Genomic DNA, 128,937 nt, shown 5'->3' on the forward strand with positions numbered 1-128,937 from the left:
TTTTCGTCATCAAACATTCGTTAGAACTTAAACATTACTGGAAATAGAATGGCAATAGATTAAATAACGTATATATGTTACATACAATATTGTACGTACAATAAAAAGTCTGAATACTGCTTTATGGTCATTATGACGACGCGACATTTCACAGATTTCACTTTTACAAAATCTGCACGACTTTTTTTTTTCAAATCGCAATCAATAGCAATCAAGTACATCAGGTGTCAAGTCAGTCGATTATCCCACCAGCTTCAGGCCAAAAGTACGATTTAAGGTAAATTTTGAGACCCGTAAGGTATGTATAAAGATCCTTTCCGGAAGAATTTATAGTGCAAAGTTATTTTCGCTCTGAGTGGGTGTCAACGACAAGGGCATACGATCTGTTAGCTTGTTTGAGGAGAAAATGATACTACTTAACATGACAACTATCTAATCGAAGATTTACTCAATATTTTACAGCGTGATTGTACTTGGGTTCAATACTCTTGATCTTATCTACACTATTGCTTCGTTTGCCATTGGTGAGCATCCCTTACACGCGTGTTACGCATAACACAACTTTTAAGGGGTTGTGCAATAATTATAAGCCAATGGCGTGCCAAAACTGCTTCCCCAACTCCTCGTTCTGCCAAAAATTGCTTACCCTCCCCCAATGGGGCTGCCAACAAATCTTTGCCCTCCACGCATGCCAAATTTTTTGGATCCCAAAATTTGCATATTTAAGGGGGGAGCAGGGTCACTCTAAGCATATAAGTGGGTAATTTTAGATATGGTTTTGTAAAAGTGTAATGATGATAAGTGCGTATAAATGTTTAGAAAGGAAATAATGCAAGGAATCCAACTAGAACAGCAGATATCTGACAAATTAGGAGGTTTTTGAGAAGACCGCTAAATTTGGTTTTACATGCCAATTTTTGTTTGTCCTCCATAACAACTTACCCAAAATTTCCAAATCGATGAAAACTGCATATCAAGTTCTAAAGGCGCAAAAGTGGCTACTGTTTTTCATTTTCTTGAGAGAGAAACAACATTGGCTTATTTGAAATACACATACATATGCATTCAAAATAAGTACCAAATTATAATATGCCGCGTATTGGCTCAGGGGTTCTTGAGACAAATTGGTTTATAATTAATTTTCAATGTGCCACAGAATAATCACTTATCCCCGAAAATTATTTCAAAATCACTTGAAGAAACTAACGATAGAGATTTACTAATTCTAGTAACATTCTCACGCATGCGTTAAAAATTTACTCAATTGCAATAAGGCGGGCAATAAGGACAGCAAATCTTGAAAGTGTCTACGTGACTGTTAAATTATAAACTCACTACTCTCCCACTATGGAATTTAACACGTAGAACATCAGTTGTGGTAACGAGTTTAAACTCTCTATTGGGAACGATCTTGTTTTTGAAATTCGACTTTCGTGCAAGTGTCCTACTTGGAAGTGATAATTGGAGCTATTATATTGGTTATTCATAGGAATAAACGTGGATTAGATATCTGTAGCAATATGGAGACTATAGGTAAGTAATGTTCTGGTTTTGTCTGGTCATTTACGTTTCAGGAGTAAATTAAATCTCTTGATGTGATTGCTTAGGAATAAAACAAATTAATGCGTCCCATATCAAAGGATCAAACAAACAGTGGCATAGTGTCATAGGGGCACGGGGGCATGCCCCCCGCCCCCAATCGATTGCAAAATTTAGAAACTCCCATAAGAAAATATCCGAAAACCGGCTTGTGCTCCAAACCAGATCCGGTGCCCCTCCCCCCAATCATGGTCGGTTCCCCATCCCCATACAATGACCCACGCTACGTCACTGCAAACAAGGGCTAAAGAAAATAACAATCATAATGTGTGTAAATGAAAAGCAATTTGGTGAAACAATTTCAGAATGATCACAGCTAGCTCTATAATCAGGTAATTGATGTGTTGTTTGAAGCACAATAAAATTGGTTTTATCTGGGACTTTGTTTATTTATCCGTACAGAGATACACTTAGGTCCTGATGGGACAGTTGTTTTCTAGTGTTTTGTTTTTTGTTGGGAACTGAATTCGCATAAGCTTTCATCATGTTCATTTCAATGGATGTCACGTCCGAGATCGATGCATCACTCTACGTATGTATACCAATTGTCGAAGTGTATACATCTTCGCACGTTTCATTGCAAAGATGTTGACAGAAGCAACATGCCATGATTTCTAAACAGTCACAGCTAGATTGAAATACATAGCAATGAAGATGGTCTCAATGTACTTTTTTGTTGAATGTCATCATGATCTGTGTATACGAATTTATATCAGTATTTATACAAAACATCCGTCTGACACTTAAGGTATTGGAGAATCGACTCTGTATACAACATTAATTCTCACCATGCTCATGGTTCCGTGCCTGAAGATGTTATTGCTACACACAATGTAAATGTTTCATGACATGCCGTGTAAGGGACGCACCATTAGATATTATCGGGGGGGCTAGGGAGTTTTTTGAAAAAAAAAGTTTTGCTTCACTGATGAGTAAAAAAAAGTTTTGCCTCACTGATGAGCAAAAAAAAATTTTTTTTCCCTACCCAGCTCTGTATAAAGGTATACATTAAAATTGAAAAAAGACAACTTCGCCGCCGAAGGCGGCGAAACAAAAAAATTTTGCCTCCAAAGGCAGCGAAAAAATTTTTTTGCCGTCTTCAGCGGCCAAAAAAAAAATTCTGCCTGACCCAAACTCCCTAGCCCCCCCCGATAATATCTAATGGTGCGTCCCTAAAGTGCCTTTAACATTCATGATTAAGTTTCCTCAGGCTTGTAAATAATAAGTTCAGATTGATTGAACTCATTATTGGTTCAGAAATAAGAGCAACAGCAAATATTAAAGAAAGTACGAAGACATACAAAACTGCCACGATGGTTATGAAAGAGGTTTACCAGAAATGGTCATTCTTCGCTTCTAAGTTACATGAAAAGTGGGTAATGGTGAATCCAACGGACGAGAACACAAAACACATCAAGGATCAATTAATACATTACAAGAGGATACCTTGACTATCAACAACTAGAAATAAAAAGAGCAATGTACACCAACTTGACGCGGGGGAAACAAGTAAAATACAGACTAGACAATAGGCAGGGGGGGGGGGGCAAAAACAGCAAATGTACCTAGGCATTTAGAAGTAGGTAAAGTTCGATAGCCAAAAATTACCAGCCTTCCAAGACTCACAGAAGTGCTAAACCTGCGAAAACAACATGGATCAATGGGAATACAAAAGTACACTAGAACAAGTGATGAACATCACTGTGCACATAAACAGACACGATAAACCAAACAACCAATGTAGGCACAAAAACAGGCAAAGTTCGATGGTCAAAAATTGCCAATTCAAGAGCCCACAGAAGTGACAGTACAAGAGTAGACTGGAAGTGACAAACAAAACAAAACAGACAAAAACCAACCGTTTCGAGCAGATAAACTGCTCTTCTTCAGGGACAGAAAACTAAATATAAAAGCAAACAACGAAAACTACATGCTGTAGTTTAAAAACAAATTCAAGTCAAAGACTGAAGGCAAGTTCAAATAGAACTCAGTAGCAAAACAAGACAACAGGCTCAGAACAAAATAATTATTGGAAAAATATTTGATTTTTCTGCAATTCCTCTAAGCATCACCCACACGTTTTGTTTGACACGAATAATTCTCCTCTGTACACTTTAAGTGACTGGATAAAGAGGATATGGGCTATTCTATTTGAAATCCATACACCCCCTATGGAAGACATGATTTTACTTTCACACACAGGTGGTGTAGATTTCAAATGGAGTCATCTTTTCAGGAACCCCATTTGAAAATAACCCCTTTGTGGAAGATACAGGTTATGTCTTCCATGGCATATGGGTACATGGGTTTCTACTCGAATAATCCAATAAACATTGTCAACCTGAAAAAGGAAGTTAACATGATTATTACTATAAAATTGGTTGAGGTGGCAAGCCTGCTCGTTTTATCTTCGAAAGGTATCTAGACCAGACATTGTTTGAACAGCAAAATCAATGCTTACAAAAGTCGCTATATTGTATGAACCAGTGAACTTATACTACATGTACATGTACCTATACAATCATATACTGAGATTGTGGACTTGTGGTTATATAAAGCGGCTACGAAAATAACATCTATGACTTTTAAAGATCATGAATCAATGTAGAGAGACGCTTTGACAATTATTGAAGTCCTTTAATACTTGAAGCAAGATAATTAGATGCGACCCAGTTTCATTTAGTACAAACTGTCAACCTTTTAAGGGATCTAGAATGAGCGTTTATGTCGTTTCGACAGTATTTTTAGGGGACATGAGAGCATCTCAGACCTATCGAATTGCATTCTGAATACGAAGCATGTATATCTGATATCAAATAATTTTCATTTTTTGAAAATCACGATATAATACAAATGTTATGACAAATTATAAAAAATTGATATTTTTCAAATTTTTGATATATAACAGTCCTCGAAGTAAATTTTATAAATCTAATGATATATTCTTAAAGTGTATGTAGCTGGGAGGAAAAGCCGACGTCAATTGAAAATTTTGACCTTTCATATTGAAGATATGGATTTTTGTCCCAAAAAGCCCTAATTTTTTTTGGTGTTTTGGGAAAAAAAATCCATATCTTCAATACAAAAGGTCAAATTTTTCAATTGATCGTTGACTTTTCATCCCACCTACATACACTTCAAGTATAAATCATCAGATTTATAAAGTTTACTTGAGTACTGTTAAATATCAAAAATATAAATTTTAATGATTTGCCATAAAATGTGTATTACATTGCGAATTTCAAAAATCAAAATTATTTGATATCAGAAGGACATTCTTCGTATTCAGAATGCAATTCGATATGTCTGATGTGCTCTAATATCCCACAATAAATACTGTCCAAACGTTCATACCCCTTCCCTTAATACTCATACGAAAAATAAGTTACAGTGAATAACAAGTACAATGTACAGTCAGGAATAAGTAAGAGGATGGATGCTGTAAAAATCAAATGATAATTTTATGCAGGGTGTCCTAAAAAAACTCTAGCCAGCCAGAACTCTCATTGCCCCTTTATTATCCTATTTCCGAAACGTCGATCAAATATATTTTGATATGTAAAGAATCCTTTAATCGTTAGCGTTAATAAACCAAAACAATTATTTCAATCAGCTCACAACTTTTGAAGATATGCTCTTTTAAAGAAATGTACCAATTTTTCACTCTATCCACGGATAGCAAACAGAGTGGTTGGGATGGGTCATACCACAGACCCTTTTTTCTAGGGTCTATGGTCATACTGTGGAGTGGCCTGCAAGATCACCAGACCTCACACCACTTGAATTTTTCCTTTGGGGCAATGTCTATGATGATGACCATGAGCGAGGAACACCAGCTAACCAAGATCTTCGCAAACGTATTACTGCTGCATACTTTCGCAAGTACCCGGCACACAAGAATGGTACGCAATGTAATTAATGCAATGAGGACCAGGGCTGAAACCTGTATTCGCCAAGGAGGCAACCAGGTAGAGGACAGAGCAGCACAATAAACTCACTTCAGAAGAACCGAAGACAACCATTACAGCCCTTTTTACCTTTATCCCCAAAAGAGAAATGACTTATGTTGTAAATAAAAAAAGGGACAGGAAAACAGTAGCATGGATCAGGAGCCAAACAGAAGTTACGGACATAATCCACACAAAAAAGCTGAAGAAGTGGCATTGGGCTGCCCATCTTGCAAGATCAACAGATAATAGATGGAAAAAGAATGTCACAGAATGGAGGCCTTGCCTTGGCTGGGCTCAAGATACCAAGGCAGATAGAAAGTCAGATGGGGGGATGATATATCAAGTTTCATAGGGATCAGACGGTTGGCAAAAGCAAATGACAGGAATTTATGGTGCCAACTTGGGAAGGCTTTCGCCCTGCAGTGGACTTAATACGGCTGATGATGATGATGGTGATAATGATGATGAATAACCACCTTTTGGATAAATTAACCTAAATTGCGTGTAATAAAGCTTTCATTAGCATGATTGGTGTCACGTTCAGATCGATGCATCACTCTACGTATGTATACCAATGTCAATGATGTATATCGAAGTTTATACATCTTCGCACGTTTCATTGCAAAGATGTTGACAGAAGCAACATGCCATGATTTCTAAACAGTCACAGCTAGATTGAAATACATAGCAATGAAGATGGTCTCAATGTACGTTTTTGTTGAATGTCATCGTGATCTGTGTATACGAATTTATATCAGTATTATTTTATACAAAACATCCGTCTGACACTTAAGGTATTGGAGAATCGACTCTGTATACAACATTAATTCTCATCATGCTCATGGTTCCGTGCCTGAAGATGTTATTGCTACACACAATGTAAATGTTTCATGACATGCCGTGTAAAGTGCCTTTAACATTCATGATTAAGTTTCCTCAGGCTTGTAAATAATAAGTTCAGATTGATTGAACTCATTATTGGTTCAGAAATAAGAGCAACAGCAAATATTAAAGAAAGTACAAAGATATACAAAACTGCCACGGTGGTTATGAAAGAGGTTTACCATACAGAAATGGTTATTCTTCGCTTCTAAGTTTTGGAAACATAATTTTCCTGCAATTCCTCTAACTCAGGTTAGATTGTAAGCATCACCCAGATGTTTGTGTTACCATGGTTATAAATAAATAAATAAATAAATAAATAAATAAATAAATAAATAAATAAATAAATAAATAATAAATACGAATAATTCTTCTCTGGATTGTATACTTTAGTGATTGGATAAAGAGGAAATGGGCTATTCTATTTGAAATCCATACACCCCTTATGGAAGACATGACTTTACTTTCACACACAGGGGGTGTAGATTTCAAATGGAGTCATCTATCAGGAACCCCATTTGAAAATCACCCCCTTTGTGGAAGATACAGGTTATGTCTTCCATGGCATAGGGGTACATGGGTTTCTACTCGAATAATCCAATAAACATTGTCAACCTGAAAAAGGAAGTTAACATGATTATTACTATAAAATTGGTTGAGGTGGCAAGCCTGCTCGTTTTATCTTCGAAAGGTATCTAGACCAGACATTGTTTGAACAGCAAAATCAATGCTTACAAAAGTCGCTATATTGTATGAACCAGTGAACTTATACTACATGTACATGTACCTATACAATCATATACTGAGATTGTGGACTTGTGGTTATATAAAGCGGCTACGAAAATAACATCTATGACTTTTAAAAGATCATGAATCAATGTAGAGAGACGCTTTGACAATTCTTGAAGTCCTTACTTCAAGCAAGATAATTAGATGCGACCCAGTTTCATTTAGTACTAACTGTCAACCTTTTAATACTCATACGAAAAATAAGTTACAGTGAATAACAAGTACAATGTACAGTCAGGAATAAGTAAGAGGATGGATGCTATAAAAATCAAATGATAATTTTATGCAGGGTGTCCTAAAAAAACTCTAGCCAGCCAGAACTCTCATTGCCCCTTTATTATCCTATTTCCGAAAAGTCGTTCAAATATATTTTGATATGTAAAGAATCCTTTAATCGTTAGTGTTAATAAACCAAAACAATGATTTCAATCAGCTCACAACTTTTGAAGATATGCTCTTTTAAAGAAATGTACTTTTCACTCTATCAGTTCTATCCACGGATAGCAAACAGAGTGGTTGGGGATGGGTCATACCACAGACCCTTTTTTCTAGGGTCTATGGTCATACTGTGGAGTGGCCTGCAAGATCACCAGACCTCACACCACTTGATTTTTTCCTTTGGGGCAATGTCTATGAGCATGATGATGATCATGAGCGAGGAACACCAGCTAACCAAGATCTTCGCAAACGTATTACTGCTGCATACGTTCGCAAGTACCCGGCACACAAGAATGGTACGCAATGTAATTGATGCAATGAGGACCGGGGCTGAAACCTGTATTCGCCAAGGAGGCAACCAGGTAGAGGACGGAGCAGCACAGTAAACTCACTTCAGAAGAACCGAAGACAACCATTACAGCCCTTTGTAGGGCTACCTTTATCCCCCAAAGAGAAATGAATTATGTTGTAAATAAAAACAAAGCAAGAAACAACAAAGTAAGAAACATAATAAAACAAACAGAAATAACCAAGAACAAAATAAGTAATTGTTATGTATAGCAAAAGAATTCCCATACAACATCCATTTTACCCACAAATGAATGCAGTTCAATCCATAGCTCATAAGCCCACCGGTAAAGCCCATTCCCAAAATAAAGTTATTTTTAAAGTTATCATTCAGGAATGTTTGATATTCATGTATGGTATGTGTACTCGTTTTCTATCTTTGAAATAGCCAAACCTCCTCCGTGGACTCCGAGTGAAAAACTGGTACATTTCTTTAAAAGAGCATATCTTCAAAAATTGTGACCCGATTAAAATACTTTTTTCGGTTTATTAAAGCTAACGATTACAGGGTTCTGTATATCAACATATAGTTGATCAATTTTTCTGAAATAGGAGAAAAAGGGGGCGCAATGAGGGTTCTGTTTTGGGGGGAACACCCTGTATATGTTCTGTTTGTAGCTGAAAATTTCATTAAAGATGTTCTCTTCATAGACAAGAATGAATTTTCGACCATCGCAGGCTGCCTGAATGTGACGCTTTATCAACCGCTGAAACGAAAGGTTTTCAACCAATGTGTACTACTAGCCATGACCTACGGAGCTGAAATATGGTCACTTACTATGAGGAGGAAGCAGAAACTGAAAACTGCACAGCATAGCATGGAAAGATGCATGCTGGGCTTCACCAAAAGGGACAGGAAAACAGTGGCATGGATCAGGAGCCAAACAGAAGTTACGGACATAATCCACACAATAAAGCTGAAGAAGTGGCATTGGGCTGCCCATCTTGCAAGATCAACAGATAATAGATGGACAAAGAATGTCACAGAATGGAGGCCTTGCCTTGGCTGGGCTCAAGACACCAAGGCAAACAGAAAGTCAGATGGAGGGATGATATATCAAGTTTCATAGGGATCAGGAGGTTGGCAAAAGCAAATGACAGGAATTTATGGTGCCAACTTGGGAAGGCTTTCGCCCTGCAGTGGACTGAATACGGCTGATGATGATGCTGGTGATAATGATGATGAATAACCACCTTTTGGATAAATTAACCTAAATTGCGTGTAATAAAGCTTTCATTAGAATGATTGGTGTCACGTTCAGATCGATGCATCACTCTATGTACACCAATTGAAACTGATGTATTTCACAGTTTTACATCTTCACACGTTTTATTGCAAAGATGTTGACAGAAGCAACATGCCATGATTTCTTCACTGTCACAGCGAAATGGTAATACTTAGTAAACATGGTAAATGAAGCTGGTCTCAATGCACTTTTTATTGGATATCCATGTCATCATGATCTGTATATACGTATCAGGTATTGAAGAATCGACTCTGTGTACAACATTTTATTCTAATGGTTGACGTGGTTTGTGCCTGAAGATGTTGTTGCTACACACAATGTAAATGTTTCATGACATGCCGTGTAGAGTGCCTTTAACATTCATGATTAAGTTTCCTCAGGCTTGCAAATAATAAGCTCAGATTGATTGACCTCATTATTAGTTCAGAAATAAGAGCAAGTGCAAATATCAAAGAAACTATACGAAGGTATACGAATGGTCATGGTTTTGAGCCAAAAAAGAGGTATTGCAGAAATGGTATATAATTCTAATGACATTAAATCAGGCTAGCATCACCAACACTTTTTGTGGTTAGGAATTGTTCTCCATTTGTACACATTTAATATGATTGGATGAAGAGCGAAATGAGCTTTTCATTAGTTAATCTACCATACCCTTGTGGAAGCTTTAAGGTTTGTAGCTATTTTAAACTGTTGCGATTTGGTTGTTCACAGCATCTTATGAATGGTAGTGAGCTTTTGACAAAAATGCATTGATCATTTCATAGTGAGTGTGTACAAGAATTCAAATAATTATTACAAATATGCTTTTTAGGTCATGTGGTTCTTGAGTTATGTTGTAAAGAGGGATGAAAGAACAACACTTTTGTAACACGTTCACAACAATAAATCAAGCTTTCAAAGTATGATTTGTAAAATGAACTTTGCAAAACGTCAAAGTGTTATCTTTCAATAATATATTGATTTAGATAATGAAAATCGATTTTTGTTGTTGTTGGCTGCTTCGACCAACAAATTCTTAGTCTACCCTTAAGAAAAGCCTTCCACAGAGGGAGAATGATTTTCAAATCAAATTAACAGATTATTGGCATATCCATTAAAATTTCATACACCTGCTGAGAAAGAGTCAACCCGAATCTTTCACAGAGGGAGAGTGAGTTTTAAATAGAGTTGGTTATTATGCTAATTTCATATTAAATTCACACTCCCTCTGTAAAATCTTCCACAGGAGCAGAGAGTACGCATTATCCCATACATGTTCGCAGCAGAAACAAGTTTAACATTATTACTAAGACCTGAGCGCAAGAAGACCGTAAGTCCTCATGGCCCCTAAACATGTATACACTAAAGTTTCGTATAGTTTCGTATAGTTTGTTAATGTTTTATACATATTCAGGGGCCAAAACAAATCTTTTACAACCTTTCATGATCTTTTCACCCTGGAACATGTATTAAACATTATAAAACCCTAAGAAACTATACGTAACTTTAGTATATACATGTTGAGGGGCCAAATTGACTTACGGTCATCTTGCTCTCAGGTCTTCAAATGAAAAAATAGGTTGAGGTGGCAAACCTGTTCGTTTTATCTTCAATAAGTATCTGTAAGTCTAGACCCAGTCCTTGTTTGGACAGCAAAATCAATGGTGATCGTCTCATGTGCTCTCTAATGTTCAATGGTGTCTTTGCCAGTGTTACAGCAATGAGTTGCGGCTAAAACATGCTGAAAATCACCTTTTTATTATTTTCATCAACATCAATCATCAAGAATCACTGAATTCTATTTTGTAATTACTTGAATACATTTAATCATTGTAGATATTTATTGTCACGAAGAGACAGTTGTGGCTTAATAAAGATCATAAATGCATTGCAACGCTTTTGCAATCAACAACACAAGCATGGAACGTATTAATTTGCTTAGAGTTTCGCCTCGGATTGTCTGATGTGCAATATCCTTCGTGTATGTCTTCTGGTGCAGTAATTCAATCGCTGTGTTAACAAATGTCGGATGTAAGGGTATTTTCTCAATTTTATTACACTTTCATCTCCCAAACCACGAAACAGCAAATAAAGTGGCGAGTTAAAGGAAACCTCGTGATATGGTTTGATTAAAATCTTTATTTCTTACCTAGTTTGAACAAATTTGCAGGAAATTACTCCTGCTTCCAGCCCCTTATTAAATGCGAGACAGGTAATTCTATGGTAAGCAACAATTTGAAAATACCAACAGAAGCTGTTTGACATACGAAAGTAAGTTATTCTGGACAATGAATCCAATTTACGACGAACGATGCATTTTGAGGAGATAAGTTTGATTGTATTGTTTTCAAGTTCCACTCGATCCAGTCCAATTTCCTCTTTTAAGCAGAATAATCAGCCAATATAATACTAGTAGTCGAAAAGGGCCCTCTTGCTTCATAATGGAACTGCAACTCGTGGCTTGATTTGAACTAAATCATGAGAACTCATTATTTCTCAATCTAAAGTTTAACATTTTACCAAAACAGGAATGCATCTAAATGGAATACAAAACCATTTGGTAATATTAAAAGGCAATACTCGTTGGGTTTAAACACTATATAAAGGCAACAACCCATATCCAAAGGCCATAGTAGATACCCAATATCACCTAACCTAAGCGGTTAAGCAATCCAACTTATTATTTGAAAGCCTAAGGATGCAACGTACGTGAATGTTAAAGGCATTTTACACGGCATGTTTTCAAACATCTACATTGCGTGTAGCATCAACATCTTAAGGCACGAATTATGTGAATAAAATGTTGTATACAGAGTCGATACTCTTATTAATGCCAGACAGTTTAGTGGTATAAAGTCGGATAGCATTCAGTTATTAAGACTGGATCATGATGACATTCACCCAAACAAAAAGTGCATTGCGATCTTCTTCAATACAAAGTATGTTTAGTTTTGGGTAGGCAAGAGATCATGAAATGTTAAGTCTGTCAACAACAATGTTTGATCCGTCTCTTATATCACTGCATAATTGGGTCTGAACACGAGAATGGGAATCATTGATGCATTTTTGCCATACAATAGTTTAAGGTTGATATGCATAGAAATATGAAAACTTTTGGGCATCTTTATGGTTAAAATTGCTGGGCGGCCAAAACAGTGGCAGCGCCAGGAATAGCTCGTCACCGCTGATGAACTCCAACTCCAACTTTTATACAAATCGCATTCTAGTCTCTTACTTTAAATTTGAATTTAAAATCTTTATTTGACAGGAAAGAAAACGCTTCCCCTAAGATTGTGTGCATGGGACTTGTAAACTAATTCCGAAATGAACCCAAATCCATACAGAGCAGCATTTCGGTAGTTGATTGTATTATAATATAACAACCGAACATACTGCCCTTTAGTGAACTCCATTTGTCCACGGCGGTTCCGCAACTTACTCGCAATCCACGTAGACTAAAGCTTAAATCTATAGTACTTGTTTGCTTTTTTTTTTCAGAAACGCGAATCGCGCGCAAACTCAGTCTGCAGAAATGACGCTATTTTTACACATTGAGCATCCGTGCGATTCACTTTTTTGGCTGCTTCGACCAACAATACCTATAGTCTACCCATAAGAAAGCCCTTCCACAGAGGGAGAATGGTTTTCAAATGAATTAACAGATTATTGACATATCCATTAGAATTTCATACACATTCTTGAGGAAGAGTGAGTTCCATAGGTTATTATGCTAATTGTATTTTTTAATTCACATTTCCCCTGTGGAAGATACTTATAAAATCTTCCACAGCGGAGTTAGTTAGCAGTTAGTATGATTTATCCGAATACATCATTACATGTTCGCAGCAGAAACAAGTTTAACATTATAATGAAAAAATAAATAGGTTGAGGTGGCAAACCTGTTCGTTTTATCTTCGAAAAGTATCTGTGAGTCTAGACCCATTCCTTGTTTGGACAGCAAAATCAATGGTGATCGTCCCATGTGCACTCTAATGTTCAATGGTGTCTTTGCTATGCCAGTGTTTATGGCAATGAGTTAAGCTAAAACATGCTGAAAATCACCTTTTTATAATTTTCATCAAGAATCACTGAATTCTATTTTGTATTTACTTGAATACATTTAATCATTGTAGATATTTATTGTCACGAAGAGACAGTTGTGGCTTAATAAAGATCATAAATGCGTTGCAACGCTTTTGAAATCAACAACACAAGCATGAAAAGTATTAATTTGCTCAGAGTATCGCCTCGGATTGTCTGATGTGCAATATCCTTCGTGTGTGTCTTCTGGTACAGTAATTCAATCGCTGTGTTAACAAATGTCGGATGTAAGGGTATTTTCTCAATTTTATTACACTTTCATCTCCCAAACCACGAAACAGCAAATAAAGTGGCGAGTTAAAGGAAACCTCGTGATATGTTTTAATTAAAATCTTTATTTTTTTACTTAAGTTTGAACAAATTTGCAGGAAATTCCTCCTGCTTTCAACCCCTTATTAAATGCGAGACAGGTAATTCTATAGTTAGTAACAATTTGAAAATACCAACAGAAGCTGTTTGACATACGAAAGAACAGATAGCTACAATTCTGGACAATGAATCCAATTTACGAGGAACGATGCATTTTGGGGAGATCATTTTAATTGTATTATTTTCAAGTTTCACTCGATCCAGTCCAATTTCCTCTTTTAGGCAGAATAATCAGCCAATATAATACTAGTAGTCGAAAAAGTCCCTCTTGCTTCATAATGGAACTGCAACTCGTGGCTTGATTTGAACTAAATACGAAGAACTCATTATTTCTCAATCTAAAGTTTAACTTTTTACTAAAACAGAAATGCATCTAAATGGAATACAAAACCATTTGGTAATATTAAAAGGCAATACTCGTTGGGTTTAAACACTATATAAAGGCAACAACCCATATCCAAAGGCCATAGTAGATACCCAATATCACCTAACCTAAGCGGTTAAGCAATCCAACTTATTATTTGAAAGCCTAAGGATACAACGTATGTGAATGTTAAAGGCACTTTACACGGCATGTTTTCAAACATCTACATTGTGTGTAGCATCAACATCTTCAGGCACGAATTATGTGAATAAAATGTTGTATACAAAGTCGATACTCTTATTAATGCCAGACAGTTTAGTGGTATAAATTCGAATAGCATTCAGTTATTAAGACTGGATCATGATGACATTCACCCAAACAAAAAGTGCATTGCGATCTTCTTCATTACAAAGTATGTTTAGTTTTGGGTAGGCAAGAGATCATGAAATGTTAAGTCTGTCAACAACAATGTTTAATCCATCCATGGATATGAAACAACGTTTTTTCATATCCCTGATCCATCAAAGTCTTTCATATCACTGTATAACTGGCAGTCTGAATACGAGATTGGAAATCAATGGATGAATTTGTTTGCCATACAGTAGTTTAAGGTTGGTATGAGCTGATGAGTCCTGGAATTGTGGAAACTTTCGGGCATCTTTATGGTTAAAATTGCTGGTCGGTCTAAACAGTGGCAGCGCCAGGAATAGCTCGTCACCGCTGATGAACTCCAACTCAAGCTTTTATACAAATCGCTCTCTACTCTCTCACTTTGAATTTGAATTTAAAATCTTTATTTGACAGGAAAGAAAAGGCTTCCCGCAAGATTGTTGTGTGTGCATGGCACTTGTAAACTAATCCCAAAATGGATTCAAATCCATACAGAGCAGGTTTTCGGTAGTTGATTGTAAACAATGTAACAACAGAACAAACTGCCCTTTTAGTGAACTCTATTTGTCCACGGTTCCGCAACTTACTCGCAATCCACGTGAGACTAAAGCTGAATTTATACTCGTTCGCTTTTGTAGAAAAGCGGATCGCGCGCAAACTCAACCTGTAAAAACGACACTATTTTTACACACCGAGCATGCTTGCTATACACTTTTGTACAAAAGCGATCGAGTATAAATTGAGCTAAACTTAAGTTTGTTTAAGCTTTCACTCAAGCGGTACCAAACATACTTCCACGAGTTTACCTCTCAAAATCCACTGCTTGATTTTGAATCCATACAAATGCGTGTGTCAGAAAACATGGTTTTAAAATGTGTCCATTTTGTTGTATATAGGAACTCAAGTGGGTAGTAATGGATTTAACGACAGCAATGCCCTAAATGGAACTTACGGACACGATGGGGAATCTTCAGAAAATCTTAGAATTGTATACGCGCAATGCATTTGAAAGGAGTATTCATACTCTCTTAGATAGCAAGAACCAATCAGAGCAAGCGTCAGAAAGATCCAAATCATGCATTAATTGTGTATATATGCACGGGCGCGTACTCCGCGTACTACTCGCTGTTCTTTCGGACGCGTTCATTTTTCTCGCGGGTTGATGGATTTATATTTTGCTTGTATTTTCCAACACTTTTAGTGAATGAGTATGATTTATCCCAATACACGTTCGCAGCAGAAACTAGTTTAACATGATTACTAAATGAAAATAAAATAAATAGGTTGAGGGTGCAAACCTGTTCGTTATAAATATCTGTAAGTCTAGACTCAGTCCTTGTTTGGACAGTAAAATCAATGGTGATCGTCTCATGTGCTTTCTAATGCTCAATGGTTTCTTTGCCAGTATTTACAGTAATTAGTGTCGGCTAAAACGTGCTGAAAGTCACCTCTTTATACTGTTCAATAACATCAATCAACAAGAATCATTGAATTCTATTTTGTAATTACTTGAATACATTTAACCATTGTAGATATTTAGTGTCACGAGGAGACAGTTGTGGCTTAATAAAGATCATAAATGCTTTGCAACGCTTTTGAGATCAACAACACAAGCATGAAAAGTATTAATTTGCTCAGCGTTTCGCCTCGGATTGTCTGATGTGCAATATCCTTCGTGTATGTCTTCTGGTACAGTAATTCAATCCATGTGTTAACAAATGTCGGATGTAAGGGTATTTTCTCAATTTTATTACACTTTCATCTCCCAAACCACGAAACAGCAAATAAAGTGGTGAGTTAAAGGAAACCTCGTGATATGTTTTAATTAAAATCTTTATTTTTACTGAAGTTTGAACAAATTTGCAGGAAATTCCTCCTGCTTTCAACCCTTATTAAAATGCGAGACAGGTTCTATACTAGTTAGTAACAATTTGAAAATACCAACAGAAGCTGTTTGATATGCGAAAGGAAATAAGTTACAATTCTGGACAATGAATCCAATTTACGAGGAACGATGCATTTTGAGGAGGTAATCCTGATTGTATTATTGTTCAAGTTCCACTCGATCTAGCCCAATTTCCTCTTTTAGGCAGAATAATCAGCCAACATAATAATACTGGTAGTCGAAAAGGTCTCTTCATAATGGAACTGCAATTTACTCGTAGTTTGATTTGAACTAAATACGAAGAACTCATTATTTCTCAATCTAAAGTTTAACTTTTACCAAAACAGGATCTAAATGGAATACAAAACCATTTGGTAATATTAAAAGGTAATACTCGTTGGGTTTAAACACTATATCAAGGGCAACAACCCATATCCAACGGCCATAGTAGATACCCAATATCACCTAATCTAAGCGGTTAAGTAACCCAACTTATTATTTGAAAGCCTAAGGATACAACGTATGTGAATGTTAAAGGCACTTTACACGGCATGTTTTCATACATCTACATTGTGTGTAGCATCAACATCTTCAGGCACGAATTATGTGAATAAAATGTTGTATACAGAGTCGATTCTCTTATTAATGCCAGACAGTTTAGTGGTATAAATTCGGATAGCATTCAGTTATTAAGACTGGATCATGATGACATTCACCCAAACAAAAAGTGCATTGCGATCTTCTTCATTACAAAGTATGTTTAGTTTTGGGTAGGCAAGAGATCATGAAATGTTAAGTCTGTCAACAACAATGTTTAATCCATCCATGGATATGAAACAACGTTTTTTCATATCCCTGATCCATCAAAGTCTTTCATATCACTGTATAACTGACTCTGAATACGAGATTGGAAATCAATGGATGAATATGTTTGCCATACCAATACAGTAGTTTAAGGTTGGTATAAGCTGATGAGTCCTGGAATTGTGGAAACTTTCGGGCATCTTTATGGTTAAAATTGCTGGTCGGTCTAAACAGTGGCAGCGCCAGGAATAGCTCGTCACCGCTGATGAACTCCAACTCAAGCTTTTATACAAATCGCTCTCTACTCTCTCACTTTGAATTTGAATTTAAAATCTTTATTTGACAGGAAAGAAAAGGCTTCCCGCAAGATTGTTGTGTGTGCATGGCACTTGTAAACTAATCCCAAAATGGACCCAAATCCATACAGAGCGGCATTGCGGTAATTGATTGTATACAATGTAACAACAGAACAAACTGCCCTATAGTGAACTCCATTTGTCCACGGCGGTTCCGCAACTTACTCGCAATCCACGTAGACTAAAGCTTAAATCTATAGTACTTGTTTGCTTTTTTCAGAAACGCGAATCGCGCGCAAACTCAGTCTGCAGAAATGACGCTATTTTTACACACTGAGCATCCGTGCGATTCAATTTTTTGCAAAAGCGATCGAGTATAAATTAAGCTTAACTTATGTTTGTAATAAGCTTTCATTCAAGCGCTACTAACACTTCCACTTCCACGAGTATATCTCTCACAAATCCACTGCTTGATTTTATACAAATGTCCCATGTCAAAAGCAGACACTTTTGGCCAGGATCGTAAATGGAGAAATAGTCAAAAATCTGCCCGGAGTGATTTTTTTCACAATTTGGGTTTGTTGCGAGTCTGTTATATTATTAATGTTTAAAATATTGTCTGACAGTTTCAGGTCGGAATATAACTGACATCTTGTATTTTTGAGTACAATATGAGTTATTCCTTTCATTTCATGATAACAAAAAATTCGCAGCAGAAACAAGTTTAACATTATTACTAAATGAAAAATAAATAGGTTGAGGTGGCAAACCTGTTCGTTTTATCTTCGAAAAGTATCTGTAAGTCTAGACCCAGTTCTTGTTTGGACAGCAAAATCAATGGTGATCGTCTCATGTGCTCTATAATGTTCAATGGTGTCTTTGCCAGTGTTTGTGGCAATGAGTTGCTGCTCAAACATGCTGAAAATCACCTTTTTATAATTGTCATCAACATCAATCATCAATAATCATTGACTTCTATTTTGTAATTACTTAAATACATTTAATCATTGTAGATATTTATTGTTACGAAGAGACAGTTGTGGCTTTATAGAGATCATAAATGCGTTGCAGCGCTTTTGAAATCAACAACACAAGCATGAAAAGTATTAATTTGCTCAGCGTTTCGCCTCGGATTGTCTGATGTGCAATATCCTTCGTGTATGTCTTCTGGTGTAGTAATTCAATCGCTGTGTTAACAAATGTCGGATGTAAGGGTATTTTCTCAATTTTATTACACTTTCATCTCCCAAACCACGGAACAGCAAATAAAGTGGCGAGTTAAAGGAAACCTCGTGATATGTTTTAATTAAAATCTTTATTTCTTACTAAATTTTGAAAAAAATTGCAGGAAATTCCTTCTGCTTTCAACCCCTTATTAAAATGCGAGACAGGTTATATACTAGTAAGTAACAATTTGAAAATTAAGCTATTTGACATACGAAAGAATAGATAGCTACAATTCTGGACAATGAATCCAATTTACGAGGAACGATGCATTTTGAGGAGATAAGTTTGATTGTATTGTTTTCAAGTTCCACTCGATCCAGTCCAATTTCCTCTTTTAAGCAGAATAATCAACCAATATAATATTAGTAGTCGAAAAAGTCCCTCTTGCTTCATAATGGAACTGCAACTCGTGGTTTGATTTGAACTAAATACGAAGAACCCATTATTTCTGAATCTAAAGTTTAACTTTTACCAAAACAGGAATGCATCTAAATAGAATACAAAACCATTTGGTAATATTAAAAGGCAATACTCGTTGGGTTTAAACACTATATAAAGGCAACAACCCATATCCAAAGGCATAGTAGATACCCAATATCACCTAACCTAAGCGGTTAAGCAATCCAACTTATTATTTGAAAGCCTAAGGATACAAAGTACGTGAATGTTAAAGGCACTTTACACGGCATATTTTCAAACATCTACATTGTGTGTAGCATCAACATCTTCAGGCACGAATTATGTGAATAAAATGTTGTATATAGAGTCGATACTCTAATGCCAGACAGTTTAGTGGTATAAATCGGATAGCATTCAGTTATTAAGACTGGATCATGATGACATTCACCCAAACAAAAAGTGCAATGCGATCTTCTTCAATACAAAGTATGTTTAGTTTTGGGTAGGCAAGAGATCATGAATGTTAATTCTGTCAACAACAATGTTTGATCCGTCAAAGTCTCTCATATCACTGCCCAATTAGCTCTGGATACGAGAATGGGAATCATTCTATATGTTCTATGCAGTTTTTGTCATACAATAGTTTAAGGTTGATGTGAACTCTGAACTTTGAAATTATTGAAACTTTTGGGCATCTTTATGGTTAAAATTGCTGGTCGGTCTAAAAAGTGGCAGCGCCAGGAATAGCTCGTCACCGCTGATGAACTCCAACTCAAGCTTTTATAGGAATCGCTCTCTACTCTCTTACTTTGAATTTGAATTTAAAATCTTTATTTGACAGGAAAGAAAAGGCTTCCCGCAAGATTGTTGTGTGTGCATGGCACTTGTAAACTAATCCCAAAATGGACCCAAATCCATACAGAGCGGCATTGCGGTAATTGATTGTATACAATGTAACAAACAGAACAAACTGCCCTATAGTGAACTCTATTTTGTCCACGGTTTCGCAACTTCCTCGCAAATCCACGAGAGACTAAAGCTGAATTAATACTCGTTCGCTTTTTTAGAAACGCGAATTGCGCGCAAACCGAGTCTGCAGAAATGACACTATTTTTACACTCTGAGCATCCGTGAGATTCACTTTTTGGCAAAAGCGATCGAGTATAAAATAAGCTTAACTTATGTTTGTTTAAACTTTCACTCACGCGCTGCTAAACCTACTTCCACGATCTCTCACAAATCCACTGCTTGATTTTATACAAATGCGAATGTGTCAGAAAACATGGTTTTAAAATAATGTATTCATTTTGTTGTAGGAACTCAAGTGGGTAGTAATGGACTTAGGGTTAGCAACTATTTTAAACTGTTGCGATTTGGTAGTTCACAGCATCTTGCGAATGGTAGTGAACTTTGGCAAAAATTGCATTGATCATTTCATAGCGAGTGTGTAGAAGAATTGAAATATCACATTCACAGATATACCGTAGATCCTGTGGTTCTTGAGTTATGTTGTAAAAAGGGATGAAACAACAACACTTTTGTAATACATATCAAGCATGTTTTCAAAGTATATGCTTTGTAGAATGAACTTTTGTAAAACATCAAAGTGTTATTTTTCAATAATATATTGATTAAAAGGGCATTTCGTGATCCACAGCCTCATCCCCCACCTTTCTCAAAAAATATTTCTTGCAGATTAATTCGTTTAGCAAAGATATCGTGAAATTTGAATTTCGTTCTGGTGCACCAGAACGAAATTACAACGTATTGTCTATGGAGCAGTGTAATACACATACTCATGCATAACTCGCAAACGCAATATCGGAATCAACTGAAATTTTGGGAATATGCTTTTTTCGTGGATATGTACTGAAAATGTCATAAAAAGAGGATGCTAGGATCACGAAATACTCCTTTAAGATAATGTAAAATAGATATTTTGGCTGCTTCGACCAGCAATACAATATAACGACAGTAGCAGTGCCCGGCCCTAAACGAGAAACTCGCTCACTACGAGATCATTTCGTGGATGCGGATTCGAGTATACATGTACCTTGTAGACACTTTCTATTATGGATGCGTGGAGGTCGCTTGAAACGTTTTTGCGGATCCCGTTCTACTGTGTAGTCACCCAGTATCGTGTTTTTGATTAAACATTAATTTCAAATATCAGAACAAACGACGATGATTGTATTTTAGCAAAGATCTTTTTCTATAATGACATGCATGACATTTACCAAAATTGAAACTACTGATGCCCGTGGCCATATTGTTATAAATTCCCAACGCAGAGACATTTAATATACCCCAAATTTAAAATATGTATCACTTTTTGCCGTCATGTATATTATGACTTTAAGAATTTGAGACCATGGCATATTACCCCTAATTTTGTATCAATTCGAAAGTAGACAGAAGTTAAAATCGTAACAATAAACGAATGAGACTTGCCCATGGGCGTGAACAGGTGCTTAAACGAGTTGCACAAGTTTTCTCGAGACGGTTCGATATTTACGCCGGGGAAGGGTGGGAGTTTTAACAAAAAACAAGTTGCGCGAGTTTCTTACATGTCTTCAAACTAATCTTAAATAGCGAACATGTATAAACTATTATAAATGTAGCTGATCAGGTTCATTTAGAGTTAGTTCATATCCTCCATCAGAACTTCTCTATCGTCCAATGAGAACCTTTAATCTCCTTTAAACCAAGTCAAATGTGACATAAACATGATAAAGGTGAGTAGGATGGCAACAACCATTCCAGTTTTAGCCATATAACTAAAAAAAAACCTGCACATTAGAGAATGAATTTGGAGAAAACCTTCTGATAATTACAAACACTCGCTGAGCAGCAAGACCTTCCCTCTAAGCTTTTAATCTGATAAGCTGATTATCTATTTGTTTTCATGAATTGGAAGACATTCTTTGATGTATTACTGAGCTCAATCATCTGAAATTTTACTGGAGCGTGAGCCACCCAGGCTGGTGGCTCAGCATAGTATTTTATTAACGGAAGGTTTTCTCCAAATTCGTTTCCTAATGAGTGCACTTCTTAATATCAATACATTGATCTTATGAGAAATGAGTCAAGGAAATTAATAATTGTATTTATCCAGGTCCTGTGGTTCTTGAGTTCAGGTCAATAATTTATCAAAACGAAAGTTTGGGGTGTATTCCCCCTCCCCAAAACATGACGCCCCTTATAATTATCATGTGATTCAATAAGCCGTGGGATCTCCTTTATCATATTTATAGAACCCATACCATTCCACTTGTGTGTCAGCTTATTTTATCTCAATTTTTTTGTGCAAAATACTGCTCATGCTCCCCTCCGTCCGCCTTAACAATACTAGACTATTTTGAGCATGTTGAAGGTACACTTTTAGGTTCACTTTTATATACAGAACTCACTTTTCACCTTGTAGATATATAGTTTAAGCTTCAAGTGGGTAAACTCAAATTTGATACCAAACAGCACCTAAGGCTTCATACCATTACCAGGCTTGAGTGTTTCCTTTGATCACGTTGATACTGGTGCTGAACATGCTTAAATATAATAGGACTTATAATGTCTTACGATCTGGCGCAGAGTTTTTCTTTCATAGAATTAGGTCAGCAAAATCACTCAAATCCCGGGACATTCCCGTCATCCCTAACTATCCCCACCCCATGTTACTGTTAGGATATGTCCAAGATACAGATTTTATACATACTCGAATAATTGTTTCAAACTATTTAGTTTCAAACTATTACCCGTATTTGTGTATATTACCATCACATTGGCAAACCTGACACCGCTGGCTACGCCACTGAAAGAACTCTTGTAGTGGATGACCATGTTTTGAAACAAGAGCATAGATATCTGATGTTCAGGTTCGAAAAAAAAACCAGAAACTCATTTTTTTCCTTCTTAACATGCAAAATGCATGAAAACTGACAAGAATCAGATTAAAAAATCGACCGTGATTACAACATTCTATTTTTCATGGTTCGTGCCTCGATCGAGATACTAACGTTACGCGCAATTTAGATGTTCTAAAATGTGACGTGTAAAATGCCTTTGATATTCACGCGTGAACTGTCCTTAGGCATCCACACACTGTTGAATGCAAGACAGCCTTAAGTGTAAAGTAATAACAAAGCACATACGACCTTATTGCATATATGATAAGTTCAAATCGATTAACCTTTACACTATGGACCACACTAGCCTCATCTCAATGGCATAGTCCAATAACCTCAATTTAAACAATCATAGTGCAAAATTTGATCTCATGTTGCAGAGTATGAGTTTTGTACCCAAAGTTTCAAAGGTCATTCAATGAATGTACAAATGTATTGGGATTAAAGAACTGTGTGCTGATAGATGCGCATGTTGTGGATCCTAGTGTTCCGTTTTTAATCTTTAATTATTACCAGTGCCTTCGGAAACAGGTTGGACTCATTTAATTTCGTATGTTTCTGGTTTTAATGACAAATTATGCGTTTTTTCTTGATTTTTAGAAACCGAAGACAGCAGATTCACAGAACAACAGAAAGATCTTTTGAGAAATACTTGGAAAGGCGTATGGAACAAGGATGTCAAGTTAAAATTTTCTGTGTCTTTATTTAAAAAGTAAGAAATTAACGTTGGTTACACTTTCTATGTGCAAACTATCTCAAATTATTACAGTTGCAGAGTATAAAACCTAATTGTTTCTAGTAATTCACAGCTCTCAAGATACTCTTATTTACATTTCGAGTTTTCTTATAATGATAACATTAAAATGTGTGCAACATGTTGCATTGCACATTCAGCGTCACTTTTTAGCACCATCAATTTTCAGTACGCTGTTGACAACCTTCAATTGAACCATTTCCGCAGACTGCAGTAGTTATTGGGCAATTTCGCTTATTCCGCTTTTAATCAACTCACAAGTATGCGTAATTTGTTATGGTATTAGAGATAATCTCTATTCGCAATGCCTTCCCTTAAAGAGGGAAATTTAGACATTGTTTTGCATTGCTCAGAAAGGAAATGATGCAAGGAATCCATCTTTATAGAGGTTATCCACTTTACTCATGCGTGACTTCTAACAAAAGGCACTAGTTCCCGTAGTATTCCTCATTCAAACCAATTCAATACACGACCTCGGAGTTACCTGCATGACTTTGGCGGGCTATTTTGAAACATTCATTGTTGCACATGCAGGTATTTCTTTTGAAAGTCCTAAACAAGGTATAGCAGTCGTTGATAGGATATGCAGCTTATAGAACACGGATAACCTCTATTAAATTGAAGACAGAATTAAAAAGACTAGTTTGCGTCTGATGTCGGGGCAAAGGCGCGACGTGATTGGTTGCTGACCTGCGCAGTACAGCATTTTTGGTCCGGTTGACAGGACGTCATATACGCAAACTAGTCTTTTTAATTCGGTCTTCAATTATAGCACGACAGATTTCTGCAAAAAAATTAGCAGTTTTTGAGAAAATCGCCAAATTTGATTTTCCATTCCAATTTGTTTCGTCTACCATTGACTACCCTAACAACTTACCCTACATTTCCAAATCGACGAAAATAACATATTTATGTTCTAAATATTTATGGCTTATCGTTTTAATATAGCTTCCATTAAAGCTCATGACTACGTTCGACTCCCAGGAATCACAACATTAAGGTTATTAATTATTTTTAACTGTTGTGATTTGGTAGTTCACAGCATCTTACGAAGGGTAGTGAGCTTTGGCAAAAATTGCATTGCTCATTTCATAGCGAGTGTGTAGAAGAATTAAAATATCACAGATATACTTTTATAGGTGCTGCAGTTCTTGAGTTACGTTGTAAAGAGGACTGAAACAACAACACTTTTGTAAAACGTACATAACTCATTAACAACAATAAATTAAGCAAGTTTGCAAAGTATACGATTTGTAGAACGAACTTTTGAAAAACATCAAGGTGTTATTTGCCAATAATATATTGATCTAGATGATAAAAATCGATTTTTAGGTTGCTTCGACCAACAATACCTCGTCTACCCTTAACTCAATTTGTTTACACAAAGTTTATTGACGTAGTAATAATGATTTGTAGTTAGCATGGTTAGAGCATGGAGGTAGTAGAGCCTCTCAAGCATCTCGCCATAAAAGCAATTTGTAGTCTATCATGTGTTGAAATAAATATTTTGATATCAAATAATTTCGATGTTTGAAATTCGTTATATAATACAAATTTTTAATTGTTTATATTTTTAATATCTAATAGTCCTCGAAATAAACTTTATAATCTAATGATATGTACATAAAATGTATGTAGCTGGGATGAAAAATCGTCCATCAATTGAAAATGTTGACCTTTCATATTGAAGATGTACATTTTTTCCCAAAAAGACCTACTTTTTTGTTTTAGGTTTTTGAGGGGATCTTCAATAAGAAAGGTCAACATTTTCATAATATGATGGACGGCTTTTCATCCCAGCTACATACACTTTAAGAACATTTCATTCGATTTATACAATTTCCTTCGAGGATTGTTAAATTTCAAAAATATCAATTTTTAATCATTTGCCATAAAATGTGTATTACGCTTGTATATCGTGAATTTCAAGAAATCAAATTATTTGATATCAGAATGCCATTCCTCGTATAAACTGCAAATAAACATCTCAAAAAAAAGTAAGTAACCCCCCTTAAATAATGGCCATTATTCAGAAAGGGTCTATTGTATTTCAAATCTGTAAAATGCGTCAGAAGCAGAATTTATTTCTACGCATTTTGACACCTCATTTGATACGATAGCCCAGAAAACAATAAAACACCGGTCAATTTAATGTAGTGAGGTCCAGATTTGAAAGTTGCACTTACATACAACTTTTTACAATACAAAAACACTCAGATATCATTACACAGATTTCCTTCCATTACACTGAATGCAAAATCAATAGAATTTACTGCAACTTTCAAATCTTGGGCTACATTGATTTAAATATACGCTGTGACGTCAATATTTAGTCAATTGCTACAAATGAGGTGTCAAAATGTGCGGAAATAAATTCTGCTTCCAACGTATTTTACAGATTTGTAATACAATTACCCGTTTTTGAATAATGGTCATTATTTAAGGGGGTCAGTTACTATTTTTGAGATGTTTAGATATGTCTGATGTCTAAACTTCTCTATACCTTTTTCTACCCAGTTTATTCACAGCACATCCCGAATTACAGCAACTTTTCCGTGGCATGAAAGAAATAGAGGAGCTAGAAACCTTAATAAAGAGTCCCAAGTTAAAAGCACACGCTTTACGAGTCGTATCATCCGTCAATAATCTCATTGAAAATTTGGATAGTCCAGAAGTCTTTGTAGAAATGCTGAAAAACTTGGCAAGATCACACAAGGGAAACAATGTATCCAAGCTGAATTTTGAGGTGGGTAAAACAGACCATTTTGGTAACTCCTGAATAAAGTCTTTGAATTTTGAAACGAAGACTACGTCAGGTCGATGCGAACATCGTCTAGTTGAGAGTGTGAAATGCATAACGTTATGGGTTTGGCAGACAGCCGAATCCGTATTCGTCTTTTGGTAAATTCATGTTGCAACTATTTTAACGAAAAGGGGATTTATGCTTTAGCTATCATATAGAACGCGGCATATCAATTTTTAATGGTGATCATCGTCGACCGCATTGCGCTGCACCGTTAGCTAACCCCATACGGTGCAGGGCAATACGGTCAACGATGATCACCATTAAAAATTGATATGCAGCTTTCTATAGCTAAAGCATAAATCCCCTTTTCGTTAATTCCAAAATAATTCAGTGTATGTTGACCATGCTTTCCGAATTCGGCTGCTTTGCGAGTCGCACGGATTTTCCTGACTCGAAAATGCAGTATCCAACTTATCCACTGCAAGGATAAAGCACCCACGGTAGGTAATTATTAAGCATGCAAACAACATGGCAAATGTTGGGAAAGTATCCGACGAAATCTTTTATTTCAACTGAGAGACTTCTTGCAGGCTACTTTTGTTTTTCTTGGTCAACCTGTTCGTTGTAGATGTTTTAATATACACACACCTTTATCAGTTACCACCGTTTTTTAATCATTATTCTTGCAGCAACTCGGACCCATCTTAATCATGACTATGAGAGAGTTTCTCGGAGATGAGTTGTCACCGAAAGCCACTGATGCATGGGTGGCGGCTTACACGTTTATTGTGGAATCAGTGTGGGGAGAATATCAGTTAATGGTTCAAGAATCAGAAGAACTAAGTCTGAATGGAAATAGTGAACCAGAGAACTGAGTCAAGATACAAAGTTACTCATAAACTTCTATTAGTCACGTGGTATTTCAGACGATTTAAAATAATGACACGTGATCATAAATTCTCGCGATTCATAATACGATGCGCTGCCAGCGGTTGCTCTTGTCAGTCCAAATTTTGACCCCAGGGTCGATATCGTTGTACTAACCACCATTGGATTTTCACGTGAGTGTGATAATAATGTTGTTGAAAACAGGTCCATGAAGGATTTCATGTAATCAATAGATAGAAAATTGATCTACCACAATTGTGAAACATCATTATATTGCCATTAAACATAAGTCGACTTAAGGGAACTGGAATGAGCGTTTTGAGCGTTTCGACAGCATTTTTTTTGTGGGACATGAGAGCACATCAGACCTATCGAATTGCATTCTGAATACGAAGAATGTCTTTCTAATATCAAATAATTTTCATTTTATGAAATTCACGATATAATACAAATTTTATGACAAATTATTAAAATTTTGGAGATATAACAGTCAAAATCAAAATTTTCACTTGATCGTCGGCTTTTCATCCCACCTACATACACTTTAGGTAGAAATCATCACATTTATAAAGTATACTTCGAGTACTGTTAAATATCAAAAATATCAATTTTAATGATTTGCCATAAAATGTGTATTACATTGCGAATTTCAAAAATCAAAATTATTTGATATCAGAAGGCCATTCTTTGTATTCAGAATGCAATTCGATATGTCTGATGTGCTCTAATGTCCCACAATAAATACTGTCCAAACGTTCATACCCCTTCCCTTAATGCATAATGTTCCTGTTGTATTCATATTACGCGGGCTTTGGATGTCGACTTTTCCACATAATGCAATGCGTATTTTGGCTTCTCCCCAGCAACCTCTGGAGGCGCATCTTATTGTGAATCGACCGAATTGTAGATAAATACCGATTAATTCGGCGGATGTGATGTAAATATTCGTGTATAATCATGATATGGTGGTCATGCAGGTACATGTATACTTTCGAAAAGTTCCTCTCAATCGGGTATATATTTGTATAATATCGTGATCCTGTATAGTTCGTACAAGCCGTTCAACACCTAGTTTCAATTGTGGGACGGCACGTTCCATCAGTGCACAAATTGCACAGCCATAATAAATGCACCATGAGTCCAAATGGTTTTATTTCCAACGACAGGTCAATACCTGAAATATTGTTTGACTCAAGTATTCTTATTACGAATAAGCCCAATCGCCATTGTAACTTTCGGTTTTTGAGAACAATTTTGGGACACCTTGACCTCTGACATATCGGTGAAATTGCTGTAATTATTATTGATTTATTTATTCTTGTCATTATGTTATCATTAAAAATATTTAAATAATTAATTTTTATAATAATAATGTTTTGGGGGTTTGTTTTCATTCTTGTGACATTTTAGATTATATTTGGTACGCACAAAAACCAATTTTTCTGAATTTTCCCAATAGGCCAAAGGGCAAAGTGTCCTAAAACTGCAAAAACTGTACCACAATGCATTGCAAACTTTCAATGCCGATTTGGCTTATTGCACGCCATTACTGATGATAGAAGTGTCCATTTCGAGATTTTATGATGACCTTTTAGACAAGATAAAATTAAGTTCCGCTGATTCACAAAGCGTTCACGACTTAGAAAGCAAACAGTTAATAAACGCATTCTAATATCCCCGAGGAGGGAGGATTTTAAAACCCTACTAAATCTGTAATGACTAGTCAATTGTAAACGACACTTTTCAGAGCCATCATCTATTTACGTTATGCAAATTAACATCCACTCAACACCAGGCTGCGTAACGCGAAGGAAAAGTTTCGGATGAACCACCGATGAACCATTTCACCTCGTACGAATTGAATCGAAAAAACAATAATCCTTGGTGTAATGTGCAAATGTTTTTGAAAAGAATCCATTGAAAAAGGTACCGTACTGTATTTCTTGGTGTGTATTGCTAAGATTGTTATATACACATCATACGCAAGTATGAGTAATGTTTTGTGTAATTAAAGTCAAACATGTGTAAAATGTGAAAAGGTATGATATATGTTATGTGTTAGTGTTCGCTTTTGTAGTATTATTTATTATTAGTACTTTTATTATTATTATTATTATTATTATTATTATTATTATTATTGTTATTATTATTATTATTATTATTATTATTATTATTATTCATTTTTTAATTAATTATATATTAATTATGTGTGGTTGTTGCTGTTTTTGGTATTGTTGTTAATGTTGTTGTTGTCATTGTTGTTGTCGTTGTTATGTTAATGATGATCATCGTCGTTGTAGAACTTTTTCTTTTGCTAATAAAATGGCAAATAGTTAGTGAATAAGTGCTACCGAAGTTGTTTGCTAACATAATTGTTACGATATGACAGTTTACACATTCCGTAAATCAATTGTGTAAATTAACCAAACCAAATTTGGTAACGTTTTCGACATTATCCGCAAAAGGTTATAAAAAGTTGCTAGAAAACGTTTAAATATAAAGGGTGTATAAATGGTATGAAACGTTTTCATAACATTCCAAAACATTTTTGGAAACTTACTGCTAATTATTTTAAGAGAATGTTATTCAAATGTTGTCAAAATATTTTGTAGCAAATGTTTACAAAATATATTTTACAATAAAATTTTGACAACATTTTGTTGAAGTGTGCTTTCACACAAAACGTTTTAAAACGTTTTCATGACCTTTATAAACCCCGACATTTAATGTTATTAAAACGTATTTACCAAATCCAAAACCAAAAATAGAATCCGTTTAAAATGTTTTGAAAAGGTTTTGTGTTTGCTGGGATATCTTATTCAGTGTTCTTTGATTAACAAGACGGCACAATTTTATAAGAACCAGTATAGCACATGTGGGCAGCCATTACAAGACCGCCCAGTGGCAGATACCTGCTGCATGTATTTCTATCCTACAATCCTGGAAAAAATAGTTGGCACACTTGTACAAAAAATTGAAATGTGTTCCCTATCAAAATTGGGGTAAAATGCCTCATTTAAGACAGACTATCACGATATGCTAGGGTTAGGAGTAACTAACCCTAATCCTAAATCTACCATAACCCTAACCCCCGTAACCCCTGACCCTAATTAGCATATCGTGATGGTCTGTCTTAAATGAGACATCTACCGCACTTGAAGAAGCGTTGAATTGAACATGCATGAAATATTATGTGCAGTACAGAGACTCTGCCACCCCCTATATCTCAACCTTCTCCATTCTCCACCCCATCTGGTACTGATGTTGGTGGGTCTCACGAAACTATATAGACAACATTGAATTGGGGGCGCTGGGGCAGATATATACCAAAAGACAGAAATGTGGCACATTTTTACAGGATTGTAGCATCACACACAAGAGCAGTATTTTCCCATGAATGATTAAGAGCTTCCTGAAAAGACCAGAACATGGGAATATTTAAATTTCACCTACGATACACAAACTAATAATTATTATTAAACATCACGTTTACGTCCAAGTCATGCACAGACTTTTCAGGTTTAAAGCCGGGGTTTAAAGTTAGCAAAGCATTCTGTGAAAGTAGAATATAATTGCAACATTTACCATCCCAGCAAACACAAAACGTTTTCGACATCATTCGCAAAAGGTTATAAAAGGTTGTCAGAAAACGTTTAAATGTCGGGTTATATAAAGGGTATAAAAACGTTTTAATAACATTCCAAAAAGATTCTTGAAAACTTGATACAAAACATTCTAAACAGAATGTTATTTTGGGGTTGAAAAAATATTTTGGGAAAAATGTTTGCCCAAAATAGTTTCAATAACGTTTTAAAAACGTGTTCATGACCTTTATATAACCCGACATTTAAATGTTATTAAAATGTTTTGAAAAAAAACCATTTTAAGGACATTTCTGTGTTTGCTGGGTTCAAACATTTTAACATAATGTTATTTAAGTATTGACACAATATTTGGGTAAAATGTTTGCAAAAATAGTTCACTATAACATTTTTGAAAACATTTAAAAATATTGTTGTAGTGTGTTTTCATACAAAACGTTTTAAAACGTTATCATGACCTTTATATAACCCTACATTTTAATGTTATTAAAACGTTTTTACCTAAACCAAAAGCCAAAATATAACTTATTTAAAACGTTTTTAAAACGCTTCTGTGTTTGCTGGGATGTTTACCATGTTACTGTAAGCTCACACCACGGTATACCAAGTACCCTATCTAAAACATGCTCTAACTGAAAAAATGGCAGCGCACATGTGTCTAGATCGATTTTATAAAATCCACTCTATAATCATGTATACCGATCTGATAGTATATGGTGGTTTGAGGGTTAATATAATTACGATCCATAAACTTCAATGTATACAATGATGTAGATTTTGTATTATTTTGTACTATAAAATGTAGAAGTGATCAAAGTTATCATTAAAATTCGCCAACTTGGCGCCAAAAACGATTGACAAAACTTCTGCCTTATAGCCGCACTATGAGAATAGTCGTTTCCCCAGGAAAATGGTCAAAGAGTAACGTGGGGTGTCTTGCAATTAGGTATGATTTCACCCTAGGCAACTCAATACGCCCTGCATAATAGAACTAAACATCTCAAAAACGTAACTACCCCCCCCCCCCTTAAATAATGACCATTATTCGAAAACGCGTAAAATGCGTTGGAAGCAGAATTTATTTCTGCACATTTTGACACCTCATTTGTAGCAATTGACTAAATATTGACGTCACAGCGTACATTTTTATCAATGTAGCCCAAGATTTGAAAGTTGCAGTAAATTCTATTGATTTTGCATTTGACAGTGTAATGGAAAGAAATCTGTGTAATGATATCTGAGTGTTTTTGTATTGTAAAAATGTGTATGTAAGTGCAACTTTCAAATCTGGACCTCACTACATTAAATTGACCGGTGTTTAATTGTTTTCTGGGTTATCGTATCAATTGAGGTGTCAAAATGCGCAGAAATAAATAGCCCATTTTTGAATAATGGCCATTATTTAAGGGGGGGGGTTAGTTACTTTTTTTGAGATGTTTACAACTGGTCAGTTAAAACTATAACTTCCACATCTGCAGTGATGGCTTTTTAAAGTAGTATAATATGAAAAAGCGTAAACTAAAACGAACTAAATTCCTGTGTGTAGATATCACATTGTCTTCTCCAAAACTAAAGTAGTCTATGGCGCGCTTCACAAAAAAAAAAAAAGATTTCTGTCAATCAAATGGTAACTATTCTTTCACACACTAATTTGTGTTATTATTACACAAAATGATAATAATTAGTAGTTATTGTTGGGAAGGTTTTCTATCCATTTGAAGCCAATAAAATGAGGTAAAACCCATTGACCGTATAACCGTGGAGCTCTATGGGAGATTTATTATCAAGTACTAGCACTCTGCAATTCCATGGTATTTACGATCAATAGAAAATATTTCGTATTGAAAATATGGATTTTCCCCCTAAAACACCAAAAAGATTATTAGATCTTTTTGGGAATAAATGTATATCTTCAATATAAAAGGTCAAAATTTCCAATTGATCGTCGGCTTTTCATCCCTGCTACATACACTTTATGTACATATCATTAGATTTAAAAAATACTTGGAGCACTGTTAAATAATATCAAAAATATATTAAAAAACTGGTCATTATATCGCTTTTTCAAAAAATAATCAAAATCATTAGATATCAGAAGGGCATTCCTCGTAATAGAATTCAATTCGATATGTCGGATATTCTCTCAGGTCCCACAAAAATACTGTGCAAACGTTGGGTTGGTATCCGATTCCTTAAATCCAACCCTCCAAGAAAAAATAAGAGAATGGTGCAAAATAACAGCCTCCAGTGAGATTCGAACTCACGACCCCTGGTTTACAAGACCAGTGCTCTAACCACTGAGCTATGGAGGCTTCTGCTAGTCTTCACGGGGGTTGGGGGTACTTCGATACTTTTTGGACGGGGTGTGATGTGAGGCTCCAGACTTGAAAATCTTCCAAGGGCTTTTTGACCGTGGAAAGGCATACTGCAGTTACTGTATGTTTTCCTACACTCAATACACAGTGCTCTTTCCCATTGACGCGTGACCTCTACAAATAGCCCTACGTTAACAGTATGGGGATATGACTAGTTAACGTCGCTGTGTGAAAAATAACCGGCCAATATTAAAAGTACTCTTCTAAAGTTCTAGAAAATATAGTTTTTAACATGTCCTAAATTTTTAGCTAATTTAGATGTTTGGAAATATTCGTACTTTGGTGTTTTAGTTAATGTTATAGGTAATAGTACATTGCCTAGTTAACGTCGCTGTGTGAAAAATAACCGGCCAATATTAAAAGTACTCTTCTAAAATTCTAGACAATATAGTTTTGTAACATGTCCTAAATTTTTAGCTAATTTAGGTGTTTGGAGAGGGTCGTACTTTTGTGTTTTAGGAAGGATATGTAAACGACAGATAACACCAAAAATATGACGAAATTATTTCCAAACCGTGTTAAGTCAACAATCATTATGTTGCTCATTTTCAAGAATGCTGGTTTACAAAAAGCACGTCATTGTCTCATTTCGTGAACAATGGTACACATACCATTGTTTCCTTTCGTTTTCTTTATAATCGGTTACCCAACTGAAGCTTTAATACAAACTTTATTGCGATATCGCACATGAAAACAGTCACATGTGCACAGCCAGAGAAGATCCGATTTAATCAGTTGAGCTGTTTCAATGAGTGTTATCTTGGTTTAATAGCTTTTAATGGGGTTAAGTCCTGCAAAGGTCGAGATGAATTCTACTGTAGACATGACTGCATCATGGTACCCATTTCAAAGAATTTTCTCACAAATATAGACCCATGTCTAAGGATTTCGTTGAAATATATAGAGGTGGAAAAGGGGTTTATGTCAAAAACGGACCAAGCCAAAAATATGGACCCATGGTGCACTCCAAGTTGAACATCGATACATCAGGGGTATTCGAGGTGTCGGTGTCGGTAACCGGGGTCGGTAACCGAAAACCGTCTCAATACCCTCAAAACAACTGATGCGATTGATGCGCAGTTGATTGATTGGGTATTTTAGCAATCATAAAACAAAACGTTAATAATAATACCAAAAGAGTATTTTAATGACCAGTGTATTGATAATCATATCTTTCGGTCCAATGACCTTTGATGTTGACATAATACAAGTACTTTGACCAAAACTGAAATCTATTCTTGCTTCCATAACGTCGTGTAAATGAAACAAATACAGGTTGTCCCAAAATGATCCGAACACTTGGATGGCCTATGATATTAATACTTTATTTCATTTCAATTTATCGATGGTTTAGAACAAAAGATATGCACACAAAGGGGTAAAAAACCAACTGGGCGAGATTTATATGCATTAAGGTTAGCAATTATTTTAAACTGTTGCGATTTGGTAGTTCACAGCATCTAGCGAAAGGTAGTGAGATTTGACAAAAATTGCATTGATCATTTCATAGCGAGCGTGTAGAAGATTTCAAATATCATATTATATACTTTTGTAGGTCCTGTGGTTCTTGAGTTATGTTGTAAAGAGGGCTGAAACAACAACACTTTTGTAAAACGTACATAACTCATTAACAACAATAGGCCTAAATCAAGCACGTTTTCAAAGTATATGAGAATGAACTTTTGCAAAACAACTCAATAATAATATTGATATAAATAATGAAAATCGATTTTTTTTTTTGGCTGCTTCGATTACAGGCCTTGGAAATTAGTCGAAATACAAAATATGATACTGAGTTGGTGTAAAAAAACAACAATATTTTTTGAGAAAATCGCACACAAAATCCACTTTTTTTGCCTAAATTGTTTGGAACCAGGCCCGTAGCCAGGATTAATTTTGTGAATGCGACGGGCTCAAAAAAGGACCTTTTGTGAATGCGAATATTTTTTAACCTTTTTCCTTCTGATTTTTTTTTACAGAAAAAGTGGACCTTTTTATTCAGATTGGCATGGGGTGCGTCGTACACCCTGGCTACGGCTTTGTTTGGAACACACTTTAGAAAAAGCAAAAATCAAGAATTTTACTTCCGGGGATTTTTTTTTTTTTTTAATACATGTTTCACTATTTTCTAAAATTATTCACCATTTGAGCGTCAAGATATTTTTTGGACCCCCTGTACAGTACATAATCGTGGTATTCCAACTAATTTTGCATCTTGTGTACAACAAAATGGACGTGCACCTCACCCGGGCACCTCACACCACACATAACATACCAGAAATCACATCAAACGGAAAAAACAATAAGTAATTTGCTTACAAATAAATATTGACCCTAGTTTATTGACATTAGTTTTTGAACGTGAAGGAATTTCAAGCAAAAAATCGGCGCGTGCTCAAGACACCGTTATACAATGTATATCTTTTATATATTAAATATCAACAAAGTGTGGAGGTGGGGTTTAAAGGGAGCCAATCAGGGTAAAGTTTGGTTAAGTTTAGGTGACCAGTCCAGGGTTAGTACCCAATAGTCAATAATACATTGCAAGTCAGATGTAATTTTTAACGAAAAAGAATTGAATTTATATTACTTGTTGCATTCATTCTCAGTCGGAATTGATTTCATGTGATGTGATGAACCATCTATGAGAAAACCATTGGAATATAAATCTGCATTGTGTTCTCCGTGACGTAGAAATCGTACCAGAAATAGCAATTAAAAATGGAGGTTGGTGGTGAGTTCAATATCGAATTAATTACTGTAGATATCTTGTATACAAAAGTATAAACATGATAAATTTAAGTGTTTAGGATTTCGATAACACTTTGAACATGAACACTTCTGAACGTGGTGTTTTTGGGTGTGTTTTTTTTCATTTACACATAAGCAGCGTATAAAGTATAGAACAGTTTCGCAACTAAACACCAGTAGCAAGCTAGCTCTTTTTCTATAGAGACGCTATATTTTTGGCTCTGTAGTTTTGATATTTTGCTTGCTAATTATTTGCTTTAATTTGATTAATCTATATGCTTGCTTCCCACTAGTATAGATTCAATTGCTGTATATATATTTTTATTGTTTGTTCCTGAGGAAGGGCAGTTTATCTGCTCGAAACGTCGGTTGTATTTTTGTAGTTTATTAACTTAACTACTAATACTATCCCTGTGGTTTTGAATTTTTACTAGTGCAGTAACAGTGTACACCATTCTGGTTTAGGCCCTACATACTGCATTAGTCCGTGTTTTGTTCCCTACACCAAGTTGGTATACCTGGCTCGAATCTTTCTAAACCCCGAAAGTAAACACATGAACAAAACAGCCGGTTTTAAACATTTAAAATTTTACTTTCATATTGTCTACTTTCTAAACAATTGAAAGTTGGCATGTTTAATTTTAGAACAAACTACTCTTATGTATAAAATGTCTGGGTTTAGGTATTTACTTTGGTGTTTAGATGTTTAACCCGGTGAAACTGTTATACTATAAATGTTTAAATGAAATATCAAACGTCTACAGTGTTTAAACATGTTTAAAGTGTTTATATCGAAACCCTAAACACTTGGATTTACAGTGTACCGTATACGTTTTGCCTACTTTTATCATTGCTTGAATCTTATTCTACAAACTATAGAAATAGGTTCTCAACACAAAACTGTGAGCAAAGGCCAATGGCCGAGATATCGTCAAAGCAAATTGCGTTCAGTGTGTTTGGCTCGCGCTCGCTACTGTGCACCTTTACTGTTGCAGAGCCAATTTGTTTATAACCGAAATATCACGCACTAATAAAGGATTATTAAACTCAAGGATTGGGTTATTCCATTTATCCACCTGTGGAAGATTTTGAAAACATCTTTCACAGTGGAAGTGCGAATTTAAAATGAAATTAGCGCATTTACCAACTCTATTTGAACCTCACCCTCCCTCTGTCAAGATTCATGTTGAATCTTTCTCAGAGGGTGTATTTTTCAAAATCTTCCACGGGGTAGTGTGGATTTTAAATGGAATAGTGCTCAAAAGAAATCATAGAAATTGATATTTATTTGTCCTCTTACTGGAAAACGTAAAATGTAAAACAGGCTATTTCTTTATTCAGATTGGGGCCAAATTAGCTTAAAATTGCAAAATGCGGCGCGCTTTGCAAGCACTGGCCCATAAAATAGTAAATGCTATAGTAGGCTCACTTGGGGCTAAAATAGTCTGAAATTGACATTTTTCGCGCAAAAACGTCTCAACCGGAACAAAATATGCCCCCTCCCCCTCATAAATTTTAATGCTCCAAACACCCTCCTGAACAACATATCCAAAAAGGGCAAAAAGGGGCCCAGGGGAAAATGTTAATTTGCATATTTCCAAAATGGCCGCTTGTGCCGGTCTTAAATTTCAAAATTGGGAGAATGTGGATAAAAAAAAATCATCTTATTGTATTACTCTCATTATTAGGATTCAGAAAAAGTATAGTTTGACCTATATCTCTGATGTATAGGCCTAGTTCTTGAGTTATATGCATAAATGTCAAATGTCAAATTTTGTTCTCCATGATTATGTACAGGGATATAAAATATGCTCCGATTTCGCTCAAAGTGGTCTCAAATTGTTCCGCTTTGCCCTTTTCGGATATGTTGTTTAGCATCACTAGCAATCAAAAACATTGGTGTTCCATTTTTGTCTGGCTCGTACGTATTCAATTGAACATATATAGTACATAGGGGGCCTATATGCACATTCCAGAAAAGTAAAAAGTATTTTAAAGTTTTTAAATCAAAGTACTTTATAAGGGTTAGCACATTCATACAAACAACATGAGCGATTTAACCATATTATTTAATCGAGCATATTTAGACGATAACAACCTACAGTCCATAAACCCGGGCCAATAAACTCGATACGGACTAGTTTGTTGAAATTATAAATATACGATTATGTACCATTTTTAACGTTCCACAGATTTAATCTTATAGTAAGCAGTAGACAAAATCAGGATAGCGAAAATGTATTAATGTTTAATTACCCCCCCCCCCCCAATATTTTGCCAGGTGGGTGGTCCATTCAATCACCCCCCCCCCCCCCCCCCATGTTGACACCTGAATATGGGATTCTGACCAAATTAACCTCATTATTTGCCCATTTTAGCCACAAAAGTGCCAATTTTCGTGCACTTCGCGCGCATTTATTCCACTTTTGCACCATATTTCATCAGCTTAGCTTCAAAATAGCAAATTTTTTCGCGCGCATTTGTACCATAAACTTATTCTGTCGCCAAAAGGTGCTGGATTCACTGTACTTCAAAAAATGTTCCAACCCCTATCCCCCCTCCCCCATTTCAGAAAGAAATCTACGCCACTGCAGGCTAAAAACCTATTAAAAAAAGTAAATCTGCACATTTTGAAAGAAAAGAAATAACACAAAATTCTGATATGCCCCCACATATTTGGCCTCCCCCCCCCCCCCCCACCCCTTGGAACCTGGGACCTTTGTTCTGGACCAAAGCGAGGACAGAACCTATACTCCTCCTCGAGAAGGAGATCTTAAAATACTCATCGTGCACGCCCGAGGGCAGTATTTTGATGCTGCTGAAGAAGACATGACCGATTGAAGAAATGGAAGGACGACGGGTCTATCATAATTATCTGTTGGCATTAAGTGTTTGAAGGCCTATGCATTATCATAGTGCGTTGAAGAATTTAATATACAAAAATAAAGTGCTGCACCGTAAAACATTGGCATATTAAGATTTATAAAAGTAACAACCAAAAGAATATTGTGAAAGTTCATTTCCAATTCCGTGTCTCATGAATTGAAAGAGTCTTGATAGTTTGTGATCAGGAAGCATGGCGCCTACCAAGAAAACTCAGAAAAATACCAAGATTTCCAAGTTGCAATTAAAAGGATTACACAAGACAAACCGAACCGTTAAAACTCAACAAAAGCCGCAGCGAACAGGTATGTTTTCTGTTTCTCTATCAATTGTGCGTGATTTTTTCTTCCATTCGTTTTTGTTTCACTCAAATTAAAAGTGCATGAATCGGAGAGTGCACGTACTTGCAAATTAAGGTCCCAGATCCATCGCATGCACGGCAGGCGCGGTTGTTGGACCACGTATATAATAGTTTTTTCTCGAAGTTTGTATAAACCTTGTTGCAAATGTCATCTAGCCCTAATTTTACTTAATTCTAATAATTGCAATTGCAATAATTTTTAAGAAGTGAAAGTACAGATTACATCTTTTGTTTTATTTATTCATTCATTTATGCATTAGTTTATTCATGTGTTTATTCATCTATTATTTTTATTTTGGTCGATGTTAACCTCTTTTCCTTCTTCTTTTTCACCGCATATTTAAACATCTTTTCACTATAACTAATACTATTAATACTATTAGTAATAGCCTGCGCTAGAAACTACAGAAAAGAAAGCTTACCAATCCCTGACATAACACATTTAATATAAACATCTCAAAAAAAAGCAACCAACCTCCCTTAAACAATGACCATTAGGCCTATTCAAAAACGGGTGATTATATTACAAATCTGTAAAATGCGTTGGAAGCAGAATTTATTTTTGCACATTTTGACACCTCATTTGCAGCAATTGACTAAATATTGACGTCACAGCGTACATTTAAATCAACGTAGCCCAAGATTTGAAAGTTGCAGTAAATTATATTGATTTTGCATTCAGTATAATGGAAGGAAATCTGTGTAATGATATCTGAGTGTTTTTGTATTGTAAAATATTGTATGTAAGTGCAACTTTCAAATCTGGACCTCACTACATTAAATTGATCGGTGTTTTATTGTTTTCTAAGCTATCGTATCAAATGAGGTGTCAAAATGCGCAGAAATAAATTCTGCTTCCAACACATTTTACAGATTTGTAATACAATAGCCCCTTTTGAATAATCGCCATTATTTAAGGGGGGTTAGTTACTTTTTTTGAGATGTTTATAATAATATGTTGTAAATGGGGTATAAGGTTTTTAAGCGACAGAACTTGAAAATATACTGTGCACAAAAAGTACCCGAACACTTAAAACAAAAGCAATATCTCAAAGTCGTTAAAATCTAATATTGCAAAATACTAGTAAACTAAAGTAGAGGAAGAATTTTGTTCTGCGCATTAGAGAATGAATTTGGAGAAAACCTTCTGATAATTACAAACACTCGCTGAGCAGCAAGACCTTCCCTCTAAGCTTTTAATCCGATAAGCTGATTATCTATTTGTTTTCATGAATTGGAAGACATTCTTTGATGTATTACTGAGCTCAATCATCTGAAATTACTGGAGCGTGAGCCACCAAGGCTGGTGGCTCAGCATAGTATTTTATTAACAGAAGGTTTTCTCCTAATTCATTTCCTAATGTACTTTGATACCTTATTCGTCACGATGCGATTTTATTCCACTAAGCTTGGTCGAGTTTCAAAAGTGACAAATTTAGATATTTCCTCCTTCAAGCATATACTTCAAGGCAATTTCTGCATGTTACCATGGTATACGGTTCAATGAAGCCTAACGGACCCAACGCTCACTCCATGGTGATCAATATCTGCGTGCTTCGAGTAAAAAAGTCAATGCAAATTTGTGTCACTTTTGAAAAGTTCTCTTTTTTATTTAAATTCCTATAAGTTAGGAAAATATTTCTGTATCTATCGACTACTTTATTTTGTAATTTAGTTTTAGTCTTTAAGAAATGGCTTTTGTTTTAAGGGTACGGATACTTCTGGGCGCAGTATGCCATACATTTACCGATGACTTGGTATATGGCCTAATTATTCATTTAGATCCTAATTATAGGCCTAAAGGTCGCAGGGTGTAATATGCCACCAAGGTTAGTATAAGTTAACAATGCTATGGCAACATTTAAGATAGGTTTCTCGGGGGATCATCCTATTTTTGAATACGAACCCCGGGATACGAGCTGATACGAACTATATTTATCAAAACGTGATTTTGCTCGGTTGGTCATTACATTATAAATACGAAAAAAACGTAGGTTTGGAAAAATGGAAATAAATTTATTTTAAATGTTCGTATGGGTTATGCCGTAGACTTTCAGTGAAAAGCAGCAAAAGCTTCAAAATTTGTCGCCAAAAAACCCAGAAAACCAAATAAAAAAACAATAATCAAGAATATTATGTATTCATCCCCAAAGCCGAATAATTTTAACATGGCGAACTATAAAGTACATAAGCCTAAGTTTAAGGTTAGTTTTGTTAGTTTTGAAAGTCTAAACCCCATGTATTGGTAGTTTTAAAAAGGGTAGCTACCCCGATGTCTAATGAGACCTAATTTGATAAGATGGATGAAGATGGATGGATAGTACATTGGGTGTTCAAATATCTCTCTAATACGACTGACCCAGGTGTAAGGTAGATCATGACTTTAATAACTAAGGTATGCAGGATGGCAACTGTAACGAATTGGCAATTGCTTTAGGGAACGGACTTCATATTCTAGTACGAAAGGTCGGCATTGGTGACAGAGAAAAAATTAGATGAGCTAAGGGGACTGTCATTTTCTACGGAAGGGGATGGGTTGGGGGGAAACGGAGTGTGCATTTCCACCTCTCTCCAACACGTGTAACATATGCACTTTGGTGGGCAACGGAACCCATACATAAAGTGGTCAACATTTCTTCAATCGATTTTGTTACCTTCAACATTGTTTATGTTTCACTTATAAATTTATACTGGTATATAGTGAATCATATCAATTTGTAAGCGCTCTTTTTTAAAAGTCATAGTTCATTGAATTTACAACCGTATGACAAAACAGGCGAATATAGTAACTTTTTGCACTCGATTTGCATGAAGAGAATTAACCATTGCTCATTCTAGTGACTCTAGTATTTGGACAATATAAGTGTGCTTTTTCATTTAATGACATAAAATTTGAAAAATATTGTAAGGAACACTTGAGGTTTTGACTTTTAAAACCTACATTTTGGTCAAAAAATGTGCGAGGATAGGTAATTTTCAACAGATTTTCTACATTCGCTGAATTGTGTTATCTGTTGACCTAGTGACTAGAAGTGTTTGCTTGTTCTCTGCTTGGAAGCTCTTGGGACGAAAATGTGTGTTAAGGTGCATCAAGGTGGAAACTGTGTGCATGATGGTTTATAAGAGAATCGTTTTTGTATAGAAACCTTTCCATAATGTATATACTTTTCTCACACATGGTCCCATAAGCGCTGAAGCATATTTCCGTACGGAAAACCCAAATAAACTTTTGAATTGTCATTTCAGAAGGACCTTTGACGAAACAGCAAAAGACTCATATAAGGGACACATGGGCTCTACTTTACGCTAAAGAGAACAGAATGAAACTTGGCGTGGACATATTCGTATGGTAAGTTCCTATGACCAATTTTTTGTCCTTTGTAAAAATTGTTTATATGGTTCTATAAAGATACATGAGTTTTTTAAGCTCTACAGATCATCTTTGGTTCTTTGACATGTTTGAAGACTTTTTTATGAGGGTTCTTTGTTTTAAAAGTTATTAACTATTCTACATTGTTATGAGAGAGTAGGGTCTACGCTATTCTGATCTGAGATGATTCAAGTTCTGTAAAACATGAAATGGTTCTTTAAAGAACCGGAAGAGTTTTTTTATTAGCTAAAAGAACTTTTAGAACTATTTATCCAAAGCGCAAAAGAAAGCCAGTAAGATCTTAAACAGCTCCACTTTTACTCGCTAGTTTGATATGTCTCGTGTAAAACCATCGTCAACTGCTGCGTGAAAAACAACAACTTTGCAACTTCCAGCCCCGTACCCCCATACCCCCTCCCAAGTGAAATGGTGTCCTTAATTTAACAACGGTCTCTCTTTCTTCTGTTTGACTTCTTCTTCGCATTAGCTTCTTCACAACGCATCCAGATTACAGAAAGCTCTTCCGTGCCTTCAGAGATGAAGATGACATCCAGGCCTTGGCAAAGACACCCAAATTGAAGGCACATGCCTTCCGTGTACTGTCCGCTATTAACAACTTGTTGGAGCAGCTGGATGACCCCGAAGTGTTTGTAGAAATGGTCAAGAACTTAGCAAGAAGCCATCATGGACGTAATGTGGGCGCGGCCACCTTCAATGTAAGTATCCATCGATCACCAGAGTCAGGCGGGGGAGGAGGCGCACGACTTTCATAGTGATGGGGGTGTGCGGACAGCGATTCAAAAATAGGGGTCTTTCGGTGAAAGATTGCACACCAAGAAAAGGGGTCATTGGGTAAAGAAGACCCTAAAAGCTGGGGTCATTGGGTGAGAAGTACCATAAAAAATGGGGGTCATCAGTGAGTCTGGGCAACTTTGAGCCGTAATGCTATTAATACAAAAATTGTCAAAGTTTGCACCAGGCAGGCTGGCTATGCACCTGGGCTGCTCCTATACCACTCCCTCAGATGAGCATTATTTTGTAATTTGAATTTGCAGGCTTTTGATGACTTAGAAATTTAAAATATTAGAAGACATTCCATACCATTTTTCAAATCGTTACCAGATGTAAGATTCGTCGCTCGTTACCTATGAGTTTCATTCTTCATTTGCTATAATTCATGGTTCATCAGGTCATTATAATGACTAGAGGTATACCCGTATGGCCGTATGCATAACAGCACACATATAATTATAGAGTATTATAACTTTGTTGGAAAAATAGTTATGTAACATTTTGAAGATGTTTTGTATTTGCTTGTTGGGTAAATCATTAAAAGGGCATTTCGTGATCCACAGCCTAAAAACCGACTGTGGAAGATATTGGCTTAATATAGATTTTACCAAGTTCAAGTACATGAATCAGAATGCATCAGAGCTATTTATAGAACACATGCAGCAAGTGCAAATTGTTTATACCATGGTCACTGACTTTTGAAATTCACATTTTCGCGGATTTTGAGCCCAATCCTTTACCGATCGCAACCAAATGTGATCCCTGCATTCCACTGAAAGTAGCTTAGGACACTCCCCATATTTTCCTTGATCTCTCATATAAATTACAGCCCAATCGGACCAAGTTTAAAAATTGACCTTTGACCTTCGACCTCCGATTTCGACCGAAGGTAGTGTAGGACACTCCCCATATTTTCCTTGATCTCCCATATGAATTACAGCCCAATCGGACCAAGTTTAAATTTGACCTTTGACCTCCGATTTCGACAGAAGGTAGGATAGGACACTCCCCATATTTTCCTTGATCTCCCGTATGAATTACAGCCCAATCGGATCAAGTTTAAAATTTGACCTTTGACCTTCGACCTCCGATTTCGACCGAAGGTAGCTTAAGTCACTCCCTGTATTTTCCTTGATCTCCTGTATGAATTACAGCCCAATCGGACCAAGTTTAAAATTTGACCTTTGACCTTCGACCTCCGATTTCGAACGAAGGTAGCTTACGACACTCCCCGTATTTTCCTTGATCTCCTGTATGAATTACAGCCCAATCGGACCAAGTTTAAAATTTGACCTTTGACCTTCGACCTCCGATTTCGACCGAAGGTAGCTTACGACACTCCCCGTATTTTTCTGCATCCCCCGTGCGAATTTGGCGAGGCTCGGATCAAAACTGACGGAGCCTTTTGCACACACACATACCCACATACATACATACACGCATACAACATTAGGCAAATTATAGTAAGATAAAGAATACATGAACCCATGCCCCCAGCAGTAGTCATGCATGGAAAGGTAACATTTGAAAAATATAGTCTGCAGCACAAAAAGTAACGAGACAGATTTGACATAGAAAAAAGTTGACGTCATGAAATGAGATGTGCTTGTTTTGCGAGAAGGGACTATAAACATTCTCAATGCACAGAACATATACTGTTGTTGTTCACAGAAAAAACTCTGAATTAAGTAGGCTATTACAAATTTAATGGTTTTAAACATATGGATAAAATCAGCCGCTCATTTTTTATATATTAGTAAATTGTGATATTACAATGTTACATTATGTATATCAATATCATGAGAAATATGTGGACTAAAAAATAAGAAAATAATTTGAGCTTAGAATTTCAGCGTGATCAATCTGAGACTAGTAGTAGCATATAAACCGTGTTTTAAAAGTCCACAAACTCATGTATCTGATTTCCCTGTGCGATATTGCAATACTATAGGTATTATAGTTTCAGTTGGATGACATATTACAAAGCAAACGCATAGTAACACTACTTTGTTTCCCAAATGAGAACAATAGTCTGCATATTGTTATGCAGCATTGTTATGGTAAATAATAGTACAACTCATTGTTGCTAATGTCAAACTTGTCAAAGTGATTGAGATTGTATCACACAAGTAAATGAGCGCATGATATAATGTCCGCTCCATTTTTTCAGGAGAAATACGCATTAAAAAATTACAAAGAGTGTCAACTTGTAATGTAATAATTATTCTCTTCGAATAGAGATAAACTTGTTTTTGCATTAGAACTGCCCTTTAACATATCGCAGTTCATAACATACCACTTTCTGTTCTTTTTTCTCTTCTTCTATACATGTAGGATCTTGGACCAGTCCTGCTCACTTCTTTCGGCAAAAGTATCGGCGATAAGTTCACAAAAAAAGCCAGTGACGCCTGGCTTGCGGCCTATACGTTCATCGTACAGACTATGATGGCAGAATATGACGTCATTAACGGAGAAGGGGGAAGTGGGGGAAGCAGTCCAGAAAAGTAAAATACTCTACTCGGTCGATAGAAAAAGATAACCCAGAGCTTATAATACAGGTCCTATATTAATATAACAGACGGTTCGATCGGAAAATATCGAAAAGCACGTTTTCCTCTGCTTCAGTGTAGATATAAATTTAGGTACTCGAACTCCTCCCCCAACGCTAATTTGAAAAGGAGCAGTGGCGGCGGACGCATTACAAAACTGGGGGGGTCAGGACGTTTACTTGCAAAAATATAAATTTCAGACTATTTTAGCCCAAAATAAATGTGTGTGTTTGCTATTTGGTGGGCCAGTGTGCGCTTTGGGTGCAACATTTGGCCATTTTACCCAATTTTGGCCCCAAACACGGTGTTTATCGTGCTAAAAAGGAAGATACACAAGGCAATCATTGCTATATTTTTTTCTTCTATTATGATTTTAGGGTGACGTCCCCCTTGCACAAAAATAGGGGGCGTGTCCACCCCCTCCCCCGCTTCCGCTGCCTACGACGAGGAATGTTTAGTAACCCTAAACACGTGTTAGAGGAATATTAACTTATGTAAAATATGTACAAGACTTGGAAGTTCGACGGGTAATAAATTCTTAAAACTGCGTTAAAGTTTATTTTCATCTTTAAGAAGAATGTACTTTTCAAAAAAACATGAAATGAAGACACTTTATGGATAGCCGGCCATCCAGTAATAGAATCAAATTAATTTGTTCTTTCGATCGACCATCCATCGATGCATAGTCGATCCCTATTATTTATGAAATCAATTAATTGACTTTTGTTAATTGTGATAATTATGAATCTTTGGCAAGTACAAATTTACCAGTAATTTTGATTAATTAGTTGATAAAATCGGGGGATAGGCTTTTGCGGGCAGTCTTCAGTGAACGGCTCTTTTCAGAGCCATCAGTAGGCAAGGGGCGGTCTACAAGTCTCATTCTTTGGTACTTTGTTCTGAAGAAGTCAGAGCTACTCCTGACGAAAGCTTGACAGTTCTAAACTTGTCCGACGGCGAACCCACTAAAACCCCACTAATATTAATTGATACCGGTAGTTCATTAATAACAAGCATAGAAGTAGCACCGCCTGGTGCCCTCGTGAAAATGGGTTGTAAAATGTCGTGCATCTAATCTGCCTATAAAATATGACAAATACAGGCACAACAAAAAAATTGTTGAATATATGACACTATAATTATTTTTATTTTTGATAACAAAAATAAATAGTAATAAATTGTTATTACTGTTTAATTGTACAGTTATTTGCAACTTTTCAACATCATATTGTTTGTGAATATGCATTGTTGTCAGATTATTAGTAATTTTACGACATTTTAATGTGAAATTAACATTTTATTGTAGTGTAACTTGGTTTATTGCTATTTTGCTTAAAAAGTGAATGGAAAGTAGGTCAAGACTCAAGATACGCTTCTCGCCCAAAAAGTAATGCTGATTAACTCAGAGACTTTAAGATTAGGGTTAGATTGTAAGGTAAAAGGATAGAGGCACTCAACATTTCTCCTTTAATATTGCAAGATATCCGTCAAATTTTAATTTTGTTATTCTTTATTCAAAATGTTGAAATAATATTAGTAAAGTCTTATTCAGATTTCATTTGACAGCTTAACCATCGCGTATACGCGCGCGACGTCAAGCGTGTGCATTGGACCTTGTGCAAATAATACGCGCTGGACGGCTAGCAGTACGCTTAATTTGTAAAAGGGAATCTGAATAAGACTTTAATAACTGTCGGGAAGAGTTGCTGTCAACTTTAAGCTGAAATAACAGGGTAAAGTGAACGAAATCCCATAGTTATTTTGGCCATTTAACATGCAGTTCTATGGGACGACATAAAGTCATACGAAGACAACAAATTTGCGGATTCCATTTTGGGGCAAGTTGGGACATGTGTAAACATTACAAATATGCAAAAAAATCAGGTTTTAAGAAAATTAACCAATTTCAAGTTATAAGATAGTACATGTACATTAAGGCTTTAACATGGTTGATATGAAATTACCAGTGAATATGATGTTTTGCTAAGGTAAATTGCAACATGGATTAACTCCAACCGAAATCTATATACGACGTACAGTCGGTAGTTTCATGTCTTCGGTAATTTGTGAGGCTAAATATCTTCTTTTTTTCATATTTTATTATGTTTTCAATACAAGCGCTATCAAGCAAACCCAAGGGCACAATTTCTGTATTTTCTCAAAAGCAGTTTCAAAATATTATTACGTCTTGATGTAATGTATTCCCATTTTTGTATACAAAGGTGTTTTACGCAGTCCGAGCACTATTGGAACCTAATGAATTCATTACAAAAATGATTGTTAGGGTATCGGGTTCAATTCCCGAACCCATCACTTTAGAATGTGTTGGTTTTTTTTTGATAGGAAAACTTCGTCTTTAAGCATTTGTTGATGTTGAACGTGTACTAATTATTAATACTTCGGTTATCTTATGAGGCTCAAACCAAAATTATTGTAAATCTGAAATTAGTTTTTAAAGGGGCATTTCGTGATCTACAGCCTCATCCCCCACTTTTCCCAAAAAAAGTTGAGATTTTTACACCACTGGATAACTCTGGCTACATAATGTTTATGTACCAAATATTTCTTGCAGATTAATTCGTTTAGCAAAGATATCGTGAAATTTGAATTTCGTTCTGGTGCACCAGAACGAAATTACAACGCATTGTCTATGGAGCAGTGTAATACACATAATCATGCATAACTCGCGAACGCAAAATCGGAATCAACTGAAATTTTGGGAATAGGTTTTTTCGTGGATATCTAATGAAAAATGACATAAATAGAGGATGCTAGGATCACGAAATACTCCTTTAACTTGAATATTGTTAAATTTGTAAATTGCGATGACTACTATTATATTGTGTTACATAATCTATGTATATTATTGTAATAAAATCTTTTTAATGGAATCTTTGATAATTTTGAGTGATGCTTTAAATGCGTGGAATAAAAAACACTGCAAGCAACAGGAAAATCATATCGCAGTCACCAATCATGCCAATAGAGATTGGTCAAGTGCAGTGGCAGAGCCAGAATTTTCCAGGGAAGCGCATCACAGTGTCATCGCCCCGATATCTTCATTGCAGAAATCGCCAAATCTCCACAGCCACGCATGGCCATTTTGTTCCGACCTGTTAATAGTTTTGAGATGCATAATGGGCCGAGAACTAAGGCTACTGACAATAGCCCGGTGACTGACCTCTCTGTGTGTGAGTGAGCATGGTATGCGCCATGGGGTCATCTGCTCTTAGACTGCCTCCACGAGTGGACTACGCTGCGCTATAGTTCGGCAGATATAAAATCAGAATTGTTGTCAGTTTTTGAGCTCAATACGCACGGTTCTTTCGCAATACGCAAGCTAACGACCCTCATATTCTTTCAACACATATATTCAAGTGCAAGGAAAAAATATGGCTTCTTTAGAATAAAAAAATTACGGGAGATATTCATCATTTTCTACCCCGGTATCCAAAGATTTATCGTCTGAATATCAAATCGTGCATAGCACATTCACGTGTATTGATCCCGGGTATTGATTTAATATTTAATATCTCAGGCGATGTCGGTGTGCGCATGGGGAAAGTGAATTTCAGTGGGGAAAATCAACCAATTTTACGCAAAATTGCTGCAAAAAGTGGACATTTTCGCAATGTCGGGTTACTGGGGACAACTGGGGGAAGAATTCTGACTGGGGGAATTTGTCCCCTCGTGCCTTCCCCCCCAGTGACGCCGCCGGCTATTCAAGGGACTTCGTTGACCGTCTCATCTCCCACTGAACATTTTCGCATCATATACAGACTGTAACAATAAAAATTATACAAACTTCGTTTTTTAGAAGAAAATAAAAGAGAACATGACAACAATATTATAATGCGGTGGAATCAGTAATACTCGGGGAGCTATGACCACCTGCTTTGCACCCCCACATGACCAAACCAAACCAACTTACTTAGGTTCCTGAAATGACCCTGACCTGAAACACAATCAGGATGTTCCCAAAAATATAAACTGGCCCCAAAGGGGGGGGGGGGGGTAAAAGGTCATCGAACTTTTTCAAACTTGTTCAAATTGTGTTAAAAACCATTCCAATGTATTCCTCTAGTCTTAAGGATTCAGACAATTTATAGTTTAACCTATCTGGAACGTACCGTTCTTGAGTTATAACCAAAAAGGTCAAAGGTCACGTTTTTGCCTCTATGGGGGTCAAAACATCAAAGTGCTCTGATTTTGCCTAAAGAGGTGTCAAAATGTTCGTTTTTTGATAAAACAAACCAAATAAGGATAGGATTGCACCATCTTGGACATTTCGTTACATAAGTAGCACAGCAAAATAGGTCAAGTACCATTGAGGCCTAATTGACCTTGACCTATTTTTATGAAGTTTGAAATATGACCCCATGTAAAGTTTAATGATCTTTCCCCCACCCATGGGACAATATTTTGTTTGGGGAACACTAATATTTGTGTACTTTTAGAGACTCTAAGTTTTACGAAGAAATAGGCCAGAAAATACATCATCTGGGTGCATTGGAACCATCAACGAGTTTACGTTCCGACTTAAACGAAATTCATAAAACAAGTGTATACACAAATGGGTGAACAATCGATCATTTTTGCTTCAGAGTTATCTGAAAATGTTCTATACAGCGAACGATATGAATTGGGCCAAACAGCTAGGCATTTCTAAATTTCACCGCAATTGGCAACCCCGATTGCAAATATAATATCATGTCAATTCTGGAATTGCAGTTTACTTGTTATTTCTGGAGTGTTTCTGGCGGTCTCGTATGATAGTCCGGCTGCCAAACGATATTTTGCCACTGAAGCTTGTTTTGGTGTCCATAATTTTGTTCTTGATAGATGTTGCTTCTCAAGACCACACTAAACGTCAAAAATAAGTGTACTGGACCTCTGTCAGCATTGAGCATTTTGAGATATGGCCGGTCAAAGTTTACACAGAGGTCAAAATTCAAACTGCTCAAATACTGTTGAAATGTTCTCCAAATTATTCCTCTTGCTGTGGCGATCCAGAAAAGGTATACCTTTACCTATCTGTGACATACCCTTCTGGAGTTATAAGCAAAAAGGTCAAAGGTCACGATCTGACCTCCACATGGGTCAAAACCTGAAAAATCTTCACCAAAATAGTCTCAAATTGTTCATAGAAAATCCACGTAGAAAAATAATAGTTTGTATTGTGTATGATGTTTCCTTACATGGGTAACCATGGTAACATAGAAAAAAGGCCAGGTCTATGTATGAATCAATGGACATTGACCTTTATCACCACGTTACCATGGTAACGAAACATCCTAGCTATGGCAAACTATTCTTTTTTTAATTATTCATAGAAAACGAACAATTTGAGAATATTTTCATTAAATTCGGAATATTTTTCAGGGTTTTACGCCTGTGTAGGTCAAATAGTGACCTTTGACCTTTCTGCTTATAACTCCAGAAAGGAATGTCCCAGATAGGTAAAAGTATACTTTTTCTGGATCGCCATGACAAGAGGAATAATTTTGAGAATTTTTCAACAGCATTTAAAGCAGTTTGATCCTTGACCTCTGTATGAACTTTGAGCCGCCATATCTCAAAGTGCTCAATGCTGGCTAGCCTAGTCTTACCGGGGACATACAATTAATTCATAATTAAATCATCTCCGTCATCATGCATCGTTTATGTTTCATACAAACAAACAAAGCCACTCCCACGGTGACATGAAAGTATGAAACCTACGACTGACTTATCTAAAGTATCAGATTTCAAAGAGCATCAACTACCGCCCGCGGTGCATAGCCGATAATAATTATGTTAGCACAATAGGCTATACTTATGGATATTGTGTCCTGCCAGCACAATAGTGTTATGATTGCAGACCAGATCTGCTCCACTTTTTAATTCCTTGATTTTTGGTTTCTTAACAAAGGAGAAACCAAAATTTATCATTGGAAATGAGAGAAAGGATTGAAATTGTTTTTGACTTGATTTGCTTGAAGGGTACTGGCCAAATCTGGTTTGTGCTGCCCTCTCCAAAGTTCTGGCGATATGGTACCGGGTATAACAGGAAAAAAAATATTTTCTGTATCTGCGAAGTTTAGTTACGACGGTATGGCCAGAAAAGATCTACACACTCTGGATTGGGGCCAAGAAAAAAAATTGTTTGCTTGCCCTCAAATGAATGTTAGCAATTGGGTCGGTCGGTCGGGATTTTTTTCCTCTTCTTCTTTATTTAATTACTAGCAAACTCTGCTGTTTGTATTGATTAAGGTTCAAAATATGATAAATCAGACAATTTTGTGTCAAAATGAGTCAATTAACAACTAAAATGTTGAACACAAGCTCTAAAATACTTTTTTTTACATCTTCAGAATGCAAAAATTTGAAAAGAAAAAAAAATTCCAATTTTTTTTTCCAAAAATAGGGTTTGTATTCTTTTGTACAGTGAATAGAATTTTTTTTTTCTGATTTCCAAAATAAACATCGGTCGTTTGAGGGCAAGCGAACATCTGGGGTTTGTTTGGCCTTATGCAGCGAAACATTGTTTAAGTTATTTCACATGCATGTTCAAAAAACTCTAGAGAAAAAATTAGACCATGTACTGTTGAAATTTCTTTTGTTGATTTCGAATGATAATGTCATGAAGTCGTCAATTTTAGGATCAAATTCCCAAAAGCAAAACAAAACATTGCGACGCAAATATTTCCTGACTTCATGACTTCACACAATTTCATCATCGTATCAGTGTCTTTATTTGTAGCACGACCTTTTCCATTTTTTTTTAAATAGCACGACCTTTTCCAAATGGTCGTGCTATATATTCATGCATAAAACGGACAATCTATCTTTTTCTAGCACGACCTTTTCCAAATGGCCGTGCTATTCATGCATAAATCGGACAATCTATCTTTACCAAATTATGTAATTTCAACTGCCCCCGTGGCCTAGTGGTAAAGACCTCGACTCGTAATCGATGATGTCCTGAATCGTTGGTTTGAGTCCGAACGAAACCTATTAAAAAGTTTGTATCAATAAATGATCGCATTCCAAAATGAGTCACTTGTCGATAAATCGTGTATCGTATCCTTAACCCCCTGGACACTACTGATCATCTAACAGCATTGCCAATTATGACTAGGCTCTAAACTATTTATGGTCAAATTTGCATTTGCAGACAATCTTATTAATACCCTCCTTGATTGGTTCAAAATTGGGCACAATATTCATTTTATTATTTTGGTCAATCGGCAGGTAGTTCTCATCATAAAGCTATTTTGCATCCATGATCAGTAGTCGGTGACGGCATGGACGGTAGGATGACGGTCATTGGTCATAGAGTTTAAGTTTGTTCGTGTCCTATTTTTCAATTGTGTCAAATGGAGTGTGATTGTCAAAGAGTCAGTTGATTTGATAGACAAGATAGCCATACTTAACATGCCAGGATACACCTGGTGGATTATTGCTGCAATTATTACTGAATTTCGAGCATTTTAAAAACTTCCAGTGAAACAAAAATGGGTAAGTACGTGTATTATGTTAATGAAAGTAGAAACTATGAATAATATTATGTAATGGATTGATAATACCATTGTTTTTTCTAATGATGAATATTAAAATCTGCGCACGGGTACGATGATCATAATTAAGGACATTGTGTGTAAATGGTTGGTCAGTAACGCCTAGGTTAATCGGGATGATCGGTGTTGTTTTGAAAAATTACCATAGGCGTAGATCCTGTGGGGAGGAGACCCCCCCCCCCTAATATTTTGATGGGGAATGCTCATTCCCCCACCCATGTTGACGCCTGAGTGTGGGTTTCTGACCAAATTAACCTCATTATTTGGCCATTTTAGCCTTAAGGGGGTACTTCACCCCTGCCCAATTTTGTGCCTATTTTTGCATTTTTCTCAAAAATTATGTCGCATTGGTGACAAGTAAGATATGTATATTATATATATATAAGGGCAAGGACTACAACTACTGTACCGAAAAGGCAAGTAGTTATTGATTTATTGATCATTGGTATTCCCTCATTTCTGACTGTAACTCCACAACTGTTGTCTGTGCTGAAATAAAATTTCCAGTGCAGCAGTTGTAGTCTTTGCCCCTATATACATATCTTACTTGTCCCCAATGCGCTATAATTTTTGAGAAAAATGCAAAAATAGGCCCAAAATTGGGTAGGGGTGTAAGTGCCAATTTTGCGCGCTTCAAACTATGCCATGGGGATTGGATTACAGGAAATAGCGGGAAATTTTATGAAATTACGACGAATTCTGACAAATATGATCGACTTCAATCGAATGAAAGTCTGTATATAAGTAGCAACTTTGAATTGAATTTTGCAAAATTGTGCTAAATGAGCAGAAATATTCCCAAAATTCAGTGTGCGATTTCCCATAAAAAAATTTTCTGTTTATTAATTCTTTTGACATATTTTTACCATCTATCTATATAATTCTTTTGAAATGTCAGTATTTGGGATTCTTTGCTTGCAAAATGACAATCAAACGCAGGGACAAATAATTGTTTGTCACGCTCACGTACACAATTTTAATTGGATTTTAAATGATGAATTATTTTGGTTATTCTGACCCATTACAACGCACAGGTCAGTGATTGCTATGCCATCACTCTATTCATATACCGTGCGCTGTTATCTATACGATTCATCGCCTGTTTAAATTAAGGGTATACGATGTATTGTTGGTCGAAGCAGCAAAAAAGAATGCAGTTCACAGCATCTTGCGAATGGTAGTGAGCTTTAGCAAAACTTGCATTGCTCAATTCATAGCGAGCGTGTAGAAGCATTTAAATATCACAGATATGCTATTGTAGGTCCTGTGGTTCTTGAGTTATGTTGTAAAGAGGGCTGAAACAACAATACTTTTGTAAAACGTACATAACTCATTAACAACAATAAATTAAGCAAGTTTTCAAAGTATATGATTTGTAGAATGAACTTTTGCAAAACACCAAAGTGTTATTTTAAAATAATATATTGATTCAGATAATGAAAATCAATTTTTTTTTGCTGCTTCGACCAAAAATACCTCGTATAACCTTAAGGCTGATTCATATTTTTATTTTGAATATTCAATACAAGAAGTATTTGTTATTATTTCCAACTTAAACAACGGTAATTTTCCCCTTATCTTACACACATTTTTTTAATCAAAATAAATCTAGACTTTTTGCCCAAAACAGACGAGTAAAACAGACGAGTTCACATGCATACACAAATTTTGGTCGAACCCGACTGATTTTACATGCATGCATACAGCACATTGTTTTTAAATCTTCAAAAACGGAAGATCTGGTCGGTCAGGCCCGTTGAACAGTATGTGTAGCTCAGTGGTTAGAGCGCTCACCCCGCAAGCGAGAGGTCTGGGGTTCAAGTCCTCGCACAGACAGGTATGTCCGGAGTTTTTACTCTGGTATATCTGCCTATGCATGTTGTGTTTCCATTTGTAAATTCATGTTTAAATGTGCTAGTGTGCGATGCGCAATTCTTCTTTCCCCTGCACTCATAGAAATGACTTGTTCGCCTTGTTGGCGCAATTCAAAAGGAGTAAGTTTGGACAAAATAGTGTAAAAGTTGCCAAAACAAAATAGTTATCCGAACTTAAAAAATGCTGAAAAAGCTCAAAAACTTCCGTCAACTAATCAAATCGTTGCGTCAACTTTTTAAGTAATGCCAACTTCTGAATTCAAGTTCAGGGAACTTAGAAAAATAAACAAGGTTCAAAGAACCAATTAGTTGAGTTATTGTAACTCAACATGTAAGTTGATGTAACTTGTTCATATTAAGTTACTGGTACTTATTCCAAATTGGTACTTTGTTACTTAATTCACGTAATTGGGTCATTTTCTGCACAATTAGTAGTATTCAAATATTTATTTTGTAATCAGTGCAAATTTTGTATACTATAGCACACCTCTAGAAATTTATGCTAACCTAGTTTCATTTTCTGAGTTGTAACAACTCAATAAAGTAAATGCAAATGAGTGCGACCAACATAATGATATCGAGTCAGCGTTACTCAAAATTGTACGCGTTCGCATTACTCGGAAAGTTGACGCAACGACTTCCATCAACTTACTGAGTAATGCCAACGAACAATTTCTATGAGTGTGTATATTAATATATTAAGAATAACAATTAAGGTGGTACTATACCCCTTGATAAATTTGTGACTATTTTTGCATTTTTCTCAAAAACGAATAAAACACTGGTAACAAAAGTTATGTATATTATAGGGGCAAGGAATCCAGTTACTACACTGGAATTTCAGTGACTCAATACAAGTAGTTATTGATTTATTGATCAATTATTGGTTTCCCTCATTTTTGACTGTAACACCACAACTGTTGTCTGTACCGAAATAAAATGTTCAGTGCAGTAGTCCTTGCCCCTATAATATAAATATCTTGCTTGTCACCAATGCGCTACATGTATAATTCATGAGAAAAATGCAAAATATGCACACAATTGGCCAGGGGTGTAGTACCACCTTAAGCATCATTAATTTGATCTCGCACTATAGTAATGTAATGTTTGAATGTTTCTATGTTCCAGTGTATGATGCGTAAGCCTTTTCCCTTGTTTGTGTTATCTGCATTATAATTTTGTGCTTTCTGTTCATTTATTTGTGTCTTTAATCTATTTCAGGTTCTTCCGGATCTCGACCACGACGAAGCACTGATATACCCAACCGACCTGAACAAGATACAATTAATTCTGGTAATGGTCTATAATTTTTACGACGAAAAAAAGAAGCCCTGTTCTACGGGCGGACGACCTTTCAAGTTTTTTATTTTGTTCCTGAAATTTCCGAAATTTGGGTCGTCATTCAATTGTACAGGAGCACGTGTGGCCGAGTGGATAAGGCGCCCGACTCATAATCCATAGGTTGCGAGTTCGAGCCCCGCTCGTGCCAACGTGTTGTGTCCTTGGGCAAGGCACTTTATCCTCATTGCCTACTGGGGGTGGGGTGGGTTGGATTGGATGTTTGTATAGTTGTTTGTTTCAATGTTGCAATATTGGCGCTGATTAAGCTGCTGCCTGCAAATTGCATTGTGTCTGTTTAGTTGTGTTTAATGAAGGCCTACAATTCTAGCAATTTGACCTGCGGGTCACCATTAGAGTTTGAAATAAAACCTTCCTTTAAACCTTCCTTTGAAATGTTTTTTCCCAATTTATTCAAAATCTGGGTCGGTCGGGCCCGTAGAAAATGGTTTTCTTTTTTCGTCGCCTAACAGTAATATGTTGCCGGTACACATGCGCGCTGAACTCTCGAGAAAGTTCATTCCGAGGCGTTCAGTACTGACCCCCGTCTCTCTTTCTTTCAGATACTTCGCGGTCGGTAGCTGTCGGTACGCCACTTATTGAGATGGGGTACCTCAACGCAGTTAAATATGCTTTCATCGCGACGTCTTTTTTTTTTTAAATATAGAAAACATTAAAGTAAGGCTTTAGATTTCAGTTTTATATACATTTTATGAATTTTGATTTCAGAGGGACCGTTGACAGTACAGCAAAAGACATACATTAGGGACACGTGGGCTCTGCTGTATGATAAACCTAACAGAACGAAACTTGGTGTGGACATATTTGTCTGGTAAGGTCCTATCATTTATTTGAAGCTTCAAAATTAAGGTCATGTAAATAGATTCGGGTTTTTTAGCATTTCAGGCACTTATCAAAGCAAAATTTGCCAATTGAGGGTGCTTTTTACATTTATATTGTTTTAATTTAATTTAGACTGTCCCACAGTCTCGGTTCCATCACTGGGTAAATAATTAGAGCTAAAACCACTTTCTCCTTCACTCCAAATATTAATACCAACACACCACTAAGCCCTAACTACCAGCAACACAATTATAGTGCTCCTGGAGCACTGTGTGTCGACGAAAACTCAATCAATCTACAGACCAGCTTGTTTATTTTTTGTATAATAGCTCTCCTGATCCGGGTTTATTTAATGTTATATAATCTATATTACCAGTCGTTCTCCATGGACCCGAGGGAGAGTCTAAATTTAATTTAGCCAAATAATATAAGTTATTCCTTACATTTCACGTCCAAATGTTTTTTGGAAATGTCCTTGTTACTCTTTATTCTGACGTTTTAATGCAATTATACCAGTGTCTACCCCTTGTAAAGATGACAACAAGATTTAAGATAAATAGCGCCATCAATGTTCACTTTTACTTAATAATGACGTAGTTTTACATGCCATCAAACAACCGTGATATGTATGTATAACAAATGTCTAACAGCGATTCTTTCCTACATTTCTCTTTTATGAAAAATGTGCAAAATACCGATTTTCACTAATTTACCTCAAAAATATATAAAAGTTCGTATACTTTCTTTTCAACAATATAAACAGGGGCTAACCTGAAAGGTCGCTTAACTAAATGAGACTATAGCTATACCATATATTATTTATATATTATCTATATTATTATCGCATATTTTATTTTTTCTTTGCATTAGCTTCTTCACAACACATCCCGATTATAAAAAGTCCTTCCGCTCCTTCAGAGATGATGATGACATCCAGGCCTTAGCAAAGACACCCAAATTGAAGGCTCACGCTTTCCGTGTACTGTCAACTCTTAACGACTTGTTGGAGCAGTTGGATGATCCAGATGTGTTTGTAGTGATGCTCAAGAACTTAGCAAGGACTCATAATGATCGGCATGTGGCAAAGGAGACCTTCAAGGTATGAATATGAATAGTAATGGTTATGACATTGATACAGGTGGCTGTACAAACAAGTATTAGGCCCAATAGGCCGTATGTAAGAACAATCTATTGCAATGTTCTTATGGAAGGTGTCTGCCTTTCGTCAAAATAAACAACACTCAAGTAAAGCATTATGCATATAATATGCTTGTAGATGACATTATAGTAAATTCTAATAGATTCAAGTGATACCCTTGATAATATGCCTACCTCAGGCATTTCAAAAATATAGGAAATGTAAAACAAACAATTCTTTATTTCAAAACATTAAGATGGATAAATCAAGAAAAACTGATTTTAGAAAACTGGTCAATTGGTAAAAAAACAAAAACATTTTTTTAACCGAATATTTCAGAAAACCTATTCTCTCTTGGTATATAGACCGACTATAATTGATTCTCAATGTTTTTCTCTTTTCCCTAAAACTTTTCGCACTCTGAGGCACACCTTAATAATTTGAACATCCTCTCATGGGCGTAGCCAGCTTTCTTGGTCGAAGTTCTTCAGCTTTAGTCAAAATAATAAAGTCAAAGTCTGTCACATCATTCCTTCGTTTTCTTTCTTTGTACACGTTTAGGATCTTGGACCAGTCTTGTTAACAACTTTCGCCAACCATATCGGTGATAGGTTCACGAAAAAAGCCAGCGATGCCTGGCTTGCGGCCTATACTTTCATCGTGCAGTCTGTAATGGAAGAATATGACGCCATAAACGGAGAAGGGGGAAGCATGGGAAGTGAGGGCAGTAGTCCAGAAAAGTAAAGTGTCTACCATTTTCAACACGCACTTTTGAGCCATGAATATATGACGTGTAATATTATAATACTATACTGGAAGAGGATTTTTATGCATATTTTGCGGATTTATTATATCTCTCTAAAAATGCTAAAAGTAAAAGGAGGGAATTATGCTCTTATATTCTATTTTTTTATATGTATTTATTAGATTTCATCGCGGATATATGACTATGATATTCAAGTACATCAAACAGAAGTAAAATTTCCTTTAATATTTGACACAATATCAAGTTTAAAATATAATTACTATTTAAATGATGACAAATAAAGTGGCCTATTGTTTAAGTCATATTAATTAATGCAGCCATCAAAGGGAATCTTGACCTTACCCTCCGCAAGACTTCACCAGTTCGTTGGTGAAAATGTGTCTACAAAACCATAGGGTGAATCTTGACCCAATGAGTTGTCAGATGCTATGAATCTTCAACCAAACAAATAATCGCAAAAGTGAATCTTTAACTAATCTTTACCCTCGTGTAGATTGTTATAGAACCAGCACTCACAGATCAGGTGAATCTTCACCTATGATAATTGGTTTTTTGTGGTGGATCTTGAACTAATATTTTTGGACAGAAGGTGAATCTTAACACCTTATTCTTTTCCAAATATCTGAATCTTCAACCCGGTACAAGCTTTAATAACGGGGGAACATACATTTTTATTAAAAAGAAATCCTACCATCTATCCAAACTCGCCGTGTTATTCCAATGCACATTTTGCTTCACCGGGCAGCCCTGGCTTGGTCATATTTGGAAGATTGGTGTCATAAAACCGTCATAGGTACAAATGTAGTACTTTCTGTCAATCAAGTATGGCTTATTCTCTACATGTCAATCTTTAAATAATTGGCATAGTCCTTATAATAACGGTGGTCCGCATTGATGAGTAAATGACAGCAAACAGCTGCCTTTCAGTGAAAAATACCTCAAAACTCGGTCAGTGGAGCTCCGCTCGTACATGTCAATAGCGTCATTATCGATTGGATTAGTCGTCCGTAGCGGACAGTTCGGCCGCTCATTGGATTAATATTATCAGGTGCTAATAAATTTGCATTGGACAATAGATTACTATATAATGGGTTAGTACTGCATATATTGGTTTAATCTTCAATAAGCGGATTTATGGCTGGAAAGGTCACGGTGAATTTGCCGTGGACGTAACTGCACTATGACTAGCATGGTTTTAGTTAAAAGGGGGCACTCATGTTTTGACAGCTCTCAATTACATGATATGACCCTATTAAGACTATCCCACCGGGATCCCACCTTTAGATCTAAAAAGAAGAGTGCAGTGGTCTATACAGTGATCACTCCCAATCAGTATAGCGTAGCCAGGGGGGCCTGGTTGGAGAGAAATATAAGATAGCCCCTGGAAATCTGGAAGGCAAAGGAACAGAAAGGGGAAATGACCGTTCCAACAAAATTCACACCGATCATGGGCCAAAATAGTATAAAATGTATCAGATTTTTGCGCGCTACGCAAGCACATTGTCCTAAAAAGCCCTTTTTTGAAAACTCGAAGTCTTAACATGTGCAGTCTTAGTTTATATATCTCACCGATAACATGGATAATACCGGTCAAAATGATGCAACCGGAAATTTTGTTTCCGTCTTTTCCCCGATATTTTACCCCCCCCCCCCCATCCCCGACCAAGAAAGCTGGAAAGCTACCACTGTAGAAAGCTACGCCCCTGGCCCTGCCCTGTTCCATGTGAAGTGAATAGAATTGTGGACATTAGGTGTGAATATTATAGTGAAAGCTCAAAGGGTGCAATTCAGAAGAATGGTATTACACTCGAGTGGAGTGATCATTGTAGGCATGGTAGGCGCTCCATGTGAATTACAGACAGCATTTTAGATATTGCACTAAAAAGTTAACTAGAGCGATAACCGCACCATAGCTGAACCATGTGGCTTTGGCAGTATATTGTGGTAGGCCTATACCTATAATTGAAGCATTTTGAAATATTGACCTTTGACCCCTGTATTGCCCCTTAATGACCTTAAATGAATTGTAAAATATTTGCAACATGTTTAGAATGTCATAAGAATCATTTCGTTTAAATTTCGGCTCAATCGGAGCATTTTGAAAAGCTTGACCTTTGACCCCTTTATGACCCCTTAATGACCTTAAATGAATCTTAAAATGTTTTTAAAATGTTTAGCATGTCATAAGGATCATTGCATATAAATTTCAGCTCAATTGGAGCATTTTGAAAACTTGACCTTTGACCCCTTTATGACCCCTTAATGACCTTAAATGAATTTTACAATATTTGCAACATGTAACACCTTAAATGAATCTTAAAATGTTTTTTAAAATGTTTAGCATGTCATAAGGATCATTGCATATAAATTTCAGCTCAATTGGAGCATTTTGAAAACTTGACCTTTGACCCCTTTATGACCCCTTAATGACCTTAAATGAATTTTAAAATATTTGCAACATGTTTAGAATGTCATAAGGATCATTGCGTTTAAATTTCAGATCAATTGGAGCATTTTGAACAACTTGACCTTTGACCCCTTTAGGACCCCTTACTGACCTTAAATAAATTTTGAAATGTTTTAAACATGTTTAGAATGTCAAAAGGATCATTGCATTTAAATTTAAGCTCAATCGGAGCATTTTTGGTTGAAATGACCTTTTTTGACCCCTGTGACCCCTGGATGACCTCTGACGTTTGAAAATATTTTTATTATTTTCTTTATGTTTTTCTCTTTCATATGACACCACTCATGGGGTCATACCTTCGTGGCATTTAGAGATATGTCCATTTCAGACCAAATGGTTAGTTAGTAAGCTAGTAAGTAAGCTAGTAAGTAAGCTAGTAACATATGCACTTATAGGCTGATACCATTTCATGGTTCAGCAAAAATACTTACATTTTGATCGAGACTGTATTGTGTAAATACCGTGTGTGGACTTTGACGACTGTCATTCAAGGAAGCGTGAAATGGGGTCATGACCGTCACACATCGACAATCGTGGCTCTTCTCCCTCCCCGGAGTTGTAGGGGGAATTCAATACCTCAGAAAGGTACTTTGTACTTTAAAGTATTACTTACATGAAAAGAACTTGTATTATACGACGAGTCCTGAATGAACTGTGCTCACGGAAAATAGTTTTTAATTCTTAAAGACATTAATGCTCTGCGTGCTAGCCATGCGCTTCAACGGAAAAAATTATAGTCTAGAAATATTTTCTCAAAATTTCAAGAGCTATCTTAACAACTACTGAACCAATACTAGGCTTGTTTGTACTCATTTTAATGCATTTTTCATGCTGATTCCAAATATGGTCATGAAAATTTACATTTCTGAAATTTTTGAATTAAAAAAAATTGAAACATGCCGTCTGCAGTCGACACGCGCGTGAAATTACCAAATAAAGTGGTCGATAGATGTTCGGAGTACTTTGATAGCTTATTCCGCAGGATGGGATTTTATTCTACTAAGATATATATGCATTTGCATGACAAAAGGTAGAGTTTCAAAATCATGAAAAAATGGATAATTTCCTCAAGGCGATGCCGCTGCCTTTTGTTACGGTCTCATACATCCTGACAGATGAACGCTCACTCCTGTGGTCAATAGGCCTACATGTGTGCTTTGAAGCAAAAGTCAGTTTAATTTTTTATCACTTTTGAAAAGCTCTGTTTTTATTCAAGTTGCTATAAGTTAGGGAAATAAAGTCGTATCGTGCCGAATGGGGTATCTATAAATAAGGAGAACAAATTTCTCCCATCTATCGACCACTTCATTCATCATGCAGTTATTGTTGCCTACATGTATGCACACAACACAGGCAGTGACAGGGGCACTCACAATAGGCAATTGACCCCTACTGGTAGCGCTGTGTTGTAGATATAGGAGATGAACTAGTTAGCGTCATATATCAAAAAGTATAAAAGCTATGACTTTAGTACTTGCTCTATGTTTCAATTACTTATTCTTTTCAAAATATCTGAATTTTCAACCCGGTATACAAGCTTTAATAACGGGGGACCATACATTTGTATGAGAAAGAAATCCTACCATCTATCCAAACTCCCGTGTTATTCCAATGCACATTTTGCTTCACCGGGCCGCCCTGGCTTGGTCGCATTTGCAAGAGGGGTGTCACGAAACCGTAATAGGTACAAATTTAGTACTTTCTGTCAATCAAGTATGGTTTATTCTCTACATGTCAAAATCATTACTATAGTCCTTATAATAACAGGGTACCGCCTTGATGAGTAAATAACAGCAAACCAGCGAAAAATACCCCCCAAAGCTCGGTCAGTGTCAATAGCGTCATTATCGATTGGATTAGTCGACCGCAGCGGACAATTAGGTCGCTCATTGGATTAATATTATCACGTGGTAATAAATTTGCATTGGACAATCGATTACTATAATGGTTTAGTACTGTATATCTCGGTTTAATCTTCACTAAGCGGATTTATGGCTGGAAAGATCACGGTGAATTTACCGTGGACATAACTGCACTATGTTTGCAATTTAGTTTTAGTGTCTTAAAGAAATGGCTTTTGTTTTAAGTGTTCGGATACTTTTGAGGTGTTGTATAGAATATTACTGCTGTCGTTATATATAATTAAAAATATAAGCATACCCTCTGTCACACATCATGAAATGGGTCAAAGAAAACAAGTGTGCGATACCTTTTGAATTTGATTTACTAATCACAAAGTGAAACTTTAAATAGCGTGAGTATTGGTCCATGATAGCACCAGTTTGTAAATATAATTAAGTCAACTTTAAGGCATTTGCCTTTTGTTGCATCTCCTCCATCTTGTGTTTTTTTTCTCCATCATGTTGGTGTTTAAATATTCTTTGTAATTTTGATGGAAATAAATTGAATTGATTTGAAAAAAAAAAAGCTACCGAAGTAATTAAAATGATTTCGTGACTTGATCTATGGGTCATCTTAGTTGGACTTTTAAATACGTGAATAAATGGAAAACATCTTCCAATGAGATTCTCATGCAGATCAGAAAGGAAAACAATCTTCGCTGGACGCTGCTTGAATTAGAACGAACCTGTTGCCAAACTGATCAGTATAATTTGGGCACCTAAACATTCAGCGACGTAGCCAAGACCTTTCCAGAAGGGGGAAAAGGGGTTCGGTAACTTTCAAAGGAAAATGGACAAAAATACCTTTGAGTACGCAACTGATCAGAACATGGAGTAAATGTCCTAGACGGACCGTCCCTTGTGAGCCCGGTCGGTGTGAAGCAGGACACTGAACTGGAAGAGGTGCCTCCGACATGGGAACCGGCCAACCGGGCATGGGAATTGCGTTGCAGGACATGGACAGGAGGATATATGGAAAGGCGTCGTGGTTCGGGGAAACCACTCGACAAATTCAAATTCAAATTTAAATTATTGTTGCTGTATATCCCTTTAACGAACTTGAGTCACGTGTCACTAAAAAATACTGGGCATTCCCCTTTTCAGTAAGTCCCATAAGCCTTTGCGAGTACACCTGAGAACTCGTCATTTTACGTCACGCCGACTTGCGATGCGCAGTAACGATGTTCGATAGCCTAAACGATGGTCGCAGATTGACATAAAGTCAAATGACAAGTTCTCAGGTGTACTCGCAAAGGCTTATGGGATTTACCAAAAAGGTGAATTAAAAAACTACAATAAAGTACGTAACACGGTTAGCTAAATAAGGCTAAATCCTCCAAATCGACGTCTTTAAACATGATCTTAAAAATACTCCTTTGTCAATTGCATTTTGATGTTTGCACTAAAACCCCTGGTGAATATTAAAGTCTGAAAACTAGACGTTGATTTAAGCTGGGTGTTTGCCTTTCCCATAAGCATGGCTATAGCTCAAACTGTATATGGTTAAGAATATTATTTTATTTGGGTTGTAAAATGGTTGAACGAGAGAATACTAAGAAAGTATAAACTTGTGTCATGTTGAACTTTATTTACCCACTTTAAGGCGAGTCGGATGACAGGAGCCATAATTTTCCAGTTGCAGCCATTTAAGGGATCTGGAATGAGTGTTTTGAGCATCACTCTACCTATATGGCTATATTACAGCTGGTGGATAAAATTAATACAACAGTGGAAAAAAATAAAGCAACTATTGGAATTTTCTTAGACTTATCAAAAGCGTTTGATACAATTGACCATAAAATACTTCTTCATAAATTAGAGCATTATGGATTTCGTGGTGTGGTATTAGAATGGTTTACAAATTATCTAAGTAATAGAATGCAATATGTACCCTACAACACGTGTGACTCACAACTTAAAGATATTGTATGTGGTGTCCCGCAAGGATTAATATTAGGTCCACTATTTTTTATATTATATGTTAATGATATCACTAGTACCTCTAAGCTTCTGGATTTTATACTATTTGCTGATGATACCACTATCCTTTACTCGCATGAAAACATTGAGAATCAAATAAATGTCGTGAATGCTGAATTGAAAGAAGTAAGCAATTGGTTTAGAGCAAACAAGTTATCAGTTAATGCAAGCAAAACAAATTATATGTTATTAGAAACGCCTCATATGACATCAGTCAAAGTGCAGCAAGATTTAAACATCGTCCTAGACAACACACTTTTGGACCGAGTGAAACATACCAAATTTTTAGGTGTCTTAATAGATGAAAACCTTCCCTGGAAATGTCATATTGACTGCGTTTCCAAAACTTCGTCGAGAAATATTGGTATCATGAACAAATTAAAACACTTTATTCCTGATCGAATATTATATACCCTATATTGTACTTTTATTTTGCCGTACCTCAATTATGGAATTCTAATCTGGGGGAATACATGTAAACTTTGCTTAGATAAACTGACCAAACTCCAAAAATGGGCAATAAGAACAATTTCGAACAGTCATTATAGAAGTCATACCCGACCTTTATTTGCCAAATACAACATTTTAAATATAGAAGATATGTATTCTCTTGAACTCGGTGTATTTATGTACAAGAATTCCATACATGAGCTACCTAATTCATTTAATGAGTGTTTTACAAAACGTTCTGACATCCATGACTACCCGACAAGACGAAATAATGATCTCCAGTTAACAAAAAATAAAAGAGTTTTTTTCCGACCATTCCATTCGAACGAGCGGGCCCATGCTTTGGAACTCCCTAGATAAAAAAAATTAAAAACTCAAAGTCCATAAAACATTTCCGTAAAAAGCTTAAACAAAATCTTATCTCTGAGTATAATTAGGCCTTTCTCGAACACTGTATTTTGTCATGTCTGTTAATCATTTTTATTTATATTTGTTGATTTCATAATCTTTGTTTTGTTTTTTTTCGTCAGGGAAAGACAATTATCAGGCCTTATTGGCCTTCCTGCCTTTTCCACCATATTGTGTTTCTTTTGTACTTTATTGTAATTGATATATTTTTGATGTAGTTGTATATACACTATATCGTGTTTAAATATAAATATTTGTTTTTGCATTGTTGTTCTTTATCTTCAATTTGTTCAATTAGGTTTCTTTCTTTTCTTTCCACGTGTTCCAGTAGGCCAGTATCGTGCTTTTAGGTGTGTTAGCCAGTATGTCTGTTTCTTGTGTTATTATTATCAATAGATCTTGAAAGTATAGCACTACCTACAGACTTTGAAAAAAAAAACCTTGTACGAGGGTCATACAAAAAGTTCTACCTCCATCTTACTTTATACATCTTATTTTACGTGCCATGCAATTGAAATTACCAATGATCATGATGATTATACTCTTAAATCTAGGCTACAAAAATAAAAGTTATTTGATGAAATTTTTGGTTGTAAAGATATGATGGTTAAAGAGAATGCAGATTTGGTACATCGGAAACGGTTAGAATCTGAGAATCTGAAGCCAAAAGTTTAGTAAGCATCATATTGTAGCTTTGGATAATCTCCATAAAAATGTTTTTAAGATGTGGCTGTCCCACTGCTTACTCAGGATAAATATCTTGGTCCTATTTAAACTCCCTGACATGCTTTGGGACTTCAGAACAAATTGAAACATGCTTTATAAATGAGAAGAAAACATCAAAGGGCAGTGAAATTTGTCAGGTTTCGAGTATAGACCATTTTTAAGGGTAATTCGCAATATTACGTCATAATTTATAAGCAATGGATGCATCTTGAGGTGGACTTGAACTATAGTACTCACCCGATCGAAGTTAACAACCTATGGAAAAGGTCAATACGGATGCTATTCTGAACATGTATCTGTTTTGTTGTGCAACAGACACGATACCCATTAAAACTGTACTATCTGCAAGCATTAGATATTGATTTCATTACTTGAACAAAAAAAACACGATAACAGCAATTTCATCATTTTCAGAAATTAATCTGTAATGATTTCCACATAGATGTTGGCGCCCTTTTTAAATCAAAATTAGCATTTTTTCCAGATCGTTTCAGACGTATCAAATCTGTATTCACTGTAACCAGGCCAACACATCTTAACAACCAACAATAACATTTTAATCAAATAACTTTTACTTTGTGGAAAAGATTTAAGAGTATCCAAGCCCTTAAGATGACAATACGATGATGGAGGTAGAACTTTTGAATGACCCTCGTATGTCTGCAGCCTCCCAGGCTTCATATACCTTGCTATATCTTAAATCTCCTTATAGATCGGCGATTATGGCTGGGGTAATTGTTTCACCTCTATAGTTCATGCTATCCATTGCCCCCATCAAACCATACAACATAGAAATGTGTTGTGTCATGTTGTACTTTTAACCTGCCAATGTTCTAGAGGTATATACCGGAAATTTTGAAATGTATAAAATGTAAAGAACCTTTTTTGTGGTCTACGTGCAAGAAAGCGTACATTTGAAATTTAACTCGGTGTTGTCACGGAACCAAAATACTACCATCAATAAAACTAGAAAACGTCGCGAAACATTTGCAAGATTTGCATTATAGCCCAAAACTAGGCATGTAACGTTGGTACTCATTTCAATGCATTTTCCATGTCATGAACCAAAATTATCAAGACCTGAAAAGTTAAGACTCTCATTGAAACACATTTTGTAGTTTTTTGTAAAACGTTTGGACCTGATCTGTACTGCAAGACAAGTACGCATTTAATGGGTTACTTGTGCAACATTATCCCCAGATACCAGCTCATCCAATCTCGATATACTTGGATACCAAAACTTTGCTAGGCGTGGTCTGTTTTAACCAATCACATGTATGCTTACAAATTCGGATATATCTTCAAGTAACATTAATCCACTTGTATGTTAATGTGTTTTCGGTCAATGTTTCACAGGTAACATTCAGCGCAACATTATACATAATATATTTTGTGTCTGTTGTTGAAGACGTGAGAACTCCGCGCTGTGCCTTTTGGATATCTATTTGGCTATAAATTGAGGAATTCATTTCCGTCGTTTTTGGAATATCTGGATTTAGACTATTTTATTCTATTTTATTCTATAGCTTGATAACACCAGACTAAAATGGGTAAGTAACTTAAGTTTGTACAAGAAAATCATTTCATTGAGTGAAAATCTGAAGGATATCCTGGGTATTAAGCTACAGGGCCCGGCGCGTAGGTAAAATGGGGGAATGTTAAACCAAATGCCGACTGAAACCACCACGCCCCCGTGTAACTCTGAAAGATAGGAATGTATGTATAACATGTATAAGTGCAAAAGGGCACAGATGATACAAGAAAAGTATGTTAATCCTTTTTGGGCGTAGACTGTGTGTGCAAAAACAATATCTAGAAATTAAACACTTTCTAAAGGCATTTTGCTTTCCATGCACTACTCTTGATCTTAGAGAAAAGGATTCCAAGAGGGTTCTTTATATGTCCTCTCAGGAAAAAAAGAACCATAAAAGGAACCATAAAAAGGAACCATAAAAGGTTCTTTGGCCACTCTGAGGAACCTCAGTGGCGTAGCCAGTGGAGGGAGGGCCAGTGCCCCCACCCCCGCTCGTCATGGCCGCCGGTTCATGTAAGGCCGTTGGTAGACGGAAGGCGTTGGTGAAAAATAAACTGGGTTAACAATAGACTATTTTTTACCCAGGGTGACAGAAAAAAGGGGAGAATTGTAAAAAAAATTGTGAATGAAATTGAATTTTACATAAAATTTTGTGTTTTTATGATGGTACCGCCTACCCAGCAAACACAAAAACGTTTTAAAAACGTTTTAAATAAGTTATATTTTGGCTTTTGGTTTAGGTAAAAACGTTTTAATAACATTAAAATGTCGGGTTATATAAAGGTCATGAAAACGTTTTGAAACGTTTTGTATGGAAACACACTACAACGATATTTTTAAAATGTTTTAAAAATGCTATTGTTAACTATTTTTGCAAACATTTTTTGGCAAATATTTTGTCAACACTTAAATAACATTATCTTAAAATATTTGCACCCAGCAAACACAGAAATATTCTTAAAATGTTTTTTACAAAACGTTTTAATAACATTTAAATGTCGGGTTATATAAAGGTCATGAAAACGTTTTTAAAACGTTATTGCAAATATTTTGGGCAAACATTTTTGCAAAATAATTTTTCAACCCCAAAATAACATTATGTATAGAATGTTTTGTATCAAGTTTTCAAAAATGTTTTTGAAATGTTATTAAAACGATTTTATACTCTTTATATAACCCGACATTTAAACGTTTTCTGTAAAACATTTTTTGTGAGCTGGGCAGTAGATTATCAGAAAATGTTTTTATTGTTATGAAAACGTTTTATACCCTTAATATACCTTTTATATAACCCGACATTTAAACGTTTTCTGACAACCTTTTTGTAACCTTTTGCGAATAATGTCGAAAACATTTTGTGTTTGCTGGGTATAAATCACAAATCACAACTTCCGTCGGCAAAAAATATTTCCGTCGGTACATTTACAAGTTGTGCCCCCTCGGTTCCAAAATCCTGGCTACGCCACTGAGGAACCTTGTTTGGTTGTCTAAAACCTGTGATCAGGGAAGTGCAGTTCCCTGCTGTGATGGTTCTCTATAAAGGGTTCTGATTATCATGAACTTTTTAGGGCTCAAATATGAGGAGGACACGTCAGACACTAGTTTGGCACTGTTTTGTTTTTGCTCAGAGTGATATCACGATGTTTAAATACAACATTTATAAAGTTCGAAGGCTATACTGTTTAGCAGTAAAAACCGACTATGTGTTTAGAAGGTATTTACTTGACTCATTTTGACTCAGCCATGACTCATTTTTGGCTGTGTGTACGGATACTGTCTCCTGCCATGAGGTACATGATGTATTGTATGAGTTACGCACTATCCTTGTGGACACAGGTTCCTTTTGGGAACATTTTACACTGAAAACGGTCGATTTATACTAATTTATGGCCATTTTAACGGAATAAATCTCAATATATTACGCTTAGATTGTTTTATTCCTTTATTCCTTAATTTTATACCAGATTTGCATTAATTTGCATTCTTGAGTTCTATTGTTTCTTATTTTCTAAATGTTTCGGGTTCAAGGACGCATTTCTCGTGGGTGATTGCGCAGCGGCTAGGGCTCTGCCTTGCAATCGGTGGATTGCGAGTTCGAGCCCCGGTGGTGCCATCGTGTTGTGTACTTGGGCAAGTCGCTTTACCTTTCTTGCCTCTCTCTACCCATGGGTTGATATGAATTTGCCCATTGAACGCCGCCCAAATAAAGATAAAAGGTATGAGCATGCCTTGGGCATTATATAGCAGCTGACAGCATTTTAACGACAGCGGAATAAATGTAAACATGTAAAGCGCTTTGTGCAAGGTGCATGCATTTTCTATATCGAAATTGTTAAACTAAAATACTCATTTCAATGGGAGAAAAGGTTGATGCTGTGACGCATTGATAATTGGTAAATAAGTACAGGGTGTAACAATAAAATTTATACAATTGCATTTTGACTTCTCAGGAAAAAACTAAAAGAGTTATGGCACAAATGTTATATGCAATACAATCAGTAATATCTTGGCTAAAAGAAGACGTTTAGTTGGTTTCTTTACTAGCTTGGGTTCAAAAGTTATGCCCGATTAATTAAAACGTCCAGAAAACGTGTTGGGCCACTTTTGCCATGTTTGCGCACATCAAGTTTGTTCCGCGTAGATATGCGTATCGTGCATTAAACATCAAAGAACTGACACAAAAGAATTATAAGTCGTGTTTCTTATAATCAACATGAACTTAATGATACTATGATCTTTCTTTAAAATCTATAAACGAAGTTATGAAATTTCTTTCAAACTATAATCTTATAAATAAAGTAATTTCTCATATCGTTGGTAAAACTGAGAACAGTTTTTGTATCCATAAGTACAAAACAATAGGATTTTGAAATTAAGTTCAGCTTGGCTTCTAGCTGTTCTGGAGCGACCACTATTGCCAGCATTTCTGTTAACAAATTCCATATACTTCTCATAGTTATATGTAATTGTATGCCTTGATGGAAGACATGAGTTTGGAAAATGAGCTATAAACAATCTTATGGTTTCTGCTTGACTCCATGTGCTACCGAATATCACAACCATAAAAATACGCTGTTCCAACGTGATTTGGGGTTGAAGTTGTTGAGCTGCAGCCACGATTTCTAGTAAATGAGGTTGTTATGTCAGTGATTAGTTGTGACTTTCAAAAACTCAAGGAGATATTCTATTATGTAATCATTTCTACCACTTCGAATACCCCATTGTTTAAAACTACCTATCATAAGAGCATCGTCCATGGTTCCAACTCTATTCAGTCACTTTTGTAACAGTTCAGACAAAAGTGGCCCAAGCCGTTTTAAGACTAGGTTACATAATTGGCCATATCTTCACTTGTATACCGTCGATTTTATTGAAAAAAAGCTTAGCTGGTGGCTAAAGAAATTATCTTGATAGACATATAAATATCAAACCACAACATAAGCGGCATACTTGTGTCATTCTATTTTCAAAATTGTACAAATTTTATTGTTACACCCTGTATATGGCTTACGTGCAGAAATTCTTGAGTGTACCTCGGTATTAATGTTACTGAACCACATAATGCTACCCGTTTACTTTCACAACAACTCAATAAAGATTTTCCTCAATTTCTGGCCCAATTATAGTTGTGCAAATAGTGGGTTACTTGTCCTTTTTTGACGTGTGGTTTTGACATCCAATTATCCCAGCGCATATAAACTTGGATACATAAAGTTTTGTAGGCGTGGTCTGTTTAACCAATCATAATCATATAATCAACTTATAGGTGTGATTTCGGTGAATATTTCGCATGTAGGCCTAACATTCAGCGCAAGATAGCGTATGTCTGAATTCGGACTCGTATCATTACTTGCTACTCTTTTTACTTATTTGTGCATCGACTTGCGAACCTAAGGAATTCACTATCTGCGTCGTTTTATTTTGGAGTATATCTAGATTAAAAAAAAAAAAATTTTATAGCGTTATCTGAACATACTAAAATGGGTAAGTTTGTACAAGAAGAATATTTAACTTGACGGACAAATCTGAAGGATATTAGAAACACGGTTTTGAGCAGGGCCCGTGTATATCTAAATTGGGAAGCCAAATCCGGTGGCCGAAACCACCACGCCCCTCTCTATCCATTATGTGCGTCGAAATCTGTACAACTCTATAAGATAGAAACGTACACTTATGTGCAAAAGGCTTTTGTTTAAAGAACAGCGTAAAATATGTTTATTATACCAATCTTTGGACATCTGTGTGTAATAATAAACGGAATAATTAAACTAATTTCTAAAGTAAAGATATAACTTTTAAACTTTTGACTGCAACAACACATGCAGTGTTTATGAATTTAATTGGACATTTATACGAATGAATGATGTGATGTTTTACGGAATAAAGATAAATACATTTATCCGCTTTATTTTATTGCCGTTATTCAATTAAATTTTAATTTTACGAATGTGTGGTTGTTGGGTAGTTGGTAAGACCCATCTAACTTGGACATTCCGATAAACAGTGGACATACAATGTACCCCCATTGACGGCCATGCCTGGCGTCCACGGTCTGCCGCTTACCTTCAAAGATAGTGACGGTCTATGACAGTAACTATGTGTGGTTGGGTATTTAGTGTAGGGCTGGATGGTGACGGTCTGTGACAGTATCTATGTGTGGTTGGGTATTTAGTGTTGGGCTGGATGGTGATGGTCTGTGACGGTATCTATGTGTGGGTGGGTGTTTAGTGTGGGGCTGGATGGTGACGGTCTGTGACGGTATCTATGTGTGGTTGGTTATTTAGGGCGCACACCACTAAATAATCGTCCCATTGAAATACACGGGAAAATACAAGAAAGTAAGTTTGTTTTTCTACCCCACGTTACAACATTTTTAATATTTTGATCGAATCAACGTCTTAAATAAAGATTAAACTTTTATTTAAATTTGATTTTTTGGGACAAGTTGAGACAAGCTTAAGAGATACGAACTCCTGAACAGCGCCATCCTGAATTTCAGCCGACACTCTCGCCTCCTTACCAGTTCCGGCCATGAATATTGTTCCGAGGGCCTATTGCCCATGTACATTCGATTCGGAACATTTTTTGAACAGATTTGTAATGTTGAGCTCCTATTCTATCGTTTTTATCAAAACAACCAAGAGTCACTCAAATTTGGTTCCCTTGGGACGCCGATATATTTCGCATAGGCGCTATTTTTTACCGGAACTATGAAGGGTTACACCAAATGCGGAAGGATTTAGTGTAGTGCACTCTTAGTGTGGGGCTGGATGGTGACGGTCTGTGACAATATCTATGTGTGGGTGGGTAGTTAGTGTGGGGCTGGATGGTGACGGTCTATGACAGTATCCCTGTGTGGGTGGGTATTTAATGTGGGCTGGATGGTGACGGTCTGTGACAGTATCTACGTGTGGGTGGGTATTTAGTGTGGGGCTGGATGGTGACGGTCACCGAACTTTTCCCGCCATTGCTCCACGTGTTTCACATCAGTGTGAAGGGGTTGTGGAATTGTGGCATTTTCCACTTTGCATGAAATCACGGGATTTCACTGTTTTTGCTCAGAATAAGTATGTTTCATCGATTAGCAGACATTATTCACCTTGATTTACGATTAACTTCGTCAAAAAGGCCAAACGAACAATGCTTCAGTGCCAAGAACACACCATGTAGACGAGACGCACCAGTATTTTCGTTCAACACTTGAAACATGTTGTCGTTTGAACTGGATATTTTGACAACGGGGTCACTTGCCCATCGACCGAAAGCGACATTTGACACCCTAAACGCGATACGCGCGTATCGTGCCTACCCACGAAAAACGACCCTTTTTACGCGTTTTCATTATCGCGGATGGTGTACATGTACAGGCCACAATGGGAGGACCCCCCCCCCCCGGGTATAAACTGTACATTTGTGTGCAAATTGAGGGCGCTATTTACATATATTTGAAATCTAAACTAGCCAAATAATATGAATTATTCCTTATATTTCATGATCACTTGAAAAGATGCAAATAAGATTTAAGGTAAATAGCGCCATCATTATTCAACTTTACTTTAAAATGACTCAGTTGTACAGGCCATCAAGCAACCGTGCACTATATACATGATAATACACAAATCAAGGTGCCTACCGAATGTGTGCAAGCGTATTTAATACATACATATTTAATATTTTTCATTTTTCTTTGAGTTGTGGGGGGGGGGGACAATCGCCCACCGCCCCCGGTCAGCCATGCTATACTGATAATAATGAGTCTATCTTTGTTAAATATCATTTCAGCGTTAAATGAACAACAGAAGACGCAGCTAAGGAATACATGGGACTTACTGTATGTGCGTGAGAAACGGGGGAGAGTAGGTGCGGACCTTTTCATAAGGTAAGTTTCATTCCTTAGAGGTGTGGATTTCATATGGAGTCACATATTGGTAGGCGTAATGTGCCTGTCAATAGACCCCCCCCATTTTGAGACAAACTCACCACCCAATGAGCCCCATTTTTCATCAGATTACACTCAATGACCCTTTTTATAAAAATTTACACATAATCTGCACATTTTTGATCGCGCATTTTGAAAAATATTTAGCCAGGAATTTTAGGCTCAAAATTGCGTTTGCACATTTTTGCCCAGAAAGTTACTTTTCATGGTCAGTGACACCCAATTTTTAGCGATCCCATACTGAATGACCCCCATTTTCTTGGGCCCCCACTGAATTACCCCCTTTTTCGCCAAAAATTCATCACCGATAGACCCCTAGTCACTTTTTTATTCCTGTGCCCCCCCCCCCCCCCGGAGATAACCCTTAATCATTAATTTTATATTCTAATTCTAAAATTACATTCGCTTTATATTTCTTATTATAACTTCATTCCCGTATTGTTTATTATCTTTCAACAGCTTATTCAGAGAGCACCCTAAATACAGACAACAATTCCGTTCCTTCAAAGATGACCACGATCTCGCGGCATTGGCAGAGACGGCCAAATTGAAGGCTCACGGCTTCCGTGTCGTGGCTACGATTAACAACTTAATCGAGACACTTGATGATCCTGCATTGTTCGTGGAGCAGCTCAAGAACATGGCCAGGACACATCACCTTCACGGTGTCACCAGAGACAGCTTTGGGGTATGATATAAAGTGCACTAAAGTGCACGTATGAATAGGGGGCATAGGCTTAGGAACCTCAATCATTTCAGCCCCCCAATAATTCTAGGTGAAGTTAAAAATGGGTGTTTGTGACCTATATTTTGCAAAATTTCCTGACTCAGAGGGGGGACCCCCCTCGGGCACCCCAGTATGGCCCACCAAAAAGTTTCAGTCCCCCCCATGTTGAAAATCTTCCTACGCCAATGGGTGTGTTATTATAGGGCCCCATGTCAAAATGGAAAATGTATGACACAAATTTGGCGATTTCTCGATTAGTCGACTTCTCACGGAGCACGTGGAAGAGTGGTAATGACGACTTCAGGGTATTGGAGTAAACCTGGGGATATATGGGCTGCTTATTGGGGGAAGGCCACATTTTTGTCCCCGTTTTTTAATTTTTTGTCCCATTTTCAGTCATTTAATGACACATTACTCTTTGCCGTCCCATTTTATCCCTGAAAATTTTCTGTGGGAGGAATTCGTCTCTCACTGGCTACCCCACAGTGGCGTAGCGTCATAGGGGCACGGCGGAGGGGACAAGTGCCCCCAATCGCGATTTGAAAATGTAAAAAAAATCATAGGAAATTGACGAAAACCGCTTGTGCTCCCCTTCACCCTCCCCCATTAGGACCGTTGCCGTCCCCGATCGTGGTCGGTTGACTCGCGCTACGCCACTGCTATGAATGAATGGTTCAAAGGCAAGTATACAGGCGTTAAAGCTCACCCCTGCAGTGTTTGGACATACATCGGCTATCTACTGAAGATAGCGGTGTTAGATATAAACACACACCAAAGAACAATTCCCCCCCCCCCCCTTAATAAACGACCATTACTCCAAAACGGTTTGTTTTATACCCAATTTGGGATATATGCATTTGACGCAGAATTTATTTATGCGCATTATGACACCTCACTTGTTGCAATGGCCCCAATTTTGTTATCACAGCGTTCTTGACAGTAACCCAAGATTTGGAAGTTGCAGCAAATTATTGGCCTGTATTGGAAGGAAATGTTTTCGACTCTCCTTGGATTATTCCTTTTGTTTCATGAATTTGGAGGAGGTAAAGACATGTGATAATTAATAAAAAATGTCATTATTCACACCAGTGGTCATTGTTACATGTTGAAACATGACAAGTTTAATATTTTCTGTGACCAACAACAAGGTCACAATGATGATTTGTTTAAACAATTACCTATACATTTACATACATTTGACACACACCACATTTCGCCAAAATACATTCTAGAAACGCTTGCTGTTAGAATAAGAAAAATTTTAATGCTAATTTATTGCACATTCTAGGGAAGCGTGGTTACCTTTTTAAAATAACCGAGTGAGAGGGTTTTCAAGAAAATATTTTTCCTGTCAAAACTGAAGCATCCTCTGTATAAAAGAAAATATGAATATTAACTGCACATTATATATAACGATTCGTGATACCCAATTATGGCGCATTTGATGCCGTTTAAGAGGCAGAGAATTTTATTTCAATTTTATATACGCCAAAAAAATTTTTAATTGAGCAAGAATAAGGATAGAAAAAACGTTGAAAATCCTATGTGAATATTACATTAGACCCGGCAAAAGATTACTGTTTCGTTTTTATGGTAATCTAATCTTTTATTTTCCGAAAAAACATTTGGGGTCTAAAATGGAATTTTTATGTAATTGATAAAAACATCGAACGTGTATACAAGAAAAATGGTAGGTTCCTCTATAGTATTTTACTGACCATGGAAATGTACTGACACCGTGAGAGCACGTGTCAAAATCGATATCATGTATTGTCCATATAGACGCGCATTTATCATGTTTATGGTCGGATTAACAACAATTGAGCGCTATTAATACACATTAATGTATTTAGGCAAATAAAATTCCAAAATATGGTACGTTTTCTGCTTTTGCTTGTCACGTGGTATGCCTATATTGAAGTTGCGATTATATCTTCAAATAAGTTTCAAATGAATTCCATGAAGACAAGTGGTCGAGTGGTCTAAGGCGCTAGGCTCATAGAGTATTATAAGCGGCGCCGTGAGTTCGAACCCCGCCTCTGCCAAATTTTAAAAGAAGTAGAATTTAAATTTTACTTTTTTAAATTTCATATTGGGGAAATGTGACTGGGAGAATTTATGTATGGCGTGGAGTGGTGTGCATTTGACATTTATAAATTGCGCCTTTTTTCCTTAAGGTGGTACTACACCCCTGATATATTTTGCATTTTTATCAAAAAATAACTACACACTGGTAACAAAAGTTCTGTCATGTTATAGGGGCAATTACATCACTGAAATTTCAGTGATTCAAGACAAGTGGTTCATTATATATGTTAAGAAACGAGGTACATTCTAGTGGTACCTCTTTTCTTATCATAAATAACGTACCGCTTGTCTTGAGTTACTGAAATTCCAGTGTAGTAACTGGATTCTTTGCCCCTATAATATACATAACTTTTGTTACAAGTGTAATATTATTTTTTGAGAAAAATGCAAAAATAGTCGCAAACTTATCAAGGGGTGTAGTACCACCTTAAAGAAGGTTATCTTTCAATTATGTTTTACAGGATATGGCACCAATCCTGCTGGCAACTTTCGGCAACCATATCGGTGGTAAGTTCACACCCAAAGCTAGAGAAGCCTGGGTGGCGGCCTACAACTTCATCGTGGATACCCTAGTAGCAGAATATGTGGTGATTGGCCGAGAAAGTGGTACTGAGTAGCGGAAGCAGTCCAGAGAAGTAAACTATTCAAACCACGAATGAATGACCAACGACAACGATTTGGAAATGGACTTTTAATGCGCTGCGCCCTTAAGATGCATGGATAAAACTCACTTTTTAAAAAGGCGTGTTGGAGTAGTTACCTGTTGTGAATTGGTCGACGGAAATTGTTGTAGTTATTTTGAAGCGGGCTGGACGAAGGATTCAAATATCACATTGTGCACCTTCGTAGGTCTTGTGCCCCGGGGTCTTGTGGTTCTTGAGTTATGATATAAAGAGTGTCGAAACGAAATATATTCATAAAACGACACATATCTCAAGAATCACAACAAGCAATTATTGAAACATGTTTTGCATTCCGTACCCATTAAAATCTTCAGAGTGCCACTTTTCATTAGTCCCCTAATCTAGAATTTTTTTTTTTTTTTGGAGTGAAACGACCATGACTACCCCGACACGCCTTAATTCTAGATCATCTTATAAATTTTAATTTCTGCTCAACTTTGCCTCGAAAATGGACCAAGTATCAAATTTGGGGGAATATAATGTTATTCACAAAATTAAGTGATAAATTTATTAGCGGGAAAACATAACTGTTTAACCCCCTGAGCACTACCTGCCGATCTAACATTGCCTCTGAATGGTCAATTACATGATATCTTCACTTTAATCACCAATCAGAATGGAGCTTTGCAAATAATTCACCCCAATTTTGTTGTGTGGTGAAATTATTCTAATAATGTTGCTGATTGGTCCAATTGATAATGAAAACTTCCTTTTGGTCAATCAGCATGATCAGCGGGCTCACAAAATGTATCATGTTTTTTAATCACAACACTTTTTAAACCTGACATGCGCATAGGACTGCCTTATTATTAATAACTGTATGCTGCATTTAGTAGACTTGCTAAGAGGTTGAACGCTGCATTTTTTAGTACAAAGGTCCCACTTGGCATGGATGCTCCTTGGGGCAAGAGAAAAAGATTTATCCAAAGAGACACTCTGTCTCTATGCATAAAACCCCCTAATTAGCATAAATTATGCTAATTAGTATCCAAAATATGGTATTTTCTAACTTTTGAACCATTTCACCTAAAAATAACTATAAATAGTTTAATTTGGCTTAATTTAGGGTAAGAAATTAATTTTTGGGATTGTTTTGGGACTCTGTGGCCATTTTGACCCTCAAATCCAAGATGGCCACTGGCCGCCATCTTTAAAATTACCGTTTTTAGAACTTTTGAACCGTTTGAGCTACAAACTTAAGTGACATATCAATTTAGACTAATTTTGGCTGGGAAACCCATTTCTGGCACTGTTTATGTGATATGAGGTAGTTTAAAAAGGGTACTAGGGTTTTTAAATGTGAATTCCGAAGTACCTGTTATTGGCTATATGGTAAAAGGGTGAACATCAAACTTACTTATGAATATGTAAACCTTAATTTTAAGCACCATTGAGGACACACTTTATAATGCATGTTTTTACACAGATTTACTATCATTTTCAGGTCATTCTATTGATAGCAACAAGCGTTATTTGATTTGACGAGTATGGATGGATACATAATTATGACTGAAATTTGTGTTTTATTTGTCAGTTGGTCAGAGATGAACCAATTACAGATCCCGCATCGGTAAAATGATGTGACTAACCTAAAAAAATAGAAGCTTGTTATACAAAACGGATCAAAAATATCTCAGATCTCAGTGAGTATGCCGATTTGCCAAGATTTGTAGTAGTTTTATGGTTGATAAAGGTTCAGAGGAGTATACACTGAAACAGCCCGGTGAAAACAAGGTGAATGAGCTGTGGCATGGTTTATGAATCCCACATTGCATGCCTTTAGCAGTCTTTTTAGCAAGACAGGTATAGCTCGTGAAAGCCACACTGCCAAAATTAGAAACGCCCAAGGTTTCAAGGAACTTCTTGATTTATACATTGAAGACCATCAAACATGCTTCTTTGACCACGGCTAAATTGACAACACTCTATGATAACCGTCTTTGTTTTTCCTGGTTGTCCCCTTCGACAGGATATGGCCAATTCGATCCCTGACATCAAGGAAATACAAAGGTCATCTGGTTATTGGGTTCTGGTGTTTAACGAAGATCTCAGTCAAGTGGTCAGGAGATGAAGGATATCATCTTACCTGACATGAGAATTTTGTTAAGATTCTGCGAAGGGATACGCTGGATAAAAAGCAGATGTTTTCAGGCTCTTTCTCAAATACCTCAGAAGCAGACTTTCTTGTTCCAACATTGAGATATTTGCTATTATGCTGTTAGATGGAACTTGCATCGATGTCAAAATAGTTTACATCCTGCTTCTTCAGGTAACCTTGTGTTACCACTGGCTCAAACCACCATGTTCACCAGTGTATACAAAATATCAGCAAATACCCAGAGTGTACCACATTATCTGCGTGAAATAGAGGCAATATTATCTCTTATGATGGCAATAAGGTACATTATGATGACGGTATCACTGAAAGTCTTGTTGGCATGCCGGTAGAATGAGGCTGAGCATTGATATTGCCAACTCATTACTCATTGGGAATGGGAAGGTGTTGTAGTTCTTGAAGCCACAAAAGGAGTCTTTACGATGGTGGAAGAGACAGCATTGATTATAACCCCTCATCAACAACTGCGTCATCTCAGTCTGTTTTGCACTGGGCTGGCATCAGCATGTGCCAAAAGACGGTGCGACCACTCCAAGTGGATGCATCTTTGCCGAAGGATGAAATTGTTCATGTTCCATCACTACATGACATTAACCGCCATACAATACCTGCATCCAGATCACTGCAGCAGGTCCTCCAAGGTGACTATCAGTGGTTGAATTATGTAGATGATCACTTGGAAACGCATCTGACTAGTGACGACTGGATTTCTTGGGCTGCCTACCACGCAGAGCGTTCATCTGGGTCCTCCCTCATTCATTTCAAAGCCCTATGCTCCCACTGCTGACAGAGTCAGCAAACAGTCCCACTACAATATGTCTCACTGTATGATGCTTGATGACCATCAAACCGGAGTACCTCAATCCAAGACAGACACCCGTTGTGGTAGTCCTCCTTCATTAATGCATCTCACATTTGCAGGACTAGATTATGTGCACCAAAGATCAGGCACAGCTTTCTATTCTGATGAAGAAAACCTATATCCAATATGTTGAGCTGAGGCAAACTACTGCTAATGGCCTTGCTCCCTGACTTGCCAGTTGCTGCCGCTCTTCAACCCTTGAAATAGTGGAGTCAAGCCTTTTCCATCCCGAAGCAGACTTCTGGTTTAAGTCATCATTCTGCCAGCATGTCAACAAGATTCTCGTTACCCGTTTTCATATGCACCTTCATAGCCACTATATATAAGAGATAAATGGAGCCTGTCGTGACGCAGATGACGTGGCACACTCTGGAATTCGCTGATTTTTTTTTGCATACAGCGGTGTACACATTGGTTTGTGCCAGGGATAATACAATCTTCTGTGAAGAAGCAAGACGTATAGCGACATCGATGCAAGTTGCATCTAACAGCATAATGTAGAAAAGATGTCAATGTTAGAACAACAACGTCTGCTTCTGAGGAATTTGAGAAAGAGTCTGAAAACATCTGAGTTTTTTTATCCAGAATATCCCTTCACAAAATCTTGAGTACGTGCATGTGCCAAAAAAGAAGTCTTTCTAAAGTCCTTTCTTGTTTCCAGACTGCCAACAAAAGAAGCACTTTGTTTCAGAAGAGTGCTTATTTGCAGTTGTCTATGTCATTTGGTTGGTAGATAAACAAGAAGAGTAGATTCAAACTGTCATTCAACACATATTGAGATATTTACCACAATATTACGATGTGTACAACACACATCTTCATCAGGAGGGATTCGATGATGAATGTCCTGCTCTCGACCTTTGATGTCCTTTCTGTTGATCGGATTAGGGCACTATATAATGAAGGGAGCTCATTCACCTTGTTTTCACAGGGTTGTTTTGGTATCTAGTTCTCTCAGCCTTTCTTGTAGCCCCGGCTTGTAGCTTGCCCGATTCACCTTCTGTTGCTTGACAGCGCTTCTGCAGGGTTTTTTTTAATGTGACACGGCATGCTTAGTTTCCTTGGTGCTATCTACTACTGCACTGCTCGCACCACTGCCACAACTTGGCATATCATCTACTAGTACAAAGCTGGGCAAATCGCCATACTCACAAAATATCAGAAATATTTTTAAATAGTTCTGTGTAAGAAGCTTCTATTTTTGTAGGTTGCCCACATAGGTTTACAGATGATGCTGGATTCGTAATTAGTTCATTTCTGGCTGGCTGAAAATTAAAACAAATTCCAGTCATGTGTATATATACTGGTCATTTTAGATCAAATAATGCTTGCTGCTATCAATAGAGTGGACTGAAAATAGTAATTAAAAAAACAAAACATGCATTATAAAGTGTGTCTCCAATGGTGCTAAAAACTAAGGTAGGCCTATATTGAAACATAAGTTTGATGTTCATCCTTCTACAATATAGCCAATGACAGGTACCAAGAAATTCACATTTAAAACCCTTGTACCCTTTTCAAATTACCTCCTATCACATAAACAGAGCCAGAAATGAGTTTCCCAGCCAAAATTAGTACAAATTGATATGTCACTTAAGTTTGTAGCGCAAACGGTTCAAAAGTTGTAAAAACGCCAATTTTAAAGATGGCGGCCAGTGGCCATCTTGGATTTGAGGGTCAAAATGGCCACGGATTCCCAAAACAATCCCAAAAATGAATTTCTTACCCTAAATTAAGCCAATTTCAAACGTTTATACATGTCTGTAGGAGAAATGGTCCAAAAGATAGAGAATACCATATTTTGGATACTAATTAGCATAATTTATGCTAATTAGGGGGTTTTATGCATAGAGACAGAGTGTCTCTTTGGATAAATCTTTTCCTCTTGCCCCAAGGAACATCCATACCAAGTGGGACCTTTGTACTAAAAAATGCAGCGTTCACCCTATTTTCACCCCTTAGCAAGTCTACTAATTATACAAAACAGAAATAAGCAATCTCCACTCCGGTTATTTTAAAGGGGCATTTCGTGATTCACAGCCGGCCTCATCCCCCATTCCCACTTTTCTCGAAAAACAAAGTTGAGATTTTTATACCCCTGGAAAATAATGTTCTTGCAGATTTATTCGTTTAGCAAAAATATCGTCAAATTTGTATTTACGTGCTGGTTAACCATAATAACAGAGCGAAATTACAACAGTGGCCTGTGCAGCAGTGTAATACACATAGCCATGCATAACTCGCAAGAAACTGGTTTTTTTTGTGAATAAGCTTTTTTCGTGGATATCTATATAAAAATGTCAGAGGATGCTGGAATCACAAAATACTCCTTTAAGATGCCAAAATAAATATATAATGTTTATATAAACACCACCCACCAGCAACCACCTCAGAATGTAACACAAAAGCACGCAGGATGAACATGTAACCTTTGTTGCGTTCAGTCGTATTTATCTTGTTATTGTGGCTATTGTAGTTTTTAAAACTTTAAAGATTTGAAAGTGTATTTTGGACTTTTGTATCTGTCTGAAGAGTATGGGCCTATGTAAGCTTACATTAAGCACCGGCCAATAATTTAATGTAATTTCAAAAATACACTCTAAATAAAATATACATTAGTTATAATACGCCATTTTCTGGATTCGGGAAATGGTTTGGACAATGCAAAGTGAGTCGTAATGTTAATGATAATGATAAAAATATATTGCTAATTAATGAGCTCTGCTGTTTTCATCAAGTGTTTTAAACGCCGTTGTATATATTTTGTAAACAATAAGTAAACATGGTATAAAATACTCGTAGAAATTACTTATTCTATATATAAAGTACTTGTTTAGGGGTGCAGGTCTATATTTGGAAGTGTTTTTTCCCGAATGGTTTTTGATCCGAAAGGACATTGCTCCTTTGATACAAACAGTAATTTCTCCTGAACACTGCTGAAGGTCTTTCTTCCGACAGCTATAGGTTATATTCCAAAAGCCTATTCCGAAAGGTCATTGCTCCGATAATAACCAACGTGTTTTTATTCCGAAAGGTTCCGAAGAGTCGTTTCTCCAAAAATATTCAGAAGGGTTTTTGCTTTCGGAGTAATGACCCATAGACCTATACTATTTTCGGATCAATACCCCTTCGGAATAAAACCCTTTCAGACTAACGAAATTTCGGAGAAATGGTCTTTCGGAACAATAAACCATTTGGAGTAATGGCCCATATTTTGGGACAAATGGCCATTCAGGCTAAATAAAATTCTGACCTATGACACTTCCAGGTAAAAAAATCTTTCGGGTCTGTGGCCTTATAGCAAGGCGTGTTCAGATAAACGACCATACGGAATAAAAACAGCTCGGAACAAAACACTTAGGAAATTCGCCCTGCTCCCCTTGTTTAGTATATGAAATCAGCTATGCTCATAGACATGCAGTGGTTTGAAGATATCAATTAATACTCTCCTAAAACAATCAAGTTTGCAGATTTTTAATAATATTTTTATGGATTAGTTTGTCTTCAGATAAACATGCCAACAATTAAAATTTTAAAATAATGCTTAAATAATCATCAGTAAGTTATATTGCATATTTGTTTTGTATCTATCTAATTATTCAATAAAATGCTATTTCTGCTTATAGTGGATAATGGATATACTGTCTTGTTGTCTGCGTGTGAGTGACTTTAAAAACAAACAAAATGCGGATTACTAAATCATTGTGGCAAAAGTATTTAAAGTGCATGAATAAAAAAAACCTGATTCGGCAGCCGGCCATGTTTGCCTAAGGCTATTTTAACATCTTCGGTTTTGTTTTCGCCAGCCCATAGGGCTGGTACCTAATTTTGAGATGGGATTTGTGTACACTAAAGATTAGCTAAGATTATAGCCTTCTTCTATTGGTATGAATAATTTTTGTTACTTCTTGTGGTTGAAATGTTTTTGATGTCTGCTAATTCGATTTGCAAGGAAAAGAAAGTATGTTTTGCCGTTTCAACGAACGAAAACGATTGAGTATTGCCCAAGTTATGTTTGAATTAATTATGACTTAAACAATTATCATAGGTTAGGCCTACACATTTAAACACAAACTTGTTCAGCAATCAGCATATCAAAAAAATGACATGGTCAACAATTAGTAATTAGCCGGGAATGATCACTGGAACGAGGTCATATCACTATCAGTGGATTACTGAGCATAGCATGATGTTTGGTTGCCTGTGAGTGCATAATTGATATGTTGATAACAGATCTAATAATGTTGTATAGAATCAAAATCTTCATTATATGGACCACATTGAAGTCAAAGTAATTATCTATCCTATCCTGTATCGTTTTATGGATAAAATTGACTCAAAATGTTATTGATGATATTATTGCTATCTTTAACATCAGTTTTGTCTTTTCAACGGGAAAAATCTGATGGAAAATAAAGTTTTTAGGGGCTAGCTATAATATTGAACAATATATCCCATATTTTGACATGCACTTATAGAAAATAAATAAGTTATTGTCTTACTTTATAAATTATAAATACTGTAAAATGACACATAACTAAAGTGAGGCCACTTTCTATCTTTTTTATTTGATTCATAAAATTACATTCAACAAAATGATTGAAGACTGAGAAAACACACAATGCAGACTATTACAGAATGGAGTAGGTATTAAAGATGCCATGTCCATAGCTTTGCAGGAGTTTCGGACTAACAATCAACACATTCAAAAAATACAGTTTAAAAGTGAAGATTGTAGTGAATGATCAGTCCTTTATCATGTGCTTGCCACTCTCTAAATTCCTAGGATTTAAAAATAAGTCTAAGATAGGCCTACTTATTAAAATGACAAAACTTTTGAAAGACTTAAAATTCAAATCTTTATTAGAGTAGAATTTAAATCCATTAGATTTGAATTTTAAGTCTTTTCAAAGTTTTGTCATTTTAATAAGTCCCTGGAAGTTAGAGAGCACTATCTACTTTATAGTAAACTATACATTGCGAAATAATATAAAATCATTTTAAAATAAAATGTGCATGTAAGTTGAGTTTACATAGCGAATTAACTAACAACTGCAGTGTATTTCTTGATTTTAATAATAAGCATGGGTAAAAAGCAGTAAAGACAAAAATACAGAACAATTTATGAATTAAAGAGTTGACAGGAGTTATAGGAGTTAATGCTTTTTGCTGTTTCAGTGTGCATGTTCTCACCATTAATGATGGTTTGGTGAACTGTCATGTAACATGGATGTAAGCGTGATCCTAAACAATACCTTTCACGGTGACCCCAACTATTTACAAGACCTCCTCTGCATTGAGGCTGGCCTTCCCTTTTAAAGGGAATTTTTATTGATGGGTAATTTGCATTCAAGACCATGAAGACCACCTATTTGAAGGATAATTTTAAAGGTTTGAGAGACTGATTGTCAAAGGCGAGGGCCACCGAGAGCCATTATGCGGGCCCGATGGTACAATGAACACGCTGGCCCCCTTTGAGGGGGACAGTTACATTCCTAATCCTTTTAACATAGAGAGGATGGATGTGGGTGTAAAATTCTTGAATACATGTTGAAGCGAAGCGAAAGCAGCGTCTTTCGTCCCGATTAACTCTCTTAGAACAAATTCCGCGCGAAGCGCGCAAAATTGTCCAATTAGGAGAAATGTGCCCGATAGAAGGGCGATATTTTGAAACAGTTTACACTCATTTGCCCATAATCAATTTAAATTTTGTTCATTAGGGTACTGGGATGTGTAGGCTACGTATAAAAGGAACTTTCCTATTTTCTCTCAGTCTTCATATATCGAGGATGATCGTTGTAGCCAAACGGGTCCGTAAAAAGCAAACTAAAGAGGCCTTATAACAGTGAGTCCGTGAAAGCAAATAAAAGATACCTTTAAGATATAAAGTTCATTAATTATATAGACAAATCCAATTTTCTACTCCCAAATCCAATTTTCTACTCACGGTTTTCTACAAATCCAATTTTCTACTCATACCTTTAAGATGTGTGACCAAATGACAGCCTTATCCCCAACTTTTTCCTATCAAAATGGAGATTTTGGCATCAGAAGAAGCGCATATTTTTCTCATAATCTCGGTGAAATTTTAGGTCTGAAATATGTTCCGTTTAGATGTTAGGCCAAAACAAAATGGTTGTGTTGCCCTCAATTTTTTTTTTTGAATGATGATTTGTTCAAACAAAAATCAATGTTTTTCACTTAAATTAATATTTTATTGAAAGACTAGTCTTAAATTGATTATCTAACATGTCTAACAAGTATCCAGAAGTCAAACTTGACAAATGTCCGCTAATCTTGCTAATTGAAGAAGCAATTGAGGAGATTTTTAAAAACTGGAAGGTTAAAAAAAAATCCGACCGACCGACCCAACTTTCCCATTTTTCCCACATGAGGGCAACACAACAATATTTTTTGGGGCCTTATGAACGAACAAATGGCTCAAAGCATATGGCTACGGTGGCTCATACAGATTGACAGAAAGAAACAAAGAAAGATTTAACTTGACAGAAAGAGACCTTAGCAATTTTGCAAATTGCTAAGGAATGATTTCATGACTTGATCATTTAGTTGAACTTTTAAATACGTGAACACCTTCCAATGAGACTCTAATCACTATATGGACCACAATAGCCTCATCCCAATGGCATAGTTCAATAACCTCAATTAAACAATCATAGAGCAAACTTTGACCTCAAGTTTCAGAGTATGAGTTTTTGTACCCACATTTTCAAAGGTCATTCAATGAATGTGCAAATGTGTTGAGGTCAAAGAACTGTGCCTTGATAGATGAACATGTTGTGGATCCTAGTGAATGCAGATCAGAAGAAGAACAGTTAGAACGTATACCTGTTCTGATTAATTGGACACCCAAACATCAGGACCAGTGTCGCAGCCAGGATTTTTCAGAAGGGGCTAGGAGGGGCAACTCAACTTTCATGGGGGTGGGTAGAATATGACGACAATTGTCAAAAATGGACTAAAAGTACACAAAAGGCATATATATGTATAAGCATCTTAAATATCAGGACAACTGGTCCCCTTTCTCAACACAAAAGTTGTTAACTATATGGGTTACCAAATAGCGCGGAAAAGGGGTAAATTTTTTACCAGCAGCAAGGACCGCGAAATTGACAAAATAGGGGGTATTTAATTTGCACTGCCCGCGAAATTTGACCGTGAAATCAGCAAAATAGGGTAATTTGCACTACTTGGGAAAATACGGTAATTTATGTCAATATTTAGAGTCATTGAAAAGGGGTGTTAATAGTCATTGAAAAGGGATGTTTGAAATTCTAGTCACTGAAATCCACAAAAATAGGTTGTTTTTGGCCAACTTTTGTCCCCAAATTTTGTCCTCGATTTTGCAGGAAAAAGGTGCGAGGGTGGTAAAATGTATTTATTTATTATTTAAAATTGATGAAAATTCATTACAAAGCAGGTCTTTGAAAGATTCGGTAACCCACATGGTTACCAACGTTTGTGTTGAGTGCCCAGCCCCTTTGCCACTGATCGGAACACATAGTTAAAGTCATGGTAGACCGCCCTTGTCAACATGGTCATGCAGAACACTGGACTGGAAGGGATGTATCCGAACTGCAATGGGAACTGCGTTGCAGGACATGAGGAAGAACCGTCGTGGTTCGGGAAAAACAATCAACATATGTCATGTTAGTCAAAGAAATCAAGTCAAATTGAAGACCTGAGCGCAAGAAGACCGTATTAAGTCCACTAGGCCCCTCAACCATGTCAACATGTATAGCCTACACTAAAATGCTAAAGTTGCGTATAGTTTCGTATAGTTTGGTAATGTTTTATACATGTTCAGGGGCCAAAACAAATCTTTCACAACCTTTCTTGATGTTTTCACCCTGGAACATGTATTAAACATTATAAAACCCTAAGAAACTATACGTTAATTTAGTGTTGAGGGGCCAAGTGGACTCACGGTCTTCTTGCGCTCAGGTCTTCAATTATTGTTGGTCACGTGTCACACTGGGTATTTAAAAAAATACAATAAAATGCGTAAACAAGGTGAGCTAAATGAGGCTAAATCCTCCAAATCGACGTCTTTAAACATGATCTTATACGTCAAATTGCATTTTGATGTTTGCACGAAAACCCTTGGTGAATTTTTAAGTCTGAAAAACTACGTTGATTTAAGATGGGTGTTTATACCGTTCCCATAATCATGACATAGCTGAAACTATATATATATATGGCTTAGAATAATAGTTTGGGTTGTATAACGGTTGAACGAGAGAACGCTATAAGAAAGTATAAACCCATGTCATGTTGAACTTTATTTACCCACTTTAAGGCGAGTCGGCTGGCCGAGGAGCCATAATTTTTCCAGTTTTAGCCATTTAAGGCAACATAAAATTAAACATTCGTTTCACGTCCCCACCGTTTTTGAAAAGTGAGGAGGGGCAGGTATTTTATTGTTGTTTCTTGCTAACAAAATACAGCAGTTTTCATTGCTATCAGTTTTCAGCAAAAACACTTGCAAGTGATTAATGCTGACTAACAAACTTGTTTACTTGTTTACTAGTGTATTAAAAACTTAAAATTAAATATGTAAATTGAATAAAAAATATGGACTGATCCCAGAAAGTGAGGAGGGAGGTGGGCGCGAAACGATTATTTAAAAATTTATTTGCCATATTAACAAAGAAACTGCAGCGTATAGTACCTTAAATCGAAAATCTCCAGATCGGCGATTATGGCTGGGGTAATTGTTTCACCTCTATAGTTCATGCTATCCATTGCCCCCATCAAACCACACAACATAGAAATGTTTTGTGTCATGTTGCACTTTTAACCTGTCCTACCAATGTTAAGAATAGGTTACCGGAAATTTTGAAATGTGCAAAATGTAAAAAGCTTTTTTGTGGTGTACGTGCAAGAATGTGTAAATTTAAAATTTAACTTGGTATTGTCACTGAACCAAAATACTACCATCAATAATACTACAAAACGTCGCGAAACATTTACAAGATTTGCTTCAATTATATACTAGCCCAAATACTACACTGCAAAAAACAGCAGAGCAACACTTAATAAACACTTTAAACTTCATTTAAACACTTCTTTGTACAAAAGGTATAAACATCTTCATATTTATAAACACCAAAACACGTTTATAAATTAACATGTTTACCTTTTGTACAAACAAGTGTTTATGAAGTGTTAAAGTGTTTATTAAGTGTTGCTCTGCTGTTTTCGCAGTGTCGGTATGCCAAACTTGGTACTCATTGCAATGTATTTTCCATGTCAAGAACCAAAATTATCATGCAGTCGTGCGTGAAAAAAATATGCTCTGCGTGCTAGCCATGCGCTTCAATGGAGAAAGTTGGAGTTTTGAAATATTTTCTCAAAATTATCAAGAGCTATCTTAAGAACTATTGAACCAAAACTAGGCTTGTTTATATTCATTTTAATGCATTTTTCATGCTGATTCCAAATATGATTATGAAAATTTACATTTCTGAAATTTTTGAATTAAAAAAAAATTGAAACATGTGTAGTCTGCAGTCGACACCCGCGTGAAGAGTAAACTCGTATAAACTCTCATTGCAATACATTTTGTGAAAGGTTTGGACATAATCTGTATTTATAGTGGGTCACCATTGGTCACTTCACTTATGACATGCATGCAATGCCCAGATACCATGTTCATCCAACCTGCATCAGCTTGGATACCAAAAGTTTGCTAGGCGTGGCCTGTTTTAACCAATCACAAACAAGCTTATAAATTCGGATACTTCTACAAGTTACATTCATCCACGTGTATTTAAATTTGTTTCAAATTCAGCGCAGCTATAAAATAAGCCTATCTTGTGTATGTTGTACACTTTATAGCTTGGAGATACTCCGGGCTGTGCCTTTTGGATATCTATAGAGGAATTCATTTCCGTCGTTTTTTGGAATATCTGGATTTACACTATTTTATTCTATTTTATTCTATATCTCGATAACACCAGACTAAAATGGGTAAGTATATAGTTTGTACAAGAAAATCATTTCACTGAGTGAAAATCTGCAGGATATCCCGGGTATTAAGCTGCAGGGCCCGGCGCGTAGGTAAACTGGGGAATGTTGAACCTAATGATGGGACCAAAACCGCCACACCCATTATGTACACGTTTAAGGGCTGGGGTATGAACGTTTGGACAGTATTTATTTTGGGACATTAGAGCACATCAGACATATCGAATTGCATTCTAAATACGAAGAATGTCATTCTGATATCAAATAATTTTGGTTTTTGAAATTCGCAATTTAATACACATTTTATGGCAAATCATTAAAAATTGATATTTTTGATATTTAACAGTACTCGAAGTAAACTTTATAAATCTGATGATTTATACTTGTATACGTGTATGTAGGTGGGATGAAATGCCGACGATCAATTGAAAATTTGAACCTTTCGTATTGAAGATATGGATTTTTTTCCCAAAACACCAAAAAAAATTAGGTCTTTTTGGGAAAAAATCTATATCTTCAATATGAAAGGTCAAAATTTTCAATTGACCGTCGGCTTTTTCCCCTGCTACATACACTTTAAGAATATATCATTAGATTTATATAATTTACTTCGAGGACTGTTATATATCAAAAATTTGAAAAATATCAAATTTTTATAATTTGTCATAAAATTTGTATTATATTGTGATTTTCAAAAATGAAAATAATTTGATATCAGAAAGATATGCTTCGTATTCAGAATGCAATTCGATAGGTCTGAGGTGCTCTCATGTCCCACAAAAAATACTGTCGAAACGCAATAAACGCTCATTTTAGATCCCTTAAGTGCAAACGGCCATATGATACAAGAACAGCATTTTGATATGCTAATCCTTTTCTAGAACAAATCTTTAAGGGTAGAAGCGGTATTATTGGTTGAAGCAGCCAAAATATCGATTTTCATTATCTAAATTAATATATTATTGAAAAAGTACACTTTGAGGCATTGCAAAAGTTCATTCTACAAATCATATACTTTGAAAACTTGCTTGATTTATTGTCGTGAATGAGTTATGTACGTCTTACAAAAGTGTTGTTGTTTGAACCCTCTTTACAACATAACTCAAGAACCACAGGACCTACAATAGTATATCTGTGATATTTGAATCCTACACACTAGTCTTGCTATGAAATGACCAATGCAATTTTTACAAGCTCACTACCATTCGCAAGATGCTGTAAACTACCAAATCGCAACAGTTGCTAACCTTAATTTCTCTTTTCGGCGTTGGCTATGTGTGTTCAACAACGGTATCTATAGAAATTAAACACTATCTAAAGTCTCACGTTCATGAAAGTTAACCTGTGTTCGTATATTGAATGATTATTTTTTTTGATCCAAACACAAGAAAGTTATTTCTACCTCTCGGAATTTTCTGATGGTTACTCCATCTTTCATCAGAGAGACTGAGACTGTGATGTTGATCATTAGGTCGTGGCCTTTCAACATCACAGTCTCAGTCTCGCTGATGAAAGATGGAGCAACATCTGAAAATTCCGAGGTAGAAATGACTTTATTGTGTTTGGATCAAACGTTTTAAACTTCAAACACTTAGTTTCTAAAGGCATTTCTGTCTTCCATACACTCTTGATCTTAGAGGGTTCTTTATCCTCTCAGGAGAACCCTTATAAATGGTTCTTTAAAGGAAGCATAAAGGGATCTTGTTTACTCAGAGGAGCCTTGTTTGGTTGTTCAAAACCTGTGATGGTTCTCTATAATGGGTTCTTGGATTATCATGAAATTTTTAGGGCTCAAATATGAGGGTCTCCCTGCAGGTGGACACGTCAGAACCAATTTGGCACTCTTTTTGCTATTAAAAATGTTAATACAATATTTATAATGTTTAAAGACTGTTTTTAAGCAATTAAACATGAAATACCGCGATCATGTGTTCAGAATATACTTCAAAGTTTTTGCTGTGTGTATATTATACTGTCTACCCGATGTACATTGTACATGATGCATCGTGGTTTGCGTACCATCCTAGACACATCTTTCCTGATGGCAACGTTTTTACAAGGCAAACAGGCAATTTATACTAATTTATGACAATTTTAACGGAAACTAGAGCGGTTCTCGGGTTGCGCGGTTTTCGGCATACGCGGTTGGTGTGTAAGGTTGTTGCAGGGTGATGGTATGGTAGTGGTTGTGTTTAGATGTGAGTTTCTTTTCAGAACCCTGTATGGGCGAAGCCTGGATGGTGGATGGGGAGTGTGGGGTGATTAAAGAAGGAAATAATATGGAAATGTAATAGGCCGCACGGCTGTGTAATGTTGTTTATGTTTTACAAGATGCCCAGAGCACGGGTTGGGATATGGGATATCCCTCGTGGTGTCGAGTTCACAACAGGTGTTGGTATTGCTTTACCAAAACAACCCGAGCCGTGTGGTGGAAGTTCAGTTTGTATGTATAGACAGTTTCCTAGCAATATTGACTGTACCCACCAAGTTTCATGCCCATACGACAGATGTTAGTCATTTGACCTCAGATGACCCCTAAGTGACCTTGGATTACCCCCAAAATGACCTTCCAAACATTTGACTCTTAATGTTGACTGTACTCACCAAATTTCATGCTGTTATGTCAGTTGTTAGTAATTTGACATCAGATGTCCCCTGGGTGACCTCGGATGACACCGAAATGACCTTCCAATAATTTGAATCTAAATGTTGACTATACCCACCAAGTTTCGAGCCCATATAACAGTTTTTAGTAATTTGACCTCAAATGCCCCTGGGTGACCTCGGATGACCCCGAAATGACCTTCCAAAAATTTTACTCTAAGTGTTGACTATACCCACCAAGTTTCGTGCCATTATGACAGTTTTTTAGTCATTTGACCATAGATGAACCCTGGGTGACCGTGGATGACCCCGAAATCTATTCAGCTCTACAAATACAACTGACCAAGTTTAGGCGATACACCATGTTGTTAAAACCCCTGTAGACCCTGTAAGGGAACAAACCAAAAGATCGATGACGTGCTATAAACGTAACTAGTTTCATTTCTCAGCCGACCCCCTCCCTCCCTGCCAGAAACGTAATAATGAAATTTTGAAAATTTTGACATAATAATAATAATGACACATTCTTCAGACCGATGGTTTTGTACAAACGTAATCGAGTATTTTTACCCCCTCCCCCTAAACGAAACTAGTTTCGTTTATAGGACGTCATTGATCTTTTGGTTTGTTCCCTAATACTCGGCATCATCGCACATGTTGACTGCCAAACTTCATCACAACATAAACTTCGAAAACGATCCATTCATACTGTCCCATTTATTGATACCTTCTGTTTGTATCAATTGCCAGTGAGCAAAATACACGTGCTCTGTTCACTATACACAGCAAGGTATAGGTAGCTATGTGCACGATATTACAACCTCTACCTTGCTGCATTTGATTTGCAGTTCTGACGTCTGGCCTGCGCCGGTTTAACAACCAGGTCAGACCTTTGGAGCGGGGCTAGACAGGGATGACAGAATGCTGTGTCGTCATAAATTAAATAAAATTTATTACTTTTGGTAAACAAGGGTTGGCTGAGAAGAAAAAAATGTGGAAAGGTGAAAAGCAAAATGAAAAAAAAGAGAAGAAAAACATGGGGAGAAAATGGGGAGAAACGGGAGGGAAATTATGATTTCCTTTCTCCATGCTCAAAATTAAATGTTGAGATTAAAGTTTTCATTTTTCGTTGGAAAGGGTGTGCCCGGTGATTGCGTATTAAAACAAACGTTAACAAACAAAAACAAAATTCCCTGAATTGTTATGCCAAAATAAAAAAATTTAATCTTGTAAATTTTTGGCTCTATGTAAAGTTTGGAAGGATTTTTGATTCTAAAAAAAGAAAAAAAAATCTGGGGTCATAATGAGTCAAAAGATGTGTTTTATACAGTAAATGAAGTAAAAATTATGATGCGCAGTGATTATGCCACGTTATTAAATTTCTAATCTTAATATTTCGTCTTTTTTTTTTTTTTAAAAGTAGGCTATTTAGTTTTGTTTAGTTGTGGCGTTAAAATACACAAACAATTAAGTTTCTGACGAAACAGTTCTTTCAGGGACACCCTGTATATAGCATGTTTGTACTACAGTATCGATTTTATTGAAGGTCACTGGTAAATAAACACTTGATAGTCTGTGCCTCAGGCCAGACTGTATGTGGCTATCACGATGTTTGTTCGGATCGCCCGACACAAATTGGCTGTGTAGGAGACTAGGTCTGTGCAAACAAATTAACGACTTTATAGCGGGCGCGAGTGTTTCCAAAAAGCAACACAAAAGCAAACAAAAATACACCCATTGCCCGCTATTTACCGTACGAAATGAACGACTCTAATCATGTACCGCACGAAATGAACGACTCTAATCAGCTGCGGCAATTCCCCAATGGTGGATAGGCCTATACTATACACGTATTCTTATTCGTGCATTTGACGGACTTGGGTGTTTTTGTTTTTGTTAAATATCTCCTCTCCTGAACACATATTATTATAGAAAATCTATCTACTTCTTCATTCGATTACATACTATATACCCTGCAACTTTCAATATATACAGTGGCTAGATAAACCCTTAAACGTGCGAACAAATATTGCAAAACAAAATTAAAGTATGGCTCTCCGCCCATACAAAAATCATCGGAATAAATCTCAGTATAGGCCTATTACGCTTGAATATTTGGTTTTATTCCTTTATTTTGATACTAGCCTTGCAGTTCTTGAGTTCTATTGTTTCTTATCTTTTATATGTCTCGGGTATAAGGCCGGATTTTCCGTGAGGTGTGAATGGGTGTTGGGGTGGGTAATTAGAAAAAGGCGGTGGGTGACTCTCTGGAGGTTGTATGGATCATTCAGGTCTGTGTGGCTTAGACACTAATAATAATTATGCACATTGCACAAGCACTATATCGAAATTGTTAGCAATACGGGAAGCAAAGGCTGACGCTGTGACGCATTGATAATTAGTAAATAAATAGGTATACATGGGCTACGTGCAGGAATTCTTAATCGTACCTCAGTATTGTTATTGAATGCATGCTACTAGTTTGCAAATTTTCACAACAGATTTCAAAAGATTTGCCTCAATTTCTGGACCAATAGTAGCTGTGCAAATCGTGGGTTACTTGTCCTTTTTTGACCTACATGCTTTTGACATCCAATTATCCCATCTCATCCAATCAGGATAACAGAAAGTTTTGTAGGCGTGGTCTGAATTAGCCAATCATAATCGTATAATCAACTTACATATTCGGCTATACTTTCGGTGAATGTTTCGCATGTATATTCAGCGCAAAATCTGTTGTTGCTTATCATTAAGTGTCGACTCGAATCATAACTTGCTACTGTTTATGCATCGACTTGCGAATCTGAGGAATTCACTATCTGCGTCCTTAAATTTGGAATATATCTGGATTTGAACTTTTATTGTAACTGAACATACTAAAATGGGTAAGTTTGTACAAGAAGAATATTTATCTTGACTGGCAAATCTGAAGGAACGTGGTGTAAGCAGAGCCCACGTAGATAGATTTGGAATGTTGGGCCAAATTTGGGACCGAAACCACCACGCCTCTCCATGTGCAAAATGGCTGAGATGATATAAGAACAGTATTTAATATGTTTATTCCTTTTTTCGGAACCAATCCAGATGTGTGTCTTTGGACATCTGTGTGTGATATAATGTGACCAGCTCCAACAAAACCTGGAACAAGTCGCCAGACATGTTTTTGAATTGGGCTATAACGGGTAGGCATTTAAAGATGACATTCCCATTTTTTAAAAAATGGCATTTTGGGATGGTATTTGACTGTGAGACTAAGTGGACTTTCAAATCCTTGAAAGTACTTATTAAAAAAGAGGTTTATTTAATCTATAAATTACAGTGGAACTATAATCCCTATTCAATCCTGTGTAATGCAGGAAACTAATTGGCCCATTTATACTCAGAATAGCAATTTGGCAAAAATATCAAGGTATAATTTACAAAATTATCCATATCTTGAAAAGTATTGATGCTATTTATACAAATTTGATATCATTTTAAAGCTTAATATCTAGTGCTTTTATTTTTATTCAAATCATGAAACGCCCAAAATGAGTCTTGTTCCTGGTTTTGTCAGAATAGGCCACATATGGACCAATTAATTAAACACATTTTGAAAGTAAAGATATTTAAATATAACTTTTAAAGTTTTGACTTAACAACTACTGTTTAATAGCAACTAAACATGTGTTTATGGATTAGCCATGTTAACTGCACATTTATACTAATTTATGCGAATTTAAAAGTTATTTCCATTATTCCATAAAATTTCCTAATGTTACGTGTTGGGTAGTTTGAAAAAGGGGTGATAAATAAGTATATGGGCTACGTGCAGGAATTCTTGATTGTACCTCGGTATTGTTATAACTGAACCATATAAATACTCAGTTTACTAATCTTTGCAACAAGATTTGTCTCAATTTCTGACTCAAATAGCTGTTGACGTGTGTGCTTTTGACATCCAATAGTTTTGGGATTCAAATGCATGCGGCTTTGAATTTAACCCCTGAGCACTACCTGCCTATCTAACATTCTCTCTTATTGGTCAATTATATGATATCTTCACTTTAATCACCAATCAGAATGGAGTTTTGCAAATAATTCACCCAAATTTTTTGGTGTGGTGAAATTATTCTAACAATGTTGCTAATTGGTCCAATTGATAATGAAAACTTCTTTTTGACCAATCGGCAGGTAGTTCTCATGAGGATATGTTATTATTCGTTATTCTCTCTCATAGTCTCATCATATTATTTATCGGAGTATAAGTTCGTGGTTCATGAAGCACAATTAATCTAGTTATTATTGTCGCTTGCTGATGGAGCAGTCAGAAACCGAAGTTGTACAGAAAATCTCTGATAGGGCCTAGTCACTTTAATTCATGAAGCATGAAGCGTGGCGCACGGTATTGGCAAAATATTGTGGTTATTTTAAACAACTTAAGTAATTTAGGTAATCTATCCTTCTATCTATATATATAATATCTATATCTATAATCTATTTCAATTATCCGACAATTGACACGAATTGCAAAAGCAAATACCAAATCATAAAGAGTTTAAATGGTTTTATCCTCGTCTATACTACACTAGATTTTGGAGGTGTTTTTGTTTGTTTTGTTTTATTTTTCTGACAAGTTTGGAATGCATTGGACCTTGACCATGGACGAAAAAGGGCAAAGAACCAAAGTAATATTGATTACTTTTTAAACGTACAGTAATACTGCATAGTGTGGAGTTAATAAGCTCATCAATCATGTCAATTATATATATACACCTGCACAAAAATGCAGGTTATTCCAAATCTAGTGCTCCAAATCCAAGCGAAACGAATTACTTTGAGCTTGTGCACAAAATAAAAATCCCTTTAAAAGGGAGAGCTTGGCCATAGATTACCCAAACTTAATGAAATATATCAAACAATGAATACAAAGAACATACCGTAAATATTCGCCTAATGGCACACTTGGGCTCATTTGTCTGATGTAAATTTCATCTACAAATTAATAGAGAGCTCCCTCCTCTGAAATTCCAAAAAGAATTAAGGTTCTGTGCCCTTATTTGCTGTGGGCACTTTTTGGTCTAAAATTCCACTTATGTCAAGGTAGCCCATAGCGCCATTAGGCGAAGCTTTACGGTACTACACTGCAGGAACTCGCATTGCAGTAGGCCTACTCGGTTATGTGAAGTCAGCATTGTCCCCTTAGAAGGGAGTGACATGACACTTATCCTAGACTATGGTATTACAATTTCTTAATCTGTCATGTGAAAGTTTAATAACCACAAAAGTTATTATTTCTCACTGTCTTGTTCCATTATCAATTTAAATATTCAGTCACTCTGTCTTTAAATATACAGTTAACTGAATATTTAAATTGATGTCCAAGGACAAAATAATTGGTATTTGGCAAAATTCAAAATTTGGCAAAATAAAAACCATTCCTGTCGCCGCGCCGCCACTGATCATAACTAAAACTTTCAGCTCTCCAAACTTTTTATTTCATCCAATTCGATGCACACATGTCGTTAGTGAAATATGTGAAATCGTTCAAAATGCCACTTTGGGCATATTGTGTTCGTTTGCAGAACTCACAAGAATATTCAAATATGAGAATGATAAATGCGATATAGACAATGTTTACTTTAATGGTATGTAATGGGAAAATAGGTCATATTATTGGATGATAAATCTGTTATTCCATTAGAAAGAGAACATGAGTTTTCCTAATTCATTACAAACATGTGATTTCTTGATTCAATTTGCTTCAAAACTCTCATGGTTTAAACTTTAGAGAAAGAAGTCCCTGCCTGCAATAGCTGCCCTATAGACAATTTGACCATTTCTGCATTCTATATTGTACACATATGACATTTGGCAGCTATTGCAGATAGGTCATTCTTTTTCTGAACCCTCAACTTTTATAGCCTACTAAACATGGAATTTGCATCGAGTCATCACGTCTGTAACCTACATTAATACAGTTAACATGGGAACATGTTGCACTTAGTTGCCGTCATCATGTTTATCTTGTCCACAAAAGAAGTTTAAAATTTGTGACGTGGTATAAAAAAAAAAAGCACTTTTGAGCAGGTTTACAATTTTGAGTGTTTTACATATCTTAATAAATATAGAGATATGTTGCTCCACAACGCAGTTTTTCCCAATGAAATCGGTCATTCCTAAGCGAAGATATTGGGTTCGTAAGTTGTGATATTATAAAATTGCAAACTGAGATATCGGCCTTTAAAAAATATCATTGAAAATTTATATTGTAGGCCTACATGCATATGTCCCGGGCATATGTACAATGAAAAATGTCTGAAAAATGTATAAGTTGCCAGTTATAATCCGGTCTGAAACTATCAGACAATATTTTAAACATTATTAACATCACAAATTTGCAACAAACCCAAATTGTGAAAAAATCACGCGGGTAATTTGTTGCTATTTCTCCATTTACGATCCTTCCCAAAAGTGTCTCCTTTCGATATTCCACGTCACATTTGGCGTTGAATTCATCATATTGTTTGTAATCGTTTAATTAATAGTTAGGGACCGTTCACAAACACTTGTTAGGGGAGGGGGCCTGATGCAAAAAGGGGGACCCTTAAAATTTTTTGACCCTCCTAAGGGGGACCCCGAAAAAATTTTCCTGGGAAAATTGAGTTTATATGATTTTCTATGGGGTTGACCCATAATTTTCATGTCAAAAGGGGGGCTGAAATTTTGAGGTCTGAAAAGGGGGGGCCGATGAATTGTTTTGCATCAGACCCCCTAACAATTGTTTGTGAACGGTCCCTTACTATTATTTGTTTCACATGTATGCGGAGCAGGTATTTTAGTACAAGTTCATTGAGAGTCCCATTGAGCAGGGCTCATTAACTCCACACTATGAAGTATAATACTAATAATCATAATTATGTCATTAGGTAGAGATCCAAATTGGCCAATACTACACTTCAGTCAATTATTTTCACCTCGTCGGTCAATGGCCAAGGTTTAATGCCCTCTTTTACCCAAGGAATTATTATTTATGCCGGGGGGTTTATCTCTAGGGGTATCTGAATTTTACTTGAATCACGAGGGGAATGTTAAATTAAATAGAGAAAAGGGGTAACCAAGGGAATCCGAAAATTTTGAGCGGACGCAACGGGTGAACGCGGCGATATTTTGGTCGATTTTGGGTGAATACACCCACCCCCCCCTCCCAGTGTAAATATTAAATTGTCCCTAGAGTGACCTTTTCCAAATGTCATGAAATTCACTTTTCCCCTCAACCCCCCCCGCCGGAAAAAATTCCTGGTGCCGCCACTGCGATAATTTCTCTAGAATATGACATTTTGAAAATCGTTCATGTTTGCTCTCGGTTTTGAAAATTTTCACCGATAAATCACCCTGATTTCCTTACTTGAACAAGAAGCGAAACAATATGTCACTACGATTAATAATCAGTGACGTACCTGTGATTCTTGTCTACATGTCATGGAAGGGGGAAAGGGGGAAGGGGGAAAACAACAAAATTGCCAAGGTGAGCATTCGACCCAATGGGATAGCGCACGAATATTTTCAGTTTTATACCATTTGAAGAGAAACTTAAACTTGATTCAAATTTGTTTAATATCACGCGAAGCGCGCGAAAATTTGAAATTTTACAGTGTACCCAAATCAGTTACCAAAATGTGTGCGTATTTAAACAGTGCCTAAAACAAGGAATGTTTCTTTTTTTCTTTGAATTGTGGAGGCAATCGCCCACTTCCAGGCCCGTACGCAGGGGATGCGGGGGTGCGACGCGCCCCTCCCCCAAATTTGGAAAAGTATACAAAAAGTCCCAAAATTTCAGAATTTGCGACCGTAGCGAGCAAAAAAAAATCAGGTTTTTTACCCTTTTTTGGACAAAAAAGGTCAAAATTTTGGGAAGAAAGTCCACTTTTCACAAATCCCCCCCTTGGAAAAAAGTCCACCTTTTTAAAATCAGCACCCCCCCCAATGAAATCCTGCGTACGGGTCTGCCCACCGCACCACCCCGGTCAGGCATGCCACTGATAATAATGAGACTATCTTTATTATAATATCATTTCAGCTTTAAATGAACAACAGAAGACTCAGCTAAGGAATACATGGGATTTACTGTACGCGCGTGATAATCGCATGAAATTAGGTGTGGACCTTTTCATAAGGTAAGTTTCAAGTCATTCAATATGGGTTGCTCATCTGGGGGAGCCAAGTTTATCCCAGTTTGTCAGTTTTTGTCCCATTGTGGAGGGGGAGCAAAGCCAAATTTTTGTCCCATTTTCAGTCATTTTAATTCTATATTCTTTAATACCGTCCTCATTTTATCCCTGACATTTTTTCTGTGGGAGGAATCCCCCCACCCCTCTGGCTACGCCACTGTTTATGAACGAATGGTAGAAAGGCAAGCATACCAGCATAGCAGTGTTTGGGCATAATTAATGTATATCGGCTATCTACTGAAGATAGCCGTATGTTTACAGATAGATGATGAACATGACCCGTCCGGAGATCTTCGACTCAAAAGAAGCTGAAACTCCCTGGAGCTTTCAATTCACTGTTTTTTAAACTTAATTTCATTTATAATTATACTCTTTATACAAACATTATTGTTAGTGGGAGAGATCCTATACATTTTCGAGCAGTTTTGGTGCATCAAAAAGTAGCTACATCTATTTTACACACATGTCGATCTTGCAGAATACATCTTATGTGCAATATGTGCTCTGAAACAATTTGTTTACCTCAAATTTCAAAATTAGTACTCTTCGAATTAAGGGCTATAGCTATCAAAACAACAAAATAGGATCAGCAAGCTGTCTTTTGTATGCTCTTAAGGTTAGCAAGTACGATTTGGTAGTTCACAGCATCTTGCGAATGGTAGTGAGCTTTGGCAAATATTGCATTGATCATTTCATAGCGAGGGTGTAGAAGAATTCAAATATCACAGATATCATGGATATACTTTTGTAGGTCCTGTGTTCTTGAGGTATGTTGTAAAGAGGGCTGAATCAACAACACTTTTGTAAAACGTACATAACTCATTAACAACAATAAGCAAGTTTTCAAAGTCATGATTTGAAGAATGAACTTTTGCAAAACATCAAAGTGTTATTTTCCAATAATATATTGATTTAGATAATGAGAATCGATTTTTTTTTGCTTCTTCGACCAACAATACCGCGACTACCCTTAATGCTCTGCGTGCTAGCCATGCGCTTCAACGGAAAAAGTTGAAGTTTTGAAATATGTTCTCAAAATATCAAGAGCTATCTTAAGAACTACTGAACCAATACTAGGATTGTTTGTACTCATTTTAATACATTTTTCATGCTGATTCCAAATGTGGTCATGAAAATTTAAATTTCTGAATTTTTTTTAATTTTAAAAAAATTTTGAAACATGTCGTCTGCAGTCGAAAGTACTCATGATGCATTTTTGGCGATACACGAATCTTTCACTGTCAAGTTGTAATAAAAAATTTTATAGATGTAGATTGTAAAATGTGTGCTGATTGAAAAATGTTCCGTTTGTCGAATGTGATTTAATGGCATTGCAGATAACATACCTTTGCCCATTATAACATTGTTAGCAAAGGAAATAATTCAGCTAATCGTAGGTCATTCAAATGTTGACAATCAGCAGTTTTGTGATAAATGGCATTGGGGATTTCAAAAAAACTGTAATAAAATATAAACTGACATTTTGAATTTTAGAGTTTGATTCATTATTTTGTTCACCGCGTAATATAAAGAAATTGTTGTAACATTAAAAAAGTTAAAGAACTTTTACAGACTCATTTAAGGTCATTAAACTATCAAAAAACTTAACATTTTCAAAAATATTGCAAACAAGTTTCGGCATTGAGCACCTCAGCTCTTTAAATTCATAAGATTAAAAAGTTAATCTATAACGAGGGACAAATACAAGCTTGGATTAACAAATCTTAATCCAATAGCTTAAAATTCAACCAATATAACAATTTAGGAACAAAAAATTATTGTATTGTTCGTTAAGGAAGCACGCCACCATAAAGCTTCCGCGACCAAAAAGTGCAAATAGTCCTCCTAAAAAGTAGAAATTAAGCTTATTTGTTCAGCGAATTTTTCAGCAAATGTGTCTCAGGCACGTTTCTTTAATGTCATATTAAACCTGGATGGTTTCGATGAAATTACGTGCAGAAAAAAATGATTTTGAATCTGTTTTGAGGGAGCGGACTAATAGTGCAAATTATGCTGAAATCCCCAGAAATAGTTTTCTACAACTTAAAATCATGCGATGGGTAACAATGTCATGCAAATATGCCAAAAAATGAGATTTTCTATATGTTCAAAAAACGATTCTTAAACACTTGAGAGTGTTCTTACAATCTTATTGGTTCTTACCCGTGTGATATGACACGATATCACACACCTTAGCGCGTGCATGTCGACGCGATACTCGTGCTCGCTGTTTGAACCAATCGGAATGTGCATAGCAACAACAGGACTGATCGATTCTAAGCCCTAGGTAATTCCTTGTAAAATGTAGGATAATATTTGATTAAAATTTGGTATAGTTATAATTAATATATTAATTTTGATTGAAATGTTTAAGAATGAGAATAAATGTATTGTTTTTAGCCGCTGTCGTGCATCTATCGTCTCATATAACACGGGCGACATCATTATTTTTAGCGTAAAACAACTCGGCTCCGCCTCGTTGTTTTCCTTAAAATAATGATGTCGCCCGTGTTATATGAGACGATAGATGCACTCCAGCGGTTAAAAACAATACCTTTATTCTCTAATTATTAAAGCTATAACTTAGGGTCTTGCTGTATGCGCTGTCTTAATATCTTGCGTTTAATATCTCAATATTATCATGATTATTTTAGTGGGTAACGTTATGATGGTGTGCCCCCCCCCCCCCACCCCCACCCCCATCATTGCTTTTATATTAAAACTATATTCCATTCGCTTTATTTGTTATCATAACTTCTTTCCTGTAATTATATTTCAACAGCTTATTCAGAGAGCACCCTAAATACAGACAACAATTCCGTTCCTTCAAAGATGACCACGATCTCGCGGCATTGGCAAAGACGGCCAAATTGAAGGCCCATGGCTTCCGTGTCGTGTCTACGATTAACAACTTAATCGAGACACTTGATGATCCTGCATTGTTCGTGGAGCAGCTCAAGAACATGGCCAGGACACATCATGGACACGGTGTCACCAGAAACAGTTTTGGGGTATGATAAAATGCGTATTTTATATATGAATAGGTTGTGCTCAAAAGGGCCACAAGTTAGCCCTACTACTAGATAGACGGATTTTAAAAGCTTTTTTGGTCAAAAAATGTCCAAATTTGGAGAAGAAAGTCCACTTTTCACAGAATGGCCCCCTTGAAAAAAGTCCACTTTTTCAAAATCAGCACCCCCATAAAATCGTGGCTACGGGCCTGCCTATAACCATGCATGATAACGATATACCCCGAGAACTGCTAAGGGGCGCATCATTTGATTTCCAGGTGGAAGGTTTGGAGGGTTTTTTTTTGAAAAAAATCGCCCACTAGTGAGACGAAAAAGGTAATTCGCCCCACTGATGAGTCAAAATAATTTTTTGCCCCACCCAGCTTTGTATACATTAAAATTGAAAAAATAAATCGGCGGCTAAAACAAACAATTTCGCCTGGCCCAAACTCCCATGCCCCACCGATAATCAAATCTAAACCCCGTGACCGCTAGGGTGGAGCGATCACTGGGTTTTTAGCGGTTCTCTGAGTATATAGAGTGTTTAAAGGGCCCTATAGGGGGGGGCTAGAAAATGTCCAACCTTGGGGAAAACCCATGCAAAAATGGCAAAATGCAAATTGCACAAAGCTGACATATTTTGTACAACTTTGTGCATCCTTAGAAATATTATAAGCAAGCCTATATAAGCAGATCCGGATCAGGAGCCACACATTTGGAAAAAGCCGCTCTGGTCCTGAGATTATCTAGTGAACCAGGAACCTTTTTTAAAGAAATTGTACACATTAAAATACAAAACCTGCTTTAACTACCATCAGGCTCTATTTGAAAAAAAAAAGTAGAGCCTGGTTCATATGATTTTGGTGTGGACTAGGAGCCAAAATATTATGACCATTGGGTAAATGGCTCCTGAGTGCCTGGTTAATTTAAAGCTTGATTATAATGTGTGTATCTTTGCGAAACTTTCTAACTTTGCACAAAAGCGTAAGCAAACTTTGTGTAATTCTTAGCAACTTTGCCCGAATTTACACAAATTTGTACATCTTTGTAAAACTTTCAGAATATCTTGGGCATCTTTGCTCAAACTTTATTCATTTTTGCGCAATATTGAGCAAATGAAATACTAAAGCCGCCCTTTAATTCCTTAGCATGCTTAAAGAAGGTTATTTTTCAATTATCTTTTACAGGATCTTGCACCAATCCTGCTGGCAACTTTCGGCAACCATATCGGTGGTAAGTTCACACCCAAAGCCAGAGATGCCTGGGTGGCGGCCTACAACTTCATCGTGGATTCCGTATGCGCAGAGTATGAGGTGATTAACCGAGAAAGTGGTAGTAGCGGAAGCAGTCCAGAGAAGTAAACTATTCAAACTACGAATGAATGACCACCGACAACGATTTGGAAAAGGACTCTTGATGCGCTGCACCCTTAAGATGCATGGATAAAAACTCACTTAAAGGTTTATACGAGGTATTGTTGGTCGAAGCAGCCAAAAAAATGCAGTTCACAGCATCTTGCGATTGATAGTCAGCTTTAGCAAAAATTGCATTGCTCAATTCATAGCGAGCGTGCAGAAGACTTCAAATATCACAGATATACTTTTGTATCTGGTTCTTGAGTTATATATGTTGTAAAAGAGGGCTGAAAACAACAACACTTTTGTAAAACGTATAGGCCTACATAACTCATTAACAACAATAAATTAAGCAGGTTTTCAAAGTACATGATTTGTAGAATGAACTTTTGCAAAACACCAAAGTGTTATTTTTACATAATACATTGGTTCAGATAATGAAAATGCTTTGACCAACAATATCTCGTATAACCTTAAGGTGTGTTTGAGTAGTAGGATTCAATACACCTTCGTAGGTCTTGTGCCCGGGGTCTTGTGGTTCTTGAGTTATGATGTAAAGAGTGTCGAAACAACATCTTCATAAAACGACACAACTCTCAAGAACCACAATACCATTTTTGAAAGTGCAAATTATGCATTCCGTACCCATTCAAATCTTCAGGGTGTATAACTTTCCATAAATCCCTATTACAATAAATTCAGAAAATGAAAATTGATTTCGGAACTACCATGACTACTCCAATACACCTTAACTCTAGATCATCTTATAAATTTTGATTAAGTACATGTATCTTCTTGTACTTTCTGCTGGATATCAAATTTGGGAGAAAATAAATGTTATTCACAAAATTACGTGAACATTAATATTAGCGGGAAAACAGAACTGTTTAACCTAAAATTGTATCATGATTTCTATCTAAAAACTCGATGTAATTTGTAAACGTGACATGCGCATAGGACAGCCTTATCATTTATGCTGCAGTATACAAAACTGAAATAAGACATTTCCACTCCGCCTATTTTAAGAGGCCAAAAATAATATATATTATATATATATTTATATAAACACCACCACCTCAGAATGTAACAAAATAGCACGCAGGATGAACATTTATATAAATGCATTTGTTGCATTCACTCGTATTTATCATGTTATTGTCGCTATTGTAATGTTTTCAAATCTTATATTTTGAAAGTGTATTTTAGAACTTTGTATCAGCAAATCTACTTTTTATACATTATTTTAAAAGTGTTTTATTTTTTAATTTCACGGTGAAATATACGCATTTTTGTCTCTGCTAAACTCCTGAACACATGAAAAAGTACATGATGCAGTCATGTCTACAGTAGAATTCACCACGACCTTTGCAAGACTTAAACCCCATTAAAAGCTATTAAACCAAGATAACACTCATTGAAAACAGCTCAACTGATTAAATCAGATCTTCTCTGGTTAAATCCACATTACACATGTTTCTGTTTTACCTGTGCAATGAGCAATGAACTGGTATTATAGTTTCAGTTGGGTAAATGATTATAAAGCGAACGCAAGGTAACAATACTGTGTGGGCTTTTGTTTACGAAATGAGACAATAGTCTGCTTATTGTTAACCAGCGTTCTTGAAAATGAGAAGCAGAATGGTTTGCAGACTTAACACGGTTTGGAAATAATTTTTCATATATTTTGGTTTTATCTGTCGTTTACATATCCTTCCTAAAACACAAAAGTGCGAATATTTCCAAACACCTAAATTAGCTAAAATTTAGGACATGTTACAAAACTATATTTTCTAGAATTTCAGAGAATACTTTAAATATTGGCCGGTTATTTTTCACACAGTGACGTTAACTAGGCAATTGCCTATATTTCTAACATACACTACTTGTAGAGGTCACGCGTCAATTGTGAGAGCTCTGTGTATTGTGTATATAGGAAAACGGACAGTAACTGCAGTATGATAGTTCTAAACATGCTAAACGTAACCTATATCGCCTAGTTCAATTTTGAAAACTAAACACTTTAAAGTGTTTAACACTTACAAAGTCCATATTTTTTATAGTTCATTAAAAGTATATGCGTGTTTAGATTATGAATCTAACATATTTGATGTATAGATAAATGATGCATTTAAAATGTGGATAGTTTTCAAGAAGAAATTATATTATGGTAACACAACCCTCAAGATATATGGGTGTAGGAAAACTCAACTGGTATCATTTTCAGCCAGTGATAACATTTTCAGGAATGGAATTGTCCAAAAGTAATATTTATTGCGATTTGTTTTGCTTTTGTTTGTGAGTCGGCAGCGTTGAGAATCGAATCTGAATGTTTATTGATGCTGATGTTTGTGCATATTGAAAAAAAATGTGGTAGGCCTACCACAACTTTTTTGGGGCCTTGTCAAAATGTATTGTCATTGTCTGAAAAGTATAATGTAAGCTTGTATACTATGCACAATAATTTAATGTAGATTCAAAAAATTGTATCACTCAAAAACAAATTCACATTAGTTTATAATTCGCTATTTTCAGGATTCGGGAATGGTTTGATAATCGTTATGTTAATGGTAACAATAATAATAATAATAATAATAATAATAATAATAATAATAATAATAATATATTGCTAATTAATGAACTTTGCTTTTTTCATCAAGTGTTTTAAACGTCGTTGTATATATTTTGTAAACAAGAAGTAAATATTCGTAGAAATTACGTATTCTATATAAAAGTACTTGTTTAGGGGTGCAACTCTATATTCCGAAGTGTTTTTGTTCCGAATAGTTTTTGATCCCAAGGTTTTTGCTCCGAAAGGACATTGCTCCGAACCATTAACCAGGCGCTTAGCAAGAGCAAAAAGGTGGGGCGGGCAAAGTTACGAAAGTGGGGCAAAATTTACGAAAAGTGGGGAAAAGTGCAAAAGTGGGGCAAAAATAACGAAAAGTAACCATGGCCGCAACCGATTGCCCGCTTTCGACACGCATGCTCCGAACGGTCTTTGATCCAAACAGTAATTTATCCTGAAGGTCTTCCTTCCGACAGCTAAAAGGCTATTATTCCGAATGGTTGCTCCAACAATAACCAACATGTTTTTACTCCGAATTTTTTTGTGCTCCGAAGTGCCGTTTCTCCGAAAATATTCAGAAGGGTTTTTGCTTTCGGAGTAATGACCCGTATGCATATAACATCTTCGGACTAATGCCCCTTCGGAATAATTACCTTTTGTAGTAATGATGCTGACACAATGTTCATGATGTTTGGACGAAAGCCCCCGTCGGAGTAATGAACTTTCGAAGAAATAATCTTTTGGAACAATAAACCATTCGGAGTAATGGCCGATATTTTGGAACAATGACCATAATTCGGATATTCCGACATATGACAATTCCGGGCAATAAATCTTTCGGTTCTATGGCCTTACATATAGCAATGCATGTTCGGATAAACGACCATACGTACTCAAAAACGCTTGTAACAAAAACACTTAGGAAATTCGCCCTGTTCCCCTTTTAGTATGAAATCAGCAGCTCATAGACATGCAGTGAGTTGAAGGTATCAAAATAGTCTCTCCTAAAACATTAAGATGTGCACATTTTTAATAATAATGGATGAGTTTGTCTCCATCAATAATGATGAGCTTGTCTTCAGATAAACATGACAAAAATCAATTTTAAAATAATGCTTTAATAATCATCAATAAGTTATATTGCATATTTATTTTGTATCTAATTATTCAATAAAATGATATTTCTGCTTATAGTGGATAATGGGTGTGATTGTCTTGTTGTCTGCATGTGAGTCACTTTAAAAAAACAAAAACAAATGCGGATTGCTAAAGATATTGTGACAAAAGTATTTAAAAGGGCATTTCGTGATCCACAGCTTCATCCCCTACTTTTCTCCAAAAAAAATGAGATTTTTATACCACTGGAAACCTCTGGCTACATAATTTTTATATACAAAATATTTCTTGCAGATTAATTCGTTTGGAAAAAATATCGCCAAATTTATACGTAAAAATGTTAACACAGTGGCCTATGGAGCAGTGTAATACATGCACAATGCGTAACTCGCAAACGCAAAATCGGAATCAACTGAAATTTTGGGAATAAACTTTTTTCGTAGATTTCTATTGGAATATGTACTAATAAAAATTCCCTTTAAAAGGGAAAGCCAGCCTCAATGCAGAAGAGGTCTTGTAAATAGTTTGGGTCACCGTGAAAGGCATTTTTAGGATCACGCTTACATCCATGTTACATGACAGTTCACCAAACCATCAATGGTGAGAACATGCACACTGAAACAGCAAAAAACATTAACTCCTATAACTCCTGTCAACTCTTAAAAGAGGATGCTAGGATCACGAAATACACCTTTAAAATGCATGGATAAAGAACTAATTCAGCAGCTAGCCATGTTTGCCTTAGGCTATAGCATTTTAACATCTTCTGTTTTGTTTTTGATGGGTAGGGCCTAATTGCATCTCCAGATCATGAAGACCACCTTGAAGGATACTTTTCCGGGGGCACTCAACTTTAGAAGTGACGGGTATGTGCCTACCGGCGACACGAAGTAGGGGCCCTATCGGGTACAAAGCGTTATTTTAAAAAAGGGGTCATTGGGTACAAACAAAATAAAAAAGGGGGTCATTGGGTATAATTTTTTAAAAAAAAGGGGGTCATTGAGTATAAGATTTCAAAAAAAGGTCATCGGGTAGAAAATTTTGAAAAAATGAAGCAAAATTTTGAAAGTTTCGGCACTGATAATTTTGAAAAAATGGAGCAAAATTTGACAGTTTCGGCATTATTTTGTTGCATTTTGATGATGCTATTCTAGAAAATCTAGAAAAAAGGGGGTCATTGGGTAGCCGCAACCAAAAAGAGGGGGTCATTGGGTAGCCGCAACTATAATAAAAAAAAGGGGGGTCATCGGGTATGACTTTTAAAAAAAAAAGGGGTCATCGGGTATAGTCGACTTCAAAAGAGGGGGCCTATTGACAGGCAAATACCGTCACTTCCAAAGTTGAGTTCCCCCGGGGTAATTTTACTGGCCCTCTGTCAGCATTGGGCAATTTACAAGTAAAAGGTTTGAGCTACGAATTGTCAAAGGCCAGGGCCTCCGAGAGCCATTATGGGCCCGAGGATATACAATGAACACATTGGCCCCTACTTATCAGCAACATTCATTAATTTTATATAGCAACGTTTGCACAGTATTTTTCATCAGACATATCGAATTGTATGCTGAACTTGATGTGAGGAATATCCTGATCCTGATTTATTTTGTGGGGTGCTGATTTTGAAAAGGTGGACATTTTTTTCTTCAAAATTTGGATCTTTTTGGACTGGGCCGGATTTGGACATTTTTGGACCAAAAAGGCATAAAAAAACCTCTATTTTTTTCACTCGCTACGCTCACAAATGGGACTTTTTGGGTAAAAAGGGGCCTTTTAGGGCCTTTTGGCAGGGGGCGTGCGTCGCACTCTCCGCACCCCTGGCTACGGGCCTGATCCTGATATCAAATAAATGTTGATTTTTTTTTTAAAGTTCGCGATATAATACAAATTATATGGCAAATTATTCAAATTTGATATTTTTGATATTCTTGATATTTAACAGCCCTCAAACCAAAAAGGTTCTATAAACATGATAAAGGCCAAAAACGGTTCTGTATCTAACCAAAAAGGTTCTATAAACATGATAAAGGCCAAAACGGTTCTGTATCTAACCAACTAACCAAAAAGTTTCTATAAACATGATAAAGGCTAAAATGGTTCTGTATCTATCCAAAAAGGTTCTATAAAAATGATATAAAGGCCAAAACGGTTCTGTATCTAACCAACTAACCAAAAAGGTTCTATAAACTTGATAAAGGCCAAAAACGGTTCTGTATCTAACCGAACATGATTGGGGGCATAGGATCTGAAGGGGGGGAGGGCACAAGCCGGTTTTGGGCAATTTTCCGATGTGATTTTTTAAATTTTGCAATCGATTGGGGGGACGTGCCCCGGGTCCCCCTATGACGCTACGCCAAAAAGGTCCAAAAGGCTAAAGGCAAAAAAGGTTCTGTATCTAATCAAAAAGGTTCTATAAACATAATAAAGGCCAAAAACGGTTCTGTATGTAACCAAAAAGGTTCTATAAACACGATAAAGGCCAAAACGGTTCTTTATCTAACCAAAAAGGTTCTATAAACATGATAAGGCCAAATAAAAGGTTTGTCTCAAAGCTCAAGAGAAATTTAAAAACAAATGCGAAATGCGATTTTTTTTTTTTTTTATTCCCGACCTTTTTTCATGGTATTTTGAGAAAAAAGTCTGATTTTCGCCGATTTTTTTCTGGAAAAAACTTTAAAATTTTTTTTTTTTTGAAATAAAAAAATTTCCGCATTTTTTTTTTTTTGTGAAATCGTGGGATTTTACAAACACGCGCGCAAGCTTTGAGACGAACCTTTTTTTTTTTCGCCTAAAGGCCAATAAACATGATAAAGGCCAAAAAGGTTCTATAAACATGAAAAGGACAAAATGGTTCTCTATCTAACCAAAAAGGTTCTATAAACATAATAAAAGGCCAAAGCGGTTCTGTTTCTAACCAACTAACCAAAAAGGTTCTATAAACATGATAAAGGCCAAAATGGTTCTGTATCTATCCAAAAAAGTTTTATAAAATGATAAAGGCCAAAACGGTTATGTATCTAACCAACTAACCAAAAGGGTTCTATAAACATGATAAAGGCCGAAATGGTTCTGTATCTATCCAAAAAGGGTTCTATAAACATGATAAAGGCCAAAACGGTTCTGTATCTAGCCAACTAACCAAAAAGTTTCTATAAACATGATAAAGGCCAAAACGGTTCTGTATCTAACCAAAAAGGTTCTATAAACATGATAAAGGCCAAAAAGGTTCGATACCAAAAATGTTCTATAAACCTGAAAAGGACAAAATAGTTCTGTATCTATCCAAAAAGGTGCTATAAGCATAATAAAAGGCCAAAGCGGTTCTGTTTCTAACCAACTAACCAAAAAGGTTCTATAAACATGATAAAGGCCAAAAAGGTTCTGTATCTAACCAAAAAGGTTCTATAAACATGATAAAAGCCAAAAACGGTTCTGTGTCTAACCGACCATGATTGGGGGCACCGGGTCTGATGGGGGGGGCACAAGCCGTTTTTTGGCAATTTTCCTATGGGATTTTCTAAATTTTGCAATCGAATGGGGGGCATGTGGCCCCATGCCCCTATGACGCTACGCCAAAAAGGCCCAAAAGGCTAGAGGCCAAAACGGTTCTGTATCTAAACAAAAAGTTTCTATAAACATGATTAAGGCCAAAAACGGTTCTGTATGTAACCAAAAAGGTTCTATAAACATGATAAAGACCAAAACGGTTCTGTATCTAACCAACTAACCAAACAGGTTCTATAAACATGATAAAGGCCAAAAACGGTTCTGTATCTATCCAAAAAGTTCTATAACAATGATATAAAGGCCAAAACGGTTCTGTATCTAACCAACTAACCAAAAAGGTTCTATAAACTTGATAAAGGCCAAAAACGGTTCTGTATCTAACCGAACATGATTGGGGGCATCGGATCTGATGGGGGGGGGGGGGCACAAGCCGGTTTTGGGCAATTTTCCGATGGGATTTTTAAAATTTTGCAATCGATTGGGGGACGTGCCCCGGGTCCCCCTATGACGCTACGCCAAAAAGGTCCAAAAGGCTAAAGGCCAAAAAGGTTCTGTATCTAATCAAAAAGGTTCTATAAACATAATAAAGGCCAAAAACGGTTCTGTATGTAACCAAAAAGGTTCTATAAACATGATCAAGGCCAAAACGGTTCTTTATCTAACCAAAAAGGTTCTATAAACATGATTAAGACCAAAACGGTTGTGTATCTAACCAAAAAGGTTCTATAAACATGATAAAGGCCAATAAACATGATAAAGGCCAAAAAGGTTCTGTACCAAAAAGGTTCTATAAACATGAAAAGGACAAAATGGTTCTCTATCTAACCAAAAAGGTTCTATAAACATAATTAAAGGCCAAAGCGGTTCTGTTTCAAACCAACTAACCAAGAAGGTTCTATAAACATGATAAAGTCTAAAATGGTTCTGTATCTATCCAACTAACCAACAACCAAAAAGGTTCTATAAACATGATAAAGGCCAAAACGGTTCTTTATCTAACCAAAAAGGTTCTATAAACATGATAAAGACCAAAAAGGTTGTGTATCTAACCAAAAAGGTTCTATAAACATGATAAAGGCCAATAAACATGATAAAGGCCAAAAAGGTTCTATAAACATGAAAAGGACAAAATGGTTCTCTATCTAGCCAAAAAGGTTCTATGAACATAATAAAAGGCCAAAGCGGTTCTGTTTCTAACCAACTAACCAAAAAGGTTCTATAAACATGATAAAGGCCAAAATGGTTCTGTATCTATCCAAAAAAGTTTTATAAAATGATAAAGGCCAAAACGGTTATGTATCTAACCAACTAACCAAAAGGGTTCTATAAACATGATAAAGGCCGAAATGGTTCTGTATCTATCCAAAAAGGGTTCTATAAACATGATAAAGGCCAAAACGGTTCTGTATCTAACCAACTAACCAAAAAGTTTCTATAAACATGATAAAGGCCAAAACTGTTCTGTATCTATCCAAAAAGGGTTCTATAAACATGATAAAGGCCAAAACGGTTCTGTATCTAACCAACTAACCAAAAAGTTTCTATAAACATGATAAAGGCCAAAAAAGTTCTGTATCTAACCAAAAAGGTTCTATAAACATGATAAAGGCCAAAAAAGTTCTGTATCTAACCAAAAAGTTTCTATAAACATGATAAAGGACAAAATAGTTCTGTATCTAACCAAAAAGGTTCTATAAACATGATAAAGGCCAAAAAAGTTCTGTATCTATCCAAAAAAAGTTTTATAAAATGATATAAAGGCCAAAACGGTTATGTATCTAACCAACTAACCAAAAGGGTTCTATAAACATGATAAAGGCCGAAATGGTTCTGTATCTATCCAAAAAGGGTTCTATAAACATGATAAAGGCCAAAACGGTTCTGTATCTAACCAAAAAGTTCTCTAAACATGATAAAGGCCAAAACGGTTCTGTATCTAACCAACTAACCAAAAAGTTTCTATAAACAAGATAAAGGCCAAAACGGTTCTGTATCTAACCAAAAAGGTTCTATAAACATGATAAAGGCCAAAACGGTTCTGTATCTAACCAACTAACCAAAAAGTTTCTATAAACATGATAAAGGCCAAAACGGTTCTGTATCTAACCAAAAAGGTTCTATAAACATGATAAAGGCCAAAAACGGTTCTGTATCTATCCAAAAAGTTCTATAACAATGATATAAAGGCCAAAACGGTTCTGTATCTAACCAACTAACCAAAAAGGTTCTATAAACTTGATAAAGGCCAAAAACGGTTCTGTATCTAACCGAACATGATTGGGGCATAGGATCTGAAGGGGGGAGGCACAAGCCGGTTTTGGGCAATTTTCCGATGGGATTTTTTTAATTTTGCAATCGATTTGGGGACGTGCCCCGGGTCCCCCTATGACGCTACGCCAAAAAGGTCCAAAAGGCTAAAGGCCAAAAAGGTTCTGTATCTAATCAAAAAGGTTCTATAAACATAATAAAGGCCAAAAACGGTTCTGTATGTAACCAAAAAGGTTCTATAAACATGATAAAGGCCAAAACGGTTCTTTATCTAACCAAAAAGGTTCTATAAACATGATTAAGACCAAAACGGTTGTGTATCTAACCAAAAAGGTTCTATAAACATGATAAAGGCCAATAAACATGATAAAGGCCAAAAAGGTTCTGTACCAAAAAGGTTCTATAAACATGAAAAGGACAAAATGGTTCTCTATCTAACCAAAAAGGTTCTATAAACATAATTAAAGGCCAAAGCGGTTCTGTTTCTAACCAACTAACCAAGATGGTTCTGTATCTATCCAACTAACCAACAACCAAAAAGGTTCTATAAACATGATAAAGGCCAAAATGGTTCTGTATCTAACATGATAAAGGCCAAAACGGTTCTTTATCTAACCAAAAAGGTTCTATAAACATGATAAAGACCAAAAAGGTTGAGTATCTAACCAAAAAGTTCTATAAACATGATAAAGGCCAATAAACATGATAAAGGCCAAAAAGGTTCTATAAACATGAAAAGGACAAAATGGTTCTCTATCTAACCAAAAAGGTTCTATAAACATAATAAAAGGCCAAAGCGGTTCTGTTTCTAACCAACTAACCAAAAAGGTTCTATAAACATGATAAAGGCCAAAATGGTTCTGTATCTATCCAAAAAAGTTTTATAAAATGATAAAGGCCAAAACGGTTATGTATCTAACCAACTAACCAAAAGGGTTCTATAAACATGATAAAGGCCGAAATGGTTCTGTATCTATCCAAAAAGGGTTCTATAAACATGATAAAGGCCAAAACGGTTCTGTATCTAACCAACTAACCAAAAAGTTTCTATAAACATGATAAAGGCCAAAACTGTTCTGTATCTAACCAAAAAGGTTCTATAAACATGATAAAGGCCAAAAAAGTTCGATACAAAAATGTTCTATAAACCTGAAAAGGACAAAATAGTTCTGTATCTATCCAAAAAGGTTCTATAAACATGATAAAGGCCCAAAACGGTTCTGTGTCTAACCGACCATGATTGGGGGCACCGGGTCTGACGGGAGGGGGGGGCACGAGCCGTTTTTGGCAATTTTCCTATGGGATTTTCTAAATTTTGCAATCGAATGGGGGGCATGTGGCACCATGCCCCTATGACGCTACGCCAAAAAGGCCCAAAAGGCTAGAGGCCAAAACGGTTCTGTATCTAAACAAAAAGTTTCTATAAACATGATAAAGGCCAAAAACGGTTCTGTATGTAACCAAAAAGGTTCTATAAACATGATAAAGGCCAAAAACGGTTCTGTATCTATCCAAAAAGTTCTATAAAAATGATATAAAGGCCAAAACGGTTGTGTATCTAACCAACTAACCAAAAAGGTTCTATAAACTTGATAAAGGCCAAAAACGGTTCTGTATCTAACCGAACATGATTGGGGGCATCGGATCTGATTGGGGGGGGGGGGCACAAGCCGGTTTTGGGCAATTTTCCGATGATTTTTCCAAAAAGGTTCTGTATCTAATCAAAAAGGTTCTATAAACATAATAAAGGCCAAAAACGGTTCTGTATGTGACCAAAAAGGTTCTATAAACATGATAAAGGCCAAAACGGTTCTTTATCTAACCAAAAAGGTTCTATAAACATGATTAAGACCAAAACGGTTGTGTATCTAACCAAAAAAGGTTCTATAAACATGATAAAGGCCAATAAACATGATAAAGGCCAAAAAGGTTCTGTACCAAAAAGGTTCTATAAACATGAAAAGGACGAAATGGTTCTGTATCTAACCAACTAACCAAAAAGGATCTATAAACATGATAAAGGCCAAAATGGTTCTGTATCTATCCAAAAAAGGTTCTATAAACACGAAAAGGCCCAAAGTGGGTGTGCAAAGAGTTAGTAACCCGATTAAGAACCTTAGAGGGTTCTTTCAGAACTTTGCTCTTGTGGGTTTCATAGGCATATATAGTGGGTTCTATATAAAGTAGACCCCAACAGTTCTTGAGCTCTCCTATGCTTATAACCTTTAAATGGTTCTCGAAAAACCTGAATTGGTTATTGAAATACTGTAAAGAACTATTTTAGAATTGAAGAAAGGATTTGAAAAAAACAACAGACAGAATTATGTTTGAGGTTCTTTCAATTTTCAAGAACCGCTTTCTCTTGTGGGTTCTACATGCAGGATAGCCAAGAACACTTGATTTCTAAGAGTGGATGTTCATGAAAATGTTTTGTATTCGTTTACATATTGTTTGTTTGTGTTTTTTCATTCGTATCTTAAGAAGAACCTGCCGATTCACGTGAACGGGGTTATAGGTGTAGTATTCGTAGTGCAGCGAACCCAGCTGGCAGCCTGGTGGATTGAAGAGCTAAGTGGGTTGTTTGTGCGCAGTTTATTTCCTGGGACTGAAAGACAATACGCTAAGTGAAACGTTTGCACTTGTTGGTTGGGGCATTTTTTAGTTACACGACAAAACATCTCAGGTGTTTACTGGGCGATAGGTGTGAATCAAATAAATGGTGAAATTTTGATGTGAAATAAAATGGGGGAAATACAATGAAATTGTGGGAAAAGGGGAAGAAAAGAGGACAAGCATTAAAGAGTAGGGGATGTCAACAAATAATTGTTTGCGACCATTTCCTTGGACGATTTTAATCAAGGTTATTTAAATAATGCGACACCTGAGAGAAAAGGGACGACCAATATTACCTCCTTTTGTAGAGTGCCAACAATGAGGACCCCATTTCGTAAAAGTGCAAGTCAGACTTTCAATATGTCTCAAATGAATAGTGTTTCAGTACTATTCTTTAGTGTAAAATAGGGAAATTCGTTAAAAGCTTACAGTGATCAACCAAAGGAGTGTGCAATTTCAGTAGTTAATAAATGAACATCAACACCCTCCCCAGTGGCGGCGCCAGGGGGGAATGCCCCCAGTCAGAACTCTTGCCCCTGATCCCCCAGCAAAAACCCAAAATGACGAAAATGTCCACTTCTTGCGGCAATTTTGCGCAAAAATTTGTTGATTTTCCCCCCCCCCCCCTGAAATTCACTTTGCCCCCTCAATGCCCCCCCCCCCGAAAAAATTCCTGGCGCCGCCACTGCCCTCCCCACCCTCAATACCCTCCCCACCCCGTTCTTTCCACACTGGATGTCACTCTTTTTCTTCTTTTTTTAAGAATAGGCCTAGGCCTAACTATTAATTTTTACACTAAAACGATAATCCGTCCTATAACTGAGAAGATATATTATAACTAATGATTAAATAGCATTTTAGCAAATGGCAATTTTAAACCCCATAGCAATCACGTTCATTTTGACTGTTTTTAAATATCTTTGTTTTTGCTTTAATAAACACTGCTAAAAATCGAGCCGAAGGAATGAAATTACGAGCGATATTTTAGCCAATATCCATGATTTTGATTGCTTAGCCTTAAAACTTTCAGGTAAATGTGGCATACAAATAACCTCTAAATCTAACCCTAACCCTATCCCTGACCCTAACTCTAACCCTAACCCCTAACCCCTAACCCCTAACCCTAACCTCTAACCCTAATTATCATATGGTGATGTTTCTGTCTTAATTAAATGCCACATCTACCGAATTTCATGTCTTTTTTGTTTAAAGGATAAAATGCAAAAATATGTGTTTTCCCCATTCTGGCAAATATTGAAATTGTACTATAATTCCCGTTAAATCGGACTAAATGTTTAGATCATTTTCGTTTGTATTTATGATAATGTGGCTAAAACAATACATGGTATGCCGCACATACGATGCTCTCATCTTTCGGCTAGTGAGGTTCCCCATTTATTTCCGAACGCTGGCAAATATTGAAATTGTACTATAATTCCCGTTAAATGGGACTAAATGTTCAGATTATTTTCGTTTGTATTTATGATAATGTGGCTAAAACAATACAAGGTATGCCGCACATACGATGCTCTCATCTTTCGGCTAGTGAGGTTTTTGATTAAGGTGACGCAGTACTGTGGTCCGCATATCGTTTAAATCATCAATATTGGACTGTTTCGGAAAAAATAACCTCCGCCTGAGTAGTGTGTGAGCTCGGGGGGTTGGCAAACACCCCATCTGAGGGGGTCATGCTCACACGGTAGAGCCTATAATAGGCGTATACGTCGAATTATTTGACAGTTATTAATGATTTGGGGCCTGATTTCATTCCCCAAAAGAGTTGTGCATAATTATTATCTGCAATAACATGCCATAAGAATCGTGATATTTTGGGAACTTACCGTAACCATGGTTACGATAAAAACAAACTCTGCTTTACCAGCATATTGGGCTATTCCAGTTGAAATCCATACACCCCCTATGGAACACACGACCTTAATCGCTCACAACAGGAGTTTGAATTTCAAATGGAGTCACCATTTGAAATTCACACTCCCTGTGGGAGATTAAGATCGCGTGTTCAAGTGTTGGATAGATTTCAATTGGAACAGCCAAATGTACTCATAGCCGATATAGAGAGTAGGCAATATCCATTACATAAATCTATATTGTAGTTGGGATATCTCTCTACAACACTTACCGTCTTACATAACCTTTTCTTTGGGTTTTTCGCTCAATTTTGAGTGTCACGGGCAAAAAGCATTTTTAAGTGAAATGGTGTGAGAGGTTAGCGTGGTTATGGAAGAGATTCTTTTTCACATATTCAGTGTGATTTTTAAATTGACGTGTTAAAATGACGTATTTACCTCTTTTAGACTATATGAGAACAGGCCCGTAGCATTATTGTTCCTTCAAAAAGGGCACATTTCAAAGTTTACCGACAAAAAGTGGACCTTTTGTGAACTTTTCCTTCAAAAAAGGGATGATTTTTAAAGTCATGTAAACGTTTTAAAAACACGAACACTGTTGTCAAAATGTTATTGTAAAATATTTTGTCAACACTTCAATAACATTATTATGTTAGAATATTTTGCTGCAAGTTTTCAAAAAATCTTTTTGAATGTTACTAAAACGCCTGAAGTTGTAGGCTACCCTTTATCATACCCTTTATGTAACCTGATATTTAAAAGTTGTCTGTTAAACGTTTTGTGTTGCCGCGATGTATATTCGGGCTGTCAACAGCCCGAATATACAAATTATTAGGCGATATCTTTGTCACACGAGTACACCACGGCCGATTCTGCAAGAAAGCTTATGTTCACAATCAACATAGTTCCCTGTCTTTGAGGGTGTCAACATTTTTTGAGTGAGTAGGGGGTGAGGTTGTGGATCACGAAGTGCCCTTTTAAGTGCGCACTTTTATGTTCCTGTAATATGTTATACGTAGGTGTACGATCCAGCTATCAAAGGAACATAATATATGTTTTATTAAATCGTTATCATAAAAATCATGCTAGGAAGAAGTGGGGAAATAACGAAGTAAAAGAGCCAGTACTACCTTAAAGAATATAATGCTGAGACTGTTATCTAATACTATCTTGTTTCAAACAAATAAACAGAACATCCACCTCTTGATATCTTCAAGGAGATCTGTACAATTCTGCCCTAGGAAGGCTAGGAAGAACTCAAAACCAATAAAACTATTTGCAAAAAGGTTTTAAGGCACGATAGACGGATATAGAAGTAACCTATATCAAATACATGCATAGAGTTTTTATATTGTTGATGATGTTGAACCATGTGAGGATCAGATGCAGCATCATTGCTCGATGTACCGAACACGGAAAATACGTACACTGAATGAGAATATAACTTGTGAACGGGTTTGATATATGTGGCAGGAAATAAGAGACACAATTAAACCGTCGCACCCAGATTTGAATAGCCATTGAGATGACAGGTTAGTATGTTATATTTAAGACAAAAATATCAGGTGGTTCGATCTATATACAGAGCTTTAAATGCATATACGTATACATTGACGTTGAAACATATACGATTGAGCCAACTATAGTGCGGTAAGTGATAAGTTATTTTTGTTTTATAACAAATATTTTGTATTAATTTATAGAAGTATTCTTTGCTGTACATTATTAGGACATCATCTTCCTAGTCCTGAGGTTTGGTGTATCTTTCGTGTAAGCGCATACCAAACAAATCCCAACTCTAATCCTAACCCTAACTCTAATCCTAATCCTCCTACCCTAATCCTAACCCTTGCCCTAACCCTAACCCTAATTCCTAACCCTAACCCTAACTCTAATCCTATTAGTATTTCGTGCTCTCTTACACTAAGGATAAACCTGAGGTTTGCTAATCCGAAAGTTCGATAGTACACTATACCTTTAACCCTAACTCCGGAACTAAACTAAACCCTAACCCTAATCTTTAATACTAGTAGCAGCCAGTTTATTTTTTAATCTAACGAACCTTATTTTTGAATTAGAGGACGTATTAGGACTAGCAAAAGTTGAAAGAAATCCCTACGTGATGACGGGCTTACTAAAAAGGATCCATACCTTACACGATTGATATTAAATGGGGTGGGTGGGTGTGTGCAGTGTGTTATTAAGACGTCCTTACCTTCACCATCTATAAAGTAAGGATGCAGTGTGCAGTGTACCAAATGATAGGTACATTGCGTCGAAAGTTTCTTAAATTTGATACATGAAACAAAACACTCAAAATATATCTATTATATTAAACACTATTGTTAGAGTTTATTTGTAAAGAATTATATAAAACTAAATATGTTTAGAGTTTTGATGGTTTGTGTTTAGCAATTATCGATGCCTAATTAGTTCTGAATAAGTTTACAATATTGGTAAGTCGGATTTAAAAATTGACGTCAAAGAAAGATCTGAACAATCTCATTGTTTTTACAGTATTTCTACTAAGCAGAGGAATGCATACCCGGTACTCATTCCATGTATATAATCTGATAATGCTGTTAAGACTTACGAGCAATCCGTATCACCTTAACAATGTTAACATACCGTAGAAACCCGTCTATAAGGAATAGAAGCGACTGTGATGATAGCATATTTCACGCTAGCGCCCTCCACAGTATTATATCATTATGGAATTTGAGCAAATCATTTACCGACACAAGCAGGTATACAATGTATTATTTTATCTTTATTTCGCATCTCACGAGCATAGCTCACTTGGCAAGGCATAAGACTTTGGTTCTTTAGATCGGAAGATGGTGAGTTCGAGCCTCATCACGGTCACACAAACTTTTATAAACAAAATATTGTTCAAACTTTTCATTTATATTTTCTTGCATTTTCTAAAGACTCCTTTCGTGATCATTTTTTTTCATATTTAGTTTAATTTATTCTATTGTTTTTCTTTTATTGTTTCTTTTCTTTGTCTTTTTTTCTTGTTTAATTTTATTTTTTCTTTATTTTTCTTTGATTCATATAATATTGGCAGGATAAGGAGAGGAGGGAACTAAAGACCCATTCAGTGATTTCTCATCCGGACGATCGTAAAAATCAAATTCACCTTTGTCATTGTCATAGATGTGGTAACATAGCCTGCTAGTGGTTCAGCAGAAAACCGTGTGACACATAATATACATTTGGCTACATTTTATTATACGATAAATACGAATTTATTAAACATGGTAACAAATATTCTCTAGCAGAACGGTTATACGATGGAACTGGTAGGCATAGGCCTATTATAAATTCGGGATATTAAATATCTTCCTGACGAGACAGATCTGCGCATGTGGTCAAAGACGATTCCTTACTAGCCACAGACCGTCCGCTGGAATTAGTTGAATCGCTATGGCTGTTTGTCGGACCTCTCATCTCTCCACATCGATTGTGACCTATCCCCGACATTGCCCTTATGAACTCACATCCTCCTGTTTTATTCCAATACGCTGGCGGAGTTACGTAATAATCGGATTAACTACCATAGCAATAGGTGAAAACAATTTTTGAATATACCGCGTTATACCATGGAGGTATATAAATAAATGGAGAATGATCTAGCCAAGCATCTTTTTGTACTACGTTGGTTATGACCAATTATTGTTGAATAGGCAATTTCAGGGATATTGATTATGCTAAGCTGATTACATTGTTAAGTCTGTTTCACTGGTCATTTATTTCAATGGGGTGCTAAATGCAGTTACTTATAATGTTTATTGGAAAGTGCTCATGTTTCAGAAAATTTGATATCAAAATGTCATTTTCGCCAAAAAAAATTCATTGAAATCAGTCTTTTGAATAAAATAAACACCCTATCTGTAGGCCTATATCTGTGGTCATATTGTGACCCCCTACATTTTGGTCATAATTCTTGACAAATTAAATTAAATTAGGCTATGACCCCCTATTTTTCTTTCCAAAAAGTTATGACCCCCCCGGTATAGGCCTATTTGGAACCCCCCTCCAAAGAAAATGATGGCCCCTAATAATATTAATAATCATTTAGGCCTAAATACTGATAATTATTTATTATAAAATGAGAAGTTTAATGATGATGACAAGATTTTAGCTGAATTCCGAAGTACTTCCGGTAAATCTTACTCACTCTTAACTCAATTGGCCCAAATTGGCCCAACATAATTTTTTCACAATCGGAAGGTAAAAACGTTTTGCTTTCATTTGCACTATATTTGAACTCCCTCAGACCCCCTTAAAAGCTTAATATATGAACATGAAAACTAAGTATATTTGTCAAGTTACGGCACAACTAGTGTTGAAAACAGTTTCATAACTTGAGAACAGACCATCAAATTTCATCGGGTTTTTCGCACAATCATACATTGAAACTATAAGCTATCAAAACTGGCGACTTTGAACAGCTAATTGACTAGCTGACGTCATTATACAGTCTCTTTTACAAGCCTTCCGGTACGGGTCAATGTAGGTCAATTCCTATGAGGAAATTTTGGGAGTGACGATCAATGAACCATGGTAGAGTCTCATAACCATCGTGGAGATCAATAGCTTGGCTGAAATGGCTAGTCATTCAAGTTTGGTGACTCATTGAATAGAGGTAATAGGATAATCTCCACTTAAGAGATTAGAATTCTGGCGATCATTCTCCATTTATTTATATACCTCCATGGTTATACACTGATACGTTCAGGCGGTACCTCTTCATTGAACCATATCATGCTGCACCTGTAAGATCTTTGAAAAGACCAGTATTGTATTCAATCTATGATTGCAGACATACACAGTACAGGTGATGAGTGTAACCTGCTTGTAGCGCAGCGCGATATGTTCAAAATTGTTTTCACCTATTGCTATGGTAATTAATCCGATTAATTACGCAACTTCACCAGCGTATAATCATGGAGGTATATAAATAAATGGAGAATGATCACCAGAATTCTAATCTCTTAAGTGGAGATTATCCTATTACCTCTATTCAATGAGTCACCAAACTTGAATGACTAGCCATTTCAGCCAAGCTATTGATCTCCACGATGGTTATGAGACTCTACCATGGTTCATTGATCGTCACTCCCAAAATTTCCTCATAGGAATTGACCCTACATTGACCCGTACCGGAAGGCTTGTAAAAGAGACTGTATAATGACGTCAGCTAGTCAATTAGCTGTTCAAAGTCGCCAGTTTTGATAGCTTATAGTTTCAATGTATGATTGTGCGAAAACCCGATGAAATTTGGATGTTCTGTTCTCAAGTTATGAAACTGTTTTCTACACTAGTTGTGCCGTAACTTGACAAATATACTTAGTTTTCATGTTCATATATTAAGCTTTTAAGGGGTCTGAGGGAGTTCAAATATAGTGCAAATGAAAGCAAAACGTTTTTACCTTCCGATTGTGAAAAAATTATGTTGGGCCAATTTGGGCCAATTGAGTTAAGAGTGAGTAAGATTTACCGGAAGTACTTCGGAATTCAGCTAAAATCTTGTCATCATCATTAAACTTCTCATTTTATAATAAATAATTATCAGTATTTAGGCCTAAATGATTATTAATATTATTAGGGGCCATCATTTTCTTTTGGAGGGGGTTCCAAATAGGCCTATACTGGGGGTCATAACTTTTTGGAAAGAAAAATAGGGGGTCATAGCCTAATTTAATTTAATTTGTCAAGAATTATGACCAAAATGTAGGGGGTCACAATATGACCACAGATATAGGCCTACAGATAGGGTGTTTATTTTATTCAAAAAGACTGATTTCAATGAATTTTTTTTGGCGAAAATGACATTTTGATATCAAATTTTCTGAAACATGAGCACTTTCCAATAAACATTATAAGTAACTGCATTTAGCACCCCATTGAAATAAATGACCAGTGAAACAGACTTAACAATGTAATCAGCTTAGCATAATCAATATCCCCTGAAATTGCCTATTCAACAATAATTGGTCATAACCAACGTAGTACAAAAGATGCTTGGCTAGATCATTCTCCATTTATTTATATACCTCCATGGTATAATGGCCGAATAAATTCTGACCATCACTTGGCTTGTTGGATTCGTCTATACTACAATTCGCTGTCGAAGTGACGTAATAATCGCAATAACTACCATCAAGCAGATTGCACTAATCACCCGCGTATGTCACCAAACATAGATTGAATACCACTCTTTTCATAAATACTAATCTTACATGGCGAGTGATTAGCATTTCTTTGACAACTATGGTTTAAAGGGGCATTTCGTGATCCACAGCCTCATCCCCCCACTTTTCTCAAAAAACGTTGAGATTTTTATATCGCTGGAAACCTCTGGCTACATAATGTTTATGTACAAAATATTTCTTGCAGATTAATTCGTTTAGGTAAGATATCGTGAAATTTGAATTTCGTTCTGGTGCACCAGAACGAAATTACAACGCATTGTCTATGGAGCAGTGTAATACACATAAATCATGCATAACTCGCAAACGCAAAATCGGAATCAACTGAAATTTTGGGAATAGGCTTTTTTCGTGGATATGTACTGAAACATGCCATAAAAAGAGGATGCTAGGATCACGAAATACTCCTTTAATGCATAGGTGCCACGTGAACGATGAAGTGCAGGGCTATATATTCGAAATTGTATTCATCAATTGCTATGGTAGTTAATCCGATTAATTACGTCACATCGACAGCGAATAGCCTATAGTATGGGTTCAAGTGGAACAAAAAATAGTGTATGTCCATTGCTAGCTATGGTAATTAATCATGTTAGTGTTTACATCACTACTTCGGTGAAGACAAGAGAAGTGTGCCTTCTCTACCAACGCCTGTGATATAACAGGTGCAAGCGAAACAAAATTGAATGACCAGAATAGTTTCCTTTGTCAGATGAATTGATTGAAGTTTTTGAAGACACTCTATTCTTGATGGGACAATAGATTCAAATATGGAATAATTATTATTCCTCATCTATTTTTTTATTGAAAAACTGCAATTGTGGCAACAGAACAATATTTATTTTGATTTCATTTCAAGTAGAAACAAAATCGTGCTTAAGCCAAAAACGCACCCTACCTCAAGAATTGGGATGGCACAAAGGTGCAACATAGGTTTTTATTGCAAAGACGAGGACAGACAAGTAGTTACAACACATCTGTCTAACCGTGGGTTTCGCTATTATTTAGAATAAATGCTTTTACTAGTTTCTATAAAACCACAAAATTACTAAAAAAACTATAAAAAAAACTAAAAAAACAACAACAAAAAAAAACGCACATAAAAAAAAAAGTAGAAAGGTAGATTTGAAGAAAGATAAAAAGAACATGTCAAAAAGTTAAAATTAAACTAGAATGAAAAAACGGAACCGGTGCCCGGACCATGCTCTCTTCAGTTCCAAAGTCTGACGCTCTATCAATTGAGCTATACGATCCTGATATACGAAACAGTCGTTATTATGTCAATACAATTGATTGGTGTTACAACATACTTAGATGGAATGCATAGCCACCCAGTGCCAGTATATATTTGCTCAAACTCCAAATACAACAAGCAACCAATTTTTTTGAGGGCGTTTCTTAGGTATATCCTTGTAGACGGGGTTTTACGGTATGCATGCTTAAAGCGTTGTTGAAATACCGACGTCTCAATAATATAAAACGCTTAATATCACTGGTAGAACCCACAGTAATATCGAGTTCACGATCAGGCATGCATGTATAATAATGTTATATTGAAAATATAAAGACATAGATATGGCGCTTCTGAGGTGTATGACAGAAATATCAAATTAAATCAGTTGACTACCTGGTGTATCATAATTTGTTTCGTTTCGCTTGGGTCTAAACTCCCTGT

General features: G+C 36.3%; 6 protein-coding genes and 2 non-coding genes across 11 annotated transcripts in view; 7 read left to right on the forward strand and 1 right to left on the reverse strand.

Annotated features, from left to right (window-relative positions):
- Positions 1-1,320: 1,320 nt before the first annotated feature.
- Positions 1,321-27,746, forward strand: LOC140164062 (globin-1-like). Its single transcript, XM_072187323.1, has 4 exons — positions 1,321-1,533; positions 23,573-23,684; positions 26,244-26,472; positions 27,162-27,746. The coding sequence occupies exons 1-4, from the start codon at positions 1,521-1,523 to the stop codon at positions 27,345-27,347; spliced, it is 540 nt and encodes a 179-aa protein (XP_072043424.1). The 5' UTR covers positions 1,321-1,520; the 3' UTR covers positions 27,348-27,746.
- A 5,455-nt stretch (positions 27,747-33,201) lies between these two features.
- Trnat-ugu (transfer RNA threonine (anticodon UGU)) lies at positions 33,202-33,274 on the reverse strand. Its single transcript has one exon. It is a non-coding gene; the product is annotated as a tRNA-Thr (tRNA).
- Positions 33,275-35,917: 2,643 nt separating this feature from the next.
- LOC140165058 (globin-like) lies at positions 35,918-48,835 on the forward strand. Of its 2 annotated transcripts, none has more exons than XM_072188475.1 (4): positions 35,918-36,071; positions 42,579-42,681; positions 43,190-43,418; positions 45,829-48,835. In XM_072188475.1, exons 1-4 carry the CDS (start codon positions 36,059-36,061, stop codon positions 46,000-46,002), a joined length of 519 nt encoding a protein of 172 aa, XP_072044576.1. In that variant the 5' UTR covers positions 35,918-36,058; the 3' UTR covers positions 46,003-48,835. The 2 variants fall into 2 exon arrangements, with proteins under 2 accessions (XP_072044576.1, XP_072044577.1); XM_072188476.1 differs by having other exon boundaries at positions 42,582-42,681.
- Positions 48,836-53,471: 4,636 nt separating this feature from the next.
- LOC140165057 (globin C, coelomic-like) lies at positions 53,472-59,567 on the forward strand. Its single transcript, XM_072188474.1, has 5 exons — positions 53,472-53,543; positions 56,698-56,769; positions 57,544-57,646; positions 58,528-58,756; positions 59,357-59,567. Exons 1-5 carry the CDS (start codon positions 53,540-53,542, stop codon positions 59,537-59,539), a joined length of 591 nt encoding a protein of 196 aa, XP_072044575.1. The 5' UTR covers positions 53,472-53,539; the 3' UTR covers positions 59,540-59,567.
- On the forward strand, positions 55,366-55,438 carry Trnaa-cgc (transfer RNA alanine (anticodon CGC)). Its single transcript has one exon. It is a non-coding gene; the product is annotated as a tRNA-Ala (tRNA).
- A 9,306-nt stretch (positions 59,568-68,873) lies between the features above and the next one.
- LOC140165060 (globin-like) lies at positions 68,874-79,311 on the forward strand. 2 transcript variants are annotated; one of them, XM_072188479.1, is made up of 4 exons: positions 68,874-69,043; positions 75,310-75,406; positions 75,926-76,154; positions 78,743-79,311. In XM_072188479.1, exons 1-4 carry the CDS (start codon positions 69,040-69,042, stop codon positions 78,896-78,898), a joined length of 486 nt encoding a protein of 161 aa, XP_072044580.1. In that variant the 5' UTR covers positions 68,874-69,039; the 3' UTR covers positions 78,899-79,311. The 2 variants fall into 2 exon arrangements, with proteins under 2 accessions (XP_072044580.1, XP_072044581.1); XM_072188480.1 differs by lacking the exon at positions 68,874-69,043 and adding an exon at positions 72,871-73,011.
- A 12,473-nt stretch (positions 79,312-91,784) lies between these two features.
- LOC140165059 (globin-like) lies at positions 91,785-107,417 on the forward strand. Of its 2 annotated transcripts, none has more exons than XM_072188478.1 (4): positions 91,785-91,935; positions 102,596-102,692; positions 105,529-105,757; positions 106,945-107,417. In XM_072188478.1, exons 1-4 carry the CDS (start codon positions 91,932-91,934, stop codon positions 107,116-107,118), a joined length of 504 nt encoding a protein of 167 aa, XP_072044579.1. In that variant the 5' UTR covers positions 91,785-91,931; the 3' UTR covers positions 107,119-107,417. The 2 variants fall into 2 exon arrangements, with proteins under 2 accessions (XP_072044579.1, XP_072044578.1); XM_072188477.1 differs by lacking the exon at positions 91,785-91,935 and adding an exon at positions 97,275-97,421 and having other exon boundaries at positions 106,945-107,416.
- A 14,884-nt stretch (positions 107,418-122,301) lies between these two features.
- The window catches only part of LOC140164063 (neuroglobin-like), an 18,302-nt gene continuing 11,666 nt past the window's right edge, over positions 122,302-128,937 (forward strand). The window contains exon 1 of the mRNA XM_072187324.1: positions 122,302-122,576. Coding sequence (XP_072043425.1) covers positions 122,570-122,576 — 7 coding nt within the window. The 5' untranslated portion in view covers positions 122,302-122,569. The remainder of the gene's footprint in view (positions 122,577-128,937) is intronic.

Source organism: Amphiura filiformis, chromosome 11, assembly GCF_039555335.1.
Source record: "Amphiura filiformis chromosome 11, Afil_fr2py, whole genome shotgun sequence".
NCBI classification, from domain to species: domain Eukaryota; kingdom Metazoa; phylum Echinodermata; class Ophiuroidea; order Amphilepidida; family Amphiuridae; genus Amphiura; species Amphiura filiformis.

Excerpts from the sequence above, each read along its gene's own strand:
- LOC140164062 (XM_072187323.1), top strand. Across the intron at positions 23,685-26,243 it reads TCTGTGTCTTTATTTAAAAA|TTTATTCACAGCACATCCCG; the intron begins GTAAGAAATTAA and ends TTTTCTACCCAG. Across the intron at positions 26,473-27,161 it reads TATCCAAGCTGAATTTTGAG|CAACTCGGACCCATCTTAAT; the intron begins GTGGGTAAAACA and ends TTATTCTTGCAG.
- LOC140165058 (XM_072188475.1), top strand. Across the intron at positions 42,682-43,189 it reads GGCGTGGACATATTCGTATG|CTTCTTCACAACGCATCCAG; the intron begins GTAAGTTCCTAT and ends TCTTCGCATTAG. Across the intron at positions 43,419-45,828 it reads TGGGCGCGGCCACCTTCAAT|GATCTTGGACCAGTCCTGCT; the intron begins GTAAGTATCCAT and ends CTATACATGTAG.
- LOC140165057 (XM_072188474.1), top strand. Across the intron at positions 56,770-57,543 it reads ACAAGATACAATTAATTCTG|AGGGACCGTTGACAGTACAG; the intron begins GTAATGGTCTAT and ends TTTTGATTTCAG. Across the intron at positions 57,647-58,527 it reads GGTGTGGACATATTTGTCTG|CTTCTTCACAACACATCCCG; the intron begins GTAAGGTCCTAT and ends TCTTTGCATTAG.
- LOC140165060 (XM_072188479.1), top strand. Across the intron at positions 75,407-75,925 it reads GGTGCGGACCTTTTCATAAG|CTTATTCAGAGAGCACCCTA; the intron begins GTAAGTTTCATT and ends ATCTTTCAACAG. Across the intron at positions 76,155-78,742 it reads TCACCAGAGACAGCTTTGGG|GATATGGCACCAATCCTGCT; the intron begins GTATGATATAAA and ends TATGTTTTACAG.
- LOC140165059 (XM_072188478.1), top strand. Across the intron at positions 102,693-105,528 it reads GGTGTGGACCTTTTCATAAG|CTTATTCAGAGAGCACCCTA; the intron begins GTAAGTTTCAAG and ends ATATTTCAACAG. Across the intron at positions 105,758-106,944 it reads TCACCAGAAACAGTTTTGGG|GATCTTGCACCAATCCTGCT; the intron begins GTATGATAAAAT and ends TATCTTTTACAG.